This window comes from Lepidochelys kempii, chromosome 19, assembly GCF_965140285.1.
Source record: "Lepidochelys kempii isolate rLepKem1 chromosome 19, rLepKem1.hap1, whole genome shotgun sequence".
Taxonomy (NCBI): domain Eukaryota; kingdom Metazoa; phylum Chordata; order Testudines; family Cheloniidae; genus Lepidochelys; species Lepidochelys kempii.
The window spans coordinates 19,389,139-19,511,034 of NC_136398.1; the positions used below are offsets into that span (position 1 = coordinate 19,389,139).

The 121,896-nt window shown below is 46.1% G+C and overlaps 1 protein-coding gene across 3 annotated transcripts; it reads left to right on the forward strand.

The window, feature by feature from the left end:
• The first annotated feature begins 41,890 nt into the window (after nt 1-41,890).
• Nucleotides 41,891-109,363, forward strand: LUZP1 (leucine zipper protein 1). Of its 3 annotated transcripts, none has more exons than XM_073317298.2 (4): nt 41,891-42,031; nt 80,916-84,211; nt 101,320-101,487; nt 103,510-109,363. In XM_073317298.2, the coding sequence occupies exons 2-4, from the start codon at nt 81,029-81,031 to the stop codon at nt 103,591-103,593; spliced, it is 3,435 nt and encodes a 1,144-aa protein (XP_073173399.1). In that variant the 5' UTR covers nt 41,891-42,031; nt 80,916-81,028; the 3' UTR covers nt 103,594-109,363. The 3 variants fall into 3 exon arrangements, with proteins under 3 accessions (XP_073173399.1, XP_073173400.1, XP_073173401.1); XM_073317299.2 differs by having other exon boundaries at nt 103,287-103,596; XM_073317300.2 differs by lacking the exons at nt 101,320-101,487; nt 103,510-109,363 and adding an exon at nt 93,367-94,058.
• The last annotated feature ends 12,533 nt before the right edge of the window (nt 109,364-121,896 follow it).

Consider the following 121,896-nt stretch of genomic DNA (forward strand, 5'->3'; position numbering starts at 1 on the left):
GAGACCGAGCAGTACACACCATATCAGGCACAAGGAAGGAGGCCTTGAGGTAAGGGTGAAATGGAGCTTGAGGAAGTGGGGGCTGCTGTGGCAAAGTAGCCCAGGGAATTGTACGTGTCATGTTTCTAGAAGGTGCAACCATAGCTGATACTATTAAAGTCCCTGGACTGGAGCCCGGAGTAGAGGGTGGGCCTGGGCTCCCCCATTTGTCACCCCCGCACTGATTAATCACTGAGACTGGGAGACAACAGAGACTGTGCAAGGGAGGATAGCTTCTCCTCACCTCCCTCACTGGCTTATGATGAAAATGGCTCAGTAGACTGTGACTCTTGTCTCTAGAGAGAGAAGGGTTATGTGGAGGGTCACAGTGAGTCTCTGAGGCTATTGAAATCCGCCAGGAAATGCGGGACCCACGGAGACAAGGACAGAGCTTTGTCACAATACAGATAAGTTGGAAGTTGCCACACAAACTGTGGGAGGCTAATTAGTTAAGATGAGCTATTATCAGCAGGAGAAAAAAACTTTTGTAGTGATAATCAAGATGGCCCATTTAGACAGTTGACAAGAAGGTGTGAGGATACTTGGTCTACACTAGGAGTTTAGGTCGAATTTAGCAGCTTTAAATCGATGTAAACCTGCACCCATCCATACAATGAAGCCCTTTTTTTAGACTTAAAGGGCTCTTAAAATCGATTTCCTTAATCCACCTCTGACAAGTGGATTAGAGCTTAAATCGGCCTTGCTGGGTCGAATTTGAGGTACTGTGGACACAATTAGACGGTATTGGCCTCTGGGAGCTATCCCAGAGTGCTCTATTTTGACCGCTCTGGACAGCACTCTCAACTTAGATGCACTGGCCAGGTAGACAGGAAAAGGCCCGCAAACTTTTGAATTTCAATTTCCTGTTTGCATGGTCACCTGCAGCTTGCCACGCTGGCCAGAGCTCATCAGCAGAGGTGACCACGATGGAGTCCCAGAATCGCAAAAGAGCTCCAGCATGGACTGAACGGGAGGTACGGGATCTGATCGCTGTATGGGGAGAGGAATCCGTGCTATCAGAACTCTGTTCCAGTTTTCAAAATGCCAAAACATTTGTCAAAATCTCCCAGGGCATGAAGGACAGAGGCCATAACAGGGACCCGAAGCAATGTCGTGTGAAACTTAAGGAGCTGAGGCAAACCTACCAGAAAACCAGAGAGGCAAACGGCTGCTCCGGGTCAGAGCCCCAAACATGCCGCTTCTATGATGAGCTGCATGCCATTTTAGGGTGTTCAGCCACCACTACCCCAGCCCTGTTGTTTGACTCCTTCAATGGAGATGGAGGCAACACAGAAGCAGGTTTTGGGGATGAGGAAGATGATGATGATGAAGTTGTATATAGCTCACAGCAAGCAAGCGGAGAAACCGGTTTTCCCAACAGCCAGGAACTGTTTCTCACCCTGGACCTGGAGGCAGTCCCCCCCGGACCCACCCAAGGCTGCCTCCCGGACCCGCCAGGTTGAGAAGGGACCTCTGATGAGTGTACCTTTTAAAATACTATACATGGTTTAAAAGCAAGCATGTTTAATGATTAATTTGCCCTGGCATTTGCAGCTCTCCTAGATGTATTCCCAAAGCGTTTGCAAAAGGTTTCTGGGGAGGGCAGCCTTATTCCACCCACCATGGTAGGACACTTTACCACACCAGGCCAGTAGCACGTACTCTGGAATCATTGTAGAACAAAGCATTGCAGTGTATGTTTGCTGGCATTCAAACAACATCCGTTCTTTATCTCTCTGTGTTATCCTTAGGAGAGTGATATCATTCATCGTCACCTGGTTGAAATAGGGTGCTTTTCTTAAGGGGACATTCAGAGGTGCCCGTTCCTGCTGGGCTGTTTGCCTGTGGCTGAACAGAAATGTTCCCCACTGTTAGCCATGTGGTGGGGGGAGGCAAAATGCAACCTTGGAACAAAAGCACATGTGCTGTGTATGTAATGTTAACAGCAAGGTTTACCGTGAAAGAGTGTAGCCATTGTTATAGAAAATGTGTCTTTTTAAATACCACTGCCTCTTTTTTTTTCTCCACCAGCTGCATGTGTTTCAAGGATCACAGGATCTTCTTCTTCCCAGAGACTAGTGAAGATTAGAAGGTGAAAAAAACGCACTTGTGATGAAATGTTCTCTGAGCTCGTGCTGTCCTCCCACACTGACATAGCACAGACGAATGCATGGAGGCAGACAATGCCAGAGTGCAGGAAAGCACAATATAACCAGGAGGAGAGGTGGTGGGCTGAAGAGAGTAAGTGGCGGGTTGAAGAGAGGGCTAAAGCTGAAAGGTGGTGGCAGCGTGATGAGAGGAGACAGGATTCAATGCTGAGGCTGCTGGAGGATCAAACCAATATGCTCCAGTGTATGGTTGAGCTGCAGGAAAGGCAGCAGGAGCACAGATCGCTGCTACAGCCCCTGTGTAACCAACCACCCTCCTCCCCAAGTTCCATAGCCTCCTCACCCAGATGCCCAAGAACGTGGTGGGGGGCCTCCGGCCACCCAACCCCAGAGGATTGCCCAAGCAACAGAAGGCTGGCATTCAATAAGTTTTAAAGTTTTAAACTTTTAAAGTGCTGTGTGGCCTTGTCCTTCCCTCCTCCATCACCTCTCCTGGTGCTTCTCTCCTCCACCACCCCTCCTGGGCTACCTTGGTAGTTATCCCCCTATTTGTGTGATGAATGAATAAAGAATGCATGAATGTGAAGCAACAATGACTTTATTGCCTCTGCAAGCGGTGATCGAAGGCAGGAGGGGAGGGTGGTTAGCTTACAGGGACGTAGAGTGAACCAAGGGGCGGTGGGTTTCATCATGGAGAAACAAACAGAACTTTCACACCGTAGCCTGGCCAGTCATGAAACTGGTTTTCAAAGCTTCTCTGATGCACACCGCGCCCTCCTGTGCTCTTCTAACCACCCTGGTGTCTGGCTGTGCGAAACCAGCAGCCAGGTGATTTGCCTCAACCTCCCACCCCACCATAAATGTCTCCCCCTTACTCTCACAGATATTGTGGAGCACACAGCAAGCAGTAATAACAGTGGGAATATTGGTTTTGCTGAGGTCTAACCGAGTCAGTAAACTGCGCCAGCGCGCTTTTAAACATCCAAATGCACATTCTACCACCATTCTGCACTTGCTCAGCCTGTAGTTGAACAGCTCCTGACTACTGTCCAGGCTGCCTGTGTATGGCTTCATAAGCCATGGCATTAAGGGGTAGGCTGGGTCCCCAAGGATACATATAGGCATTTCAACGTGCCCAACAGTTATTTTCTGGTCTGAGAATAAAGTTCCTTTTTGCAGCTTTTGAAACAGACCAGAGTTCCTGAAGATGCGAGCGTCATGTACCTTTCCCGGCCATCCCACATTGATGTTGGTGAAACGTCCCTTGTGATCCACCAGTGCTTGCAGCACTATTGAAAAGTACCCCTTGCGGTTTATGTACTCACTGGCTTGGTGCTCCGGTGCCAAGATAGGGATACGGGTTCCATCTATGGCCCCACCACAGTTAGGGAATCCCATTGCAGCAAAGCCATCCACTATGACCTGCACATTTCCCAGGGTCACTACCCTTGGTACCAGCAGATCTTTGATTGCGTTGGTTACTTGCATCACAGCAGCCCCCACAGTAGATTTGCCCACTCCAAATTGATTCCCGACTGACCGGGTAGCTGTCTGGCATTGCAAGCTCCCACAGGGCTATCCCCACTCACTTCTCAACTGTGAAGACTGCTCTCATCTTGGTATTCTTGCACCTCAGGGCAGGGGAAAGCAAGTCACAAAGTTCCATGAAAGTGCCCTTACGCATGCGAAAGTTTCGCAACCACTGGAAATTGTCCCAGACCTGCAACACTATGCCGTCCCACCAGAATGTGCTTGTTTTCCGAGCCCAGAATCAGCGTTCCACTGCATGAACCTGCCCCATTAGCACCATGATGCCCACATTGCCAGGGCCCATGCTTTGAGAGAAGTCTGTGTCCATGTCCTCATTATTCACGTCACCGCGCTGACGTCACCTACTTGCCCGGTATCACTTTGCCAGTATCCGGTGCTGCATATACTGCTGGATAATGTGCGTAGTGTTTAATGTGCTCCTAACTGCCAAAGTGAGCTGAGCGGGCTCCATGCTTGCCGTGGTATGGCGTCTGCACAGAAAAAAGGCACGGAACGAACGTCTGCCGATGCCCTGATGGAGGGAGGGGCGACTGACGACATGGCTTACAGGGTTGGCTTACAGGGAATTAAAATCAACAAAGGGTGTGGCTTTGTGAGAAACTGAATGGCCCCCTCAAGGATAGAACTCAAAACCTCAAGGATAGAATTCAAAACTGAGTTTGGCAGGCCGTTGATTTCACAGAGGGAAGGAGGAGAAAATGAATACAAAACAAATCTGGTCTATTTCTTGTTTTGAGCCACTTCATCTATCTTTATACATCTTGCTGGCAGCAGACTGTGCAGTACGACCGCTAGCCATCATCTCCTGGGTGCTCGGCAGAAGACAGTGCAGTATGACGACTAGCCATCATCTTCTGCTGGCTGGAGGTTAAAAGACAGTGCACTGCTGGTAGGACTCAATCCCCACGAGACAAAACTTAAAAGGGAAATGACCTGGCTGAGTCACTCCCATGTTTGCCCAGGTGCCCGATTAAAAGAGCGCCCAGGACTACGTCGATGACAGCTACCAGTCATACTGCACTGTCTGCTGCCAAAAGGCAATTAACTGCTGCTGTGTAGCAATGCAGTACCATGTCTTCCAGCACCCAGGAGACATACAGTGATGATTTGCTGATCGGGCTCCATGCTTGCCGTGGTATGGCGTCTGCACAGGTAACTCAAGAAAAAAGGCGCAAAACGATTGTCTGCCCCTGCTTTCACAGAGGGAGGGAGGGAAGGGGGGCCTGACGATATGTACCCAGAACCACCTGCGACAATATTTTAGCCCCATCAGGCACTGGGATTTCTACCCAGAATTCAGATGGGAGGCGGAGACTGCGGGAACTGTGTGATAGCCACCCATGGTGCAACGCTCCAGAAGTCAACGGTTGCCTCCGTACTGTGGACACACTCCGCCGACTCTATATGCACTTAGAGGATTTGTGTGGGGACACACACAATCAACGGTATAAAACCGCTTTCTACAAAACAGACTTCTATAAATTTGACCTAATTTCGTAGTGTAGACATACCCTTAGGGAAAAGCTTCCAAAACAGACTCCAACGAGAAACTGCTGAGCTTGAATTAATATGCAAACTAGATACCATTAACTTGGGTTTGAATAGAGACTGGGAGTGGCTGGGTTATTACACATACTGAAGTTATTCAATAAATAACTTTTCCTTATTCACTTTCTCCACACCACTCGTGATTTTGTAGACCTCTATCATATCCCCCTTAGTCTTCTCTTTTCCAAGCTGAAAAGTCCTAGCCTCTTTAATCTCTCCTCATATAAGACCCTTTCCAAACCCCTAATCATTTTAGTTGCCCTTTTCTGAACCTTTTCTAATGCTAGTATATCTTTTTTGAGATGAGGGGACCACATCTGTACGCAGTATTCAAGATCTGGACATACCATGGATTTATATAAGGGTAATAAGATATTCTCCGTCTTATTCTCTATCCCTTTTTTAATTATTCCTAACATCCTGTTTGCTTTTTTGACTGCCGTTGCACACTGCATGGACGTATTCAGAGAACTATCCACGATGACTCCAAGATCCTTCTCCTGATTAGTTGTAGCTAAATGAGCCCCCATCATATTGTATGTATAGTTGAGGTTATTTTTTCCAATGTGCATTACTTTACATTTGTCCATATTAAATGTCATTTTCCATTTTGTTGCCCAATCACTTAGTTTTGTGAGATCTTTTTGAAGCTCTTCACAGTCTGCTTTGGTCTTAACTATCTTGAGCAGTTTAGTATCATCTGCAAACTTTGGCACCTCACTGTTTACCCCTTTCTCCAGATCATTTATGAATAAGTTGAATAGGATTGGTCCTAGGACTGACCCTTGGGGAACACTACTAGTTATCCCTCTCCAGTCTGAAAATATACCAATTATACCCTTTGTTCTCTTTCTTTTAACCAGTTCTCAATCCATGAAAGGATTTTCCTTTCTATCCCATGACAACTTAATATACGTAAGAGCCTTTGGTGAGGGACCTTGTCAAAGGCTTTCTGGAAATCTAAGTACACTATGTCCACTGGATCCCCCTTGTCCACGTGTTTGTTGACCCCCTCAAAGAACTCTAATAAATTAGTAAGACATGATCTCCCTTTACAGAAACCATGTTGACTTTTGCCCAACAATTTATGTTCTTCTATGTGTCTGACAATTTTATTCTTTACTATTGTTTCATCTGATTTGCCCAGGACAGACGTTAGACTTACCGATCTTTAATTGTCAGGATCACCTCTAGAGCCCTTCTTAGATATTGGCATTACATTAGCTGTCTTCCAGTCATTGGGTACAGTAGCTGATTTAAACAACAGGTTACAAACCATAGTTAATAGTTCCACAATCTCACATTTGAGTTCTTTCAGAACTCTTGGGTGAATGCCATCTGGTCCCAGTGACTTGTTACTGTTAAGTTTCTCAATTAATTCCAAAACCATCCTTTCTGTATAGGCTCCCCCATCCCAAAAGTTTCCCCAGTTCCTAATAAATCTAAACCCCTCCTCTCTACACCATCATCTCATCCATGCATTGAGACTCTGAAGCTCTGCCTGCCCACCTGGCCCTGCGCATGGAACTGGAAGCATTTCTGAGAATGCCACCATAGAGGTCCTGGATTTCAGTCTCTTTCCTAGTAGCCTAAATTTGGCCTCCAGGACGTCTCTCCTACCCTTCCCTACGTGGTTGGTAACTACATGTACCATCACCACGGGCTCCTCCCCAGCACTACACATAAGTCTATCTAGATGCCTCAAGAGATCCACAACCTTCGCACCAGGCAGGCAAGTCACCATATGTTTCTCCCGGTCATCACAAACCTAGCTAGCTATGTTTCTAATGATCGAATCTCCCAGTATTAACACCTGCCTTTTCCTAATGACTGGAGTTCCCTCCCCCGGAGAGGTAACCTCAGTGTGAGAGGATACCCCAGCATCATCTGGAAGGAGGGTCCCAACTATGGGAAGGTGTCCCTCTGTTTCCATTAACTGCTCACCTTTCCTGAGCCTTTCATCCTCCTTAACAGTGAAGGGGCTGTCTCACCGGAGGTGGGACAAATCTACAGTGTCCCAGAAAGCCTCATCAACATACCTCTCTGTCTCCCTTAGCTCCTTCAGTTCCACCACCCTAGCCTCCAAAGCCCGTACACGGTCTCTGAGTTTGCTATTGTACACAGTTTGTATTCATAGAATAATAGAATATCAGGGTTGGAAGGGACCTCAGGAGGTCAGCTAGTCCAATCCCCTGCTCAAAGCAGGACCAACCCCAACTAAATCATCCCAGCCAGGGCTTTGTCAAGCCTGACCTTAAAAACCTCAAAGGAAGGAGGTTCCATCACTTCCCTAGGTAACACATTCCAGTGCTTCACCGCCCTCCTAGTGAAAAAGTTTTTCCTAATATCCAACCTAAACCTCCCCCACTGCAACTTGAGATGATTTACTCCTTGTTCTGTCATCTGCTACCACTGAGAACAGTCTAGATCCATCCTCTTTGTAACCCCCTTTCAGGTAGTTGAAAGCAGCTATCAAATCCCCCCTCATTCTTCTCTTCCGCAGACTAAACAATCCCAGTTCCCTCAGCCTCTCCTTATAAGTCATGCGTTCCAGTCCCCTAATCATTTTTATTGCCCTCTGCTGGATGCTTTCCAATTTTTCCACATCTTTCTTGCAGTGTGGGGTCCAAAACTGGACACAGTACTCCAGATGAGGCCTCACCAATGTCGAATAGAGGGGAACGATCACATCCCTCGATCTGCTGGTAATGCCCCTACTTATACAGTCCAAAATTCTGTTAGCCTTCCTGGCAAAAAGGGCACACTGTTGACTCATATCCAGCTTCTCGTCCACTGTAACCCCTAGCTCCTTTTATGCAGAACTGCTGCCGAGCCATTCAGTCCCTAGTCTGTAGTGGTGCATGGGATTCTTCCGTCCTAAGTGCAGGACTCTGCACTTGTCCTTGTTGAACCTCATCAGATTTCTTTTGGCCCAATCCTCTAATTTCTCTAGGTCCCTATGTATCCTATCCCTACCCTCCAGCATATCTACCACACCTCCCAGTTTAGTGTCATCTGCAAACTTGCTGAGGGTGCAGTCCACGCCATCCTCCAAATCATTAATGAAGATATTGAACACAACCGGCCTCAGGACCGACCCTTGGGGCACTCCACTTGATACCGGCTGCCAACTAGACATGGAGCCATTGATCACTACCCATTGAGCCCGACGATCTAGCCAGCTTTCTATCCACCTTATTGTCCATTCATCCAGCCCATACTTCTTTAACTTGCTGGCAAGGATACTGTGCAAGACTGTATCAAAAGCTTTGCTAAAGTCAAGGAATAACACGTCCACCGCTTTCCCCTCATCCACAGAGCCAGTTATCTCGTCATAGAAGGCAATTAGATTAGTCAGGCATGACCTTCCCTTGGTGAATCCATGCTGACTGTTCCTGATCACTTTCCTCTCATGTAAGTGCTCCAGGATTGATTCCTTGAGGACCTGCTCTATGATTTTTCCAGGGACTGAGGTGAGGCTGATTGGCCTGTAGTTCCCAGGATCCTCCTTCTTCCCTTTTTTAAAGATTGGCACTACATTAGCCCTTTTCCAGTCATCTGGGACTTCCCCCCGTTCGTCACGAGTTTTCAAAGATAATGGCCAATGGCTCTGCAATCACAGCCGCCAATTCCTTTAGCACTCTCGGATGCAACGCGTCCGGCCCCATGGACTTGTGCACGTCCAGCTTTTCTAAATAGTCCCTAACCACCTCTTTCTCCACAGAGGGCTGGCCATCTACTCCCTATGTTGTGATGCCCAGCGCAGCAGTCTGGGAGCTGTCCTTGTTAGTGAAGACAGAGGCAAAAAAAAGCATTGAGCACATTAGCTTTTTCCACATCCTCTGTCACTAGATTGCCTCCCTCGTTCAGTAAGGGGCCCACACTTTCCTTGACTTTCTTCTTGTTGCTAACATACCTGCAGAAACCCTTCTTGTTATAGTCTTAATCTTCTGTATAAACAGAGGAATATAGAGTATAAATAGGGAGGAAGTCCCACCTCTGTGTATGGCATTGATGAGACCACTACTGGAATTTGAAAAACTAATAAGGGTTCAAAGAATACATTGGAAAAATCTGTTTTACAGTGAGACACTTCAAAAGCTCAATTTGTTTAGTTATTCTGAGAGAAAGTTAAGAGGTGATTTGATTACAGTCTGTAAGTACCTGCCTGGGGAAAAGATTTCTTCAATCTTTCAGACAGAGACATAATGTGACCAAATGGCTGGAAGTTGAAGCTAGACAAATTCAGACTACAAGTAAGGCACAAAGCTTTAACTGGAACCATTTACCCAGGGATATGGTGGATTCTCCATCTCTTGAAATCTTTCACTCAAGGCTGGCTGTCTCTTTCTAAAAGATCAGCCCCAACTCATCCAGAATTAATTGGCTTGAAGCAGGAATCAGTGAGTGAAGTTCTCTGCCCTGCATTATGCAAAAGGTCAGACTAGTTGATCAGAATGGTCTCTGCAAACATCATCTATGAATCTAGATTATTTTTTTCTATCTCTGCATATAGAAATCTTTTCAGGCATCTAATCATGTTTCTTGATCTTCTGTGGACATTTTTATTTCAGTAGTATCCTTTTTGAGCTGGAATATACATTAAAACAAACTCCCAAACCCTGCAGTAAGGCCCCGTGTTCACCACACTCCTCCCTTTTCCTGCAACTGTATGGAGAAGTGTGAGCAGGAATGGTGTAATTCAGGGGCAGCAGAGGCTAGAGCCCCAGTAACAGAAATCCTGAGAGGATAGATTCAGGTTTCCGTGCCCCTCCCACCGCCATGTTTTCTTCCCCAACAATACCTCACAGAGGTGAGAGCAGGACCCAGCTATGTTTGCATCCCCATCTGCATGTGCTGGGAGTGTGGGGTGGAGTCAAGAGCAAGACATGGAGGAGGGGCTGGAGAAGCCACTGCAGTACATGAGATCAGTCTGGCCACAGGGAACAGGTCAGACTCCCTGGCCCAGTCTGGTCCCACCTTCCAGACACTCTGGGTCTTGGTGGAGACATCCAGCCCAGGGGAAGGGCAGAAGCACATTTTCCAACTGCCAAGGTGGGGAGGGAGACGAGACAGGGCACCGGTGCCTGAGTGGAGGACAGGAGTGCTTTGGAACACAGGTTGCCAAGCCACCGAGGAACTTCTATAAGAACTACCAGGATGCCCCTTTCCAGCCTACAGCCAGCTGCCCCTATTTCTTTCCCTGAGTCTTAAGAGCTCCCTCCACTCCCACTCCTATGCCTCCACCCTGAACTCACAGGGAAGGTTCTGCCCCTGTGTGTGGGAACAGCCCAACTGAGCCAAATGGGGATTTGGAGGGTACATACAGCATTTCACATTTCACATACAATATGGAAGACAGCAAATCCAGATCAAAGGTGGAATGCACCCCAAAGTGCCACTCTCCACAACACAAGCACACACACACGCACATGAATCATAGAGACCTTGGGCTGGAAGGGACCTAGAAAGGTCACCAACTCCAGCCCCCTGCACTGAGGCAGGACCAAGTAACCCTAGATCATCCCTGACAGGTGTTTGGCCAACCTGTTCTTAAAAACTTCCAGTGACAGGGATTCCACAGCCTCCCTTGGAAGTCTATTCCAGAGCTTAACTATCTTTTATGTTAGAAAGTTTTTCTAATATGTAATAAATCTCCCATGTTCCAGAATAAGCCAGTTACTTCTTGTTCTACCTTCAGTGGACACAGAGAACAACTGATCACGGTCGTCTTTATGACAGCCCTTAATATCAGAAGACTTATCATATCCTCTCCTAGGTCTCCTTTTCTCTATACAACATCTCCAGTTTTTTTAACCTCTCCTCACAGATCAGGTTTTCTAAATCTTCTTTCATTTTTGTTGGTCTTCTGTGGCCTCTCTCCAATTTGTCCACAAGTCTCCTAAAGTCTGGTGCCCAGAACTGGACATAGTACTCCAGACCTCACCAGTGCTGAGAGCAAGACCAAAACCTCGCATGTTTATATACCACACTCCTGCTAGCACACCCCAGGCTGATATTAGCCTTTTTTGCAACGGCATCACGTTGTTGGCTCGTATTGAATTGGTGATCCCCTCCAGATCCCTTTTGGCAGCCCTGCTGCCTTGCCAGTTAGTTCCCATTTTGCAGTTTTCCTCCCTACCCTCTAAGGGTCCCCAATGTGCCACTGTCGTGCGCAGTTATCAAAAGCTGAGAACAAGCAGTCTCTGCTCATTTATTTTCTTTCCTCAGTTTCAACCTGTGCAAGGCTCCCAGTGATGCTGTGTCAAGTGACCTTGTTTAGGAATGGCTCTGCGTCAGTAATGTATAATCCTGGGCTGCCATTTCCAGGGGGCTAGCTGGATTCCAAGACCTGACATCATGTCCGGAGACATCCCTCACTCCTGGCTGGAAATTATGCTGAGTCTTTAGAAGCACCAGCCTGCATAGCAAAGAATGACCCAAGTCACTGCTGAAAGGGTTTGCAATGCAGAGAGCATAACATGCTCCCTTGTGCCTCCATAATGGACTTCTGGTGCAATATTTGGGATTCATTAAGGCAGACACCTGCCTCTTTTAGCAGGACTCAGAACAAGCCCTCTTCAGTTCAGCTGCCCATACCAAAGAGATTTTGCTGATTTTGTATCCTTATGTGAGCTTGGATTTGAATTGTAAAATCTGGCAATTTCTTCTAAACTATAAATATTTTACTCAAAACAAATATTTTATTATATTACATATTATGCTTAGGAAATGTGACAGAATCACAATCGTATAGTATGAATAATGCTATTTTAGAAGAGCATTATAGTATGAACCATCCGCTTTCTGGGTTTCATGATATTGTCTAATTGCTTGAAAATGGGACTTTTAATAGAATTACCACTAATGTACATATGCCCAAAATGGATAAGGATTTCTGAGATTTTCGTATATAATTTTTGCAAGCCAAAAGGCAGAGAGTGTAACGATATGAAAACAACCTGAAATGCCTCGCCTTCCAGGATAATGTGAATGTTTTTAGACGATGGGGAATAAGCCTGTTATATTTAATGTAATGTCTAGTCTAATGTAAATATTAGAAGAAAAAAGACAGTGGGAGACAGAGCTACAAAAGCAATGATGCAGCAAAAATCAGTATGGCTTGTTCTTGTTCTTGTGTTATTAGATCGGGAGAACAGCAGCTCCTGATCTCCCTTCTCTAGACCAGTCCGTATTTTATATACATTTATCATGACCTCTCTTATTCATCTCTTTTTAAGGTAACAATACTAATCTTTTCAATCTCTTCATATGAGAGTTTTTCTAGGCCCCTTTACAATTCTCAGCACTCTTCTCTAAACCCCCTCCAGTTCTGCAATAGGCTGTTTAAGATTGTCTTACCGGTCCGGCACACAGTATTTCAGGTGAAGCTGCAGCATTCATTTGGATAAGGGTATTAGCATATTCTGTGTGTTACTCTCTATCCCATTCCTTATGTGCCTAACATCTTGTTTGATTTTTTTTACTGCAGCTGCACATTGAGCAGAGGTTTTCATTGAACTCTCTGCAGTGATGCCCAGGTCACTTTTTGGATATAGGTAAATTAGAATCCTGTAAGGTGCACGAGTATTTTACATATCTCCTCCAATACCCATTACTTTGCATTCGTTGACCTTGGCAGTGAACAGCTAACAGCTGAGTTTCTTCTCTGAGTGATTGCACATGTGCATTCCACGCTTGGTGTGTGCACACCCCGCGTACAGTTGCTAGAAATTTTTCCATCAACGGTACCCATCAGGGTGGCTGCAGCGCCCCCTGCTGACTTGCACCGCTAGTACCAGTATAAAGCAGGCAGCTGAACCCCCGCCCCCTCAGTTCCTTCTTACCACCTCTGACAATTGATGGAGTTTTTCCAGGTGTTCGCAAATTTTCTCAGTGGACATTTTGCTGTATAATGTAAATAGTTAGTTAGTTTTAGAGAAGTAATTAGCTAACGGTATATATCACTTTTTTGTCCGATGCCTTGGTCACCAGGCTTCAAGCCTTGCATCTCCTGTAACAAGGCTGTGCCTCTGAGTGACCTGAACTCAAGCCACTGGAGGTGCCTGGAGGAAGCTCATAGTAGGGACCTTTAAGCCTTGCACAAAGGATCAGGAGGCCTGGCTAAAGTTTCTGCTCATGGAGGATGCCTTGAGACCTCCATCTGAGCCGGGCCAGTCAGACTCATCACCAAGTGCCTCAGTGTGGATAAGGAGAACTCCTCCTACCGTACCACAGTCCCAGCACCAATCACCATCTCCTGTGCCTAGAAAAAGGCATAAGAAGCAGGCTGCTGAAAGGGGGCAATCCACAGCACCGAAGTCTGCCAGGCCTGAGGATCAGAGTAGGGTGTGGTCTACACCAAAGCACTCCTCTGCCACAGGACTGCAGAAGCCTCTGCCATCGACTCTGGCACCTACACAGGTACCGCTGAGTCCAGAGCCAGAAGAGCCTTTGGTATCAGCAGCACCATGCTGTACCAATAGTATCTCGACACCAACCACACCAGAGGCATTTGCGGATGCCAGGATCGTCTCCTGTTGTCGGTACTGGTATCACCGGCAGTACAAGAGCTGACGTGATTGGTGCCAGTGAACAGAGGTGTACTGGCTGAATCGTTATGATGCTCATTTCTGTGCCAACACCAAGTACCCAGGACGGTACGCCCTGCAGCACTGTCGAAGGGGAAACCCACAGTGCTTGCCTCGGTGCTCACCTCTCCACCCCAGCATAGTTCACTGGTGCCATAGGGAATGGCACCCCTGTGGCCACTGGAGGAAGACTTGACCTCTTCTGAACCAAAGATGGGGCCTTACTCTTCCCATCCTCAAAGCCGCTCTCACCACTCCTCCAGATGTTTTCACCCTTCTATGGGTCCACGCACAGCAGTACCACTGAGTGGTTTGCCAGGATGTTACCGAGGACCTGCACTGGTCCAGTATCCTTTTGGAACCCATGGGGGTTTCCCCCAGTTTTAAGGGTGTATTCCAGGTGCTCCTATTCGGGGCATTGAAGGACGTGCAGCACTTCCCCACTGGACACCATTCAGTCCCAACTCCAATCCCAGGCTCAGTACCAGACTCCAAGAGCTGGCTCAATGGGATCCTGCTGATGCAGAAAGGGAAGAAGAGCAGCCTGTGCTGACCTCCTCTTTTCTCCTCCCCAGACAAGGCAGTTTCATGAGAGGGCATGTCGCCTCTAGAAGATGAAGGCTCACCAAGAGTTGTTAAAGAGGTTGGCCTTGAATCTGGGCCTACAGTTCCTCTACACTCTTCTCCTGCCCTCCCCCTTGTAGTGTTGCTACCAATGAGAGAGAAAGGCAGAAATATCAGAACATAACCCTGAAATCAAAGGACTCAGAGAAGTTAGAGGACATCATACCAGTTCCCATGATATCAGACTCTTTTTCTCCTGTATTTGCAAACCACCTTTCCCACCTCCTCAGCGCTTGGTCCCGTATTACCACAGACCATTGGGTGCTGAGCACAGTAGAAGTGGGATACATCCTCCAGTTTATTTCTACCCCTCCTTCTCACCCTCCCTCCCCATCCATCTTCAGAGGCCCCTCCCACAAGAAACTTCTGCACCAGGAGGTTCAATCCCTCCTTCAGGTGGCCGCCGTAGAAGAGGTGCCATAGAGGTTAAGGGAAAAGGGTTTCTACTCCTGCTACAGGAGATCTCAGGCCTATTCTCAGGCCTATTCTAGTCCTGCGCCAACTCAACCACTATCTCAAAAAGATACCATCCCACATGGTCACCTTGGCATCTATTATTCCCTTTCTGGATCCCAGAGACTGGTACACCACACTCCATTTAGGAGATGCCTACTTACATGTGTTGATATACCAAGGGCACAGAAGTGTCCTCAGATACGCAGTGAACCATTTATCCTACCAATTCATGGTGCTCCTGTTTGACCTGTCTGTAGCTCCTTGGGCATTCACAAAATGTAATGCCATAGTGGCAGCATTCCTGGGGAGATGGGGGAGGCGGGCATGTTTACCTTTATCTGGACAACTAGCTAGTCAAGGGCCAGGCCAGGGCTTAAGGGGTGTCCAGCGTTCCAGTTATCCAGTTGACGTTCATGGCCCTAGGCTTCTAATAAATGCAGACAATTCTACCATTTGTCCGGTACAGTGGATAGAGTTTACAGGAGTGGTGCTGTACTCCGCCCAAGCTAGAGCATTCCTCCTAGAAGGGTGATTCCAATCAATCCATTCCCAAGTGACACACTTCAAATATCACCCAACCACAACAGCCCGGAACTGTATGAGGCTCCTAGGCCACATGGCCTCATGCATTTATGTGATAAAACCACTAGACTGCACCTCAGACCCCTCCAGACATGGCTGGTTTCAGTGTACTCACCAAGCCATTTTCATTCAGACACGCTACTCAGAGTTAGGGTCCTACCAAATTCACGGTCTATTTTGGTCAATTTCATGGTCACAGGATTTTTAAAATAATATTTTTCATTATTTCAGCTATTTAAATCTGAAATTTCACAGTGTTGTAATTGCAGGGGTCCTGACCCGAAAAGGAGTGGTGAGGTAGCCACAAGGTTATTGTAGGGAGGGTTGCGGTTCTGCTACCCTCACTTCTGCGCTGCTGCTGGCTGCGGTGCTGCCTTCGGAGCTGGGCAGCTGGAGAGCGGCAGCGGCTGGCTGGGAGCCCGGCTCTGACGGTGGAGCTGCCGGCAGCAGCAGCGCAGAAGGAAGGATGGCCGGGTATGGGATTGCCACCCTTACTTCTGTGCTGCTGCTGGCGGGGCTCTGCCTTCAGAGCTGGGTGCCTGGCCAACAGCTGCCGCTCTCCAGCTGCCCAGCTCTGGAGGCAGCACAAAAGTTAGGGTGGCAATACTGTGACCCCCCTAAAATAACCCTGTGACCCTCCTGCAACTCCCTTTTGGGTCAGGACCCCCAGTTTGAGAAACACTGGTCTCCCCCGTGAAATTTGTATAGTTTCGGGTCAAAAGCACACAAAAGACCAGATTTCATGGGGGAGAGCGATAGCTCAGTGGTTTGAGCATTGGCCTGCTAAACCCAGGCTTGTGAGTTCAATCCTTGAGGGGGCTGTTTAGGGATCTGGGGCAAAAATTGGGGATTGGTCCTGCTTTGAGCAGGGGGTTAGACTAGATGACTTCCTGAGGTCTCTTCCAACCCTGATATTCTATGATTCACAGTCCATGATGCATTTTTCATGGCCATGAACTTGGTAGGGCCCTACTCATAGTCCATCACAGGTCCTCACCTCACTGAATTGGTGGTTGGATCCTCTCAATGTTTGTACAGGTGTTCCCTTCATCTGCCCTCAACCATCAATGACTCTGGTCTCAAAAGCATCAGCACTAGGAGGGGGAGCCCACATGGAGCCTCTAAGAACTCAGGGCCTTTGGTCTCAGGGAGAGCTCTCCCTTCATATCAACATCATAAAGTTCGGGGTGGTTTGCCTTGCCTGTCAGACATTTCTGCCTCACATCAAGGGCAAAAGTTTGTTTGTTCTTATGGACAACACTGCAGCCATATTTTGCCTAAACAGGCAGGGAGGAGCTTGCTCTTCCCTCCTTTCTCAGGAAGCAATTAACTTATGGGAATTTTGTATAGTCCACTCAATCAACCTCAAGGTCTCTTACCTTCCAGGGATGCAGAATGAACTGGCAGATCACCTGAGCAGGTCTTTCTCCAGTCACAAGTGGTCTCTTCACTCAGATGTAGCCAGAGACATTTTCCTGAACTGTGGGACTATCCAAATAGAGGTGTCTGGGAACAAATACAACATAAAGTGTCACCAATTCTGCTCCCTTCAGGTCCATTGTCCACCTTCCTGCTACTCTGGACAGGACAGCTTTGTTATGCTTTTCCCCCGATCACACTCCTTCCTTCACAGAGTTTCCTAAAAATTAAGCAGAACCATGCCTGTGTTATATTAATAGCCCCAGCAGGGCTCCACCAGCACTGGTTCTCTGCTCTGCTAGACTCTGATCTTGCTCCTGTTACACCCAGATGTGATCTCCCAGGAGCCCGGGTGGCTGCTCCACCCGAACCTAAGCTCCCTTCACTTATTGGCCTGGAAGCTCCACGGCTAAATCCCAGAGAACAGACTTGCTCAGAGCAATTTCACCAGGTCTGACTAAGTACTAGAAAGCTCTCCACCAGGGCCACCTACCTGTCAAAATGGAAGCGATTCTCAGTCTAGGCTTCACTCATTGGATATTAGACGGGGTCTAGTATTCTATATAGAGAGGATTAAATCGTTTTGGCGGTCCACCCAACTGTTTGTGGCTGTAGTGGACAGAATGAGAGGTATTCCAATTTGCACTTGTTACATTCAGGCAGGTATTTCCTGATTGCTTATTCCACAAGATTGCAAGCAAACAGTGTTCTTGGTGCAGTTCCGTATTCACAGCATTTGCAAAGCAGCAACCTGGTCATTGGTGCACAAATTCTCCTCCTATTATGCCATCACCAGCTACTCTAGGAACAAAGCTAAATTCAGTCGGGCTATGTTATGATCTGGGTGTACATGAACTCTGATCCTTCTGCCTAAATCACTGCTTAGGAATCACCAGAAGTAGAATGCATCTGTGCCATGACTTGAAGAAGAAAAAATGGTTACTGACCTTTTGTAACGGTTGTTCTTCAAGATGTGTTGCACATGTATAGTCCATGACCCGCCCTCCTACCCTTCTGCATCGGAGTTTCCGTAAAGAAGGAACTGAGGGGGTGTAGGATCAGCTGGGCACTTTCTACCGGCACTAGCATTGTGCAGCAGAAGAAGGCACTCAAGCCATCCGACGGGTATCACTGAAGAGAAAATTTCCAGTGACTGCACAGGGTGCTCACACACCAAGAGTGGAATGTACATGTGCAACACATCTTGAAGAACAACAGTTACAAAAGAGCAATAACCAATTTTTCTGTGGGAGTTTGTAAGGGGGATTTTGGGTGGGGAGGGTTTTTCCATCCTTCCCTTTCTTTTTTTCTAGGAATAGGATCTAGGAAGAAGGTGGTCGGATGCAGAAGCTGTGGGATGCATATCATTCTTGAGGGGGTATCTGATGGAAGATACTTATACATGAAATGTCGCCTGACAGAGCTCATGGCAAAAAAAATTCATGCATTAGAGATGCAGGTGGAGACAATGATGGAATTCAGGTGGGGGTCTAAAAGTGTAATGCAGGAGAAGAGAGGAGGTGGTACAGACAACTCAAGATTTGCAGATTCCTGCTAAAGAAAGGGTGGAGCTGGATGGCAGGAGAGAGATCACTAGATCATTACCTGTTAAGTTCACTCCCTCTGGGACACCTGGCATTGGCCACTGTCAGTAGACAGGATACTGGGCTGGATGGACCTTTGGTCTGACCCAGTATGGCCTTTCTTATTTTCTTATGTTCTTAAAGGACCTGGAGCGAGGCCTGCCAGAAAAGGAAAATGATCCGTGGAAGAATGTGATCATGAGGACAAGGCAGAGGAGACCAGCTAGTGGTGATGAAATTGAGTTGAGTAACAGGTTTGCTGCACCGGGGATTGAGGAGGTGGAACAGGCAGAAGATGGGGTGGTGAGAAAGAAAAGAAGGGAAGCCAGTACCTGCAGAAGAGATGATGGAGATATACAGGGACCAGAAACTAATGAAAAATAAGGATGATGCACAGGGGTCCGCTAGAGACAACATGAAACAGATTTATACCAACACCAGGAAGAGACAGATCTGTGAGATTGGGGACTCCATACTCAGAAGGCTCAACAGGCCTGTCACCCGACCAAATCCAGAGAACAGAAGAGTGTGCCATCTGCCAGGAGCCAGGACATGAGGTGGGGACGTGAGGGTGAAGGAGATCCTGATGGGAGCTGGTAAAAGTCCACTGATTCTGCTGCATGTGGGGACAAAGGACACTGCTCGATTCCCACTGGAATGGATCAAAGGGGATTACACATCACTGGATAATACACTTAAGGAAGTGGAAGGTTGGGTAATTTTCAGTGGAATACTTCTGGTCCCTAGAGAAGGAGGGTGAACACATGACAAGTTAATGAAGATCAAATGATGGCTGAAGGATTGGTGCTATGAGGAAGGTTTTCGGATGATTGACCATTGGGAAACATTTATGAAAAGACAACTTTTCTGAACTGATGGACTGCACTTTAGTACATGGGGTTTTAACCTTCTCGGATCAGGGATGGCACAACCGATAAGAAGGACTTTAATGTGGGAGATGAGGAGAAAAAGTTGGGAGAAACTCATGAAATCTTCATGCCTGGCTTTAACACACAGGAGCAGGGATATCAGCTAAAGGAAGATCTAGTAAAGCGATAATGGAACACCACAAGCTAGAAAACTGGGTGAGGTCCAAAGGAAACAACTGAAATGCTTGTACGCAAATGCAAGGAGTGGGCAATAAAATGGTGCAGGAGGTCAGACCAGATAGTATAGGGATTACAGAAACATGGTGGAATAGCACTCAGGACAGGAATACAGACATTGAAGGGTAGATGCTGTTTAAGAGAGAGAGGAATAACGGTAAAGGTGATGGGGGAGTGTTGACATCAACAAAACAGTAAACTGTAAAGAAATATGAAGTAACAGTGTGGACCATACAGAATCTGTATGGGTCAAAATTAGGTCTCTCAAGTGATTAAAAAAATCAACCGTGATTAATCACACTTAATAATAGAATACCATTTATTTAAATATTTTTGGATGTTTTATACATTTTCAAATATATTGATTTCAATTACAACACAGAATACAAAGTGTACAGTGCTCCCTTTTTATTTATTTTTTATTAAAAGTGTTTGCACTGTAAAAAGACAAAAGAAATAGTATTTTTCAATTCACCCAATAAAAGTACTGTAATGCAATCTCTTTATCATGAAAGTTAAACTTACAAATATAGAATGATGTACAAAAATACTGCACTCAAAAATAAAACAATGTAAAATTTTAGAGCTTGCAAGTCCACTCAGTCCTACTTCTTGTTCAGCCAATTGCTCAGACCAACAAGTTTGTTTACATTTGCAGGAGATAATGCTGCGTGTTTCTTGTTTACAATGTCACCCGAAAATGAGAACAGGTGTTCTCAGGGCACTGCTGTAGCCGGCATCGCAAGATATTGTGACGGGTCAGGCCAGATGGCTACAAGAGGGTGGTCGAAGGTAGATACATTAGTTCTGGGTTAAGCAGGTCCCTTTTCCCTGGGTAAGATAACAGGGACTATTCCAGAACACTCAGGAACTTTCTAGAACTAATTAAGGCAGGAAGGCTAATTAGGACACCTGTAGCCAATTGGGAAGCTGCTAGAATTAATTAAAGCTAATCAGGACACCTGGTTTAAAAAGGCTGTCACTCCAGTTAGTGAGGTGTGTGCGTAAGGAGCTGGGAGTGAGAGGACGTGCTGCTGGAGGACTGAGGAGTACAAGCGTTAACAGACATCAGGAGGAAGATCCTGTGGTGAGGATAAAGAAGGTGTTGGGAGGAGGCCATGGGGAAGTAGCCCAGGGAGTTGTAACTGTCACACAGCTGTTCCAGGAGGCACTCTAGACAGCTGCAGTCCACAGGGCCCTGGGCTGAAACCCAGGGTAGAGGGCAGGCCTGGGTTCCCCCCAAATCCTCCCAACTCCAGACCCAACACAGGAGCTTCCATCAGAGGGGAAGGTCTCTGGGCTGTTCCCTGACCCACATGGTGGATCAGCAGAAACCACGGGGATTGTTCTTACTCTTTTTTTCCCATGCTGGCCAGTGATGAGGTTATCTGAGTGAACGGCGGATTTGAGCCACAAAAGTGGCCAAACTGAGGGCTACTGTGAATCTCTGAGGCGAGCAAAATCCACCAATAAGCGCAGGACCCACCAAGGTAGAGGAGGAACTTTATCATAATATTTACATGCCAGATGCTCATGCTTCAACTACCATTCCAGGGGACATGCATCCATGTTGATGACGGGTTCTAATTAAAAACCATCCAAAGCAGTGCAGACTGACGCATAGAATCATAGAATCATAGAATATCAGGGTTGGAAGGGACCTCAGGAGGTCATCTAGTCCAACCCCCTGCTCAAAAGCAGGACCCATACCCAATTAAATCATCCCAGCCAGGGCTTTGTCAAGCCTGACCTTAAAAACTTCTAAGGAAGGAGATTCCACCACCTCCCTAGGCAACGCATTCCAGTGTTTCACCACCCTCCTAGTGAAAAAGTTATTCCTAATATCCAACCTAAACCTCCCCCACTGCAGCTTGAGACCATTACTCCTTGTCCTGTCCTTTTCCACCACTGAGAATAGTCTAGAACCATCCTTTCTGGAACTACCTCTCAGGTAGTTGAAAGCAGCTATCAAATCCCCCCTCATTCTTCTCTTCTGCAGACTAAACAATCCCAGTTCCCTCAGCCTCTCCTCATAAGTCATGTGTTCCAGACGCCTAATCATTTTAGTTGCCCTTCGCTGGACTCTCTCCAATTTATCCACATCCTTCTTGTAGTGTGGGGCCCAAAACTGGACACAGTACTCCAGAGGAGGCCTCACCAATGTCAAATAGAGGGGAACGATCACGTCCCTCGATCTGCTCGCTATGCCCCTACTTATACATCCCAAAATGCCATTGGCCTTCTTCGCAACAAGGGCACACTGCTGGCTCATATCTAGCTTCTCGTCCACTGTCACCCCTAGGTCCTTTTCCGCAGAACTGCTGCCTAGCCATTCGGTCCCTAGTCTGTAGCTGTGCATTGGGTTCTTCCGTCCTAAGTGCAGGACCCTGCACTTATCCTTATTGAACCTCATCAGATTTCTTTTGGCCCAATCCTTCAATTTGTCTAGGTCCCTCTGAATCCTATCCCTGCCCTCCAGCGTATCTACCACTCCTCACAGTTTAGTATCATCCGCAAATTTGCTGAGAGTGCAATCCACACCATCCTCCAGATCATTTATGAAGATATTGAACAAAACCGGCCCCAGGACCGACCCCTGGGGCACTCCGCTTGACACCGGCTGCCAACTAGACATGGAGCCATTGATCACCACCCATTGAGCCCGACAATCTAGCCAACTTTCTATCCACCTTATAGTGCATTCATCCAGCCCATACTTCTTTAACTTGCTGACAAGAATACTGTGGGAGACCGTGTCAAAAGCTTTGCTAAAGTCAAGATACAATACATCCACTGCTTTCCCTTCATCCACAGAACCAGTAATCTCATCATAGAAGGCGATTAGATTAGTCAGGCATGACCTTCCCTTGGTGAATCCATGCTGACTGTTCCTGATCACTTTCCTCTCATGTAAGTGCTTCAGGATTGATTCTTTGATGACCTGCTCCATGATTTTTCCAGGGACTGAAGTGAGGCTTACTGGCCTATAGTTCCCAGGATCCTCCTTCTTCCCTTTTTTAAAGATTGGCATTACATTAGCCTTTTTCCAGTCATCCGGGACTTCCCCCGTTCGCCACGAGTTTTCAAAGATAATGGCCAATGGCTCTGCAATCACAGCCGTCAGTTCCTTTAGCACTCTCGAATGTAACTCATCTGGCCCCATGGACTTGTGCACGTCCAGTTTTTCTAAATAGTCCCTAATGACCTCTTTCTCCACAGAGGGCTGGCCATCTATTTCCCATGTTGTGATGCCCAGCACAGCAGTCTGGGAGCTGACCTTGTTCGTGAAGACAGAGGCAAAAAAAGCATTGAGTACATTAGCTTTTTCCGCATCCTCTGTCACTAGGTTGCCTCCCTCATTCATTAAGGGGCCCACACTTTCCTTGGCTTTCTTCTTGTTGCCAACATACCTGAAGAAACCCTTCTTGTTACACTTAACATCTCTCGCTAGCTGCAGCTCCAGATGCGATTTGGCCCTCCTAATTTCATTCCTACATGCCCGAGCAATATTTTTATACTCTTCCCTGGTCATATGTCCAACCTTCCACTTCTTGTAAGCTTCTTTTTTATGCTTAAGATCTGCTAGGATTTCACCGTTAAGCCAAGCTGGTCGCCTGCCATATTTACTATTCTTTCGACACATCGGGATGGTTTGTCCCTGTAACCTCAACAGGGATTCCTTGAAATACAGCCAGCTCTCCTGGACTCCTTTCCCCTTCATGTTAGTCCACCAGGGGATCCTACCCATCCATTTCCTGAGGGAGTCGAAGTCTGCTTTCCTGAAGTCCAGGGTCCGTATCCTGCTGCTTACCTTTCTTCCCTGTGTCAGGATCCTGAACTCAACCAACTCATGGTCACTGCCTCCCAGATTCCCATCCACTTTTGCTTCCCCCACTAATTCTTCCCGGTTTGTGAGCAGCAGGTCAAGAAAAGCTCCCCCCCTAGTTGGCTCCTCTAGCACTTGCACCAGGAAATTGTCCCCTATGCTTTCCAAAAACTTCCTGGATTGTCTATGCACCGATGTATTGCTCTCCCAGCAGATATCAGGAAAATTAAAGTCACCCATGAGAACCAGGGCATGCGATCTAGTAGCTTCTGCGAGCTGCCGGAAGAAAGCCTCATCCACCTCATCCCCCTGGTCCGGTGGTCTATAGCAGACTCCCACCACTACATCACTCCTGTTGCTCACACTTCTAAACTTAATCCAGAGACACTCAGGTTTTTCTGCAGTATCGTACCGGAGCTCTGAGCAGTCATACTGCTCCCTTACATACAGTGCTACTCCCCCACCTTTTCTGCCCTGCCTGTCCTTCCTGAACAGTTTATAACCATTCATGACAGTACTCCAGTCATGTGAGTTATCCCACCAAGTCTCTGTTATTCCAATCACGTCATAATTCCTTGACATCACCAGGACCTCCAGTTCTCCCTGCTTGTTTCCAAGGCTTTGTGCATTCGTATATAAGCACTTGAGATAACCTGCTGATCGCCCCTCATTCTCAGTATGAGGCAGGAGCCCTCCCCTCACAGACATTCCTGCCTGTGCTTCCTCCCGGTATCCCGCTTTCCCACTTACCTCAGGGCTTTGGTCTCCTTCCCCCGGTGAACCTAGTTTAAAGCCCTCCTCACTAGGTTAGCCAGCCTGCTCGCAAAGGTGCTCTTCCCTCTCTTTGTAAGGTGGAGCCCGTCTCTGCCCAGCACTCCTCCTTCATGGAACACCATCCCATGGTCAAAGAATCCAAAGCCTTCTCTCCGACACCACCTGCGTAGCCATTCGTTGACTTCCACTATTCGACGGTCCCTACCCAGGCCTTTTCCTTCCACGGGGAGGATGGACGAGAACACCACTTGCGCCTCAAACTCCTTTATCCTTCTTCCCAGAGCCATGTAGTCCGCAGTGATCCGCTCAAGGTCATTCCTGGCAGTATCATTGGTGCCCACGTGGAGAAGCAGAAAGGGGTAGCGATCTGAGGGCTTGATGAGTCTCGGCAGTCTCTCCGTCACATCACGAATCTTAGCCCCCGGCAAGCAGCAGACTTCTTGGTTTTCCTGGTCGCGGCGGCAGATAGATGACTCAGTCCCCGGAGTAGAGAGTCCCCGACCACCACCACCCGCCTCCTTCTCTTGGGAGTGGTGGTCGTGGAACCCCCCATCTCAGGACAGCGCATCTCATGCCCTCCAACCAGCGGAGTCTCCTTCTGCTTTCTCCCCCCAGACATATCATCTGGTCCACTCTCCGCAACGGTACCTGTGGAGAGAACATGAAAGCGGTTAGTTACCTGTGTCCGCGTTGCTGGAACCCAGACATTCCCCCTTCTTCTTCTGGAGGTCACATGTTCCCAAGCATGTTTATTTTCATTAACTGAGTCAGATGTCACCAGCAGAAGGTTGGTTTTCTTTTTTGGTGGTTTGGGTTCTGTAGTTTCTGCATCAGAGTGTTGCTCTCTTAAGACTTCTGAAAACATGCTCCCTACCTCGTCCCTCTCAGATTTTGGAAGGCACTTCAGATTCTTAAATCTTGGGTTGAGTGCTGTAGCTATCTTTAGAAATCTCACAGTGGTACCTTCTTTGAGTTTTGTGAAATCTGCAGTGAAAGTGTTCTTAAAATGAACCACGTGCTGGGTCATCATCCAAGACTGCTATAACATGAAATATATGGCAGAATGTGAATAAAACAGAGCAGGGGACATACAATTCTTCCCCAAGGAGTTCAGTCACAAATTTAATTAATGCATTATTTTTTTAAGAGCGTCTAGGGTGACCAGATGTCCCAATTTTATAGGGACAGTCCCCATTTTGGGGTCTTTTTCTTATATAGTCTTCTATTACCCCCCACCCCCGTCCCGATTTTTCACATTTGCTGTCTGGTCACCCTACGAGTGTCATCAGCATGGAAGCATGTCCTCCGGAAGGGTGGCCAAAGCATGAAGGGGCATATGAATGTTTAGCATATCTGGCATGTAAATACCTTGCAGTGCTGGCTACAAAAGTGACATGCAAATGCCTGTTCTCACTTTCTGGTGACACTGTAAATAAGAAGAGGGCAGCATTATCTCCTGTAAATGTAAACAAACTTGTTTGTCTTAGTGATTGGCTGAACAAGAAGTAGAACTGAGTGGACTTGTAGCCTCTGAAATTTTACATTGTTTTGTTTTTGAATGCAGTTATGTAACAAAAAAAATCTACATTTGTACATTGCACTTTCATGACAAAGTGATTGCACTACAGTACTTGTATGAGGTGAACTGAAAAATACTATTTCTTCTGTTTATCATTTTTACAGTGCAAATATTTGTAATCAAAATATACTTTGATTTCAATTACAACACAGAATACAAGCTATATATGAAAATGTAGAAAAACATCGAAAATATTTAATACATTTCAATTGGTAGTTTCTTGTTTAACAGTGCAATTAAAACTGCAATTAATCGCAATTAATTTTTTTAACCGCAATTAATTTTTTTGAGTTAATCGCGTGAGTTAACTGCAATTAATCGAGAGCCCTAGTCAAAATCCCTTGGGGAAGGATTGTCAAAGAGGTTCAGCTTGGATAGTGTTAGGGATCTGCTACAGACCCCCACAGTCAGACTCTGCTATGGAGAGAGATCTCTTTAATATTATTAGAAAGACTTCTGGGAAGTGTGTCATAATGGGAGACTTTAACTCTCCAGATACAGATTGGAGAATAAATGTTGCTTAAACTAGTAGGCCCACTTATTCCTGGATGTGATAATAACAGTTTTCTTCATCAAAGAATCACTGAACCAATACGAGGTGATTCAATTTTAGACTTGGTTTTAGTAAGCGGTGAGGACATCATAAGAAGAGCTGGCCATCGGAAATAACCTTAGATTACATAATCACGAGTTCTGCTGACAATAGATCATAGAATATCAGGGTTGGAAGGAACCTCAGGAGGTCATCTAGTCCAACCCCCTGCTCAAAGCAGGACCAATCCCCAATTTTTGCCCCAGATCCCTAAATGGCCCCCTCAAGGATTGAACTCACAACCCTGGGCTTAGTCAATTATGGTTTTTTATTTCAAAGGGGCAGATTTTGGGAAATTAAGGGAATTCGTTAAAGAAGTCAGCTGGACTGGAGAGCTCAAGGACTTAAATGCAAAGGAGATTTGGAATTTCTTCAAATCAGCTCTGCAAAAACTATCCAAAATTTGAATCTCAGGCAAGAGGAAAAACTTGTAGAGAAAGACTCCAGACCCAGTTAGATGAATAACCATCTTAAAACGCAAAAAGAAAAGGAGAACTAGTGTCACCTTAGAGACTAACCAATTTATTTGAACATAAGCTTTCGTGAGCTACAGCTCACTTCATTGGATGCATTCCGATGAATGCATCCGATGAAGTGAGCTGTAGCTCACGAAAGCTCATGCTCAAATAAATTGGTTAGTCTCTAAGGTGCCACTAGTACGCCTTTTCTTTTTGCAAATACAGACTAACACAGCTGCTACTCTGAAACCCATCTTAAAACGGTTATTAGAAGTAAGCAGAGACCTATAGGAAATGGAAAAAGACGTTGGTCAGTGAAGAAAACTACATCACGGAGACTAGAAAATGAGGAATAAAGTGAGAATTGCTAAAAGTCAAGATGAATTAGCTCTTGCCAAGGAAATTAAAATAAAGAATAAAAGGTTTTAGAGTTATATAAATAAAAGAGAAGAAGGATGCATGAGGTTGTGCAGCATGGATGGGAAGAAGATTACAGAGAATCTAGGTATAGCTCAGAAATTAAATGAATACTTTGCTTTAGTTTTCCATAATGATGATAACATGGAACATGTGCATGAAGGCAATAGGGCTGTTGAAAATGAATGTCTAGAAATGGAAATTACCATGTCTGAGTGGGAAGAAAGTCTTAAAGAGCTTAAAGTACTCAAACTGAGGGGACGGGATAATTTCCATCCCAGAATACTGAAAGAACTGACACATGAGATTGCTAGTCCAGTAGCAAGGATTTTAGTAAATCTATCTATTTGTGGGTAGTACCATATGACTGGAGACTAGTTAATGGTGTACCTATATTTAAGAAAGAGGGGGAAAGCGATCTGGGAAATTACAGAGCTGTTAGTCTGACCTCAGTAGTATGCAGGGTTTTAGAGCAAATTGTGAAGGAAAGAAAAATTAAATTCATAGAGATAAACAGTAAAGGTTATCTCATGCAACATGTGTTTGCCAAAGGTATATCATGCTAAACTAACCTGATTTCCTTCTTTGAGAAAATAACTAGATAAGAGAAGTGAAGTAAATCTAATATATTTGAACTTCAGTAAAGCACTTGCCAGGGTACTACATGGGAAATTATTAGTTAAATTACAGAAGATGATGGAATTAGTACAAGAATTGTAAGGTGGATAAGGAATTGGCTAAAGAGGAGAAGGCAGCTGGTTATACTAAAAGGTGATTTATCAGATTGGAGGGAGGTTACTAGTGAATTTCCTCAAGGATCATTCTTGGGACCAATCTTATTCAATATTTTTATTAATGACCGTGGCACAAAAAGTGGGAGTGCACTAATGAAATTTGCTGATGATACAAAGTTGGGAGGCATTGTCAAGACAGAGGAGGATCCGAATATTACACAGGGAAATCTAGATGGCCTTGAAGACTGGGACAAATTCAACAGTACAAAGTGCAAGGTCACACACCTAGAGTGTAATAATAAGAATTTCTTCTACAAGATGGTGGCTCATCAGTTAGAAGCAACAGAGGAGTAGAGAGACCTGGGTGTGCGGGGTTGCTCACAGAATGACTATAAGCCACCAATGTGATGTGGCCACGAAAAAGGCAAATGTGATCCTAGAATGTACCAGGCACTGGTAAGACCTCATCTGGAATACTATGTACAGTTCTGGTCACCCATGTTCAAGAAAGATTAATTCAAACTGGAACAGGTGCAGAGAAGAACTACTAGGAGAATTAGGGGACTGGAGGGCCTTTTTTATTAGAGGAGACTGGAAGAGTTTGGCTTGTTTAGTCTGGCAAAAAGAAGGCTGAGGGGATCTGATTGTTCTGTATAAAGCACTAGGGGAGTAAATCTCAGGGAGGATGAAGAGCTATTTAAGCTATAGGACAATGCTGGCACAAGAACAAATGGATATAAACTGGCCATGAACAGTAGCAGGATGGAAATTAGAAGGTTTCTAACCCTCAGAAGAGTGAGGTTCTCAAACAGCCTCCAAACAGGAGTTGTGGGAGCAAACAACTAAATTAGCTTTAAGAGCCAGCAGGACAAATGTATGAGTACAATTGTATGACAGGGTTGCTTATGATGGTAGTGAGCAGGGCTCAATAGCCCAGGGGCTCACTTCCAGTTTGTGTCTTATGTTCCTAAAGCTCATGCTTCAGGGTTTCAGCCAGCCACTGGCAGGGGTCAGGAAGGGAATTTTTCTTCCCAATGTATTCTGCGAGGTATATTTTATCCCCTTCCACGGAAGTATTAGGGATGGTCATGGCTGGAGATGGGACACGCTGGGGCGAAGTGGGTCAGGGCTCTGAGGGGACACCAAGCATTCTCTCTCTCAGGTGCTTGGCTGACTGGTTCTTACTCACACGTTCAGGGTCTAACTGATCACCATTTGTGGGGTCAGGAATGATTTTTTCCCAGGTCAAGTTGGCAGTGTCTCTGGGGTTCTTTCGCCTTCCCCTGCAGTGTGTGGGTGCAGGTCACTTGGTGGGATTATCTAGGTATATCTCACTTAATCATTTCCCTGCCACTGCAGGGGCCTCAGGGACTGGTGCACCTCAGTCCCTCCTGTCCTCCGCCTGTGGCACATAATAGAGTAGTCTCCTGTGGGTATAATTTAATTTGCTTTCATTTGCATTGCTGTGTTGTTGTCGGGTGCTGAGTGGTGGCGGCCTTCAATGTACAGGTCAGACTGGATGATCTAGTGGTCCATGCTGGCCTGAAACTCTGAGACGGTATGACTCTATGACATTACATTTTATTTGCCATCATGTTGCCCATTCACCCAGATTCTTTTCCTGCTCTGCCACAGACTCTCTCTATGACCTGGGATAAGTTACTTAGTCTCACTGTGCCTCAGTTCCCCATCTGTCAAATGGGGATAAAAGCTCTGTGCTACAGGACTGTTCTGAGGATAAATGATAAGCTATTCAGAGAATATGGTAATTCCATTTTGGGGAAGCTGGAGAAAAATGTTCCAGAGATGAGGGTACTCCTGAATCATAGTATAAGAACAGCCATATTGGGTCAGACCAATGGTCCATCTAGCCCAGTATCCTGTCTTCCAACAGTGGCCAATGCCAGGTGCTTCAGAGGGAATGATCAGAACCGGTAATCATCAAGTGATCCATCCTGTCATCCAGTCCCAGCTTCTGACAGTGAGAGGTTTAGGGACACCCAAAACATACAGTGGCATCCCAGGCCATCTTGGGTAATAGCCATTGATGGACCTATCCTCCATGAATTTATCTAATTCTTTTTTTAACCCAGTTATAATTTTGGCCTTCACAATATCCCCTGGCAACAAGTTCCACAGACTGACTGTGCATTGTGTGAAGAAGTACTTCCTTATAAAGAAAAGGAGGACTTGTGGCACCTTAGAGACTAACCAATTTATTTGAGCATGAGCTTTCGTGAGCTACAGCTCACTCAGCTACTGTTTATTAATTTCATTAGGTGACCCCTAGTTCTTGTGTTACGTGAAGCAGTAAATAACATTTCCATCTTCACTTTCTCTCCCGCAGTCATGATTTTATAGACCTCTCTCCTATCCCCCTTCACTCGTCTCTTTTCCAAGCTGAACAGTCTCCGTCTTTCTGATCTCTGCTCATACGGAACCTGTTCCATCTCCCTCACCATTTTTGTTGCCCTTCCCTGTACCTTTTCCAATTCTAATATTTTGAGATGGGGCAACCAGAAGTGCACGTAGTATTCAAGATGTGGGAGTACCATGGATTTGTACCGTGACATTATGATATCTTCTGTCTTACCATCTATCCCTTTCCAAATGGTTCCTAACATTTTCATAGTTTTCCATCGCACATTGAGAGGATGTTTTCAGAGAACTGTCCACAATGACTCCAAGAGCTCTTTCTTGAGCGGTAACAGCAAATTTAGACCCCATCATTTTGTATGTATGATTAGGATTATGTTTTCCAATGTGCATTACTTTGCCTTCATCAACATTGACTTTCATCTGCCATTTTGTTGCCCAGTCACCCATTTCTGTGAGAGCCATGTGTGACTCTTCACTGTCAGCTGTGACAGAATCCCCAGGGCACAACCTGGAACTGTGGGACTGCTGTGCCCCCTTAACTCTCCAGCCTGGGCTGTCTCAGACAAAGCTATGCCAGTGACAAGCAGCAAAACCCCTCCAGGCACTGTGATCACTCAGCCATCAGCATGTAGAGTCCCACACCCAGCTGGTGATAGAGAATCCACCAAGGCCCTTTGTAAATTGTTATAATGGTTCAAAAAAGAACTAGACAAGTTCATGGAGGATAGGTCCATCAATGGCTATTAGCCAGGATGGGCAGGGATGGTGTCCCTAGCCTCTGTTTGCCAGAAGCTGGGAATGGGCAACAGGGAGTGGATCACTTTTTGATGACCTGTTCTGTTCCTTTCCTCTGGAGCATCTGGCATTGGCCACTGTTGGCAGACAGGATACTGGGCTAGATGGACCTTTGGTCTGACCCAGTATGGCTGTTCTTATGTAATTATCTTTGCTGTTAAAAATGTGCACCTTATGTTCAGTTTGAATTTTTCTAGCTTCAACTTTCAGTCATCATATTTTGTTAGACCTTTGTCTGCTAGATTGAGGACCCAATTATCACATATTTGTTCCTCATGTAGGTACTTACAAACTGCAATAAAGTCACCCCTCAGCCTCTTCTTTGTTAAGCTATATAGATTGAGCTCCTTGAGTCTCTCCTTTAATCATTCTCATGGCTTTTCTCTGAGCGCTCTCTGATTTATCAACATCATCTTTAATTGTGCGCACAAGAACTGGACACAGTATTCCTGCAGCTGTCTCACCAGTGTCAAATACAGATGTAAAACAACTTCTCTCCTCCTTCTGAAGATTCCCCTGTTTATACATCCCAGGATCACATTAACCCTTTTGACCACAGCATCGCACTGGGGGCTCATGTTCAGCTGATTATCCACCACGGCTCCCACATCTTTTTCAGGCAGTTTTCCAGGATAGAGTCTCCCATCCTGTAAGTATGACCACATTCTTTGTTCCTAGATGTAGACATTTACATTTGGCTGTATTTAAAGAAAATTGTTTGCTTGTGCTCAGCTTACCAAGAAATCCAGATCACTCTGTATCAATGACCAGTCCGCTTCATTATTTACCACTGCACCAATTACTGTGCCATCTATAAACTTTATCAGTGATAATTTTATGTTTACTTCCCAATCACTGATAAAAATATTAAATAGCATAGGGCCAAGAACTGATCCCTATGGGATAGAAATACAAATCTGTAGCTACATCTGCCAGACTGCAAGCAGGCACGGCGGAGGACACTCCAAAAGTTTCCAACAGCCTCTAGATCGACATTAGCTGGACAGTGTTGTAATACTGCACTAAGCACATTCCAGGTGAGATCCCCTCACCCACTCTCTAGAGTCACCTCCAGCTGGGTCTCCTGCTGAGTCTCAAGCATGCCACGAGGTCTTAGCTGTTCAGGGAATGCTCTTCCTGAGACTCCCAGCTTGTCTCAGCCATCTGCGCCTCTGCCTCCTTATGGCCCAAGGCCAGATTATTCAGCATAAACTAGGGTCCAGTGGTGGGCACTTGGGCAAAAATGCCACTGAGCTCCTCACAGTATACACATGTAGTGTGCAAGTTGCTAGAAATCCTATTGCTGCCCTTATCCTAATGGGACTCCAGCACAGGCACCTCCATTGACTGCAGGTGTGGCAGTGTGTCATGATAGGCAGCTCCCAGGCCACTGAGTTCATTTTAGATCAAAGCCAACTTCTTAAAATCAAACCAGAAACCAACAGGCAGCCAGTGCAGGTGTTACAGCTACGGTTCAATATACACCTGTAAAGAGACACTGCTAGCAGGGGAGCAACGGATTCTGAACACTGCAGTTTCTGGAAGAATTTGAGAGGTAGCCCCATGCAGAGAGCAGGTCAGTGTCTGAGGCCATGGCTACACTATTCCTACTTACGTTACACTGGCATGAGTGGTCGTGTGCACAGCGCTATGTCTGTGGGAGAGCTTCTCCTGCTGCTCGTTGGGGGTGGTTTAATTATGTTGATGGGAGAGCTCTACTGCAGAGAGCGGGCTACATGAGAGGTCTGACAGAGGCTCAGCGGCAGCGGTAAGCTCTAGTGTAGATGTAGCCTGAGATTCTAGTGTAGATGTAGCCTGAGCCTTGGATATTAGGAAAAACTTTTTCACTAAGAGGGTGGTGAAACACTGGAATGCGTTACCTAGGGAGGTGGTAGAATCTCCTTCCTTAGAGGTTTTTAAGGTCAGGCTTGACAAAGCCCTGGCTGGGATGATTTAACTGGGAATTGGTCCTGCTTTGAGCAGGGGGTTGGACTAGATGACCTTCTGGGGTCCCTTCCAACCCTGATATTCTATGATTCTATGATTCTATGATTCAAGTGATAAAGGCAGGTGTTGCCTCCTCGCTGTCTTACATGGAAAATGATCAACTTGGTTGTAGCTGCTCCTTGACCTAGAGGCAGCAGAGAGGCTAACCAGATGCCCAGACTGCAAACCAAATCACCCCAAGGAGGCACAAACCCTCCATTACAGAAATTATCTCTGCTTGCCCCAGCCCACCAATCTCATCTCAGTCTTATTTGGATCAACTCTCAGATTGTTTGGAACAGCTCATGTGCCTCAGGGGTTTGGAGTAGAGAGTTGAACCTTGTTGGCAGGTAGTAGCAGGGCCTGAAAGGTGCATTCTACTCTCCCTGTGAAAATCCTGTTCAGGCTTGGCCAAGTTGTGCATCACAGAAAGCTTAAAGTTAAGCATGTTCCTGAGAGTTTTATTATTCTATCAAAATTTCAAACCTTTGCCATGATGCATTGCACGTGAACTCAACTTCAGTCATTTCCAGCCTGCCAGTGGGAAATGCACTCAGCAGCCATGTAGACAGGGTTTTCTTGGAGACAACAGATCCTACTGAATCAGTATCAAGTGGAAAGGGCTGGTTAACTTTCTAATGGCTTTAGTCTACTGCAGAAGAAAAACCCTAGTCACTTTTCTTTTACATTGAACTTGTGCTGGAGATCTGTGCTCAGATAGGCATTGGGGAATAGTGGCAGGATGATTGACTAATAAAGGTGAACCATAGAGAGATTCAACCTTTGACAGGAATGGGTGAGTCCCTTAGAAATTAGTACCTGGTTGTCAGTCACTCCATCCTGAAGCTCAGTCACTCCCACCCAGCCCTTGTCTATATACAAAAGTCACAGCAGTATCTTTCCTTTTTTTTCCAGCAGAAACTGCCTTGGACACAGACACAAATTGTTCTATATGGATTTATTTCATCACTTTAAATAATTAAACTACTTTGGAATCAACTTCACTATTTTGGTGAGAGTTATATTCGTGGAAGATCCATGTGAATGCATCCCCTTTGCAATATAACCTCACTGATTCAGTCGGTCCCCCCCTTCTATTCCACACTGCGTCTGCTCACATTTGAAGTGACCTGTCCGGTTTCATATGTGCTCTCCAGTGCTCTGGGGTAATCTGAACTGGATGGTGCCTCTCTGTTGAAATCACATTCCCTGCCATCACAGGGTCTTGGGTATTGGTGGCACCTCTACCCCTCCCATTCTCTGCCCAAGGCACACAACTGATTAGTCTTCTGAGGACTGAAATGCTTTCGTTTAACTGAAGTCACTTTCAATGTAGGGTATTTGGTGGAACTTAATGACCTGCAGTACACAGGATGTCAAACAGATGATCTAATGGTCCCTTCTGGCCTCAAACACTATGGATCTGTGACATGCTACTGGTATGCACTTAAGAGCATCTCTGTGTGACTGGAACTCATTGCAAGTGCACAGATTTTGAGGCCATCACCACAACCATGCCCTGGACTTCCTTTTCCGCTGGGCAGAGAAGCACATCCAATCTCCCCTCTCCAATAGATTCCAGAATGCCCAGATTTAGCGGAGGCTGTTGGAGCCAATGAGGGAGATACTCCCAGGATTAGTCCCAGTGCCAGAGCAGAACCAAGGAGTTGCAGCAGAACTATACACTGGCTGCCTGTTGGTTTCTGGTTTGATTTTAAGAAGTTGGCTTTGATCTAAAATGAACTCAGTGGCCTGGGAGCTGCCTATCATGACACACTGCCACACCTGCAGTCAATGGAGGTGCCTGTGCTGGAGTCCCATTAGGATAAGAGGGGGCAACTGGCAGGACCTCTCCACCATGGACCTGGGCCCTTGGAATTCCCTTCCCCATGGTCCATAAAAGCTCAAGTTTGTTAACCTTGAGGGCATACTATACCACCCACCTTCTCTCTCTGCGTCATGAGAAAATGGGTGTTGATTGGGCTAGGTAGTGTTGGTGTGGGACTCTGGTTCGGATTGTGTGGGGAAGCTAAATTCTTAAATTTATTTTGTTGCTTGTTATTTCTTTGTATTTGATATGGGGTAATTGATGGGTGTGTTTATTAATTTGTGTCTTTTTAAAAGATTGCCCAGAGCCCCAGAGTGTTGGATGGGTACTTTTTAATGTATTGCACTATAGTACAAATTCAAATAAAATAAAATAAACAAACTAGTCATGTGATAAGAGCAAAAGTCCTCTCATGAATCAGTAACTGCTTAAAAGCTAGGAAACAAAATGAAGGAATAAATGGCCCGTTTTCACAATGGAAAGTGGTAAATAGCAGGATCTCCTAAGAATCTGTACTGGGACCTGTGCTGTTCAACATATTCATGAATGGTCTAGAAAAAGGAGTAAACAGTGAGGTAGCAAAGTTTGCAGATGATACTAAATTACTCAAGATAGTTAAATCCAAAACTGAGTGCAAAGAGTTTCAAAGGGATCTCACAAACCTGAGTAACAAAATGACAAATGAAGGTTAGCATTGATAAGTGTAAAGTAATACACAGTGGAAAACCTAATTCCAACTATACATCCAAAACGATGGGGTCTCAATTAGCTGTTACCATTTAAGAAAGAAATCCTGGCATCATCGTGGATAGCTCTCTGAAAACATCGCTCAATGTGCAGCAGCAGACAAAAAAGCGAACAGAATGTTAGGAACCATTAGGAAAAAAAGATATATAAGAATTGGACCAGGTACAGAGAAAGGAAACATAAATGGTTGGTGGTATAGAACAACTTCCATATGAGGAGAAGTTTAAAAAACTGCGATTGTTCATTTTAAAAAGAAACGACTGGGGGGGGGGTATGATACAGGTCTATAACATAATAAATGATATGGAGAAGTGAATAGGGAAGTGTTGTTTATCCTTTCATATAATACAATTACAAACACTTTCTTTTATTTGTTTTAAACCTGCGGCCCATTAATTTAATTTGGTGGCCTCTATTTCTTATATTATTAGAACAAGTAAATAACTTTTCCTTATTCACTTTCTCCACACCACTCATGATTCTATATACCTCTATCATATCCCCCCTTAGTCTCCTCTTTTCCAATCTGAAAAGTCCTAGCCTCTTTAATCTCTCCTCATATGGGTGCGGTTCCAAACCCCTAATCATTTTAGTTGTCCTTTTCTGAACCTTTTCTAATGCCAGTATATCTTTTTTGAGATGAGGGGACCACATCTGTATGCAGTATTCAAGATCTGGGAGTACCATGGATTTATATAAGGGCAAGAAGATATTCTCCGTCTTATTCTCTATCCCTTTTTTAATGATTCCTAATATCCTGTTCGCTTTTTTGACTGCCGCTACACACTGCGTTGACTTCTTCAGAGAACTATCCATGATGTCTCCAAGATCTTTCTCCTGATTAGTTGTAGCTAAATGAGCCCCCATCATATTGTATGTATAGTTGGGGTTATTTTTTCCAATGTGCATTACTTTACATTTATCCACATTAAATTTCATTTTCCATTTTGTTGCCCAATCACTTAGTTTTGTGAGATCTTTTTGAAGCTCTTTACAGTCTGCTTTGGTCTTAACTATCTTGAGCAGTTTAGTATCATCTGCAAATGTTGGCACCTCACTGTTTACCCCTTTCTCCAGATCATTTATGAATAAGTTGAATAGGATTGGTCCTAGGACTGACCCGTGGGGAACACCACTAGTTACCCCTCTCCATTCTGAAAATTTACCGTTTATTCCTACGCTTTGTTCCCTGTTTTTTAATCAGTTCTCAGTCCATGAAAGGATCTTCCTTCTTATCCCATAAGGCAGTGGTTCTCAAACTTTTGTACTGTTGACCCCTTTCACATAGCATGCCTCTGAGTGCGACACACCCCCCCCTTATAAATTAAAAACACTTTTTATATATTTAACACCATTATAAATGCTGGAGGTAAAGCGGGGTTTGAGGTGAAGGCTGACAGCTGGCGACCCCCCATGTAATAACCTTTTGACCCCGAGAGGTCCCGAACCCCAGTTTGAGAACCCCTACCATAGGGTGACCAGACAGCAAGTGTCAAAAATCGGGACAGCGAGTGGGGAGTAATAGGAACCTATACAAGAAAAAGACCCCAAAATTGAGACTGTCCCTATAAAATCGGGACATCTGGTCACCCTATTACCCCATGACAACTTAATTTACGTAAGAGCCTTTGGTGAGGGACTTTGTCAAAGGCTTTCTGGAAATCTAAGTACACTATGTCCACTGGATCCCCCTTGTCCACGTCTGTTGACCCCTTCAAAGAACTCTAGCTCAGTGGTTTGAGCATTGGCCTGCTAAACCCAGGGTTGTGAGTTCAATCCTTGAGGGGGCCATTTAGGGGTCTGGGGCAAAAATTGGGGATTGGCCCTGCTTTGAGCAGGGGGTTGGACTAGATGACCTCCTGAGGTCCCTTCTGACCCTGATATTCTATGAAGTCAGAGTAGGGACATGGTGTTATCTAATAGATTAGTAAGACACGATCTCCCTTTACCGAAACCATGTTGACTTTTGCCCAACAATTTTATGTTCTTCTATGTGTCTGACAATTTTATTCTTTACTATTGTTTCAACTAATTAGTTAGACTTTATCGGTCTGTAATAGCCAGGATCACCTCTAAAGCCCTTCTTAAATATTGGCGTTACATTAGCTGTCTTCCAGTCCCTGGGTACAGAAGCGGATTTAAAGGGCAGGTTACAGACCATAGATAATAGTTCCGCCGTTCCACATCTGAGTTCTTTCAGTTTTGAGTGCTCTCCCTTTGCACGGTGCCGGTGGAACAAAGGGAACAGAGACCAAAAGCCAATCCCTAGCTAGGGATACCAAGTGAACAGAGGGAGTGGCTGGAGCAGGACATACTTTGGCAATCCTCAGCTGGCAAAAGGTCCCTTGTGGACCACAGTCAGCTGGTGCAGGTTAGAGCATGCCCATGCTGCCCACTCCAGTCTGCACCTAAGGCCAAGCAGAGAATCAGGGTGGTACAACTTGCTTCCTGATTCCCCGCCCCTTTCCTGTTACATCAGCACAAACAATGCATCAGAGAATCTGGTCCTATAACTGCTCTCCTGGGACTGTTGAGAGTGCCTCTTCCTGGCCTAGGTTTGTTATTGCTAGCTGCACATGAGCACTCTTCAGCTTGAGCCTGGGTGTGCAACAGCTGTAGACCCACTCCTGCTTCAGGGTTTTCAAGCCCCCCTAGCAGTCCCATTCCTTCTCCTCACCCTGTTCCTTGAAAAGTGTCATGTCAGGTCCCTGATGGAAACAAACGTTTCACATTTGGGGACAATGTATACGTTCAGATCAGCGGCACTGCTATGGGTACCCGCATGGCCCCACAGTATGCCAACATTTTTATGGCTGACTTAGAACAACGCTTCCTCAGCTCTCGTCCCCTAAAGCCCCTACTCTACTTGCGCTATATTGATGACATCATCATCTGGACCCATGGAAAAGAAGCCCTTGAGGAATTCCACCATGATTTCAACAATTTCCATCCCACCATCAACCTCAGCCTGGTCCAGTCCACACAAGAGATCCACTTCCTGGACACTACAGTGCTAATAAACAATGGTCACATAAACACCACCCTATACCGGAAACCTACTGACCGCTATTCCTACCTACATGCCTCCAGCTTTCACCCTGACCACACCACATGATCCATCGTCTACAGCCAAGCTCTGCGATACAACCGCATTTGCTCCAACCCCTCAGACAGAGACAAACACCTACAAGATCTCTGTCAAGCTTTCTTACAACTACAATACCCACCTGCAGAAGTAAAGAAACAGATTGATAGAGCCAGAAGAGTTCCCAGAAGTTACCTACTACAGGACAGGCCTAACAAAGAAAATAACAGAACGCCACTAGCCGTCACCTTCAGCCCCCAACTAAAACCTCTCCAACGCATTATTAAGGATCTACAACCTATCCTAAAGGATGACCCAACACTCTCACAAATCTTGGGAGACAGGCCAGTCCTTGCCTACAGACAGCCCCGCAACCTGAAGCAAATACTCACCAACAACCACATACCACACAACAGAACCACTAACCCAGGAACTTATCCTTGCAACAAAGCCCGTTGCCAACTGTGCCCACATATCTATTCGGGGACACCATCACAGGGCCTAATAACATCAGCCACACTATCAGAGGCTCGTTCACCTGCACATCCACCAATGTGATATATGCCATCATGTGCCAGCAATGCCCCTCTGCCATGTACATTGGTCAAACTGGACAGTCTCTACGTAAAAGAATAAATGGACACAAATCAGATGTCAAGAATTATAACATTCATAAACCAGTTGGAGAACACTTCAATCTCTCTGGTCACGCAATCACAGACATGAAGGTCGCTATCTTAAAACAAAAAAACTTCAAATCCAGACTCCAGCGAGAAACTGCTGAATTGGAATTCATTTGCAAATTGGATACTATTAATTTAGGCTTAAATAGAGACTGGGAGTGGCTAAGTCATTATGCAAGGTAGCCTATTTCCTCTTGTTTTTTCCTACCCTCCTCCCCCAGATGTTCTGGTTTAACTTGGATTTAAACTTGAAGAGTGGTCAGTTTGGATGAGCTATTACCAGCAGGAGAGTGAGTTTGTGTGTGTATGGGGGTGGGGGGGGGGTGAGAAAACCTGGATTTGTGCTGGAAATGGCCCACCTTGATTATCATGCACATTGTAGGGAGAATGGTCACTTTGGATGAGCTATTACCAGCAGGATAGTGAGTTTGTGTGTGTGGTTTTTGGGAGGGGGGTGAGGGGGTGAGAGAACCTGGATTTGTGCAGGAAATGGCCCAACTTGATTATCATGCACATTGTGTAAAGAGTTGTCACTTTGGATGGGCTATCACCAGCAGGAGAGTGAATTTGTGTGTGGGGGGGTGGAGGGTGAGAAAACCTGGATTTGTGCTGGAAATGGCCCAACCTGATGATCACTTTAGATAAGCTATTACCAGCAGGACAGTGGGGTGGGAGGAGGTATTGTTTCATATTCTCTGTGTATATATAAAGTCTGCTGTAGTTTCCACGGTATGCATCCGATGAAGTGAGCTGTAGCTCACGAAAGCTCATGCTCAAATAAAGTGGTTAGTCTCTAAGGTGCCACAAGTACTCCTTATCTTGTTGTGTTTGCTAATACTAATAAGAGTTGTTTTTCATTTATTTTTATAACTAACCCATGCACTAGTCTTTTAGAGCTATGGACATTTTTAAAAAAAGAGATATTTTAACTCTTTCAAACCTTAAACCGCTGGGCTGATTTAATTGCAATTTTACAGAAAATGAAATCTATACTCTTTGGATATTCTCCCATCACAAAGGTACAGATTTAATTTTCTATAATGTTACAAATAAAATCTTTTGCCAACTTAGGAGTTTGAAGAAGTTCTAACTATTAGAGGTAGCACTAACAAAATATTGTACATAGGCTAGTTAAGGGAAAAAATTGAAAATAACCAAGATGTTAGCATTGTTTGTCACAGTTGTTTCCATTTATGTCACCACAAGCACATGTATAAAATTCTACACCTCAAAAAGTTGAAGAGGCAGAAATATGTGGAAAAAAAGTTAGAAAATGTTGAGGTTAGAAAGGGAAGAAATTGAACGGTAGGAACGATCACAATTAAGTTTGCCTACCAAAAATAATGTGAAGATCCCCACAGCTTCTGTCTCATTATCTAAGTATTTCTCCATCTTTCACACACGCCGCTCAGTCAGCGCACAGAATGAGGCAGAGGTTCTGCGGAGATAATAGTCTAAGATTCTGTAATTAAATACTGTCGCTGTGCATATGCACAAGAGGGCAGAGTTACCATGATACAGGCGCCCTCGGTTCTGGGGCATTCCCTGACGTGCTTTCCGACCGTCACAGCTCCTAACACTGTGCCTGGGGGGTTATTTGGTTTATTATTATTATTATTACGGGTGCTGTTTATTTTCCTGGTAAGTCTCTACTGTGGAGGAATTTGCTGACCACAAGAGAATACCATCTTGGAAAACACGTTTGTTCCCCCACTGAGGGCTCGCACTGAGTAGGGAATGCGGCAGGGCACGCAATGTGCACCCTTAAAGATAATTAAATAGGCAACTTCTCAGAGGGAAAATCCCAGTGAGTGCACCGCAGCTAGGGGCCTGTGCCTAGGGGCCGGGACTGCGGAGAGACATTATTTTAACCAGCCAGGCACTCCTCGAACCGGGCGCAAGTTCAGCCGGGTTCCCCAGGCCAGGGAAAGGCTCCTGCCCAGACCAGGCTCTGCCTCCCTGCACAACTCCCCGGGGCTGTCCGGGGGCCCGGCCGGGCGGCAGGGGCTGTCCGCAGGCAGCGGCGGCTGGTTACCGGCCCCAGCAGCCCGCTGCTCTCGCTGGCCAAGGGCCGGGTGCTCAGCTCGGGTCGGACCTATTCCTGGCGGTGTCCCCGCGTGACCTGCCCTGTGATTCAAGACCCATCTTTAAAGCCCGGAGACTCGCGGGCAATTCCGGCGGGTTGGCCGCCGCCAGGGGCTGCCCCGGCTGGCTCGGGCGGCGCCCCGCTCCCCGCCCCGGCAAAGCCCCGCGAGCCGCAGACCGGGGCCCCGGGAGCCGCGCGGCAGCACCAGCCGCGGCGCCCCGCTCCGGGCCCGCCCGCCCCCGCCGCTGCGGCCCGCCCGGGAAGCCAGCGCCCCCCGCCCCGCGGCTCCCCTGACGTCAGGCCGCCAGCCCGGGCTGGTCCCCGCCTCTCATTGTCAGGAGCCCGAGCCCGAGCCCGGAGCCAGTGGGCTGCTGCCGCCGCGGAGCCCCGGGAGCCCCAGGCGGCGAGAGGCGGGACCCGGCTGCCTGGCAGGAGGCTCCGTCCCCGGGACTCGGGCAAGTTCCCGGCGGGACGCGGGCTCGGGGCCGGCAGGGGTGTGCGGGGAGCCGCGGGGAGCGGGCCGGGTCCCGGGGGAGCCCGGCCCGGGGCGGGGCGGGGGAGGCGCTGGCTTTGTTCGCGGGGCCGGCGGCAGCCCTGGCGGGGCAGGGGGAGCCGGGGCGCGGGGCCCCCGGCCGTTGCTTTGTTCGGGAGACTCCTCCGGAGTCGGGGCTGGAACTTCTGGCCGCAGCTCCCCGCCGAGCCCCGCGCTCCGAGCCCGCCCGCCAGCCGCCGAGCCCCGCGCTCCGAGCCCGCCCGCCCGCCGCCGACATGCGGCCGGGCCGGGGGCCGCGGCGTTTCCGTGCGGGGCCGGGGACAGCTCCCGCCCCGCAGCCCAGCAGGGAGCGTGAGCCCAGCGGGTGCCCGCGCCAGGCGCAGCAGCTGGCGGGCGAGCTCTCCTAGCGCCGTTTCCTTGGCCGGGGAGACGGGGCGGCGGTAATGTTGACTCAGAAATCCCAGCGCCCTTTCGTTTGGTGTTTGCAATAGACGCCGGAGCACGCACAGGGGCCAAACAAAGTCCCTGCGGTTTGCGCAAAAGTCCTCGCGCTGGGGGGTTCCATGGAGGTCGAGTTAACTCGCGGCGTGAATGGAAAATGGTCTCCCGCTGTTGGGTCTGCTACTGAGGAGGGTGGTTTAAGCGGAAAGTTCACAATTTTTAATGGAAAAATCTCCAGTGTGCTGGTTAAATGCGGGAACAAGCAGAGAATTCTTCTGCGTCAGACATAATTATGTTGATCAGAACCCTCTCCAGGGCAGATCGGTTTTTGCTCGGTTTACTCCGAGGAATTTTCCAAGTTTCTAAAACGAAACCATTTTCCTGACCATGCAGACGTAGACGCAAGTAGTGCACAGAGGCTTCCTGATCAAGCTTGGGGTTGTTTCACCCACCATGATCTTTGACTGATCCAGGCTGTTGTTTGCAGAAGGAGTCCGCCAATGGCTTCTGCTTTCCTTAAATATTCAGAGCATTTTCTCACTCGGTTAGCACCAGTTTGTTAGCCGAGGGGCAGCTCTGTTACTTCAGAGCAAATGTGTTTAGTACAGTATAGGCATCAGAAACATATGTGCACCTTGTCCTAGGAGATCTCAGCATAGCCTTGTTTTAGAAGTATTCTGGAACTGGCCCCTGTCTGGTTTTCAAGACTTTCAGCAATTTCTGTAGAATTCATTAAACCTTTTTGTAACCAACAATGTTTAATATAATATGAAATTCATTAACAGGCATTCTGTCCTTGTAATGCTCAATTACAATGCCTTGTAATGTGTCGGATTATGTTGTCTCTGTGGTTTTTGTTGTTGTTCTATTCTAGTTTTATTAGGTGCCCTGAGACCCCAGGCATGGGCGCCCTGTAAATAAATTTTCCCGTTGTTTTATTATTATCCCCACTTAATATTACCTTTTCCAATAGCTCTGTATTCATCTGAATTCCCCCGCACACTCGTCGTTCACTTGGTAATACCTGAATAATACCACCTTTAATAAGACCAGTTTCAGGTTTATATTTTATTTTTATTTCAGCTTTTCTGATTTTCCAGAGTTGAGGCTTACTTTGAGGGCTTTGCCTTACTTTCCCCCATCCTAAAATCTCGTGGGAAGACTGTGATTTTAATATTGGAACACTGATCAAATTTCTTCCTTCTTTTTCTGTTCCCATTTATAATTCTTCCTGAGATGCTGCATTTATCGTTTCCAAGTGGTGATTGCTGGTATTTGTGTTTTAATGTTTGTGGAGCCCTCGCAGAGGGGATATTTCTCCACAATGGTAAGACACTTTAATTGCAAACTTGCATTTTTCTTATGCCAAATCTCAAACATCTAAACCAGTTAAGCCAGTTTAAGGACACCCAGATCAACCAATAAATACATTAGAACTAGGCTTGGAAGGATTAGATTTTAATCTGTAAATGTCAGGAGTAGTTAATTTCTCCTGGCTTACCAAACCACTGAAAAAATTAATAATTGAAATGTACATAGATAATGAGTTTTTAAACATCACTTCGCTGTGTGTGGATGTACATGAACATCTAGCGAACAGTTGAAGATGCTTAAAATGACACATTTAGTTCTGAACTATTCTGTAGCACTGGAGTTGCATCAGGCCACCAGAGCCCAGGGAAGATGTACGTTTCTGAGCCATACCTATATGTTTGTTTTGAAGTTATGCACTTTGCTTTGATCATCTGGGATGAGGAAAGGGTTACAGCATTTATCAGTACTTGTACAATATGCAAATGAACACACTTTGGTTAAAAATGGTCCTCAGCCACTGAAAGCATATGAATTTACATAATCTGTGTATGGATAATCGAAGTGTCTCCGTTGTGAGATAGGTAGGGCCCTGCCAAATTCACAGCCATGAAAAATGCGTCATGAACTGTGAAATCTGCCACCCTTACTTCTGCGCTGCTGCCTTCCGAGCTGGGCAGCTGGGGCGTGGTGGCTGCTGACGGAGGGCCCAGCTCAGCAGGCAGCAGTGCAGAGGTAAGGGTGGCAATCCCGTACCGGGCCATCCTTCCTTCTGTGCTGGTGCCGGCAGTGGCTCTGCCTTCAGAGCTGGACTCCCAGGCTGCAGCCACCGCTCTCCGGCTCCACAGTCCTGAAGGCAGCTGCCGCCAGCAGCAGGAGTGTAGAATTAAGGGTGACAGTGCTGCAACCTCCCCTACAACAACCTTGCGACTCCCCCCGACTCTTTTAGGGTCAGAACCCCTAAAATAGCACTGTGAAATTTCAGATTTAAATAGCTAAAATCATGAGATTTACAATTTTTTAAAATCCTATGACCGTGAAATTGACCAAAATGGACCATGAATTTGGTAGGGCCCTAGAGACAGGCCATTGCTGTCAGAATTCTCTGTAAGTGTGCCCACAATAAAGATGACTGTATTAATGTCTGACCTCTTCCCCACGCTGTCATCCTTACTTAGATATTAATAACTGTTCTTAGAGAGAATGAGGGGTAGGCGGGCTAAGCCTTCCAGAAGAGATAAGAAAGAGTCAGAAGAAGAAAGATTTAGAAAACTAGGGTTGATGTATTTTGGGGAGCATCTGGTAGAAGTTCTGAATGCAAGGATTCCTAGCAATAAATCATACACAGAGGTGGCAGGTGGAAACCACAAAGCACGGGGTTCCTTGTTCACTCCGTAATAGCTATTTCCTGGGCTGAGAAGCCCTTCCACCTTTATAGCTCATTTAGGCCAGGGCATGTTTATTGCTTCATTAACACCCTCAAGTTATCATTAACAGTTTTATTTTTGAATACTTCTACGACGGATGCATTTTAAATAAATAATAAGTAGCAATGGAGGGTTCACTTTTGAAAATTTCCTGATAGTGCAAATTTGTTAATTAAAATTGGGGAAAATGTTTGAAAAGAAATACCAGTGTTTATAGAAATTATTAGTCTTATGCACACAAGCTGTTCCAGTAAAGTCTCTTCCCTCCAGTTTGAAGCCACATTGTTGATTCTGGCATCCAGGAAGCTGACTATAAAAATGTTGACAGGATACTCTGTGCTAACTTCTCCAACTTTGTCTATACTGGGAAAATGTGTTACGTTGGAAAACATGTTATTGAATACGTTTTAACTAACATGATGTTAAACACAACTTAGTTCCTAGTGTAGACAGGAGCAAGTCTTGTTTAGAAAGTATTAATCCCTAGGGTTAAGCACAACCAGATGACCACCATTTAAAACATGTCCTTATCCGCTCTACGTGCTAAATCATATTTGTTAAATACTTTAAAGAGCTTTGTGTAGCTCAGGCTTGTCTCTCTCACCAACAGAAGTTGGTCCAGTAAAAGATGTTACCTCACCCATCTTGTCTTTCTAACATCCTGAGACCAGTACAGCTACAACAACATTGCGAATGTATTTAACACTGTGTTAGGGAACACGTTTTAGTTAACACAACTTCTAACATGATATATTTTTCCAGTGTAAGCAAGCCTTCTGACACTGTAAATTCATTCCTTTTCACTCAGGCCAGCAATTAGGACATATAATACATTTGGTATTTATTACATAATCTCTTCAAAAAATGATGTTAGCTTAACTGAACTTTTTCACTAAATGGGAAAATATTCAGAAACTTGAATCTCTGGTTAAGCAAAAAGAAAAGGAGGACTTGTGGCACCTTGGAGACTAACCAGTTTATTTGAGCATAAGCTTTCATGAGCTACACCTCACTTCATCGGATGCATACTGTGTAGCTCACGAAAGCTTATGCTCAAATAAATTGGTTAGTCTCTAAGGTGCCACAAGTCCTCCTTTTCTTTTTGCGAATACAGACTAACACGGCTGCTACTCTGAAATCTGGTTAAGCAAATAATCTTGGCTAGAAAATGTATGTTTAAAACCATTTCTTCTATTAATTATGAGTAGTGGTAATGGTTATAATGCAGGGTTTATGAGGTGTAACCGCTTCTAACTCTTAGTACAGTCCAATAACTGCAAAAATTGCTTTAAAATTCTAAAATCGTACGTATACTTGCTGCCTGTACTTGTCCTGTCACTCACTCACTCACTCTGTTCCAGGCAGGGCCATCTTCCGGGGGGGCCAGGCTTTTCCCCCATCTTCACTGTGCCGCATTTTATTTCCTTTATTGACAATAGTCTTAATTCAATCTCTTTTCTCCATAGTTTGGTAAATGTACTAAGTGTTGCCGTGAATTATTCATATTGCTGGATTGCCGTGTTTAGATTTGGGAGCAGCAGCCATTTCATTTACCCTCCCTGTGAGATTTGGCTTTGTCTCTGGTAGAGTTTGACTGCTACTGCTTCTTACCTTTACAAAAGTGAGTTTACAGGAACAATGGGAGCGTGCCTAGAAGGGGACTGGGAATCGGAGTTCCGGTTTCTAGAGCTCTAGCAGCCACTGATTCAGTTGGGTGAAAACCATAATTCAACCTCTGCTGGCTAAAGTTAGGCGGCTAAATAAGTGGCCTGATTCCTAAAAGTGCTGAGCACCGGCAGCTCCTACAAAGGTCAAGGGCATTTGTGGTACTCGGCACCTTTGAAAATCAGGCCGCTTATTTAAGCGACTAAATATGAACTTAAGTGCCTAACTTTAGCCACCCAAATTTCACAATTTTGGCCTCAACCTCTCTGTGTCTTTGGCCTTTTTTACACTGAGATTTCAGCTACTGTAGACCAGATAAACTGCTATAAACCACAATTTGTCCGGCTTTTCCTTACCCCTGCTTGGAGGTCGTCCTCATCAGTAGGGCCCTACCAAATTCATGGTCCATTTTGGTCAATTTCACTGTCAGAGGATTTTAAACATCCTAAATTTCATCATTTCAGCTATTTAAATCTGAAGTTTCAGTGTGTTGTTTTAGGGGTCCTGACCCAAAAAAGAGTTATGGGGGAGTGGTTACAAGGTTATTGTAGGGGAGGTTGCAGTACTGCTACCCTTACTGCTGCTGGCGGGGCGTTGCCTTCAGAGCCAGGCAGCTGGAGAGCGGCGGCGGCTGGCCAGGAGCCCAGCTCTGAAGGAAGAGCCGCTGCCAGCAGCAGCGCAGAAGTCAGGATGGCCGGGTACGGGATCGCCACCCCTATTGTGCACTGCTGCTGGCAGGGCGCTGCCTTCAGAGCCGGGCAGCTGGAGAGCGGCGGCGGCTGGCCGGGAGCCCAGCTCTGCAGGCAGAGCCGCCGCCAGCAGCAGCGCAAAAGTCAGGATGGCCGGGTACGGGATTGCCACCCCTATGCTGCACTGCTGCTGGCGGGGCGCTGCCTTCAGAGCTGGGCATCCAGCCAACAGCTGTCGCCCTCCGGTCACCCAGCTCTGAAGGCAGCGCAGAAGTAAGGGTGGCAATACCTTGACACCGCCCCCATAACCTTGTGACATTCCCCCCCCCCCCACAACTCCCTTTTGGGTCAGGACCCCCAATTTGAGAAACGCTGGTCTCACCTGTGAAACCGGTATAGTATAGGGTAAAAGCACACAAAAGACCATATTCACCGGGGGGACACCAGATTTCACAGTTTGTGACACATTTTTTCATGGCCGTGAATTTGGTAGGGCTGTAATCATCGGCGATTCCCTCAATTCAATGATGATCTCTACCACAGATTTACATATGGGTCCTGAGATGACTTAGGAGTCCAGTCCTGGAACCAGACCTCCACCCACAGTAGGTGGAGACATTTCCTGGTGGGTCAGCTGCCTGCTGGGAGAAAGTTCTATTCCCTTCCCCCCCACTTTTCAGCTTTGAGGGCAAGGCGCTTCTTCTTGAAGCGGGCCACTGCCTGATGGAGGATGTGGCATTATTGAGTTCAGTTGGTGGCTTGCTCCTCCCAGTTTGTGGTGTCCACCGCAGTTTTCTTGAGACATGCTTTGTGTCTCTTTGTAGCATTTCCTCTGACCACCACAAGATCTCTGACCATGGGTGAGCTGAGAGTAGAGGACTTGTTTTGGTGAGAGTCTGGCATCCGCACACAATGTCCAGCCCAGCAGAGTTGGTGCATGAGGATCATTGCTTCAATGATGGTGACATTGCTTAAGTGAGGATGCTGGCATTAGTGCGGTGATCTTGCCACTTGATGCGAAGGATCTTCTGGATGCATCGTTGGTGATACCTCTCCAGACTCTAGAGGTACTGTCAATAGGTCACCCAGGTTTCATTTCCATAAATGATGGAAGTAGAGTAAGATGCACTGATGCAAATGGCAGCTTTGCTCATCTGCACTAGAGGTTTGCACTGATGCAGACACACCGCAATGTAGACAAGGACTCCATTTCCTATCTGTAAAATGGAGCTAACTTGCCTGTCTCAGACGTTGTGAAGCTGCTTTAACTAATGTTTGCAAAGTACTTAGATTCTCAGATGGAAGGAGCTGCTAGAAAGCAGCAAAGTATTATTATAATAATGGGATGAAAATAGTATCATTTGATTAGAACATTTATCTTTGGTAGTTGGGTATAATACTAAAATCAGCACATCAACCAATCTGTAGACAAGAGTGACACGTTTCAGTTGTACTCACTGCAGGATGAGCATATGAGGACCGCTAGTTCCATGCACTGGAGCATTGGGATAACTCTCCAGGTTGTACTCAGTCTCTGAAGTTCATTATGTTATTGTACAAAGAACCATCCTAGGACAGAACTTGGATCAGATATTTATTGGGTTAAGAAGGCCAGGGAAAGGCTGCCAAAGTATTGACCTGTCAAATGTAACAAAATATCCATCAATAGGTGTGTGTTCATATAAGATATGCTAGACAGGTTCACAGCTGGTGTAAAGTGGCATATTTCTCTTGATTTCAATGGAGCAGAGGTGATTTACATCTGAGAATATGGCCCTAAGTTTGTAAACTTGGCTTCATTGCCCAGTTGCTGTATTTCAATTTACTACTTCTGTTGTTACAGCTTTAGACAGTCTCTGCTATTTGGGCAAGTTTTCTGTTGTTCTGAAAAGCATATCCTTTGTGTTCGCTGACTTTTCTATACTAAAGCTGTTTACTATAATGCATTGCTGTTTGCATATTGTTAAATAAAGGGAAAAAAACCATAAAACTAAATTGAAAAGGGAGAGAGAGAGAATAAATGCACGTGGGTCAGTTTGTGCCAAATCAATCTGGGAGCAGCACTGGGGTTTGGATTCATTTACTAGCTTTGACCACTTATACGCTCCACTTGTCCACCTCAAAAAGCTGTACCAATATTAACCAGTAAATTCTCACAATTGCCCTGAGGCACCTAAGTATCATTAGCCACATTTTGTAGATGGGAAGACTGCGGCAGGTAAAATGACTTATCCAAGGCCACAGAAAGAGTCTGTGTGAGAGCCAGGGTTAGAATTCAAGAGTTCCCAGTTCCCGGTCACTAGCTCATGCCTCCAGATTTGTGAAGGGTTGGCACAAAAACTGATCACTTAAATCCCTGTGGAAGAGAACAGAATTTTTATGATTCAGCTGAACTTTGGAAAATTGGCATCTGCCAACATAGACCATGGCAGCATTACTATCTGCCCATACATGTTTGCTTACTTGTCTGTGCCACCATGGTGCTTTCCTTGTGACTTTGAACAGCACAGTATCATTCTTGCCAGCATAGATTGGTGCATGTGCCCAGCACAGTTTTGCTTTTGCACAACTGCCAACCCTGTGGGGCAGAAGCACTCAGCCTTGCCCAGCTCTCTGCATGTAGATCTCAGTCCCCTGTGGGCGAGGGAAGAGGGAGCAATGCTGCAGGGCTTACATCTCCCACTCTTTCATGCCTCTCGGGACCAAGGGTAATGTGTGGTGTTTTTGCCCCTTCCAGCCATGATGGGGACAGTTTGGGCTTTAGTCTGTTTAATCAATCATCCGTATACCAACACATGCATCCAAACAGCTGTAACTGTGAACTTACTCCGACAATTGTTTTCAGAGCAATAGATTTTTTTTAAAGCCAGAAGGAACCAGTGTGGCCTTCTAGGGCTAGGCTGATCCCTTGCCTAACACAAGCAGGAGAACCTCACTCAGTATCAAACTTACCTGTCAACAAGCCTTCATTGAGGACTATCCACACACTATGTTTTAAGTTTTAAATTTCAACCCCTTTTTGTGTTATGTGAACAAGAGTGAAACTTTTTTTTTTTTAATTGGAAAAGTTATTAATTGTTTTGGGTTTTGTCATGATCACTTAGTTCAGAAATGGCTGGACAGATTTTTTTCATACTTCCTAAAAACTGCTTTAGGGCTGGGCCCAAAACTTTCAGTGAATAAGGAATATTTCTGAGCAAGGAATGAGCACCTATAAGGGACGGTTTGAATGACAGGGCCTTCTCAACTTTACTGTAGTATTCAGTACTGAGACTCCTGCCACCTAGGCAGTTTGGTCAGTTGGTTCTGTGTTTTCTTGTGTAACTTCTTCTTTTACAATGGGTTCTAAAGAATTTATTAAGTATTAGGTTCTCAGTTAGTAGAGGGGATGGTATGATATTTCCTATCATGGCATCTGGCCCAGCTGTGACTGCTAGTAGCGAATATTTCCAATGGCTGGTGATGGGACACTAGATGGGGAGGGCTCTGAGTTACTACAGTGAATTCTTTCCCAGGTGTCTGGCTGCTGGGTCTTGCCCACATGCTCAGGGTATAACTCACTGCCTTATTTGAGGTTGGGAAGGAATTTTTCTCCAGGTTACATTGGTAGAGACACTGTGCGGGGTGGGGGTTGCCTTCCTCTGCAGCATGGGTCTCTTACTGGTTTGAACTAAAGTCAATGGTGGATTGGATTCTCTGTAATTTAAAGTCTTTAAATCATAATTTGAGTACTTCAGTAACTCACACAGAGGTTCTGGGTCTATCACACCAGTGGGTGGGTGAGGTTCAGTGGCCTGTACTGTGCAGGAGGTCAGACTATATGATCATAATGGTCCCTTCTGACCTTTTAAAGTCTGAGAGTCTAGTTAAAAATGCATCTCCCTACCTAACTAGGTGAGAGAAGTCCAAATGCAGGTAGGATACACCGCTGAGCAGAGAGATCAAGAAAATTTCTTTTTTTTTTTAATTAAATGTTTCACTTTAAAAATAATTTTATGTTACATAATCTGGACAATTCAAATTGACTAAAATTTGCTTAACGATATCTATCAAGGGCTCATCAGAGTGTAACTCTCTGTTTTAGCATTTTTTTCAGCTCTGTCATATTATGCTGCATTCAGCAGAACATCTTAAAATTGTGAATAACAGATTTTGCTGCAGTGCTGCATGTTCATGACAGGCTGCAACTGGACCTGTCCTGCTTTGTTTTCACATTAACTCTTAATGGTGTAAATTGTTTTCATGCATACAGTCTGAATCCTAAAACTGAGAAGTAGTAAGTGGCTTCCTTGTCTGGATGTGTTGAAAAACATGCCATACAGTTTCTAAAGCCAAGAAGATACCGCAGAGACTGAAAGCCTGAGTTGATCATCTGATTCCATTGCAGCACTTTCAGCTGGCTCGTGATGTGAGGTCCCTGTGCCTCATGTGGGTGTGTAATGGGTTACCTTAAAGGGAAAATATGATGAAACTGCTTCAAGAACTTGTTGGTACATGTGATACATTAGTGAAACATACCAGAGGAGAGAGAAGATTCCTGAACTAGTATTTGGAGCAGAACTGAGAAATCATTCATTCCCTGTGTCATGTGAATCATTTGCAAATGTCTGTTTCAAAGTGGAGGAAAAACTGTCCTCCACTTTAAAACTAAATAACGTTAATGTAGCATTAATGTCAAGCATTTAAACACGCAGCAGAAATGGAATCCTAATGCGAAGGTCCCCACAGCAAAGTTAACTTAGCTACATGGCATCTTTGTGTGTAGTATTTTGGAATACAGTTCATGCTGTGAAATGCAGAGAATGTCTTAGTCTGGGTGTGATATAGGAGATATAATGTTTCTGTTGGAAGTTTGTCTTTAAAATGTCTCAGGTTTTATGCATTTTTAGAGTTGCAGCCTTAATACTCCCTTTGTGTAGCTTGTGCACTGGGCAGGGAGTACCAACATAAGGTTCCGCTTGGAGTGAAGCATCTTCAGTGTCTGGGGAAATACCCTTAACACAGGTTTCAGAGTAGCAGCCGTGTTAGTCTGTATTCGCAAAAAAGAAAAGGAGTACTTGTGGCATCTTAGAGACTAACAAATTTATTTGAGCATAAGCTTTTGTGAGCTACAGCTCACTTCATCGGATGCAACCCTTAACACAGGTATTCTGCAGGAGAGAAATCCTCAAGTCAGATCTGCGCTGCTGGAGACAAACCACAAAGGTGGCCAAAGGGGATGAAAGCTGTGAGGGTCTGTCAGAGGGGTAAGATTTGCTGTCCCATGGAGAGGATGAGGGATGTGGTCTTCTTAACCCTTGGATGCCAAGTCTCATGACATGGACAGCAAATTTATTTCCTAGAAACCGTGTATCTAACAGATGCAGGGCTATCCAGCAGACCCTGGAACACTAGCTCCAGAGATCTCTGTCCTCCCCAGCTGCCTGGCACCACAGCCAGAGTTTCCCCTGCCCACCAGTGCCCTTGGGAATCCTACAGAAGGGGAGTGCCACAGACTGGAAGGGGCTCTGTCCTGGCTGGTGAAGAGTTAATACATAACACATTTATTCTGGTAGTGTCTAAGGACAAACCAAGAATGGGGACACATTGTGCTAGATTCTGTACAAACACCCTCTGCCCTGTCCTTTCCCATATGGTGTTTCTGTTACTTGTTACTCTGCTGCCTGGTCTCTGACACACCCATTGTTCCTCCTCCAGTCTTTGTCCTGATTCCTGGGCCGAGAGTCACCTGGTTGCATCCCCCTCCTGGTTCTCAAGTTACAATGGGCATTGTCCTTCGTTCACATGCAGGCAGCCTGAGCAGCCTCACCTGCCCCCGCAGGTCTCAGCCAAAGTCACACACCCTTATTCCCGCCACCTTGGCATTGGTGCAGCACACAGGGAAATGGAGGCATGCACAGTATTCATGCAAAACACTAAAACTCCTATAGGTTCAACAGTAAGGCTCACATACGACATAACAAGGGAAAATCCCCACTTTGTCACAAGGCACCAGCTGGGTCTTCCCCAGTCCTGCCCCTTGCCCCATAGTGATTTACCTCTCTGCCGGCTGCCCCCGCACTCGAAACATACTGCTGGGGTGGGTTACACGACCACTCTTGTGGCTTCCATTTGCTTCCCTGTCAGAAATTCATTCTTCTGGGGGGAGGTAAAGAAATCTTCTGGGAACATAAATTCTGTGCATGCACAGTGGCGCAGAATTCACCCAGGAGTACGCTGTAGGTCACACACAGGAAGGTGAGCTCTGTGTTCACAGAGATCTCGAGTACAACTTGAGATCTCTGCCAGAAGAAATAAGAATCACTTGCCGTTCCATATTCCGAGCTAAATGAAGAGCCTACCTCTTGGCTTCCCCACAGCAGCCCCTTCATTCTCAGGGATTCATTAAAAGCCACCAAAACCCCTTCACCTGCTTCTCTATGGCCGGGAAGGACAAGAAAGAGTTGGGCATTCACAGTAACGTTTTCAAAAGCACATATGTGACTTAGATGCCTACATCACGTTTTCCAAAGAGATTCTCTCAATGGGACAAGGTGCCTAAATGCTTTTAGTGGCTCCTAAGGCCAAATTCTCAAAGATATGTAGGTGCCTAACTCCCATTGAAATCAAAGCCCCTTTTGAATATAGGACGTAGGCACCTCAGTGCTTTTGAAAATGTTACCCTCAGACCCTAGGGTGATGAAGCCCACACAAGTATCTAGGTATGTAGATTGATACTGTGTCTCTGATGTGAATGTTAAAAGACACCCAGGGAGTTAGTGGACATGAAACTAGACATGAGCATGATGCAGAATATCTGCAAAATGTGTATACAGCTTTGGCCTGCAGGGAGCAGGGGGTAAATTACTTCTCCATGCCACTCAGGTGAATCTGCAGCTGCCGTGTTGCACTCACTTCTGAGCCCTTCATTACCAGAAATGTGTAGACTAATTAGAGGGAGTTCAAGGAAGAGCAATACAGATGATTAAGGACTGGCCGAGGAGGAAAGGCTACCGTATAAATTAAATACACCCAGACTGACAAAATGACACCTGAGCGAGAGCGGAGCCCAGGTGTGGCAATGTTGATGTGGTCAGTTCTGTTTTACTTGGGAGATCCCTGCCCTACCTGCTCCTCCTTCATCCACGAAAATGCATAGCTCCAAATTCACAGACAGTGTTTTGGGGCTTCCTAGAGTTGGCAGTGGGGGAGACTTGTTCTGGTTGACTTCATTCTCTTACCACCGAGAAAAGTTGGGCCAAAGGCCTGGGTTTCCCACTCTTTCCCCTCTTTGGGCAGAAGCAGAGGGGTGGGGGAGATGGTCTGGTCCAGCCAGAGCACAGCAAAGTCAATGTTTCTTTCCTGTGACATACTCTTCAGACAGTCCAAGAGAGAAAGGCCAAGTGAAATGAAGACATGATGTCCAGCCCTGCCTGAAAAAGCACTTTAGAGGGAGACCCTTGCTCAGCTGCTGTTTTATGGTTTGCACTCTCCAGGGCTTAGAAGGGTCTATAAGAATCTGGACAGTGCCATTTCTTTGCTCTGTTGATTCTGTCCTTCTTTTAGGATTAGATTCCAAATATCAGTAATTGCCAGTGAAGCAACATGAGTCTCTCTGCTTGACTTCCTCACTTGTGTATCAACCCCCATTCAACCCCCCTGTTCCCCGTCTTCTGACTGCCCCGGCCCCTGACCACCCCCCAACTCCCCTGCCCTCTATCCAACCTCCACACCCGACTCCCTGCCCCCTTACCGCGCTGCCCCATCCCTCTTCTGACACACACAGCTGTGGCCCAGAGATGAAAATACTCTTTGACTGGCCATTAATCAGTGATTCTTTTTAATAATAATTATCTTTGAGAAAGGGCATTTTTATTATGCTCTCCCACAGTGCTGTCCAAGCAACCTCCTTTCCCTCATGTCTGCCTGCAACGGAGAAGACGAGCCTGTAGCCAGCTACAGCAATTCATCTCCCTGGCTCTCCATGCTGTTCCTTAGGCAATCCAACCCGCACTTCTCATTCCCTCTGTTCCCTGAACATAAGTCCATCTAGCCCAGTATCCCGTTTTCCGACAGTGGCCAATGCCAAAGCCAGGTGCCCCAGAGGAATTGAACAGAACAGGTAATCATCAAGTGATCCATTCCCGGTCGCCCATTCCCCGCTTTTGGCAAACAGAGGCTAGGGACACCCTGGATGCAAGTAGGACTCTAGCTCCCTGACCCCAAAGAATCATAAAATATCAGGGTTGGAAGGGACCTCAGGAGGTCAGCTAGTCCAACCCCTGCTCAAAGCAGGACCTAATTCCCAACTAAATCATCCCATCCAGGGCTTTGTCAAGCCTGACCTTAAAAACCTCGAAGGAGATTCCACCACCTTCCAAGGTAACCCATTCCAGTGCTTCACCACTCTCCTAGTGAAAAAGTTTTTCCTAATATCCAACCTAAACCTCCCCCACTGCAACTTGAGACCATTACTCCTTGTTCTGTCATCTGCTACCACTGAGAACAGTCTAGAGCCATCCTCTTTGTAATCCCCTTTCACGTAGTTGAAAGCAGCTATCAAATCCCCCCTCATTCTTCTGCAGACTAAATAATCCCAGTTCCCTCAGCCTCTCCTCATAAGTCATGTGCTCCAGCCCCCTAATCATTTTTGTTGCCCTCTGCTGGACACTTTCCAATTTTTCCACATCCTTCTTGTAGTGTGTGGCCGAAAACTGGACTCAGTACTCCAGATGAGGCCTCACCAATGTCGAATAGAGGGGAATGATCACGTCTCTCGATCTGCTGGCAGTGCTCCTACTTATACAGCCCAAAATGCCATTAGCTTTCTTGGCAACAAGGGCACACTGTTGACTCATATCCAGCTTCTCATCCACTGTAACCTCAGGTCCTTTTCTGCAGAACTGCTGCCAAGCCATTCGGTCCCTAGTCTGTAGCGGTGCATTGGATTCTTCCATCCTAAGTGCAGGACTCTGCACTTGTCCTTGTTGAACCTCATCAGATTTCTTTTGGCCCAATCCCCTAATTTGAATAGGTCCCTCTGTATCCTATCCCTACCCTCCAGCGTATCTACCACTCCTCCCAGTTTAGTGTCATCTGCAGACTTGCTGCAGACCAACCCTTGGGGCACTTTGCTTGATATCGGCTGCCAACTAGACATGGAGTCATTGATCACTACCTGTGAGCCTGTCGATCTAGCCAGCTTTCTAGCCACTTTATAGTCCATTCATCCAGCCCATGCTTCTTTAACTTGCTGGCAAGAATACTGTGGGAGACCGTGTCAAAAGCTTTGCTAAAGTCAAGGAATAACATGTCCACTGCTTTCCCCTCATCCACAGAGCCAGTTATCTCATCATAGAAAGCAGTTAGGTTAGTCAGGCATGACTTGCCCTTGGTGAATCCATGCTGACTGTTCCTGATCACTTTCTTCTCCTCTAAGTGCTTCAGAGGACTTGAGGACCCACTCCATGATTTTTCCAGGGACTGAGGTGAGGCTGACCGGCCAGTAGTTCCCTGGATCCTCCTTCTTCCCTTTTTTAAAGATAGGCACTACATTAGCCTTTTTCCAGTCATCCGTGACCTCGCCCGATCACCATGAGTTTTCAAAGATAATGGCCAATGGCTCTGCAATCACATCCGCCAACTCCTTTAGCACCCTCAAATGCAGTGCATCCGGCCCCATGCACTTGTGCTCATCCAGCTTTTCTAAATAGTCCCGAACCACTTCTTTCTCCACAGAGGGTTGGCCACCTCCTCCCCATACTGTGCTGCCCAGTGCAGTAGTCTGGGAGCTGACCTTGTTCGCGAAGACAGAGGCAAAAAAAGCATTGAGTACATTAGCTTTTTCCACATCCTCTGTCACTAGGTTGCCTCCCTCATTCAGTAAGGGGTCCACACTTTCCCTGATGTGGAATCACAGAATCCATGGGTCATAGATTAAGATGAACAGAACAGTTCACACTTTTCAAAGCTTCTGTTTCAGGCTCTCTGCAGACTCAGGTAGGCAACATGGTAGGGGCTTACCCTTGGTTTATGCTTTCAGTGTTCTCTCCACAGCACAATAAATGTGTTTTTAAAATATGAAATCAGATTCTGGAACACAGTTTTGCATCAAGAGGTGAATTCTGGAGCAAATTAATGGTGTTAATGGTTCAGGTTAAATGACGGGGTAGCATGATATTTATAAGAATTTACCTTTATCTGCAGGAGTCACATGTTTGTGTAGTTTCTTTTTTCTTTGTTTATCTTTAAAAATACCCTAGGAAATTAAATGCAAAACATTAATGGTAAAAATTTCAAAAGTACCTAAGTGATTTAGCAGCCTAAGTCACATCTTCAGAAGTGATTTAGGCATTTGAGTCAAAGGCTTTGTCTACAGTAGCACTATAGTCAATGAAACTTTTGTCCGTCTGGTGTGAAAAAAACACTCCCCTAACTGGCAAAAGTTTCACCAACCGCAGCGCAGGTGTGGACAGCGCGATGTTAGTGGGAGATGCTCTCCTGCCAGTATATCTACTGCTGCTCATTAGAGGTGACTTAATTATGCCGGCGGGAGAGCTCTCTCCTGTCTGCATAGAGCAGCTACACAGGAGACCTTAGAGAAGCGTACACCTGTCCCACTGTAATGTCTTTAGTGTAGACATAGCCTAAGTCTCATTGGCTTTCAATTGCCAGTGAACAAACAACTCCAATATTCAGAAGGCCCAGCGCAGGAGCCTAGCATTGTTTCCATAAGAGCAGTTGAGATGCCGTAAGGAAGTCCAAGGAACATAATTAATGTGTGGGATGCTGGGAGCTAAGGGACAGAGTCCCGAGAGCATGTAAGTGAATGTCAAGGCTCAGTGTTACTTGCTGTGCATTACCAAGCCAGTCTTGGTTTACCTGTGTGAATTGTCCTGAAACAGTATACTTGAGGTCCACCCAATTCAAATGACTTCCCTATGAAATCGCAGGGTCATTTAGCTGGTTTGTTGCACAGCTGTGAGTCAGTGCCTCATGTAAGTGGGTGCGGTATCTGCCATTCCTGCTTAACTGAAAGGCGGGGCTTCCTGGTTTGCTTATCATGCCTCATCTTGTCAGTCTCCTGTGCAGGTGTCACATTAGCTCCTCCTGAGCCAACCTTTTTTGTGGTGCAGCCAGGAGTTTGCTGGGTGTGGGCTGACAAAGGTTGGGGTTGGTTATTGCAGAACCCCAAGGAGCCCCCCTGAAAGAGCTTCAACAGATTCTTGATCGATTTGCTAAAACTCACAGGGTCTTGCTTTAAAACAAAACTCTAGAATAAGGATTTCTTGAAATGCAACAGCAGCAAGTCAGAGCCACTGGTGCAGAGACATGCAAGGAGCCTTCTTGATTTGATCAAATAGTCTGTTTTCATCTGTCGCAACTGAACAATGGTATCAGTGCAGTGGAGTCCTGCAGGGATGCTGTAAAGTAAACTACCCAAAGCTTCAATTCCAGGAGAGTTTCAAATGGCTGACAACTTCCTTCTAATCTTTTGGTACCAGCAATGTTAACCCCTTATGTCCCTCTGCTGGCTGCCTTAAGCAATGCTGCTTATTAGTGCTCTTTGCTTTCTGGTGAATGCTTTTCTGTAGCAGCCACTGAGCCTCCAATTGTCTCCTATACAATTGGGCTCACACAGGATGAAGAGTCAGTACTTGTATAACACTGCAGGCTTGCATGGTGGTGAGGCCCTGCCCTAAGTTGCTTACAGACCAAACTCAGATGAAGACTCAGTCGCCTGCTTCTGCACAGCCGGTGTCAGCAGTGGGTTTAGCACCAGCAGCCTGACCCATCTTCCATTCCAGTCAATGGGAGCCTTTCCAGTGATTTCAACTCTGTTGATTTGGGCCTCAGTTCAGCTGTACACATTTTAGCTGCAAGTGCAGACTAGGACAGACTGTTTTCAGCACCACTGTGGAAAACCATGGTTAAGGTCTGCTGGGAGAAAATCCCTGCCACAGCTTGCTGAAATGGTGCTGTACCCCATTTGGCTGGGTCTACACTCGAAGCTAAGCACATACAGATGAGCCAGCCAGCGCTGAGCCCTTCTTAGTATTGGGTGATATTGCTGGCATAGGCCAGGCCAACAAAAGGTCACAGAGGGTAAATGTGCTAATAAAGTTTGCGGATGACACGAAGCTGGGAGGTATTGCCAATACAGAGGGGGACCGGGATATCACACAGGAAGATCTGGATGACCTTGTAAACTGGAGTAATAGTAATAGGATGAAATTTAATAGTGAGAAGTGCAAGGTCATGCATTTAGGGATTAATAACAAGAATTTCTGTTATAAACTGGGGACGCATCACTTGGAAGTAACAGAGGAGAAGGACCTCAGAGTATTGGTTGATCACAGGACGACTATGAGCCACCAATATGATATGGCCGTGAAAAAAGCTAATGCGGTCTTGGGATGCATCAGGCGAGGTATTTCCAGTAGGGATAAGGAGGTTTTAGTACCCTTATACAAGGCACTGGTGAGACCTCATCTGGAATATTGTGTGCAGTTCTGGTCTCCCATGTTAAAGAAGGATGAATTCAAACTGGAACAGGTACAGAGAAGGGCTACGAGGGTGATCCGAGGAATGGAAAACCTGTCTTATGAAAGGAGACTCAAAGAGTTGGCTTGTTTAGCCTAACCAAAAGAAGTCTGAGGGGAGATATGATTGCTCTCTATAAATATATCAGAGGAATAAATACCAGGGAGGGAGAGGAATTATTTAAGCTCAGTACCAATGTGGACACAAGAACAAATGGATATAAACTGGCCATCAGAAAGTTTAGACTTGAAATTAGATGAAGGTTTCTAACCATCAGAGGAGTGGTCAAGGGAAGCAGTGGGGGCACAAGACATATCTGACTTCAAGACTAAGCTTGATAAGTTTATGGAGGGAATGGTGTGATGGGATAACCTAATTTTGGCAATTAATTGATCTTTGACTATTAGCAGTAAATATGCCCAATGGCCTGTGATGGGACTCTAGATAGGGTGGGATCTGAGTTACTACAGAGAATTCGTTCCTAGGTGTCTGGCTGGTGAGTCTTGCCCACGTGCTCAGGGTTTAGCTGATTGCCATATTTGGGATTGGGAAGGAATTTTCCTCCAGGGCAGATTGGCAGAGGCCCTGGGGGTTTTTCGCCTTCCTCTGCAGCATGGGTCTTGGGTCATGTGCTGGAGGATTCTCTGCACCTTGAAGTCTTTAAACCATGAGTTGAGGACTTCAATAGCTCAGACATAGGTCAGGGATTGTTACAGGAGTGGGTGGGTGAGATTCTGTGGCCTGCGTTGTGCAGGTCAGACTAGACGATCATAATGGTCCCTTCTGACCTTAAAGTCTATGATTCTATGTAAGATGGGCTGGGAGGACAATGACATACAAAGAAGGGGTTCTTCCCCTTGGGGGTGCATTTTCCTTTGCAGAGTGGGAGTCAGAAGGTTGCTTCTTGGATTTCTGATTATTAGATGTTTCTGTGTTTGAAAGACGAATGGCGTATCTTTCATTGGTGGATTAACAATTATAATGAGTTCCTGCAAAAGAAGAATTATAATTGTGTTTATGCCCCTTTTTTATGGTTGATAAAGTCCAGTCAGAACTTATGGCAGTGCTAGTTTTGTTTGTCTCCTTGTTTTTACCTTAGCAGTATCAAGAATGGCACGATGAGTCATGTTAAGTCTTTTCTAGGTTTGTGGGAGGACTTGCTGGGAGTCTCGGAGACGTGGCCAGCAAACTCTCTCAGCCTTTACGTGAAGTGGTGATGTTGAATTTTAACAGATGTATTTTCTCCTAAGTGTGTGCAGACATTTGAGTTAAATATGCATAAAACAAATGGAAACAAGTTTTGAAAAAGACCGATTAAAAATTCCTTCCCATCTCAATTAATCATGTTTTTTCCCCCTAAGGACTGTCATGTCATTAACCAGCAGCTCTCCAGTGGCCTATAAAGCTTTCCAAGATAGACAAGAGCTGGATTTCTAATGTTAAAAGAAAGCAGTTAAGAACACTTCAAAAATCCTTTTGGGCCTCATTTTTGTGTCATAAGCAACACAGGGTACTGAGCAGCAGCATTTGGAATGAACTTGGGGAGTGGGGGATGTGAGGTCAGAGAACAGGAGGTACAGGCAGTCCTTGACTTTACGATGTTCAACTTACAACTTCTGAATTGACACCCTGCTTCGACTTACGACAGTTGGTTTCAACTTTACGATGCTTGGTCCCACAATGGAGTGGATTGCAGTTCCGTGTTACATTTCAACTTACAATGCAGTTTTCAGGAACCTATTGTGCCGTAAGTCCAAGGACTGCCCATATACAGCACTGAAGCCAAGAATAGATAAAGAGTTGACCATCATATACTCTTTACTTGCGTTTGGTAGAAAGTGGTGGATTAGTGCTTGGACATGAGTAAAATTAGCTCAGTGCTCTTTAGGCATGGGGAGGGAAGTAGCTTTCCAAATAGAAACTGCTCAGCTTTGTGATTTCCTTTAAATGTGTTGGCATAGTTCCCTGTTGCGTTCAAAAGACACTCATAGTAGGGTGGAGATACTAGGTTTAATCAGTAAACAATATTTGTAGGCTTTGCACATGTTAAATAACAGGACACCTGCTCAGAGAGAGAAGAGGACAGAGGCAAAACTCTGATAATGTGTTCCCAGGTTATGAGTTGAGAGCTGTGTAGTCAGGGCTGTGAAAGCAGAGTGGGTAGCGGGAGCTTCTCTCTGCATGGCTAGGAGAGTAATGATCTCTTTCCTTTTCTGGGCTGCAGGGTTAACTCCATTTTGCCAAAGCCTTGGAAATATCCCTTGTGAATGCAGAATCTGCAAGTGTGAACCTGGCATCTATTCTTCAGAGCCTGCCTCAGGAGTGGCAGCAAAGTATTTACATTTATCGCATTTAAATTTCAGGGATTATTTTTTATTTCCAGGATTGCCCACGTTCTCTTTATACTGTTCAGCTCATATAGAACATCACCCAAGTCATGGTGGTCACTTCTGGGAGAGGCAGCATGGTCTTGTTGATTGGAATATGGGCTGGGAGTCCTTTCCAAGCTCTGCCATTGGCTTACTGTTACTTTGGATGAGTCACTTCACCTTTCCGTGCCTCAGTTTCCCCCCCTAAGATGACTTAGACTCCTTTGGAAAGCCCCGTGAGTTGAAAGAAGTTGTGGAAGTACAAAATATTATGTGCAGCAGGCAGCATTCCGGTAGTCTACTTTTCCCCAGACTGTATACCCTAACTGTTCAGAGCCTATACCTTTGGCCAGTGTAGTGTGCATATGCTTATGGAACGAGGGTGTGTGAAACTGGATGCAGTGGTCCAGGTGGCTGAGCCTCATGGCCTTCTCCAGCAGTATAATAATCTTGTTTATAACACCCCTTTTGATTTAGCCAAGGATCCAGTTATCAACAAAGAATGCATTGCCACTCATAAGATACTGCTACCATAAATCAGTATTTTCTTGTATTCATCCAGGCAATCCAGTTCCTCCTCCAGCAACAGGTTACAGTGCTCTCACCCAGCTGAATGTTGCTGAGAGGTGAACAAAGGAGACAGCAAGTGGCACAGGCCAGGCAAAAATGTCAATGATGGTTGCAGCGGCAGCCTCTGACACTCAGGAGAGCCTGGACTGGTGGAGGTGGTTGACATAGGCCATAGGGAGGGACTGGTGGTAGCAAAATCTGCTGCCTCTGGTGTTCATGAAAATGTCAAAGAGGCTGATGTTACTCCCACCCCAGTTGTGAGGGCCTGGGGGAGAGGCTGCTGGTGGCCTCTACATGGTGATTCAGCCACATGCTGGAGCTTTTAGGGCATACATGTCCTGATGAGAAGCTCAAGAAAGACAGTAATGAATAACAAAACAGGACATCTTTGCATAGCATCAAAGAAGAAGGGCTCCTCATTTTTGCATCCTGTTCCGTTTTTGGTCACCTCAACTTAAAGATAAAACTGAGTTGGAAATGGTCCAGAGAAGGGCATCAGAGATAGTTCTACAGCTGGGTAGGGCTGGCAGTTCCCACAATATGATCTTTGATTACAAAAGCTAGGCTGTAATTGTCCACGAAGGGACAATTTCTTGCATCTTCCTCTTTTGCTGGCCACTGTCAGGAACAGGACACTATGCGAACAGGACACTGTGGTCCCTGAATGGTGAATTTTTATGCAGCTTAGTAATGACATTGTTAGATATCAGCTGGCCTTTGCTTAAAAAAATAAAACAAACAAAAATGAATACCTCTGGGAAACTAAATTAAATTAAAACCTGCTATTGCTCCCTGAAGGTTGAACTGTAAAACCCTCCAAAACCAAGAATTGCAACAACTAGATTTGAATGTAGTCTTAACTTCCCCCTTGTGCATACATGATACAGTACGGTTTTTAATTACTAGAACACAGGTTCTTATACACAGGTATCCAAAGGGTGCAGGTAAAAATGTGAAATAGTCTGGTTTCAGAGTGTTGCCAACCATGCCTACATATGAGCAGAGTTAAGGTTGAGAAGTCAGCTAGGGTTTTACATTTCTGGGTTTCGTACATTTAACTATATAACCCTAGTGTGGCATTAAACTAGGGGTACTGGGAGGGGTACTTTTTCATGTAATTGATAGTTTGTCTGCTTTGCTTCCTGAGATTTGAGTTACAGCCTGACTTTGCACTAGTGAGTTTAGTGAGGGAGAAAACTGCTCACCCTCCTTTTCCAGGTGAAGAGGCCTATTATGTGCCTGATGCTTTTCTTCAAAGACTGCCAAAAGCCCCTAAAAATCATTCCCAAAGAGAGGACAGGGAACTAAATGCCAAAGTACCAGGTCCCAATGTGATTAATAATCCCCCCTCCTTGAGGACATGGGGAGGCTGAGGCTTAACATATGAAAAGTGCCATTACCTCTTCTGATGAAAGTTGCCGTCATTGCTGAGGGTACAAACTCTTGGTGGCACAAGCACTTACACATAGTTTATTCCCCCCCCCCCACCCCCCATGCTTTTATAGCCACTAAGTGGATAAAACACAAAATGTGCTTGTGGCTGCTGACGGGGTGTGAAAGAGCCAAGAGGAAATGTGTGACAATCTAGTTAGAGCCAACCATGTTTCTGTCTTGGAATGGCATAGGGTCCTCAGAGAGACTGTGCACCACAGCTACAGTCAAACCTTGCAATAACGTGCCCCGCGATAATGCGAATTCGGATATAACGCGATCATAAATCGGCTCCCCTTTAAGGCCGTAATACTGTTCACGTTTTGCCGGAATACTTTTTTTATGACCTTTATAAATAAACCGCGTTCTTCAGGTCTTATAGGATAAAGTGACTCGTGGCCATTGCAGACCCATTGCACTTAGTTCTTGGGTTGTACATGTGTATGGTGTTTGCCTATGAACTTGTTATTAATTTTCTATATTTTAAAAAATATTTTACCGTTATGGATTCGCCAGTTCGCAAACGCAAGTCGTTTTCTGCCCAAGAGAAATTGTACGCCCTGGATCAATGAAAGAAGGGCAAATAACAAACTCAGCTTGCTAGAGATCTAGGAATTAGCGAGTCCACTCTGCAAGGGTGGAAAAAAGAAGAAGAAAAGCTCCGTAGCCTGCCCTGCATTCTTGAAGAGGAAACTGGTTTACAGTGTAAAAAGGTCAAGTTTGCTAATGACAAAAGCCTAGATTCATCCTTGTACCAGTGGTTTGTCCAGGCTCGCTCAGAAGGAGTTCCCATTTCTGGCCCTATTCTGAAAGCTCAAGCACAGAAATTTGATCATCTTATTAATGGAAATGAATCCAAATTCAAGGTGAGTAATGGCTGGCTGGACAGATTCAAGAAAAGGCACACTATAAGCCAAGTTCTTGTGTCTGGGGAAATACGCTCAGCTGAAAAAGAGGCTGCCGATTCCTACCCAATTAAGCTTAAAAAGTTGCTGAAGAAAGGTTGCTACACAGCCAATCAAGTTTACAACTGCAACAAGACTGGTTTATGCTTTAAAATGTTACCCGATCGCACCCTCGCAACCAGGACTGATAGTCACAAACGAGAAGTCTTTAAACAGAGGAAGGACCGAGTCACTCTCTTGTTTTGCATCAACAAGTCGGGCAGCCACAAAATCAGACCTCTGATGATCGGAAAAGTGAGATCTCCCAGATGTTTTCATTACGTTGATATGAAGGCCCTTCCCTTTTAATACACCAACAGCAAGAATGCATGGATGAATAGTTCCATATTTGAAGACTGGTTCCATAAAATTTTCATGCCAGCCATTTGGGCTCATTTGCAAAAACTCAAGCAGGAGCAAAAAGCCCTCCTCCTGCTGGATAATTGCCCTGCCTGCTCCACAGCGGAAAATCTTGTCAGTCGTGACGGCAAGATTAAAGTCTCTTATCTCCCGAAGAACACTACATCAGAAATCCAGCCACTGGACCAAGGCATCATATCGGTATTTAAGCAAAACTATCGTCGCAAAATGATCAAGAGGATGGTAGTGGATAACAACTCCTCTGTCAACACATCACTGGTGTCACTCAACTTGAAAGAAGTCTGTCACCTTGGCAGGAAAGCCTGGGATGCTATCTCTGCACGTTGCATTGAACGATGCTGGATAAAGGGTCTTGGTCCAGCTTTTCTATCATCTACACATGATGACGGTAACGACAAGCCTGAATTTACAAGATTCATTGAAGACAACTTACATTTAGCCGAAGAAGCACTCAGAGAATATAAGCACAGTCATCATGATATCCTCAGCTGGTTTTCAGCAGGTGACATCTGCCCTATGTATGAACGCATCTCAGATGACGAAATTGTTGCAAATGTCAGCGGGAAGAATGAAGCTGCACCACCAGAGCCCAAAACCAGTGGCGCTGATGACGATTATGGCACCTCAACTCCCCCACCAAAAGTGTCTGAGGCAGTAAAGCACCTAGAAGCCAGTTTGAGGTGGCTGGAAACTCAAGACGTGGACAGCGTCAAAAGGCTCCAACTCAGAAGCATTCTTGACTTTGCTAGAAGCCAACAGTCTGCGGCAAATAAGCAGACACACTAGATAGCTTTTTTTAAGAAGTGATGAAATTTAAAATTATGGAGTCATGGAACCAAATTGACTTTGCATTCTGCGCAATGATTAGTATAGTTGATTTCACATGTTTCTTTCATGTGCATGTAATTAAATTACTACTTTTGTGTTTAAAATATGCTAGGATAACCATTTGTTTGTTTGTTTTGTTTTACAAGACTTAAACTGACCGGCTTGAAATGGTAAATTTTTGTAACCCCACTATAAAGCGACCCCTCATTTATCGCGATCAAATTTTTTGGACCCCCAATTATTGCGTTATAGCGGGGTTTCACTTGTACTTCCATTTAAGCATGGAGGAGGAACTGCTATAACTAGGAAGAATAGCATGAAATAGGCTCCTAGTGGGACTCTGTTTGAGGCCACCAAATCAGAGTAGAGAATTGGACATGCAGCTCCTGAAGCATCTATAATGTGTAGAAAGAAATACTGTTGTTTTGGGGGACTTCAGTCTGGGGATATATGCAGGAGGTCTCAAGCAGCCATTAGTAAAACATCCTTAAAGTATCTGAAAGTATAGATCAGCAGTTCTCAACTAGGGCTCCACAGCCCCCTGAGGGGGCCGCAAGCTAGTTTCAGGGGGCTGTGGTGCCCTGTGGCTGTAGTGCGGTGCCCTAAGCCCTAGTGCCTCCAGGGGCTGAAACCAGGAGCAGAGCCGTGGGGAGCTCCGAGCCCTGGTGCTCCCTCCTGGGTATAAAGCCCTAAGCCCTAGCACCTCCCAAAGAGTTAAAGTCAGAATGGAGCTGTGGGGCTGAAACCCCAAGCCACAGTACTCCCGCCAGGTCTAAAGCCCTGAGTCCTGGCAGCTCCTGTGGGGCTGGAGCTGCGAGGAGCCCTGGTTCTCCCCTGGGTGTAAAGTTCTGAGCCCTGGTGCCCCTGTGGGATTGAAACCCTGAGTTCTCCACCCACTCAGAGCCCTGAGCCCCCTTCACCCCATGGCTGAAGCCCCACCTCCCCACCTGATGGCTGAAGTCCAGAGCCCCAAGGCCCCCCCACCATCGGAGCTGAAGCCCTGGGCCCCACAGGGCTAAAGCCATCTGCAGCCCCACTACACCCAGTTGCTGAAGCCAGGAGTCTCAAGGCCCCACTGCTGGGCCCTGGAGTTTTTATAGTATGTTGGGTGCAGGGGGCCTCTGAAGGAAAAAAGTTGAGGACCCCCATATAGATAACTGTTTCCTAGCACACAGTATTATGTTCATCGCTGGGTAGTTCTAGGTTATATCCCATTCTGACATGTAAAGATAAAATGTAACTCCAGTCTAAAAATTAATGATTGCCTAGATGTGCACGATTACAGACTGATTTTGTTTGTTATATGTAAACAGGATCTGGTACTAACCAGCAATGTGTATGCTTGGAGCTTTACAAAGGCCAATTCCATAAAGCTGTAAATAATTATAAGCAAAATTTGTCTGTCAGGAAAAAATTAAATTGACAAATATAAATGGTAATTTATGATAGTTTAAAAACATATTACTAGATGCCCAAGAAACAAGATTCCCACATACAATTCTTTGGTGGGATTCTTTGGTACAATTCGGTACAATTCTTTGGTTAAAACAACTATCCTGGTCTACAGCGGAAGTGAAAGCACCAATAAAAAATAAAAAACAGTATCTAACAAATAGGGAAAGGGGAGAAGTTGACAGCAGCAAATATGTCAGAGGCTAAAAAATGCAGACAATCAATAAGGAAAGCTAAAAGGTTCAATGAAAAATCCATGGCCAGTAAGGGTGAAGGGTAATAAGAAGGAATTATTTAACTATAACAGGAATAAAATTAATCCTAACATTGGTATAGATCCATTTTTACAGTAGTTCTGGGCTGAATTCACAAGCGAACTCAGTCGTGGTGAATCACAGCCCCCTCACACACATACACATTCTTTGACCGACCTTCTTTACTCCTAGATTCATAACCTTACATTTGACTGCATTAAAACACATCGTTTACTCTCCGCATACTAGGCAATCCAGATAACTCTATATAACTGACTTCTCATTAAGAACAAGGAGTACTTGTGGCACCTTAGGGACTAACAAATGTATTTGAGCATAAGCTTTCGTGGGCTAAACCCACTTCATCAGATGAATACAGTGGAAAATACAGTAGGAAGATATATAGATAGATAGGTCTATCTATCTAGATACACACAGAGAACATGAAAAAATGGGGGTTGCCTACCAATTCTAATGAGACTAATAGATTAAGGTGGGCTATTATCAAGTGGAGAAAAAAAACTTCTGTAGTGATAATCAGGATGGCCCATTTCAAACAGTTGACAAGAAGGTGTGAGTAACAGTAGGGGAAAAATCAGCATGGGGGAAATAGTTTTTAGTTTGTGTAATGACCCATCCACTCCCAGTCTTTATTCAAGCCTAATTTAATGGTGTCCAGTTTGCAAATTAATTCCAGTTCTGCAGTTTCTCGTTGGAGTCTGTTTTTGAAGTTTTTTTGTTGAAGAATTGCAACTTTTAGGTCTGTAATTGAGTGTCCAGGGATGTTGAAGTGATCTCCAACTGGTTTTTGAATGTTATAATTCTTGACATCTGATTTGTGTCCATTTTTTCCTTTGCATAGAGACTGTCCGGTTTGGCCAATGTACATGGCAGAGGGGCATTGCTGGCACATGATGGCACATATCACATTGGTAGATGTGCAGGTGAACGAGCCTCTGATAGTGTGGCTGATGTGATTAAGTCCTATAATGATGTCTCTTGAATAGATATGTGGACAGAGTTGGTAATGGGCTTTGTTGCAAGGATAGGTTCCTGGGTTAGTGTTTTTGTTGTGTGGTTGCTGGTGAGTATTTGCTTCAGGTTGGGGGGCGGTCTGTAAGCGAGGACTGGCCTGTCTCCCAAGATCTGTGAGAGTGAGGGATCGTCCTTCAGGATAGGTTGTAGATCCTTGATGATGCGCTGGAGAGGTTTTAGTTGGGGGCTGAAGGTGACAGCTAGTAGCGTTCTGTTACTTTCTTTGTTGGGCCTGTCCTGTAGTAGGTGACTTCTGGGTACTCTTCTGGCTCTGTCAATCTGTTTCTTCACTTCAGCAGGTGGGTATTGTAGTTGTAAGAACGCTTGATAGAGATCTTGTAGGTGTTTGTGTTTGTCTCTGTCTGAGGGGTTGGAGCAAACACAGTTGTAACTTAGAGCTTGGCTGTAGACAATGGATCGTGTTGTGTGTCCTGGATGGAAGCTGGAGGCATGTAGGTAAATATAGCGGTCAATAACATCAATGGCTCAGAAAGTTCCTTTGCCAACTCTTTTAAAACTCTTGGGTGCAAGTTACCCTGATCTTCTGATCTTAAAGCGTGTAATAAGAACATAAAAATGGCCATACTGGCTCAGACCAGTGGTCCATTTTGCTCAGTATCCTGTCGTCCAACAGCGGCCAGTGCCAATGTATCAGAGGGAGTGAACAGAAGTGGGCAGGTTATCGAGTGATCCATCCCCTGTCCTCAGTCTCAGCTTCTGCCAGATGGAGGTTTAGAGACACCCAGACCTTAGGGTTGCATCTCTGACTATCGTGTCTAATAGCCATTGATGGACTTATCCTCCACCAACTTATCTAATTCTTTTTTGAGCCCAGTTATACTTTTGACTTTCACAACACCCTCAACTGGGTGTTCTGGTCTCCATATGGAGGCGTAGGTTCAAATCCCACTCCTGACATGTTCTTTGGAAGAGGGATAGCTCAGTGGTTTGAGCAGTGGCCTGCTAAACCCAGGGTTGTGAGTTCAGTCCTTGAGGGGGCCATTTAGGGATCTGGGGAAAAAATTGGGGATTGTTCCTGCTTTGAGCAGGGGGTTGGAAGGGACCTCAGGAGGTCACAGAATGATATTCTATGATTCTAACATTCTCTGGCAACAAGTTCCACAGGTTGACTGTGTGTTATGTGAAGTACTTCCTTAGGTTTGTTTTAAACCTGCTGTCTATTAATTTAATTAGGTGACCCCTGGTTCTTGTGTTATGTGAATGGACAGATAACACTTTTCTTACTTGCTTTCTCCATATCATTTCCCCCCTTAGTTGTTTTTCTAAATCGAACAAACCCAGTTTTTTTAATTTCTCCTCATATGGAAGCTGTTCTGTACCCCAAATCTTTTTTTTTTTTCCTTTCTTGACATCCAATTCTATTATGTCTTGTTTTGAGATGGTGCAACCAGAACTGCACACAGTATTTGATGTGTGGACATACCATGGATTTATACAGTGGCATTATGATATTTTCTGTCTTATTATCTATCCCTTTCCTAAAGGTTCCTAACATTCTGTTATCTTTTTTGACTGCCACTGCACATTGAGTGGATGTTTTCAGAGAACTATCCACAATGACTCCCAAGATCTCTTTCTTGAGTGGTAACAGCTAATTTAGACCGCATCATTTTGTATGTATTGTTGGGATTATGTTTTCCAATGTGCATTACTTTGAATTTACCAGCATTGATTTTCATCTCTCATTTGGTTGCCCAGTCACCCAGTTTTATGAGATCCCTTTGTAACGCCCCCAGTCAGTTTTGGACTTAACTATCTTGAGAAATTTAGTATTGTCTGAAAACTTTACTACTTCCCTGTTTACCCCCTTTACCAGGTCATTTATGAATAAGTTTAACAGCACACATCCTTGGGGAGCCCTATCTCTTTCCATTGTGAAAACTGATCACTTATTCATACCCTTTGTTTCTGTCTTGTAACCAGTTAGTAATCCTTTTATATTATGGCTGCTGTGTTTGCAGTTTGTTTATCTTTAGTTAATGCTGTTAACATCCTCCTTAGTTATTGTTGGGGTTGGATGTATTTCATCATTATTTTATGATGGAAAAGTTTTTAAGCTAGCAGACAAAAGTTCAATAAAATCCAGTGCTCAGAAGTTGAAGCTAGACACATTCAAATTAAGAATAGAACGTACTTTTTTAGGCAGGTTTCAGAGTAGCAGCCGTGTTAGTCTGTATTCGCAAAAAGAGAAGGAGTACATGTGGCACCTTAGAGACTAACAAATTTATTTGAGCATAAGCTTTCGTGAGCTACAGCATCCGATGAAGTGAGCTGTAGCTCACGAAAGCTTATGCTCAAATAAATTTGTTAGTCTCTAAGGTGCCACAAGTACTCCTTTTCTTTTTTAGGCAGTGAAGGTTAAAAATCAATGTAAATCAAAAGAGGGCACTCTTAATCCAAAATCCACACACAGATTTGCACTGGAGTAACTAATGGTGTGAATTACAACTGACTGAGTCATTTGGGTTCCAGTTTGTATGTAGACAAGCCTTCAAGCAGACGTCTTTGTATTGGTTATACCTGGGTAATGTTATGAAAGTTTTCTTCAGAACCAGAACAGCTCCAAGCTAAGATCCTCAAAGGTATTTAGATGCATAACTGCTGAAATAAATGGGAGTTATATACCTAACTCACTTAGACCCTTTGTACATTCCAGTAGGTGCCTATCTGCATCTTTAGGTGCCTAGATACCTTTGTAAATCTGGTTCTAGCATATTGAATGAAAACTGAGATTCTGGAGAACAGTTGTCGTCACTCAGCAATGGCCGTGGAAGTGCCTAGCCCTGCTGCGTTTTGGAAAATGCCGCTGTCGCGCAACCACAAGTTATTTGCTTTAATGCAAGAATCCTTGAGTAAAGTCCTCTGGTCTGTGCTGTGCAGGAGCTTAGACCAGGAGATCCATTCTGATTGAGATGTCATTAAAATCCATGGAAAGAGGGACAATTTAGGGAGAATATCAGGAAACGTTTACTGATGTAGGCCTGTGAGGCTGTAATAGCTTTCCTTTAAGACAAGAATGAAGAAAGCACTAAAAAAAAATCCTGTAGGAACAAAACTGGACTGGTCCCAGGGAACTAGATGACTTAGCAGGGCTTCTCCATTTAAAAATCCATTTTTTTATTATAAAAAAAAATGTTTTGGCTGCACCTTGGTGAGAGCATAGACTTTCTGACTTAGACTTTAAGGTCAGAAGGGACCATTATGATTGTCTAGGCTGACCTCCTGCACAACGCAGGCCACAGAATCTCACCCACCCACTCCTGTAACAACCCCTAACCTATGTCTGAGCTATTGAAGTCCTCAACTCGTGGCTTAAAGACTTCAAAGTGCAGAGAATCCTCCAGCAAGTGACCAGTGCCCCATGCTGCAGAGGAAGGTGAAAAACCCCTGTCATAAATATAAAGGGAAGGGTAAACACCTTTAAAATCCCTCCTGGCCAGAGGAAAAACCCTTTCACCTGTAAAGGGTTAAGAAGCTAGGATAACCTCGCTGGCACCTGACCACAATGACCAATGAGGAGACAAGATACTTTCAAAGCTGGAGGGGGGGAAAAACAAAGGGTCTGGGTCTGTCTGCGTGATGCTTTTGCCGGAGACAGAACAGGAATGGAGTCTTAGAATTTAGTAAGTTATCTAGTGAGATATGCGTTAGGTTATAATTTCTTTAAATGGCTGAGAAAATAAGTTGTGCTAAATGGAATGAATGCGTACAGATGTGGGGACCTGCATGAAAACCTCCTAAGCTTACTGTTAGAAGCTTAGGTTAAAACTTCCCCAAGGTACAAACTATTTTACCTTTTGCCCTTGGACTTTCACTGCCATCACCAAACGTCTAACCGGGTTTATTATTGGGAAAGAGCCGTTTGGAAACATCTTTCCCCCCAAAATCCTCACCAAAACTTTGCACCTCCCTTCCTGGGGAAGGTTTGATAAAAATCCTCACCAATTTGCATAGTTGACCACAGACCCAAACCCTTGGATCTTAAGAACAATGAAAAAAGCATTCAGTTTCTTACAAGAAGAATTTTAATAGAAGAAAAAGTAAAAAAGATCATCATCTCTGTAAAATCAGGATGGTAAATACCTTACAGGGTAATTAGATTCAAAACATAGAGAATCCCTCTAGGCAAAACCTTAAGTTACAAAAAGACACAAAGACAGGAATATCCATTCCATTCAGCACAGCTTATTTTCTCAGCCGTTTAAAGAAATCATAATCTAACGCATATCAAGCTAGATAACTTACTAAGTTCTAAGACTCCATTCCTGTTCTGTCCCCGGCAAAAGCATCACACAGACAGACCCAGACCCTTTGTTTTTCCCCCCCTCCAGCTTTGAAAGTATCTTGTCTCCTCATTGGTCATTGTGGTCAGGTGCCAGCGAGGTTATCCTAGCTTCTTAACCCTTTACAGGTGAAAGGGTTTTTCCTCTGGCCAGGAGGGATTTTAAAGGTGTTTACCCTTCCCTTTATATTTATGACAACCCCCATGGCCTCTGCCAATCTGCCCTGGAGGAAAATTCCTTCCCGACCCCAAATATGGCAATCAGCTAAACCCTGAGCATGCGGGCAAAACTCACCAGCCAGACACCTAGGAAAGAATTCTCTGTAGTAACTCAGATCCCACCCTATCTAGTGTCCCATCACAGGCCATTGGGCATATTTACCGCTAATAGTCAAAGATCAATTAATTGCCAAAATTAGCCTATCCCATCACACCATCCCCTCCATAAACTGATCAAGCTTAGTCTTGAAGCCAGATATGTCTTTTGCCCCCACTGCTTCCCTTGACTGGCTGTTCCAGAACTTCACTCCTCTGATGGTTAGATTTCAGAGTAGCAGCCGTGTTAGTCTGTATCCGCAAAAAGAAAAGGAGGACTTGTAGCACCTTAGAGACTAACAAATTTATTAGAGCATGAGCTTTCGTGAGCTACAGCTCACTTCATCAGATGCAGCTCACGAAAGCTTATGCTTTAGTAAATTTGTTAGTCTCTAAGGTGCCACAAGTACTCCTTTTCTTTCTGATGGTTCTTCATCTAATTTCAAGTCTAAACTTCCTGGTGGCCAGTTTATATCCATTTGTTCTTGTGTCCACATTGATACTGAGCTTAAATAATTCCTCTCCCTCCCTGGTATTTATCCCTCTGATATATTTATAGAGAGCAATCATATCTCCCCTCAGCCTTTCTCTTGGTTAGGCTAAACAAGCCAACTCTTTGAGTCTCCTTTCATAAGACAGGTTTTCCATTCCTCAGATCACCCTCGTAGCCCTTCTCTGTACCTGTTCCAGTTTGAATTCATCCTTCTTTAACATGGGAGACCAGAACTGCACACAATATTCCAGATGAGGTCTCACCAGTGCCTTGTATAAGGGTACTAACACCTCCTTATCTCTACTGGAAATACCTCGCCTGATGTATCCTAAGACCGCATTAGCTTTTTTCACGGCCATATCATATTGGCGGCTCATAGTCATCCTGTGATCAACCAATACTCTGAGGTCCTTCTCCTCTGTTACTTCCAAGTGATGCATCCCCAGTTTATAACAGAAATTCTTGTTATTAATCCCTAAATGCATGACCTTGCACTTCTCACTATTAAATTTCATCCTATTACTATTACTCCAGGTTACAAGGTCATCCAGATCTTCCTGTGTGATATCCCGGTCCCCCTCTGTATTGGCAATACCTCCCAGCTTCGTGTCATCCGCAAACTTGATTAGCACATTCCCACTTTTTGTGCCAAGGTCAGTAATAAAAAGATTGGTCCGAAAACCAATCCCTGAGGAACTCCACCAGTAACCTCCTTCCAGCCTTACGGTTCACCTTTCAGTATGACCCGTTTTAGTCTTCCCTTTAACCAGTTCCTTATCCACCTTTCAATTTTCATATTGATCCCCATCTTTTCCAATTTAGCTAACAATTCCTCATGTGGAACCGTAACAAACACCTTATTGAAATCGAGGTAAATTAGATCCTCTGCATTTCCTTTGTCTAAAAAAATCTGTTACCTTCTCAAAGAAGGAGATCAGGTTGGTTTGGCACAATCTACCTTTTGTAAAACCATGTTGTATTTTGTCCCAATTACCATTGACCTCAATGTCCTTAACTACTTTCTCCTTCAAAAATTTTTCCAAGACCTTGCATACTACAGATGTCAAACTAACAGGCCTGTAGTTACCTGGATCACCTTTTTTTCCTTTCTTAAAAATAGGAATTATGTTAGCAATTCTCCAGTCATATGGTACAACCCCTGAGTTTACAGTTTCATTAAAAATTCTTGATAATGGGCTTGCAATTTCATGTGCCCGTTCCTTTAATATTCTTGGATGAAGATTATCTGCTCTCCCTCCCCCGCCCCCCGATTTAGTCCCATTAAGCTGTTCAAGTTTGGCTTCTACCTTGGATGTGGTAATATCTGTCTCCATATCCTCATTCCCATTTGTCATTCTACTCCAGGGGTGGGCAAACTTTTTGGCCCAAGGGCCACACCAGGGTGCGAAACTGTATGGAGAGCTGGGTAGGGAAAGCTGTGCCCCCCAAACAGCCTGGCTCCCTGCCCCCTATCTGCCCCCTCCCACTTCCCGCCCCCTGACTGCCCCCCTCAGAAATCTCGACCCATCCAAGCCAGCCAGGAGCTCAAGGGCTGGGCAGGATGGTCCCACGGGCCGGATGTGGCCCGCGGGCCGTAGTTTGCCCACCTCTGTCCTACCATTATCCCCAAGTTCCTCGTTAGCCTCATTAAAGACTGAAACAAAGTATTTGTTTAGATATTGGGCCATTCCTAAATTATCCTTAACCTCCACTCCATCCTCAGTGTTTAGCGATCCCACTTATTTATATGGCTGTAGAACCTTTTACTATTGGTTTTAATTCCCTTTGCAAGGTCCAACTCTACATGGCTTTTGGCCTTTCTCACTTTATCCCCTACATGTTCTGACCTCAATGAGGTAGCTTTCCTTGCTGATCGCTCCCATCTTCCACTCCTTGTAGGCTTTCTGCTTTTTCTTAATCACCTCTCTGAGATGCTTGCTTTCCTAAACTGCTTTTAGGAAAAGTTTAGCTTGCTTTTAGGAAAGTTTAGCTTCCTTTCCTAAACTGCTTTCCTAAACTGCACATACCCTTCAATACCTGTACTCCAGTCATGACTACTGTTCCACCATGTTTTTGTTATCCCTAGAATATCTGGTTTCATTTCCTGCACCAGTAACTCTAATTCCTCCATTTTGTTACCTAAGCTCCTCGCATTAGTGTATAAACATCTTAATTTTTGCTGTTTGGCTTCTCTCGCATTCTTTACCCTATTAGGCACAGACATTCTACTGCCAGTATCACCTATTAGACTAATATCTACACTACCCTTCCTCCTTATGTCTATTCTCCTACCCATGGCTGTATCCTTTCTTACTTCGTTTTCTTCCCCTGCAATGTTAAAATCCGGCGTGGAGATTACCTGGACATCTCCCCCAAACTCCTAGTTCAAAGCTGTCTTAATTAGTTGTGCCATCCTCCATCCTAGAAGTCTATTTCCCTCCTTACTCAGATGAAGTCCATCCCGAGAGAACCGTCCTCTGTCCATGAATGCTTCCCAGTGGCCATACGTCCCAAAGCCCTCCTTATAGCACCACTGCCTGAGCCATCTGTTGATCATCATAATCTTGTCACACCTTTGTTGCTGTTCTCTAGGAACAGGCAGAATCCCACTGAAGATCACCTGAGCCTCGATTTCCTTAAGCGTCTTCCCTAGTCTGGCATAGTCTCCCTTGATACGTTCCAGCAAGAATCTAACTGTATCATTTATTCCCACATGAAGGACGAGTGGATTCTTTCCCGCTCCCGTTAGGATCCTTTTCAGCCTCAGGTCCACATCCCATATCTTAGCACCTGGCAGACAGCACACCCTTCTGTTCTCTGGATCAGCTCTGGTTACAGGCCTGTCTATCCTTCTCAGTAAGGAGTCCCCAATCACGTAGACCTGCCTTTTCCTGGTGATGGTGCAGTCTCCCAGGTGCTCCTTTGCTGCAGCCTTGCAAAGAGTGGGGAAGCAGCCACACCAGGAGGAGTTCTGGATGAATCAATGGTGAGGCCTCCTCACCCCAACACAGAGTGTGGTTTCAAGCCACCCTAGCACTTCCCCTGGCAAATGCTTTGCAGATAAGAGAGCCTGGGAAGCTGCCCCTGACTGATGCAAAACTGCCTGAAGAGCTGCGGTGGCTTCACCAGAACCAGTGGAAACCCAACCAGAAACTAAACATTTTTCCTTATGTTAAGCTCCCTGAGGTGACCCCATATTTCCCCAAAGGGTGCTCACTCAGGCAGCCCTGTCCCACGGAGAGGGAGGAGCAGTCTATGCAGTGGATGCTTCTTACGCTGGCTCCAGCCTGCATGTCAGAGCTTTGAGCAGGCACTGTTCAAATGTGCCAAATGTGATCCTAGTCACTGTTCACAAATGGCATCCTGCAGGCAGATTCGAGAGACAGCTGCTGCTGTTCCCTGGCAGGGGCAGGGGCTGGGGCTGGTCAAGGCTCCTTGCAGCAGCGCAGTTCAGGTACAGAATGGTCGCTGATGTGGAGTTAAATGTTAACCACAACTGCCAGCCACCTCTTTGCCTCATAGCTCCTGGGTGCAGTTCTGTGCAGCAGGGAGCCTCCTGGCTGCTCCCTTAGCCCATCGGGTGCAGTTCTAATGACATTTCTTCAGAGGCGCTTGCCTGGTGCTGAACTCTCCCCTGCTTTTCCACCCGCTGTTGGCCTGCGAGCAGCGTATCCCAAACAATAGGCAGGAAAAAGGAATCTGATCTAGGAGAGCAGCAGCCTGTAAGCTGTGTATGGTGACATGGCGGGGGTTGGCACTGAACCGGAGGTGTCTCACCCAGCTTGACCCCTGCATGCCACACAACTGACCTTAGCTTTTGTTAAATTTTCCTGCAAGGAGGCACCTTCCTTTGGGGATTTGCCATGATGATGATGATTTGCTGCTGCCACTTTCAGTCACTTGGTGTGTGAGGTGGCAGCATAACTGCCCTGCCCAAGCAACCCCCTTCCCTCCCCCCGCTCCCCCCATCTCCTTCAGCAAGGGGCCTGCTTGGCAGGTGGCTGTATTTGCACTAAACACCCCTCTGCCTAACAGGAAATGAGTCACCTCCTGTCAAGGGCTTCATGTCAGGCACTGCAGTCTCCTCCTCACATCCTGCTCTTCCCTTCTTGGCTCTGTGAAATAGGAAACTTGTTAAGTGCTTCCTCTATAGGGAACACTAACAGGAATGCTACAGGCTGAGCAAGGGTTGTAGGTCAAAGGAACTGAAATCCTCCTCTCCTCTGGCTGTATTAGCCCCTCAGATGCTTCTCTACCTTGTTTGGTGGGAGAGTCACTTCAGGCTCAGGTTCCCGAGGAACTAATACAAACAGCAAGAGGAGGATATCCGGTCCTTTGACCAGCGGTCCCTGTCTCAACTCGAGATGAGGCTGCGGTGGACAGGGCTGCCATAAGTATTCCCATCGCCACTCTGCTCCCTGGAGAGGAAGCACTTACACATTTCCCATGTACATGGCTTGGCAGTTGGTCATCAACCGCCTGGCTGAGCATAAAGTTGCTTTTAAAATGAAAAAAGGAGCATTGATGTTGAAAAGATCTCCATGGGATTGCAAATGTCAGCTGGGGATGTGGGGGGGCTCCAGAACTTGTCTGTCCTTTTCAAATAGCTGCTTGTTATTACTGGACACACCAGAGATGGGAGTGAGCATTTGAGAGAACCCCTCTCCTGGGCCTTGGAGCTGAGAGCAGCTCGCGGCAGAGCACCTGACATCCCGCCAATTCCTTCTGGTGAAGGTAAACATAGTCAGACTCCAGAATTAACTGGCATTAGACTCCCAGAACCTACCAACAGCATCCGTGTTTCCTGGGTCTGATCTCAGTCACCTTCAATGAGCCCTGTCGAGTTACTGAGGCTCCAGAATTGTGTGATGTTATGGGGTCTAAATCTGAGCTCTCCCTGTTCTCCTCTAGATGCCCAAGGAAATGGATTTGAGGCTTTCTCCCTACAGATGCAGAATCCTGGGTTCTAACTCTCATTCTGCATTTGTTTCCTGTCTCCAGTAGATGGCAGCAGGCTTGCATACTGGCTGGCAGTTTTGCAGATAGATCAGTTACACAGCTGCATTAGAAAAGTTCTGGGAATATTTTGTTTTTCTGTACCCTGATCTTTGAAAACCTAGGAAATTCTGACCTGGGCAGTTCTTCCCAAGAGACAGCTGCTGAGTGGCAAGACAGTCATCTCTGCTACAATACTGGCAATCTCCGCATATATGCTGTGGATTCAGTAAGGAATTCAGCTCACACAAACACCACTCATCAGGTTCCAGCAGAAATTCAGCAACTCCTCTCCCTCTTCCCTCTCCACCCACCCACGGCTTGGGGTGCACTCAGATTCTACTCCCTATTGCCATTGCAAACTATCTAGGTGTTGCCAAAGGGTATCTGTCAGAGGCAAATGCAATCCATCAGCCATTTCCCAGTACCAGACTTTAATCTGTTCTGGATTTAACTTGCAAAATATCCAACCTCTGTGTTTGGGTTAACCCCTTTGTGTCCATCTCTGATCCAGAGGCAGGTTGCTCCACAGAGCAATGCCATCTTTGCCATCTCCTTTCTGCCAGACTCAGGCAGAGATGTTCCTTGTTGCCTTTTCATGAAAAGTTCTAGTATTCCTGATTATTTGAGGAAATTTCTTGCCTGTATTTTGGACACTGGTATAGGCAATGTCCAGTTATTTTAGCCTCTCCTCTGTTGTGGTGTTGAACCATCATTCCTCTTTTTATGTACTTCGTGTCTTCCAGTTTCCATCTCTAGTTTGTGGTTATTGATTCTCTGTCTGATAAGGATTTGCCTGAGATGTGCACATTTTTCTGAAGTGAGGTATCTGTTAATGGAATAGTTTTGTGAAGAGATCCATAATGTGTGCATATGCACACAACTAACCAGTCACAGAGGAGCATGCATCACATGCACGCACAGAAACAGCACTAACCAATCGTGGAGGGGCACTGAGTGGATACACAGACATGCTGTCTGCCTAATTGAGGTTAGGAGGGTATTCGTTTCTCCCACCGACCAGTGGTGGGCTACTGTTGGAGACAGTACACTGTATTACTAGAAGAAAAGGAGGACTTGTGGCACCTTAGAGACTAACCAATTTATTTGAGCATGAGCTTTCCTGAGCTACAGCTCACTTCACCGGATGAAGTGAGCTGTAGCTCACAAAAGCTCATGCTCAAATAAATTGGTTAGTCTCTAAGGTGCCACAAGTCCTCCTTTTCTTTTTGCGAATACAGACTAACACGGCTGCTACTCTGAAACCTGTATTACTAGACTAAATGGAGCACTGATCTTTTCCACTGTGTCATTCCTTATGCTCTGAATTATAGCTTTCAGAAACATGTTTAATGAAAGAAGAAATTACACAAAAGAAACATTTCCTACCCTCCTGTACTCACTTTGTTTTCTTCTTTCAGGCTAAAATTGTCTCTATCAAAGAAGCTGCAGGATTCAAGGAGAAACTGACATGTTTAAAATCACTCCTTTGATCCAAACTGAAGAAAATTGAACCCAAGAACAAAAAATAAAAATGGCAGAATTTACAGGTTATAAGGAGACTTCAAATCGCCATCTTCGATTCAAGTTACAGAGTCTTGGCCGTCGTCTTGATGAACTGGAAGAAGCAACAAAAAATCTCCAGAAAGCGGAGGATGAGCTTCTTGACCTTCAGGACAAAGTTATCCAGGCAGAAGGCAGCAATTCTAGCATGCTTGCTGACGTAGAAGCTCTGAGAAAAAGAGTGCTGAAAATTGAAGGCAAGGATGAAGAAATAAAAAAAGCTGAAGAGCTCTGTCAGCTGATGAAGGAAAAACTGGAGGGCGAGGAAAGCCTCACTCGAGAACTTAAATCAGAAATTGAACGGCTTCAGAAGAGAATGGCAGAACTGGAAAAACTGGAGGAAGCTTTTGGCAGGAGCAAGAATGATTGTACTCAGCTGTGTCTGAGCCTTAATGAAGAGAAAAATTTGACTAAAAAAATATCTACAGAGTTGGAAATACTTAGGATGAAAGTAAAAGAACTTGAAGCATCTGAAGACAGACTGGATAAAACTGAACATAGTTTAGTAAGTGAGTTAGAAAAGCTGAAATCTTTAACACTGAGCTTTGCTAGTGAAAGAAAACACTTCAATGAAAGAGAAAAGCAGAATGAAAAATTAATCCAGGAGCTAACACAAAAACTAGAACAAAACAACAAACTAAATAGGGCAGATCAAACTAGAAATGCATCAAACCTGCTAGAAAGATCATCAAATAGTCTTCTGGATAGAAATGACCTGAGAATTGAAGATGACTTGACATCTGTGTTGCCCTCTAAAGAAGCCAGAAGAAAGGGAAGCTTGGATTATCTAAAGCATGTAGAAAATGAAACCAGAAATAAATCAGAAAATCAAAAGAATAAAAATCAAGAAGACAACAAAGTGAAAGATCTCAATCAAGAAATTGAGAAACTTAAAATTCAAATTAAACATTTTGAATCTTTAGAAGAAGAACTTAAAAAAATGAAAGCCAAAAATAATGACCTGCAAGATAGTTATCTGAGTGAACAGAATAAAAACAAGCTCCTGACTGGTCAATTGGAAGAAATTCAAATTAAAATAAAAAAACAAAAGGATATGGAGAACGGTGAGGTGGAAAGTGAAGAAATGAGCTTTCCCAGCAGAATTAGACATGACAGACCTAAATACAGAGGTATCACAGCTGAGCCGGCAATTTCAAAGCACAAGTCACGGGAGCTTTCACCTCAGCATAGACGGGAGAGAACACGGAACAGAGAGTTCTCTTCCAATAATGACAATTATACCACAAGCAGCAAGCAAGTTCCCAGTCCAAGTTTAATTACTAGGAGAACAGCAAAGGCATCTAGTACATCTGCTCTACTAGACACTGTGATTAGTGATACAAAAAGAATGGAAGATAAATCAGCAGTTGCTACATATTTATCTATGCAGAAAGATAGTGGTGCGCCACAAAATGAAGTGAAGAAATCTAGAGAGCAGCCATCTGTGCTGAGTCGATACCCACCGGCTGCACATGAGCACAAATCTTGGAAAGCATCTTCCAAACCTGGGAATGAAAGTGGACTGAAGACCAAGATTGAAAAGCCATCTCAGACATTTAGTGATGTTTGCCAAGGTAACTCTGATGCACTTGATGAAAAATCAAGCAAAGGAGAAATGACTGTATCTTTGACTGAAAAGATGAAAATAAGCCAAGCAGAGATGTCTGATCTCTGTGTAGAGATACCCTTTACGAAAAATAATCATGCACCATCAAATGAAACAGCTTCATCATATAGATACCATATCTCTTCTCAGATGTTAGCAGCTGAATCCACCAGCTCTAAAGCAGAAGCAGCAACAGTCTCTGTTGTATCTCACAGACAGCCCCCAGAAGGGAGATCTAAAAGAACAATAAACTCCCAAGAAAGAGAATTTACAGACACTTTTCATGAAAATATAAAGCCCCCAACTTTAATAAAGTATTCAAACAACTCAAGAAGTCAAGAAGACATTTTACAGATTCTCACAAGTCAAGGTAAGGAGGGAATGGACCAATCTGCACCATCAGTTACAGGTCAGACAAATGTTGGCATAAAACCTGACTCTTTGAGATCCAAAGCCATCAAACCAGCTATCCATGAAAAACTTAGTACAGATGAGGAGATGGGTAAAAGCACCAATGCTACTACTGAGTCGGAACTGGAGACGAGAAAAAAAACCAGTTCCAGAGAATTCTCAAGCTCCAGAGGAGTTCTCAGAGCATCTCTCTTTGAAAGTGATAAAAATACTGGAAATGAAGATGACCCCCCAAAATCCATAAAGATATCTTCAGATGCCACCAGTGTAGGATTGAAATCCAGACGGTCATTCAGTCCCAGAGAAGCTTTGAGATCAAAAGCCATCATTAAACCTGTAATAATTGAAAAGGACATGAAAGAAGTAATGGGAGGGGCTGGGTCTGAAGAATACTCTCAAAAACAGAAATCTCTCTTTAAAACTGTGACAAATAAAATGAAAAGCAGCATAACAATCTTCCCCTCTGAGCCAGCCAACACAAGGACCAACACAAATGAAGCAGCAAAGGAAAGACATACTTCTACCAGCAATATTAGAGTCACTCCAAATGAGCTGTCAACCATAACAAACAACATCAGCACACCCTTTGAGATCTCAATTAATAAGAGTGATATTGCTCTGAAATTATCTGAGGCAGATAAAATTGGGGACTTAGCTCTGAGAAACACGACAGAAACACTAATCTCAAGAAGCAGTATTATGATAAAACCTTCTGAACCCATTGAGAAGAACAGTTGTGAGCCATCCTTAGAGACAATCAGCTGGAAAAGCCATGGGTCTTTAGAATCAGATTCACCAGAGACAAAACACATCACTCTGAGAAGCTCTTGGAGGACAAGGCGGGGATTACAATCTTTGGAAGACTCTCAAATCAAAGTGGAAAAAAATACAGCTTCCATTCGTACAAAGGCATGCAAGTCATCTACAGACCTCTCTGAAACGGAAGGGACCAATGCAAGAATACATTTACTTGAGCAGAATTCAAGAAGGTCCAGGGCCACTATTAATTCTTGGAATACTCCTGAATTAGAATTCAGAAGGACCCAAAGTAGCTTAAGTGCATCTGAGCTATCTACTCGAAGGAGCTACATCCATGATCCCATCACTGCTTCTACTTGGAATCACAAAACATTACCAGTAAGTGTTTTCTGTCTTCTGTTACTTTTAACCATCATTCTCTTTTTGAAATTGTCCACTAATTGTAGGATACCCAACTTGAAATACTAACAGATCTGATTTTCAGAGGCGTTACATTCCCACAGCTCCTGTTCACTTCAACTGATTACCTAAATATTGAGGCATCCAAATTAATTAGCGACTTTGGAAAATTGGGCCGATTAGTTGTGTTCCCATCTGCCGCGTTCTTGTACTGCTTCTTGTGTAAATAAAGCCATACTCATCTGTTCTTGCCAAAGCTAAGAGAGGAAATAATTGGTTCCAGCTTAGTCATGGGCCTGTATGTCTTTTAAAGTCAAGCTTTGCAAGGTAGAGTCAGCAGGAAATAGCAAAGCATTTATTTAAAAAGTGCTCCACTGCTTCAGTCTGAACTTTCCACTTCCATTTTTAAAGGGACACTGGCTATGTCACCTCCATGTGTGACATGCCTCAAACGGCTCCCTGGAGGGTGTCCTAGCAGACCACAGAGAGACAGCTGGTTGTGTGGTGTTGCCATCTCCTCCTGATTCCAAGTTGCTAGATCACCTTGAGAAAAAGCTTAAAATACATGAACTACTTTCCCAACATTACTTTTCCTTGCTATTGAGGATGTTATTCAGTTGTCAGTGAGAGGAGATCTTGCATAAGGGGAAATCCAGGAGATGTTCTCACTGTTAAGAGGTGGTTCTCTCTCTGAAAAGGACTGAGAATCCCTGAAATACTTTAAAACGTTCTTCTGGTGGGGTGTGTCCGTTCTGGCCATGCTAAATAATGTGTTCCAGTTCAATGTAGCCACTCTTTATGCAGTATCTATACAATACAAACAGCAGGGGTGCCCACGTTAACTCCCACCGCCATTTTCAGTGTTGGTCTGAAGCCAAATAAAGTACAGAAGAGATCAAAGGGTTGTAGGGTGGTTGTGGAAGGGAGGGCATTCTCAGCCAAATGAATTTGCCACTGAACAAAGGTTTCCATTTGGGAATATAGATGAAGATGTGAGAGGATATCTGTGTTTTCCAAACCTTGCTTTTTTCCCTAGAACCAACTTCACCTCTCAGGGAGTAAGCATACAATGCAACACAGCTTTACTTTGTAGCATCTATTGTCATTAGAGAGTTAGGGCCAGATTATCAAAGATATTTGAGCACCTAAAGATGCAGATAGGCACCTCGTGGATTTATATTGGAGCTAATAGGCATATTTGAAAATCCCACTCGGCACATTTCTTCTTTGAGTAGCTGCAGACGTATATTCCAGGCAGGTGTGTGTGCACCCCGAACACTGGAGCCGGAGACTTTTGCCTAGCGGTACCCTTAGAGGGGCAGCACCCGGCGATATGAGATGGCACCGCCCCAGCCCCCCTCAGTTCCTTCTCATCACCCATTGGAGTCAGAGCTTGTGTGATGGTGGTTTTCACAACCTCGCATTCATCCTCTGCATAGTTAAGAGTTAGTTTTAGTTTAGTTAAAAAAAAAAAAAAAGTAGAGTATTAGTGGCTGTCCCCCCCCCCCATGATGCCCTCCCCAGGTTCAAGCATTGCCCTTCATATGGAGTGGTGTTTCCCAACAGTGACCCCACACACAGTGCTTGGGCAGCAGGTTTAAAACAAAGAAAAGGAAGTATTTCTTCACACAACGCACAGCCAGCCTGTGGAACTCCTTGCCTGAGGAGGTTGTGAAGGCTAGGACTATAACAGGGTTTAAAAGAGAACTAGAGAAATTCATGGAGGTTAAGTCCATTAATGGCTATTAGCCAGGATGGGTAAGGAATGGTGTCCCTAGCCTCTAGGGTGGAGCCACCTAGAGGGTGGAGATGGATGGCAGGAGAGAGATCACTTGATCATTACCTGTTAGATTCACTCCCTGTGGGGCACCTGGCATTGGCCACTGTTGGCAGACAGGATACTGGACTGGATGGACCTTTGGTCTGACCCAGTATGGCCGTTCTTATGCTCTGCCTTGGCAAAGCCCACCTTAAGGAGTGCTCTTCATCTGTAGATCATTCAAGAAGAGGACGCAGGTGGAGCAGGTCCTTTGCCTCAAACAGAACCTGCTTGAACAAGCCGTGTGGCTGAGCCCACACAGCGGCCTGCCTTGGGCCACAGATAGCCCTCGGGCTCAGAAAATGCTGCTGCATCTTGTTCTGGGGGAGCGGCCGCTTCGAAGAGGCACAGGAGTTGTTCTCCGTTGTTGGCACCAAAGAAGAGTTGTCCCGGGGCGACTCTTCTGCCTTCCCTAAGCAGAGCACCAGCTGGCATGGGACCGGTTCTGGTGTGCAGGATGGCATGTGTACATCTGTTCCTCCCTTGGTACAGGGCAGGAAGGGCAGAAACCCTGTACTGTTGACTCCAGTTCTGGCCTCGAGGCATCTACTGAGTCCAGTACCAGCTGGAGGGATGCCAGTGCTGACCGTGTCGGTGACATCAGCATACCAGGCTGTAGCGGACCTTCTGTGCCTTTTGGTCCCATCATCACTGCTAGTCAAAGACTTTGCAAGGCTGGTGCCTGTAGTGGCCCCCAGTCAGAGCATGCCGCCCAACTCTCAGGCCCTTCAGCACCGCACCAGGAGGCACCCTTTCTGGTGGTTGATATGGACATGGCACCAGAGCTGGGACAGGCTCTTTGGTACGAGGTTTCCTCAACGTCGAGGCTCTCAGGCTCTCTGGTATCGCTGTTTGCACCGGGACTGACCTTGCCTGGGGCACCAGCAGTGCTGACTACATTGGAGGCAATGGATATGTTGGGATCACCTGTTGGTCCCCTCTGGAGTTGCTCTTCCACCGACCCCCATGTCTCAGAGGTCTTAGGACTCCTCCATTTCAGAGTTGGGATCTTCGTCCACTTTGCTGGAGGAGGTCCGAAGGTCACTGGTAGACCAGTACAGCTACCAGGGTTGGCATGGGCCCTGAGGCCAGGATGTAGGCCCCTGGTCCAGCACCTTCAGGCCACCAAGGCACTACCCTTACCGATGGCCTCCTTGGGCTCAGTGGAAAGCTGCTCACTCTTGGAGGTCTCGCTCAGCATCCAAGTCAAAGGCGAGATCACCTGCTCATGTGATGTTGGTGGCTGCAGACCAGCAGCAAGCCCAGGCATCCACAGTTCCCCTTCCCTGTGGAGCCACAAAGTCTCTTCATCTGGAGACTCTACCTCAGCAGCAGGACCCGTCTGTGGCTCAACCAACAGCGTCGTCCTTGTCTCCAGATGATGCAGTGCTGCCTGGTTCATCCTGCCCTTCTATCGAGAAGGACTACAAGGCATAGCAGGACCTCTTATGTCAGGTGGCCACATCCTTCTGAATTCAAGGGAAGTTTCTCCAGGAGAATATCCATAAATGCATGGACATTCTCCAGATCTGTAAGGGTGACCCTCCCAATTAATGAGGTGCTCCTCAAACCTGTGAGTGCTCTTTGAGGTACACCGGCCTTGTTACGGGCAGTGGCCAAGTGCTTGGAGAAGCGCTATTTTGTGCCGATACAGGGATACAAGGGGGTCTATTCCCATCTGGCCCCAAACTCCCTGGTGGTCATGGCAGGACAGGTTCAAGTCCATGTCCAAAGACAGAGACTCTAAACGTTTGGACCTTTTGGGCAGAAAGGTATGCATCTCCTCATGGTTACAGATGAGGATTGTGAACCATCAAGCTTTACTGTCCAAATAGACTGTCTCAATTGGTTGACTATGGCCCAAATTTGAGGAGCAGTTGCCTGAAAGTGTCTTGTGATGAGTCTTGAGTGTTTGTCACTGAAGGCTGCTTGGTGGCCAAGATGTCTTTGCAATCCGCCCTTGATATTGCGGACTCCTCGACCAGAGTGATGGCCTTGGGGATTACTATGAGGAGAGCTTCCTGTCTCCAAAACTCAAAGATCGCTCTGGATGTCCATCAAACAACTGAAGACTTGCCTTTCAATGTCAGGGCCTTGTTTTCAGACAAGACTGATGGAAACCCTGCTTTCCTTTAAGAATTTCAGGGCTACCGCAAGGTCTTTGTGGGTGCATACACTGCCCACGCAGAGACACCACTACAGGACACAGCAACAACTGTACAGACCACAGCATCCTTTTGTGCAGCCCTTCTCCTCGAGTCAGCGAGACTACCCCAGGAAGAGGGAAAGGTCTCACAAGAGGAAGCACTTGAGCTCAGGGCCTGGCTAGGCTGTTCCCTCTCCTTTGGCACCTGTTAAGCGCCTTGATTCACCTTGAACTTGGCAATGACCTAGGGAATGATTGGGACAGGAGGGAAGGCATATAAGAGAGTCGACTGCCAGCTGCAGTGGAAAGTATCAGAGAAAGAGAGCCTGGGCTGAGACCCTCCCCGAGAGCAGAATAGGTGACACTCCTTATTTTCCCAAAATGAGACCATTTTGACTCATTGGTCCAGAGCCCCGTTCCAGTTGTTCTTCCACCTTCATTGCCTCCCACCCCCTGTTCCACTGGGGACAGGCTGGTCTGCTTTTATAATGCCTGGGTCTCCATTACCTCTGACAGCTGTAAGATCATACTATGCCATCCAGTTTCTCTCCACGCACCCTCCCCACTCTTCAGGGACCCCTCTCATGAGATGCTGCTTTTCGAGCCGGTCAGCTGTCTGCTAATGTTGGGAGCAGTGGAGGAAGTGCTGCGAGAACACCAGTGTCATGGTTTCTACTCCCGGTACTTCCTGATACCAAAATCCAAGGGCAGAATGAGGCCTGTCCTCAACGTTTGTGGACTCAACAAATTCATCAGATATGTGAGGTTCCACATATTCACACTCTTAACTATCTGTCCTGCTCCACGTCCGAGTGACTGGTTTGCTGCTCTTCAGGATGCTTGTTTTCTTGTGGCCATTCTACCAAGTCACAGGAAGTTTCTTTGCTTCTTAGCAGGAAAATGCCATTGTCAGTACATAGTTCTCTCATTTGGCCTCTTCTCCTCCCCCACCCCCGCAGCCAAAGTTTTCACCAAATATATGGCAGTGGTCATGGCGTACCGCAGGAGGAAGGGAATCCACATCTTCCCCTACCTTGATTTCCAGTTGCTGGGGGGGAGGTCCAGAGAGGAGGTTCTTGCCCATGTCAACACCGCACGCCATTTACTCAGCAGATTGGGACTCATTCTAAACACCACAACAGACCTTGTCTGTGTGGAAAACTTGTCCACTTATTCAGATAGACTTCGAGACGGGCATATTGTTTGTAAGTCACCTACGGGGCATACACGTCTGCATCTACTCAAAGAAGAAATGGTTACTTACTGTAACTGTGGTTCTTTGAGATGTGATGGAGACGTGTATTCTACAACCTGCCCTCCATCCCCTCTGCATTGGAGTCTTCCCCTAGACATTCAGTGCGAAGGAACTGAGGGGGGTTGGGACGGCGTTGCCTAATATGGGGTTATAGATACAAGGCACAAACACTGCCCCTCTATAGGTATTGCTAGGCAAAAGGCTCGAACTCTGGCATGAGCACACTTACACTTAGTCTGCATCACATCTTGAAGAACCACAGTTGCAGTAACTTTGTCAAGGTATTTAGGTACCTAAATGAATCTGACCCTGAGATAATGCAGTTAGCACTGAGTTCTCCATTGCTCAGCTGTTTAAGAGTCTAGGTAAGAGGGAAGGAAGATGTTCTAGCTGGTATTTTAAATGAGAGGGCGGCTGCCTGAGGGATCTTGGAAGGCTGAAGATGTAGAAGAGAGAGTTTTTTCATTGAGATGAGATTGTGTGCAGAGAGCGGCTTCAGGAGGAGATACAGAGAGATAAATAAAGAATACATGCTGGCATGGAATACAGGATTTTTTGGCTTCAGCTTGGAATAAATACATCTGACATGCATGGCAGAACTATGAATGTGTTAGCAGTGCAGCCCCAATGAAGCTTTTACCCATCATCACACATTTGAGTGATCATATACTTAGCACCTTGAGTCCAACTTTCCAGATCTTGGAGGGATAGAAAAGGTCTGTACTGCCAAACCCCAAAAATCATGAGTCGGATCCCAAAAATCGTGCAGCTGGGTTAAGTGTGAGCCTTTCCCTGCAGCTGTGAAGGCTGGCAACATTTTTTTAGATTAAAGCTGAGCTTCTCACACAATAACATGACTCCAGGAGCATGGTCTTTGAGAAAAACAACAACTATTGTTAGACTTGCAATAAAATTTTAAAAGTTGGCAACGCTGAAAATTATACAATTGAGACATCTCAAAAAAATCCCCTAAAGGAGCTAGGTCTGTATCTGGGGGGTCTGCTAGGGCTACTGTATTCCATGGGAAGACCTTTCTAAGTGGTATATAACACCAGTCTTTACTTTGGTGTGAGATATTGGACCTTAAATCTGCTACCAGTCCAGGACCATGCTCTTACCAACTTTGGGAGTTCAAATATCATGATACAGCTCCCTGCCCCTCAAATCACAAGTTTGTCTGTCAAATAATAATTTTAAAAAATCATTGGTGGTGTCTGGTTTTTGCACTCAGTCGGGCTCTTTGTGTGTGTATTTCATGGTGCAAATTCAACACACACACAAACTGGGGGCACTTACCCACTTCTGGCTGATGGGAGGGCCACACTCCCCAGGCCATTCCTGTGCTTCCCCCGGGAGGCTTACCCCTGCTCTATCTCCCCTGTCCTGTCCCTTGCTTTGTCTGCACAGAGCCCAGCTGCAGCAATTGCTGCGGTGAGGGCAGCTGGCTAAGCAGGGCTTGGGAATGGAGGGCCAATGCACCTGCCGTCTCTCTCACCCCCCAGCATTGTTCTGCCCTCTCAGTGCAGCACGGTGGGAGGCTAAACAGGGCTGAAACTGCTGCCAGTCCCTGGGCTAGGGCCCTGGTCTGCACACAGACAGCAGAGAACGGAGGCTTCCCAATTTGCTGAGGCCAGATATGTGGCCCAGTGTATGACAGAGACCCTGACTAGGGGACACTAAAATCCTTCATGCAGGGAGGCTAAACTTTGATGGGATTTGCCCCTCAGTGCCACTCTGTAACCTCAGCCTCAGGACTCTTCACTTCTGATAGAAAGAGGGGTCAGTTGTAAAATGAGTGGCCAGGAAATCTGTGAGGTGCAGGCAGCTTTAGAACTTCAGCATCTCTCAGCATCAGCCGCTGGTGGAAGCTCTGCCCTGTAGGACCCAGCAAACCTGGGGGCGGCACTGCACGTACTGGCCCATTGAAACTGCCAGCCAAAGCCAGCAGCTCCGGCTGTGGGGAGTTCCCTCTGGTGGTCGCAGGCGAGAAATGCACAAACCAGTCAGTCAGAAATTCTTGAGCTGCTCAGGAAATCACAAGTGGATGTAACAAACTGAGCGTTGGCAACATTACGTGTCCAGCCCCTCAGACGCTCTGAGAGATTCCAAACAGAAGCAGGAGTTGCTCTGGCAGGTTCTTTTTAACAACTGTTCGAAGCTGGCCGGAGGTTTGGAGTATTAGAACCTTTCCTGTGGAGATGGACTAGCAGGCAGAGACCAGGCCCACAAGTCAAAGGTGCAAGATACCTGCAGTTTATCCAGTGGCTCTGCTGTTAATCACAGTGGTAGCTCTGGCTCCTCCATGGAGCTGAGCTGTATATCAAAGCAGCAGTGACATGAGAATTAAGTTCCCATCCTCTCCCTCACTCTAAACATTTTCAGACTTTCTCCTTCCAGGCTGAATTTGTTATGTCTTTGGCCTCTGTCTGAAGGTGACGTGTTGATTTTTTTTTTTTTTTTTTTACGTTTGAGCAAAATCTGTTTAGCGATTTTGGGACAAGTGGAGAGTGAGTCACCTACTGGGCCTACATGTCTGCGTCTACTCGAAGAAGAAGAAATGGTTACTTACTGTAACTGGTTCTTTGAGATGTAATGCAGACGTGTATTCCACATCCTGTCCCCCATCCCCTTTGCATTAGCGTCTTCCCCTAGACCATGGTTCTCAAACTGTGAGTCAGGATCCCAAAGCGGGTCACAGCCCCATTTTAATGGGGCCACCAGGGCTGGCTTAAACTCGCTGAGGCCAGAGCCCAAGCCCAACTGCCCAGGGCCAGAGCTGAAGCCCAACAGCTTCAGCCCTGAGCAACGGGGCTCAGGTTACAGCCCCCTGCCTGCGGCTTCACCCCTTGGGTTTTGTCTTTGCCCCTCCCCCCGCCTGGGGTGGTAGGCTCGGGCTTTGGCTTTGCACCCCCACCCGGGGCAGCAGGGCTTGGGTGAGCTCAGCCCCCCTGCTTAGGCTCATGTAGTAATTTTTGTTGTCAGAAGGGGCTCGCGGTGCAATGATGTTTGCGAAATCCTGCCCTAGACATTTGGTGCGAAGAGACTGAGGGGGTTGGGGCGGTGCTGCCTCAGATAGCCAGGGGAGGGAAGAGAACACCACCCCTGTACGGGTTCTCCTAGGCAAAAGGCTCCGACTCTGAAGAACCACAGTTATAGTAACTGTTTCATTTAGCTACCTAAATACCTTGACAATCTGGCCCTGAGGAAGTACAGTTAGCACTGAGTTCTCTGTTGCTCAACTGTTATTTCAGAGGGAAGGAAGATGTTCTAGTTGGTATTTTAAATGAGAGGGCGAGTGCCTGAGGGATCTTGGAAGGCTGGAGATGTAGAAGAGAGAGTTTTTTCATTGAGATGAGATTGTGTGCAGGGAGCAGCTTCGGGAGGAGAGACAGAGAGATGAATAAAGAATACATGCTGGCATGGAATACAGGATTTTTTGGCTTCAGTTTGAAGTAGACACATCTGACATACATGGCAGAGCTATGAATGTCTTAGCAGTGCAGCCCCAATGATGGCTGGAATACTCAAAAATAATGAGTTGGATCCCAGGAATAATGCAGCTGGGTTAAGCGTGAGCTTTTCCCTGCAACTGTGAAGGCTGGCAACATTTTTTTTAATGAAAGCTGAGCTTTCAAACCTAACTGACAAACCTAGGGTGCCCTTTCTCGGAGTAGACGTATCTGCAGTGGCTTGGGTGCGAACACTGACCTCTGGCCTAGAAATAGCCCTCAAGAGCAGGGCACAACTTGAGCCTACAAGGCGTTGGCTTTGGATTAACGAAGGTGTAATTATTTGGAATGCACAGGACCTTTGTCTGTTAAGCTTGTGAGGTGTCCAGTTAAGGAGCCTTGCCTAGCCTTCGCTTCCTCCCATTTTCAAAATGACCCTATTTCCGTTCTCCCTTGCTTTCATAGATTCCAAGGCCAGCAGGGACCATTGGGATCATCTACTCTGACCACTTGTGCAGCACAGGCAAAGAGACCTGCCCCCAAATAATTGCTAGAGCAGATCTCCCCCTCCCTCCCCCACATAAAGAAACAGTATTACAGTGAAATCTTTCTGCACTTCTTGAGAAGAACAATGAACCCTCCATTGGAGGCAATAAGTTATAAGATCCATAGGTCATTAGAAACAGCTTCCTGAGAGAGAAAATACATCACAGGGAGATGTTCTTAAGTTCTTTGGAAGACTCTTAATGCAAAGTGCATAAAAATACAACCTCCACTACTACAAACCCATGCAACTCATGTACAGCCCACTCTGAAACAGAAGGAGCCAACAGAAGAATACACCCAGCATTTAAAAAGAGCTAGTGCAACTGTTAATTTCTTCCATCATATTTCTGAGCGTGGAGTTACTTTAGGATGCAAACCCGTTTTCATTCCTGAGAGCAGTTTTAGTCATATCACACACACACAGCAGGGGATAGGACTGGCAACCAATAAGTAGGACAGAGCAAAAAGATGGGAGGCAAGATCCTGGGCACACCCCAGCAAACTCACAGTCCTAAGGGATTAGTTCCATAAGAGCAAACACTATGTGGAGAGACGCTAAGAGCATGTTGAAGGGCAAAGTTCAAAGCTCCAAATCCTAGGATGAGTCTGGTGTCTAGCTCAGAGCCAATGCTGGGGTGGGGAGGGAGGGGATGGCCTTCCAAGGAGCAAAGCACAAAAGTAGTGGGGGAGAATAAAATCGGCCTGGGGAAGTACAGATGTGAACAAGGGGGAGGTACTTAATGTGCCTAAGGGATTTAGGGCCTCAAGTCCCATTAAAGATCAAGGACAGTCAATGGAGCTTGTGCTCCAACATCCACCTGGCACTTCTGAAAATCTTCCTGAGTTCAGTAGGCTCAAAGAGCATTCAAAAGAAGTGGAAATCCTACGCAAACACCAGAATTAGACTGGGACGAAACTGTCTATGTTGCTTTCATCCTAGTGTAACGGCCAGATTTTTAAAGGTATTTAGGCATCTAAAGATGCAGATAGGTACCTAGCAGGATCCTAGGTACCCAACTCTCATTGATTTCAGTAGATTTCAAACTTGATTTAAGTGAGAGTTGGGTACCCTAGCCTTTTGGAAAATCCTACTAGGCACCTGTCTTCATCTTTAGGTATATAAATACCTTTGAAAATTTGCCTCTTAGTTCTTTATAAACAGCAGTGGAATGTTGTTGGTGTTTTAGAGACAGTCCACTACTATGTCAGTGTGGGCAGCCACAAACCATGACAAACATTGTGGAGGACTGCAAAATGACTCGACTCCCTGGAGATCTTCGTGCCTCGAACATCGCTAATAAGAACGCTATGGCTTGGCTTGGTCGGATTGCATACACCAAAAAATAAATATTGTAAACAATTTATCTTCCCAACACCTCAGAGGTGAGGCGGTATTCCTAGCAGGGATGTTTTTAAATCTACAGGTTACTGGTGTATTAAAAGAATGGGCCAAGAAGCTTTCTGAACCATTAAGGTTGATTTTTAACAAGTCTTAGAACACCAGGGAAGTTCCAGAAGTCTGGAACAATGCTACTGTTGTACCAGTATTTTAAAAGGGTAAACAGGACGAGTAAGGAACTATGGGTGGATTATCCTGACGTTGATCCCTAGCAAAATCATGGAAAGGCTGATACAGAGTTAAAGATGGTAGCATAATTAGTGCCAGTCATCGTGGTTTTATGGAAAATTGGTTCTGTCAAACAAATTGGATATTTTTAATGAGATTAAAAGTTTGGTTGGTAAACGTAACTGTTAATATAAAATACTCCTGTAGACTACTGCAAGGCGTTTGACTTAGTCTTGCATGACATGCTGATTAAAAAAGATTAGCACTACACAAAATCAACATAGCCTATATTATTAAATAGCTTTAAAAAGTAATTGTAACTGTCATTCAATGAGGATGTTTCTAGTGGGGTCCCACAGGGTTCTGTTCTTTATCTTAATCAATGATCTGGAAGAAAATATAAAATCATTGCTGGTAAAGTTTGCAGATGAGATAAAAAATTGGAGTGGTAAATAATCATGGGGACAACCGAACTGGATTGCTTGGTAAGTTGGGCTCATTTGAACAACATCCATTTTAATACAGCCAAATACAAGATATATGTCTAGGAAGAAAGAATATAAATCAGCCTCCCAGGATGGGGGACTGTATTCTGGAAAGCAGTGACTCTGAAAAGGACCTAGAGCACTGGTTCTCAAACTGGGGGTCATGACCCCTCAGGGGGTCTCAAGGTTATTATGTTGGGGTCGCAAGCTGGCAGCCTCAAACCCTGTTTCATGTCCAGCATTTATAATAGTGTTAAATATAAAAAAAGGATTTGTAATTTATAAGGGGGATCGCATACACAGGCTTGCTGAGCGAAAGGGGTCGCCAATACAAAAGTTTGAGAACCACTGACCTAGAAGAAAAGGAGTACTTGTGGCACCTTAGAGACTACCAAATGCACATGCTATAAGGGGTCCCTGGATCTACAAACGGGAATAGCAAGTACAGTAGGAAGGTGGTATTACTGCTGTAGTAAGGCCTTAGTGAAACCATCACTAGATACTGTCTAGTTCTGATGTCTGTATTTCAAAAAGAAAGTTATCAATGATGACTGGTCTTCAACAGGGGTCTCCCCCATCCTCACTGAGTGCCCAAACTGCTGGGCTAAGAGTCAGCCACTCTTTTTCTGGCCCAGTGACTAACTATTTATACAAAGTGGAACAGCATCAACAGGCGAGACTAGAAGAGACCTATTTCATGCTAATCCACAGCCCAGTGGCTAGGGCAGCCTGAAGGGGGATGGGAGTTCAAATCCCTGCTCCACACCAAGCCGAAAGAGATTTGAACCTGGGTCTCCACTCTAAAGTCACGTAGGTGGGCTGAAGGCTATAAGGGGGAGGCAGCACCAACACCTGCGTTTCCTGTATCAGCATTGTTTAGCACAGGGCTCTGAGCATAGAATAATAGAATATCAGGGTTGGAAGGGACCTCAGGAGGCCAGCTAGTCCAACCCCCTGCTCAAAGCAGGACCAATCCCCAACTAAATCATCCCCGCCAGGGCTTTGTCAAGCCTGACCTTAAAAAGCTCTAAAGAAGGAGATTCCACCACCTCCCTAGGTAATGCATTCCAGTGCTTCACCACCCTCCTAGTGAAAAAGTTTTTCCTAATATCCAACCTAAATCTCCCACACTGCAACTTGAGACCATTACTCCTTGTTCTGTCATCTGCTACCACTGAGAACAGTCTAGATCCATCCTCTTTGGAACCCCCTTTCAGGTAGTTGAAAGCAGCTATCATATGCCCCGTCAGTCTTCTCTTCTGCAGATTAAACAATCCCAGTTCCCTCAGCCTCTCCTCATAAGTCATGTGTTCCACTCCCCTAATCATATTTGTTGCCCTCCGCTGGACTCTTTCCAATTTTTTCACATCCTTCTTGTAGTGTGGGGCCCAAAACTGGACACAGTACTCCAGATGAGGCCTCACCAATGCCGAATAGAGGAGAATGATCATGTCCCTCTATCTGCTGGCAATGCCCCTACTTGTACAGCCCAAAATGCTGTTAGCCTTCTTGGCAACAAGGGCACACTGTTGACTCATATCCAGCTTCTCATCCACTGTAACCCCTAGGTCCTTTTCTACAGAACTGCTGCCTAGCCACTCAGTCCCTAGTTTGTAGCAGTGCATGGGATTCTTCCGAAGTGTAGGACTCTGCATTTGTCCTTGTTGTACCTCATCAGATTTCTTTTGGCCCAATCCCCTAATTTGTCTAGGTCCCTCTGTATCCTATCCCTACCCTCCAGCGTATCTACCACTTCTCCCAGTTTAGTGTCATCTGCAAACTTGCTGAGGGTGCAATCCACCGGGCCAGGACCAACCCTTGGGGCACTCTGCTTGATACTGACTGCCAACTAGACATGGAGCCATTGATCACCACCCATTGAGCCCGATGATCTAGCCAGCTTTCTTTCCCTACTAATTCTTCCCTGTTTGTGAGCAGCAGGTCAAGAAGAGCTCTGCCCCTAGTTGATTCCTGCAGCAGTTGCACCAGGAATTTGTCCCCTACACTTTCCAAAAACTTCCTGTATTGACTGTGCACCGCTGTATTGCTCTCCCAGCAGATATCGGGGTGATTGAAGTCTCCCATGCCTGCCAAAGTGAGGCCCCATAGGCAAGATAGATGGGCAGATCTGGCCCTAGGTGTTTTGCCAACCAGGGTGGAAAAACCCAACCAAGTGATGTCACACACTCCGACTCCACGGTATTGAGTTGGCACCCCCAGAAATTGGCACCCAGGACACCTGCCTCTCCAGCTGGCCCTGTCGGCATGGGAATGCTGAAATTGAGGCTGCTGCCAGGGCTCTCATGTGAGCGAGGTACCTAGGAGGTGACTGTGCGCATATCCAGTGACAGATTTTAGGCATCTAAGTGACTTTGCAGGTGGAAATTTAGGTGCCTACAGGGTTAAGTTGCAGCTGAGTGGGGCTTTTGAGGATCTAAATGTTGGATGCAGGCATCTGAAGTGTCTGTTAGGGGCCTGAATTCCTTTGTGGATCTAGCTCTTTCTGTTCAAAGTCTCTCTTGTGGGAATTGTGCTGGAGAACTAAAGGGGGGTGTCCTTTATCTCCTTTAATCTTCACATTAGCCATGGATAAGGCTACATTTTAGTCACAGGTATTTTTAGTAAAAGTCATGGACAGGTCATGGGCAGTAAACAAAAATTCACGGCCCGTGACCTGTCCATGACTTTTACTAAAAATACCCGTGACTAAATCTTGGGGAGGGGGTGCCACAGGTGCTGTGGGGGAGCAGCCTGGGGGTGCCGCAGACCCACTTCCCGCAGGTGTTGGGGAGGAGGCGGGCAGCACTGCTTGGCCTGGGACCCGCACTAGTTCGGGAGGGGTTGGCAGGGCTGGCAGGCTCTCTGCCCGGCTCCGCAGCTCCCCAGAAGTGGCAACATCCCTCAGCTCTTAGGCAAAGGTGTGGCCAGGCGGCTCTCCGTTTTTGCCTCCACCCCAAGCACCAGCTTCGCAACTCCCATTGGCTGGGAACCGCAGCCAATGGGAGCTGCTGTGGTGGTGCCTGCACACAGAGGCAGCGTGCAGAGTCCCCTGGCCATGCCCCCACCCCAGAGCCCTCACCCCTTCCTGTGCCCCAGCCCTTAGCCCCCAACCCAAATTCTTGTTGCTGCTGGGGGCGGGGGGCGCCGTGGCCCAAGGCTGCCCCAGCAGCGGCCAGTGCAGATGGAGCAGAGGCTGCCTGAGTTGCTCAGGTGGCCCCCAGGCCAGCCACACCAGCCGCTGCAGAAGTCACGGAGGTCCTGGAAAGTCATGGAATCCATGATCTCTGTGACAAACTCGCGGCCTTAGCAATGGAGCCTATTGCACAGTGAATTATCACAGGAATAGAACTTGCAAGAACACATCAGCTGTAATCACCAGAGATGTGATATTATTTGTATCTAACCCAAACAGCTAAAGAAATCCATGACTTTAGGAAAACAAGCGGCTTTAAAGTAAATTATGCCAAATCTGAAGTGCTGTCTGTGAATTTGCCAGACACTGAGAAGTCACCCCTCCAGAAAACTTTGGATACAAATATCTGGGAATCAGATCTCAAACTGCCTAGAAGAGCTCCATGATTTCAATATCAGAGCACTACCTCAGGAAATGAGAAAAGATTTGGAGTGCTGGGGGAAGTATGCAATTTCTTGTTTAGGGATACTAGCCACACTCAAAATGAATATTTTGCGAAGGACATTCTTCTTGTTTCAAAATCTCCCTATAATCATCCCAGATAAAACTCTAGGAAGAATACACAGAGTGGTGTTAGGATGTAGATGGAATAAGAAAAGAATGAGGGTGTTCATATATTCCAAGGCCAGCAGGGATCATATGATTTTGATCATCTATTGTGATCATCCTGTGTATACAGGCCAGAGAACTGCCCCAGCTGTTACAAAAACAGCCAATCTTGATTTAAAAATGGTGAGTGATTCAGCATCCACCACGACCCTGGGTAAATTGTTCCAATGGTTAATTACTCTCACTGTTAAAAATGTACGCCGTATCTCCAGACTGAACTTCTCTTCCTTCAACTTCCAGACATTGGATGGTGTTATACATATCTCTGCTAAATATGTGGGGCTGATCTGACTCCCACTGAATTAAACCAAACTCTTCAGAGTTAGTAGATATTTTTTTCTTTAAAACAAACTAAATGCATAAAGTTATGTTTATGTGACTATGCACATTTGCAACCACAAAGTCCAGAAATGGAAAAGTTGCTTCCAGTAGCAATATGTAACCAGATGCATTGCAAAGGTGGAGTATATTTTAATTCTGCTTTGCTTGTTTAAGAGGTAGTTTAGGGTCCCATCTTCAGAGACAGCTGCTAATTTTAGAGTATCCAGTTTTTGGCTACCCAGTTGAAATCAATGGGAGCTGTAGACTTTCTTCATCTCTCAAAATCAAACACTAGGGCCCAGATCCTCAAAAGTGCTTAGAGGCCTGTCTTCCTCTGCCAGGTGCCACTGGCATTTTGAAAGCCGTGACTCAGCTGGCGCCTAAGTGCCCTGGGTACCTAAGTTTCCACTGGTCCGGATTTGCACAACTGCTGAAGTACTGACTCTGCCCCACAGCTACTGAGCTGCTCCGAGCCCTCGCTGAAGCTGAAACCCCATAACCCCCAAAGCAGGATTCTCAAACTAGGCAGGGGAATGCCTGGTTTGCTAGTGAGGCCTAATCCAGTCAGCATTCTCTGAGCAGGCCTAAGTCCTGATACCAGTCAGACCCCACAGCAGGAGGGCTGGAGACAGGCCACGAATAGGCAGCAGAGCATCTGCAGAAAAGAGCACCAGGGCCAAAGGGAAATGTAGGGCAAACATGAGAGAGGGGGCAAGCATGAGCAAGAAACAGAGAGAGAGAAATGGTTGCAGATGCTAGGACATGGGCTACGTGAGCTGCTGAACTGGCTTAGAGCCCTGATCCTCAAAGGTATTTAGACACCTAACTCCTATGGGAATTAGGTGCTTAAATACCTTTGAGAATCTGGACCTAGGACCCTAACTGCAGGAGAGCATTCGTGGCTGAGGATCCTCAGAGGAGGGAGATGCCAGGTCTTACAGGTCAGCCACTTAGGCATCTATGCCCCTTTCTTCTCTCTACCCCTCTCCTCAACCTTTTGCTCCTGACTGGCTTACATGGCTCCCTGCTCAGCTATCTGGCTTCTTATGGGGGGTCTGGGCACCTAGCATAGGCTGAAATGCAACAGGGTGGCAGAGCACCTAGGGGTTATGCATTGCAACCCTGATCAGAGCAATGCTGAGGTATCTCTAAGGATCTGGGCCTATGTGTCTAATGCTGGGCACCCAAAAAGGGAAACCCCTCACTCAGTGCCCACTTCGAAAAATGTTGGCTTCAGAACACTGCTGTTTATTTTGGTAAATATTAATTGAAAACGAAGCAGTTTGCCCTGAAGCCAAGTTAATGGTGCTGTTGCAGTCCTAGTTTCTGCATTTCTTGACTGATTAAACTGTTTTTTTAACTTTGGAACTTTGTCATTGCATCAGTTATTCTGCACTCTGTGTTTGCTGTGGGAATACATGGGCAGCAGGTTGTTTGCTGATGATTAAAAGTTATTTTCATCAGTAAAACTGACAGAGGACTGTGAGGTTCCCCAGAAGCCTTTATGCCTCTGTGAGACTGGGCAGCACAATGGATGGTGAAACTCACTGTGGGCAAGTGGGCACATTAGCTAAATTAGCCATGACTTTTCTGATGCTGCAAACCTGCAGGACTCTTGGAGGCAGCTACAGTTCCAGGCACTCTCTGATGTATTGAACAGCACAAGATTTCCAAAATTTTTGCTTCTATTACTACAGGAGGAAAGCAAAGATTTTGTTCCCAGTTCCAGAAGAAAACAATATGGCTCTTCTGAACAGCTGTCCCAGGCTGAGACTTCAGAGAAAAGGCCAACCTCCCAGATGGAGCTGCAACGGCACACTGGAACCAGCCCCCATGCACAGCTGGGCAGCAAGACAGAGGACCAGGTAGGTCTATTCTAAAGAGAACTAAACTGGCCAAGGGTGAAGCATGAGTCTCGTGCTTCAGAGATTTGCAAGCTCACTAACTTTCACCCTACAGCCAGGGCCCTGGGGCCACTGCTGCTGCAGGGTTGGAGGGACATTCCTGCCCATGTGCTTGGGGTATGAGGATCTTTCCTACCTCTTTTCACATAGGGGACAGGGTCACAGGGGCATAGGTAAGTGGGTGGAAGGTCAGGTGGCTATTTTCGCTCCCTGTGTGATTAGGGGTGAAGAACAGTGCTGGAGCTGCCCAGAACTCTTTCTGTTCAGTGTTCATTGAGAAGCAAACCCAACAGATTGCAAATCAGCTGGGGTGACATCCTGTTTTGCCTCACTCTGAACTTTTCATTGGGTACAGGCTTGTGTGCAGGGTCTCTTGCCATTGATTTTCGTTTGTCAGTGTTTGGAGCAGTGGGGGGTGAGGAAATCCTCTCTCACAAGCACCACTTTCCTCCCCACACAGAGAACTCAGAGGGGGTTTGCATGAGCCTACACTGCACTTTAACACCGATGGCTGGCCCATGGCAGCTGACTTGGCTTTGCAGGGCTTGAACTGCCGGCCTGTGAAATTGTAGTTGCAGATGTTCAGGCTTGGGCTGGACCCTGAGCTTTGGGACCCTCCCCCTCATGGAGTCCCAAAGCCTGGGATTCAGCCTGAGCCCAAATGCCTCTGTAGCAATAAACAGCCCTGTTGCCTGAGCCCCGCAAGCCTGGGTCAGCTGACATGGGCCTGAGCATGTGCATGGCCAAGCCTGGGAAACACTGCCTGGGAACCCATAAAGAGACGAATTTTTTGACATTTGGCTGTTGTTCCTGCAGAGCCTGTCTGTACTGGCACTTAGAGATGCATGACATCTGTCATGAATATGCTTTTTTCGATGTATGCTGTTAGCAAAGTAAGCACTATGCAACTTAATGTGACTGCTTAATGTGACTGTCAAATGGCATCATGGAGCTCCATATGTATTGTGTCTCCATGACTCGAGATCAGATTTGTCTAATTTGGAAATAAGAAGACCTGTTTTATAACTGTCAATGCCACCAACTCCTCTTCGGGTCTGAGAGTCAAGCTGGGTTCTTTCCATTACCTGCATCATCACCAATGGTAGTTGTTCTGCAGCCAAAGTATTCCCACAGGGACCCCTTAAGGCTAGGGGCATCTCACAGGTGTCATAAGGGTCATGATCTGCAGAAAATGGGGCTCCACAGACTTAGCTGAGGGCTTATTTTGGCCCTGCAGGGTCACCTATGACTGGTGATGAAGCACAAGATGAACCCAGTGCGATTCATAGATTCATAGGCTGCCTTCTTGAGATTGGCAGCTGGAAAACCCTGGAAACTAGTGCCCAGGTTATATCCACTGGGAAACAGGCCAGGTCCCTAAAGGATAAATTCCATAAAACTGAGAAAACAGCAACTACAAAACTGTGTGCTCCTTCTGTAGCTCAAGGACACTGATTTAACAAATAGGACCTGTCCCTGGACAAGGCCATGGTATCACTGGGAAGCCTAAGGATGAGGTGGGGCATGTCAGAGCTGTTGCAGTGTAAATACAGAAAGGAAGTAGGTTCCACTGGCCAGATCTGACCTTGTCTGCTCCCTCTGAGTTGCCCTGTCTGGTATATGAGGCTGTGGCATTTGCTGCCCCCAGGGGAAGGTAGGAGCGAGATAAAGGGAGAAGGCTTGGGTGATGGTGGCTCTCCAAGAGAAGTTGTGATCTCTGAGCTGCTCAGTATGTGATGCTGTGGGGTTCTCTCTTCTAGGCCATTTCCCACTCCTCCCAGATGACCTCTAGGAGATGAACTTCTTTCCTTTCACCAAATGAACACTCCATTTCGTGATGCAAGAACCAAGGATGTTACCAGCTGCATGGGTGTCATTCCTGCCTTGTAAATGCAACGAAGCCTTCATCTAGCCTGGAATCTGTTTTCTGATGTGATTTGTGTGGGACAGAAGATTAACCAGCACATTTTCCTTCTCTGCCAGGAAGGTGGCTGCAGAGACTTCTCTCAGGGGAACCCCACTTCTCATCTCTGGGCTGAGACTGGATTTGTCTCCACGGGAATATAGGTCTGTATCAGTATGGAAATTCCTCTGGGTCCATGGCCACTGCTTCTATAGCCTGTTACGGTACTTGCAGTACAAAAGAGAACCCTACATTAACCACTGTAATTTATAAAGAACGCTAGACCTACCCCAGCGGCCACAATGCAACTGGCTCTCACAGCTGCTGAGCACATCTGGTTTGTCAAAAGGAACCAAGTCCTTCCACATCTGAAAGTTTTCAGTGTCATGATGAAAGTTTGTGTTATTCTTAATCTGCCTCTGCTATTGCTCAGTCAAAACACCTTGCACCAGGAAAGCACAGGATTTCCAATAACTCTTCAACCACATGTAGGAGGAACGCATTCACCCCAGGTCACATCCCTGTGCAGAGAACATTGCTTAGACAGCTTCTTCCTCAGGCCTCCTGCCACAGGCCTGGCATGCCTTGCCACCCCATTCCTCCTTGGCCAGAGATTTGATAATACAAGGCTGTTTACTGAGCCAAGCGAAACAGCAATGAACGCTTCCCCCAGCTTGGACCTGGCTGCCTTTCAACCAGAGCTCTCTGCTCCCATGGCCCCCCACCCACCCTCCTCCCCCGCCTTAGCTGCCATGCACTAAGGTTCATGAGTGGAGCTTTGCACCCTGCACTCAAAGGCAGAACCCTCCTCTCCAAGAGGGGCCTCTCTTCCTTCCCAAAAGGCACAAATGAGCACTGAGCTAAGATGGGATTAATATGCTCAGGCCATTCTCCAGCCCTGCCAGGAGTCATCCTGTGCTTCTCCCTTCTGGCCTGGGGACTGTTCTACCTTCTCCCCACTACCCCTCTGGACAGGGGCTATTCCATGAATCTCCTCATCATGCTTCAGGACAGGGTGGTTGTCTGAACCTTCCTGTCTCCCCTCTGGCCAGGCTGGGAGCCATTCCACCCTGGCTAGGATCCAGGCACAATCAAAGACTATAGAAGTGTGTTTCCAAGGTCAATGTCCTCAGCAGAAAGAGATGGGGAGGGGAAGGGGACAGAAGCAGACTTCATTGCATTGGCTATTAGTGCTGCAAGGCACCCACCCTGGTCAGTGAGGGAGAAGGGGGTGCTGCATATCTCCCAACCCGATCAGTGCGGGAGCGGGGAGGGGAGTTGCAGCCTGGCCCCCAGCCTGGTCATTGCTGGGTGGGGAGAGGTGCAGCATGGCTCTGAGCCCGGTCAGTGCGGAGGGCGGGGTGGGGAGAGGTGCTGCCTGGCTCCCAGACCAGTCCAGTGATCTCCTAGTCTGTTTGTTCTCGGGGAAGGCAGTTTGCATGTGAACCACAGACGGGTACAGAGCCCTCATGTTCCCATAGGCAACCCCATCCCTGTCCCATCTCCCCATCCCCAACTCACATATAGAAACACCTGCTCCTTTCCCCAGACCTCTCCTTTAACCCTCAGGAGTGGCTGCCCCTCCCCATAGGAGATCACCAGTGGGCCCAGCCAATCCAGGGGCTGGGGTTAGAGAGGGAAGCTGGAGCAATAATAGGAGTCTACTGAGCCCTTATCTTCTGCACCCACCGAGCCCCGGTGCACTGTAACTGGGGCACTCTGCACTCAGGCCCAGGAAGGAAGGAGTCCCTGTCAGGTCCCAGGAAACAACATTGCCTTGCCCTCATGCTTGCCACTGGGTCTCCCCAGCACCTCAGCCTGGGAGGCTGCTGGGTAAGGGCCAGTTTGCTCAGAGCCCCTGTGCTTGGCCTATCCAGTGCAATGTGAGGGGAGGATTCATTGCCTGACATTCACGCCCTCAGCCCCACACCAGGAGAGCTGAGCTCATTTTGTGGCTGCCTCCTGCCCATGCTGCCACCTCATATGGTAAGGACAGCAGAGCCAAGCATGCCCTGATGACAAGAGTGTCCTGAGCCTTAGTCACTGTGGTGAAGAGAGGGGGTGATCTGCTCCCAGAACAAATATCTTACTACGTAACGTCTCAGGGCTTCCCTGTAAGACTGTTAGCTGCTGGGGAGCAGCCTGCTGCAGATACAAGTCTGTGCTGCTACACTGCAGACTGGCCCACCTGTGAGGCTCAGGCCCTGGGGTCCATCTGACACCCTCCCTCACACCTTATGTAGCACCAATTCCCCTTGGGGCCCACTGCTCCAGTCCCTCTACTTTGCGCCATGTGCTGGGCAAAAGGAGTCCTGCAGACTCCTCCACCTACACTTTGAGGCAGCTGCAGTAGGCTCTTCGCCCTCTGCTGGTAGGATGCCCTTGCATAGAACAGTTTCCTCCCCACCCTCTCACAGCCACCACAAACTTCTGCTGAAAGGGAACGAGGCTGGAACTCAGTGTTTGTTGACAGCATTAATGCTCCACACAATTGCCATATTTGTCCCTTCCAGGGGTGCGGAGGGAGAGTTTAGCCTTCACTTGCCTTCTTTCCTTTTAAGCTGGGCACATCCTGTCCCATCACATCTGGAAGCACCAATGCCCTGAACCATCACTGGACCCAAATTCCCAGGGTACCCCACAGGAGGCAGCGCGGTGTGAGGAGTAAGGCAGAAGTGCTCCCCAGGCCGGCCGGCCGGCCAAGCAGCACAACCAGGCTGGTTTCATTCTCTTGGGAAGGGTGATTGCACTTTTGTGTTAACTCCACTCTAAGCATAGTCAAAGTCACAGTACAAGGCTTTCTTTGTATGGTGGTAATAGACCAATCCTTGCTCTTTACCTCTTTCCCCCTTACTTTCCCAAGGTTCACGGCTAAAATTTCACAGTGCTGAAGTCACTTTGAAGCCTAAATCCCAGTGCTCTCACTGGACCTCGTCTCAGCAGTGAGTTGGGCTATGTCATCCGTGGTAAATGGCTCCCTGGGCACCAGCAGCATGTGAGCCCATCCTCCAAAGGCTTGTTCTTCTGCCATTGTGCCTCTGTGCCGGTCCATGCACTAGCTTGCTGCTGGCTGAGTCTGCCCCTCTGTGCAGGGTTAGAGTAGCTCTCTGAGCCTTGCCATTCATGCAAAGAACTAGCTGAACCATTCCCATGGCCACCAAGGGGCATTAGCCTGCAGTAACTCATCGCAGCCTCGGTGAAGGTGTCTGTGCTGTGGCTGTTCCCCTGCTGGACAACCCTTCTCAGTGCCCTCGAGGGTCACATACCCAGCATAGACTCTGTGGTTCCTTCCCAGCCTTTCCTCATTCCCGCCCTGCCTCAGCTGAGTACAGGGCTGCCACTGGCTCTTTCCAAGGCATTCATTTCACTCCTTACTGGGGCAGCTTTGAGGTCACCAGATGCCAGTCGTGTACCCACAAGTCCCTGCCTTGTCCTCTAGCCCTCACAGGCTCCCTCTCTAAGATGCTGTGCAGCAAAGTGATTTTGGCCTTGATCCAATGAAACTCCTAAGTATGTGCATAACTTTCAGCCCAAGTACAGTCCCACTGACTTCAGAATGAAAGCTACACACATGCATAGATGATTTGCTGGATCAGGGCCTTGGGCAAACGCAGCCAGCAGTCTGCAGTGATCTCTGGCCTTGCCATTCCTCAGCTTAATGCCCCTGTGTCTCCTGAGGCGGGAGCTGTGCGACATGCACCATCACTCCAGCTCCCTTCAGTCTGCGCAGAACCTGGGCAGGAGGACAGAACCTCGTTCCCTTATGTTGCTAATGAGGCAGAGTTCACACAGCCCCTGCATCTGCTCCCACTGAAGCCAGAGGGGGTGTTGCCAGACACGTCACTGAGAGCAGGAATGGGGCCATGCTACCTTAGATGCAGTTCTCCATACACTGGGTAGTGGTCTGCCTGCAAACAGGAACTCCCCATTTGGACAGCCATAAAACTCAAGCCCCACAATCAGCACAGGGGGGCAGCCCACCTTCCCTGCATTTAAACTCGTTTCTGAAATTCAGATCCAATGCGACCACTGCCCTTTCCCTCTAACGGCCTTGTCACCAGAGCCAAGGGCAAATGCAGTGGGCCTCATCGTTAACTCTGAATGGTTCCAGCTCCCGTCAGAGCCTGTCCACACGCAGCATCAGCAGCCTTTCAGCTGTGGACAAGAAGCACTGGAGTGTCCAGTGCCACTTCTACACTCCGCAGGAGGGTCCTATGGAAGCCAGACACAGTGGATCCAGTGCTGTCTCCTTACTCCAGGGCCCTGGGGCCCAGAGAGAGGAGCAGATGAGAACTTGTCTTCAGTTATCCTGGCCAGTAGTTTGGACTGTTCATTCACTACTTTAAGACATATTATTTGGATTCCTGTTCTTGAACAGAAACAATCTCACTACCATTTCACTGGTTGTAAATAATGAATGTAAATGTCAGTCAGTAACTGTAGGTTGTGGGTTATCTTCTTAACAAATCTGAGATTAACTCTGAGCGAGAAATCCTCATTGAAACCTAACGGGGACATATCCCCTAAACCTGAGTGCAATAGGAGCTGATTGTATTATTAAACTAATATTAATGATTTCAGGAAACATGCTATTTTACTCAAATTGCACACTTTTGAGAACAGCTGTAAAATAGAGTAAATATTTGTAAATATTGTCAGCACTGGGGAAATGTTGTTTGTAATTGTAGCATATGAATATGGTGGGGTTTCCATGGACTTGATAATGCTGAAAATGTGAATCAGACATTCAGAGAATTCCAAAGTTGTAACTGTATTTGTTGCCTGTGGGAGTGCATAACTGTTGTTCTCGTCTCCCAAGAAACACTTGAAAAGAAATCCAACCCTTTATATGCAGACCACACCTCCCAGCTAGAGAGGAGGTTTTGGCAAAACTGGTATTTACCGAGGGGGTGTTCACACTGCCACGGACAGCCTCAGGCCGGGCCTGCTTCAGGCACCTCTTGGACTAGGTGGTTCAAGAGTAGCTCCCTTCAGCTTCCCTCCTGTCTGGAAATGAAACTGCAGCCATCCCTGGGGATGCATTGCGCAAGGTATGGCCCCTCCAGTGGCTCTGTAAATTCAGGAGTCTGAATTCCTGATGTTCATTGCTGTCTCAGTCTATCGGTGCTGGGAATTGCCAGGTACCAGCTCATTAGACATGACAGAGGCAACAGGAGGGCTATGCTGCTGAAGATGCTCAGAAAAGCAAGGAAAACAAGGAATAGGGTGCATGTGGCTCCAGTGGGTATTTGGGGGGAAGGATTTACACAGAGTGAGAAATAATTAAACTAATGCCCACATTTAATAGAACAAGCCACACTCACCCCACTCATGCATAAAAACCATTTACTGCGCAAAAGGTGAACAGTGATGTAGCTGCTTTGTAGGGCATACAGCACAAGGGATCAGCTAATTCTTCCTTGATTATCCAGTGTGCACTGGGGAGGCATCTTTGCCTTGCTGCCATTCAGCCCCTGAGTACTCCAGATAGCGTGGAATATATTTTTAAGAGACTAAATACATTTTTTTGTATTTGTAGATGTTTGATTGGGGAACTGGGTCCAGTCATGGTGTTACAGGCAGACAGTAAACCAGGTATCTTTTCCTTTTCACATATTCCTGCTAAATTATGTGAGTCCAATTCAAGTTAATTCTTTCCCGAGGTTCTATTATTTACAGTTCCCCTCTACTCCAGACACACCAAGAGAGCTACCAGCAGTGTCCTGACTCTCACAAAACTCATGTAAGCATGTTCAGTAGGGGAAAGCCTGCTCATTCCTCTCCACACTGCTTAAAGATGGTGCTCACCTCCTACCAGTTATATAGTGCTCTAGTCTGCATGCCAAGTTTAAACACAGTTTATCTGCATGTATCTCCTGACTGATGCTGTCAGCTCTACAATATGTAATCAATAAAATTATCCCTTTGTACGTGTTATTGGGTTATGTGTGATTTGGGGCTGTAGTGGTTCTCTTACTCATCTTGTTTGTGACTTGGCAGGTTTTTAGCTTCTCCATCTATGGAGTTGACATGACCTCACATTCATGCTTCCACAGCCAACTGAAATCAAATTTATTAATGTAGCATCGTAGCCCTAGGCTATAATTCATATCAAACAAATACATGTTTTAAAATCAACACTGCTTAATAAAATTAACACATTTTAAAAACACAAAAATGAAAAACGTATGACAGCTCTTCTCCTAAAATCAATTACACCTTTAAAATCAACCCTCCACCATCAAAAAAATATACAAAAATAAACTAACAAAAATACATTATTTCCTCAGGGTCATACAATTGGTGAGGCCTCTTCTGGAGTACTGTGTCCAGTTTTGGGCCCCACACTACAAGAAGGATGTTGACAAATTGAAGAGAGTCCAGCAGAGGACAACAAAAATTATTAGGGGGCTGGAGCACATGACTAACGAGGAGAGGCTGAGGGAACTGGGATTGTTTAGTCTACGGAAGAGAAGAATGAGGGGGGATTTGATAGCTGCTTTCAACTACCTGAAAGGGGGTTCCAAAGAGGATGGATCTAGACTGTTCTCAGTGGTAGCAGATGACAGAACGAGGAGTAATGGTCTCAAGTTGCAGTGGGGGAGGTTTAGGTTGGATATTAGGAAAAACTTTTTCACTAAGAGGGTGGTGAAACACTGGAATGCGTTACCTAGGGAGGTGGTGGAATCTCCTTCCTTAGAGGCTTTTAAGATCAGGCTTGACAAAGCCCTGGCTGGGATGATTTAGTTGGGGATTGGTCCTGCTTTGAGCAGGGGGTTGGACTAGATGACCTCCTGAGGTCCCTTCCAACCCTGATATTCTATGAACACATCCTTTCACACACATTTTTCTTGTATTTGCAGGCAACCAGGCAAATACAGTAATAACCTATATAATCACTACAGAAAAAATACTCTAGTTTTTGAGCTAGTACAGTAAATAGTATTTGTGCTAGGAATGGAACTCATAATTTATCTTCTCTGATGACAGTGCGTATCACAAGCAAGTAGAACGTGTGATTAAATCTTCGACCTAGCCAGACCAGTGCGGACAAAGATTGACATTATAGCTCTCAAAAACAATATACATCCTTTCTAGATAGAATATCTGCATAGTTTGGAAACAGCCATAAAGACCATCCTTTATGTACTATTGTTCAGGTTAGCCAAATATTTCAATTATTGATATGCTCTAAATTAGAAAGCCCAGTGGCCATATCTGCTGTACAGATAACTATAATGTCCAACGGTTTGAAAATACCTTCTGTTCTAAGCTTGAGTAAAGATTTCATGTTCTTGCCTGCAGTCCAGGCCAGGTCAAGTTCAGAGAAGCCCAAATGATACAGCTAGATTCTCACTGGAACGTATCAAGGGAGACTATGCCAGACTAGGGAAGACACTTAAGGAAATTGAGGCTCAGGTGATTTTCAGTGGGATTCTGCCTGTTCTTAGAGAACGGCAAGAAAGGTGTGACAAGATTATGATGATCAACAGATGGCTCAGGCAGTGGTGCTATAAGGAGGGCTTTGGGATGTATGGCCACTGGGAAGCATTCATGGACGGAGAACTGTTCTTTCGGGATGGACTTCACCTGAGTAAGGAGGGAAATAGACTTCTAGGATGGAGGAGGCCCAACTGATCAAGAGAGCTTTAAACTAGGAATCTGGGGGAGATGTTTGGGAGATGTCCAAGTAATCTCCATGCCGGATTTTAACACTGAGAGGGAAGAAAACAAAGTAAGAAAGGATACAGCTGTGGGTAGGAGAATGGACATAAGGAGGAAGGGCAGTGTAGATACCAGTCTAATAGGTGATAATGGCAGTAGAATGTCTGTGCCTAATCGGGTAAAGAATGTGAGAGAAGCCAAACAGCAAAAATGAAGATGTTTATACACTAATGTGAGGAGTCTAGGTAACAAAATGGAGAAACTAGAGCTACTGGTGCATGAAATGAAACCAAGTTTTGATAAGATCTGGACATGCTGCATTGTCAGCAAAGAGGGTACATATGAATTTTAAAATGATAGTGGGGAAGAAACCTGGAATGGAGTCTTTAAGGCTGGGGCAGAGATTGTAGCCTTGAAACATTAAGTAATGTAGAATATTGCAAACTATGGCCATGGCTATTACATGGTTAAGACAACACGCCACAAAGTTGGTGGGGCAAGTAACATAAAAAAAGATAGAGTTAAAAGAAGCAGGAGAAGCAACAGAACCCTGGAATGCTTTCGCTCTCCTAGCAGGCCGACAAGTAATCCAGAGATATTTTACTCTAAGCACAAGAACAGAATGAAACATTGGAAACAGCAGTAGAGAATCTGCAAAAAAGAGATGTGCTGTCCCCTGTTATAAATATTGGTGGTCAGCAGCAGGTTTCAGGTAGCTACCCTGTGCCTACAGAATGGGGACAGAAATGGAAAAAGGTACTCCTAGCAAAATTAAAAAAAGGAAGAGGGCCACTGCGCTGCAACTACCACCATATAATAAAACCCAGGTTCCAGGAAAACCTAAATCAAGACCTAAACTGGTACGTATCTGAACAGGAGAAGTAAGTGCATGGGCGGGAGAAGTAGCAAACAATACTTTCACTGGACTGATAAATCAGATGAAGGAAAAAAGTGAATAGTTCACAGAGCACATTAGGAGACAAGAGCTGCAACTTGATTGCGGAGGGGTGGACAAAAAAGAATTTCAAATTGAAAAACTGAGAGTAAGTGATTTAACACCTAAAGTTGATGCATTAGCACATGGAATTGCCCAGAAACAGTAACTGCACAACACGCAAGGGCACTCCCGCAATCCATTTGGCATGCACACAAAAGCAGCATATACTGGGAGAACAAATTCAGGTTTTCCAAAGCAGGTAATAGCCCACACTCTCCTCTTAGAGCTAGGATAAAAACCAAGGGTACGGGTTCCCAGCTGAGCCCCACTCCTCGCTGAACCTCTTTCTCAAATATTTTTACATACCGGTTAAGTTTTCCTTTATATCCTTTCTCAGTTTGCTAAACTCGCTACTGCTGCCTGTACTTTAAGCGTATGTCTACACTACGAAATTAGGTTGATTTTATAGAAGTTGATTTTTAGAGATAGATGTTATACAGTCGATTGTCGATGTCCCCACTAAGCGCATTAAGGTGGCAGAGTGCATCCTCACTACCATGGCTAGCATTGACTCACAGAGCGGTGTACTGTGGGAAGCTATCCCACAGTTCCCGCAGTCTCCAGTGGCCATTAGAATTCTGGGTTAAGCTCCCAATGCCTGATGGGGCAAAAACAGTTGCGGGTAGTTTTGGGTCCATGTCATCAGTCTCCCCTCCATCCCTCCATGGAAGCAACTGTAGGCAATCATTTTGCACCTTTATTCCTGGGTTACCAGTGCAGACGCCATAGCACAGCAAGAATGGAGCCCGCTCAGATAACCGCTGCTATTGTGAGCATTGTAAACACCTCGCGCATTATACTGCAGTATGTGCAGAACCTGGCTAAGAGACGGCAGCACGAGGACGATTGTGAGGAGGATATGGACACAGACATTCCTGAAAGCACGGGATGTGGCAATTGGGACATCATGGCAGCAGTGGAGCTGGTTGATACAGTTGAACGCTGATTCTGGGCCCAGCAAACAAGCACAGACTGGTGGGACCGCATAGTGTTGCCGGTATGAGATGATTCCCAATGGCTGTGAAACTTCTGCTTACGTAAGGCCGCTTTCCTGGAACTCTGTGAGTTGCTTTCCCCCGCTCTGAAGTGCAGGAATACCAAGATGGGAGCTGCCCTGACAGTTGAGAAGCGAATGGTGATAGCCCTGTGGAAGCTTGCAATGCCTGACTGCTACCAGTCAGTCGGGAATCAATTTGGAGTGGGCAAATCTACTGTGGGGGCTGCTGTGATTCAAGTAGCCAACGCAATCACTGACGTTCTGCTATCAAGGGTAGTGACTCTGGGAAATGTGCAGGTCATAGTGGATGGCTTTGTTGCAATAGGTTTCCCTAACTGTGGTGGGGCAATAGACAGAACGCATATCCCTATCTTGGCACCAGACCACCTTGCCAACCAATACATAAACCGCAAGGGGTACTTCTCAATGGTGCTGCAAGCACTGGTGGATCACAAGGGACGTTTCAGTGACATCAAGGTGGGATGGCTGGGAAAGGTGCATGAAGCTCGCATCTTTAGGAACTCTGGGCTGTTTGAGCAGCTGCAAGAAGGGACTTACTTCCCAGACCAGAAAATTACTGTTGGGGATAGTGACGGGTTGGATCACAGAAACCCCCTGGGGGCTGCCACCTGATGTGCCAAGACTACGTCCAAACCCCAGATAAATCTGTTTTACACTGTATAAAGCTTATAGAGGGTAAACTCCTAAATTGTTCGCCCCCTGTAAAAAGTGATTTTATTAAATACAGAAAGTAAGATTTAAGTGGTTCCAAGTAGTAACAGACAGAACAAAGTGAATTACTAAGCAAAATAAAATAAAACATGCAAGTCTAAGTCTAGTACAGTAATAAAACTGAATACAGATAAAAACCTCACCAGTTCCAGTAAGCTTCCTTTTACAGACTAGTCTCCTTCTAGTCTGGGTCAAGCAATCACTCACACTCCTTGTAGTTACTGTCCTTTGTTCCACTTTCTTTCAGGAATCCTTGGGGGTGAAGAGGCTATCTCTTTAGCCAGCTGAAGACAAAATGAAGGGGTCCCCCCGGGGTTTAAATAGACTTTCTCTTGAGGGTGGACACCCCTCCCTCCCTCTGTGTAGAATCCCAGCTACAATATGGAGTTTTGGAGTCACACGGGCCAGTCACATGTCCCTGCATGACTCAGAACTACAGGTAGCATATGAACCATGGCTGCTACCTTGAATGTCCTCAAGTAGACTTCTTATGTGGATTGGAGCATTCCAAGATCCATTGTTCATTAAGTGCTTCTTGACTGGGCACTTAGCTTTGCAAATTCCTTTCTAAAGAAGCTGACCAAATGCCTTACAAAGCTTACTTAGAAATCAAGCAAGCATACAGCCAATATTCATAACTTCAAGTACAAAAATGATACCTGCATATCAATAGGAGGAATGTATTCAGTAGATCATAACCTTTACAGAGAGATGTTACATGGCATATGTAGCATAAAACATATTCCAGTTATGTCATATGTACATTCATAAGCATATTTCCATAAAGCCTTATGGGGGGTGTTAGAGAGCTTATTCCTTCACTCTCCCACTTCCCTGGTCCTTCTCGCATGAACAGAGAGCAACAATACCCGAAGCCCGAAGGTGCAAACAATTCAATGTTTATTGGGGTGAACTTCCAGCAAGCTTAAATACAAGTTCCTTTTTCCTTATTTTCGAATCCCAACTTACTTCCTGTTTGCCCCTAATTTATATAGTAATATTCTTAGCTATACCTTAACCAATCATTCTACTGAAATTTAACTAACCAATCCTAACATATTGTAACATGATTAGCTAACCAATTATATCCCACCACCTTAATTAGTTTACACCCAGCAAAATTAATTATACAGCAGACAGAAACAATCACAGAACCAGACAGAGATTATACAGACAAACAATAGCAAAGTGGGAACTATAATGACAAAACAATACAGAAGTGAGGATTTCACATCCCAGCTATTGATAAGTGAGTTCTTGCCAAACAGGATGCTATCAAACTAAGTTTCCTTTTACATTTTCTAGGCACTTCCCTTTCTCTGGAGGTGATAGGAATACAATCCTGTCCTGATAGTGCCTGACAGCCCAATAGCACCTTATTTCAATGTGACTAGTTTGGAATGTGAGGATGTGACTGTTCGCTTCCTAGCTTATGGCTGCCTCTGCTGCTTAGCCAAAGGCCTTAGCCTAAGAACAGGCCTCAAACTGTCACAGTAAGAGAAGACCCTTACACCAGCAGACAGTGATTTTGATTCTTTCTTTTATACCACTAGAACTAGCCAAGTGATAAGAATACCCCTAAATTCTTAAAGTACAGGCCTTTGCAGACAGGCCTGAATATCTATATCCTAACAGGGGGCACCATCACAGGGATGTTGAAATGCCAATAGTTATCTTTGGATACCAGCCTACCCCTTTCTCCCATGGCTCATGAAGCCATACACAGGCAGCCTGGACAGTAGTAAGGAGCAGTATAACTATAGGCTGAGCAAGCGCAGAATGGTGGTAGAATGTGCCTTTGGACATTTAAAAGCTCGCTGGCGCTGTTTGCTAGCACAACCAACATTCCCATTGTTATTTCTGCTTGCTGTGTGCTCCATAATATCTATGAGAGTAAGGGAGAGACGTTTATGGCGGGGTGGGAGGTTGAGGCAAATCGCCTGGCTGCCAATTTTGAACAGCCAGACACCAGGGCCATTAGAAGAGCACAGGTAGGCGTGCTGCGCATCAGAGAGGCTTTGAAAACCAGCTTCATGACTGGCCAGGCTACAGTGTGACAGTTGTGTGTGTTTCTCCTTGATGCAAACCTGCCCCCTTTGTTGATTTTAATTCCCTGTAAGCCAACCACCCTCGCCCCTTCGATCACAGCTGGCAAAGGAAATAAAGTCACTATTGTTTTGAAACCATGTATTCTTTATTTATTAATTAAAAAAAAAGGAAGATAACTGATAAAGCAGCCCAGGTTGGGTGGGGTAGGGTGGGTTGGAGGAGGAGGGGAGGAGGGAAGGACAAGGGCACATTGCTTACTGTAGCCACACTACAAATCAAAACTGTTTGAATGACAGCCTTCAGTTGCTTGGGCCATCCTCTGGAGTGGAGTGGTTGGGTGCCCGGAGGCCCCCCCTCCCGTTCTTGGGCATCTGGGTGAGGAGGATATGGAACCTGGGGAGGAGGGCAGGCGGTTGTACAGTGGATGCAGCAGCGGTCTGTGCTCTTGTTGGCTTTCCTGCAGCTCCACCAGATGCCTGAGCATGTCCGTTTGTCCCCCATTAGTCTCAGCATTGCATCCTGCCTCTTCTCATTCACTGCTTTCCTGGACTGTGACACTGAATGCCTCCATGCATTCAACTGCACCCTATCAGTGCAGGAGGTCTGCATGAGCTCAGAAAACACGTCATTGCGAGTGCGTTTTTTTCACCTTTTAATCTGTGATAACGTCAGGGACAGAGATGATAGGGGGAGCATAGAAACATTTGCATCTGCAGGGAGATAAAAAGGGAAAATAAAATTTAAGATGATACATTTCTGAGAACAAAAGGGAGACTCACAATCAAGCAATTCACAGCAGACAGCACATGTGCTTTAGGTACAAGGTTGCATTTTTCCTTTTATATTGAGCGCTTGCCAGTTTATGACACATCACACATGGCTGGGCAACAGAATTCGGTTTCCAGGCAGCCATGGTAAGCCAAAGGGTACGCAGGTTTCACTTCTAATGCCTTCATAACATGTGGGAACATTTTCAAACTGCAGCATCCTCCTTTCCCCTAGCAAACAATGCCGGTTGGGTTTGCCATTTAAAAGGAAGGGCTGCGGTTTTCTGGTGGATATGCAGCACACACCTCCCTGCACCCCTCCACATGGCTATTTAGGATGATCCCTTCACTCCTCCCCCTGCTGCGTGGCTATGGGATTATCCCTTTTAGCCAAGCGCAAACAGCCCAGCATGAACAGGGTCCTGTTACTGTTCCCTTACAAAAATTCCCCTTTTTCAACCAGGTGACCATGAATGATATCACTCTCCTGAGGCTAACACAGAAAGATAAAGACTGAATGTTGCTTGAATGCAACCAAAACCCAGGACCATTCACTGCCATGCTTTGTGCTGCAATGTTTCCAGACTACTTGCTACTGGCTTGGCATGGTAAAGTGTCCTACCACGGAGGATGAAATAAGGCAGCCCTCCCCAGAAACCTTCTGCAAACACTTTCAGAGTACCTCCAGAAGAACTTCATGGAGATGTCCCTGGAGGATTCCCGCTCCATCCCCAGACACATTAACAGACTTTTCCAGTAGCTGTACCGGCCACGAATGCATCCCACGTCTTCAGGGCAAATCAAATATTAAACACTATTGCTTTTAAACCCTGTACTGTAGTCACAAATGTGCACTCACCAGAGGTTGGGGATCCTTCAGGGTTGGGGATCCTGCCTTGGGAGGGTATTGGCCCCAGGGTGATGAAAAGGTCCTGGCTGCCGGGGAGAATGGATTCACCACTTGCCTGCTGCACATTCTCCTCCTCCTCCTCTTCTTCATCCACAAAATCCTCCTCTGTGTTGCATGAGACTCACCCCTTGCAGGTGTCCATGGACAGTGGTGGGGTAGTGGTAGGGTCCACCCCTAGAATGCCATGCAGCTGATCATAGAAGCGGCATGTATGGGGCTCTGACCTGGAGCGACCATTTGCCTCCTTTGTCTTTTGGTAGGCTTGCTTGAGCTCCTTGACTTTCACAGGGCACTGCTGTGTGTCGCTTTTGTAGCTTCTGTCCATCATGCCCTGTGCAATTTTGGCATATATATTAGGATTTCTTTTTTTTGATCGGAGTTCTGCCTGCACAGATTCTTCTCCCCATACAGCAATCAGATCCAGTGTCTCCCGTTCGCTCCATGCTGAAGCTTGTTTGTGATTCTGGGGGGACTGCATGGTCACCTCTGCTGCTAAGTTCTCCACGCTGACCAAACAGGAAATGAAATTCAAAAGTTCCCGGAGCTTTTCCTGTGTACCTGGCTAGTGCATTAGAGTAGAAAGTGCTGTCCAGAGCAGTCACATTGGAGCACTCTGGGCCCTGGTCTACACTAGGACTTTAGGTCAAATTTAGCAGCGTTGATTGATGTAAACCTGCACCCGTCCACATGATGAAGCCTTTTTTTTTTTGACTTAAAGAGCTCTTAAAATCGATTTCCTTACTCCACCCCTGACAAGTGGATTAGAGCTTAAATCGGCCTTGCCGGGTCGAATTTGGGGTACTGTGGACACAATTCGATGGTATTGGCCTCCGGGAGCTAACCCAGAGTGCTCCATTGTGACCGCTCTGGACAGCACTCTCAACTCAGATGCACTGGCCAGGTAGACAGGAAAAGAATTGCGAACTTTTGAATCTCATTTCCTGTTTGGCCAGCGTGGCAAGCTGTAGATGACCATACAGAGCTCATCAGCAGAGGTGACCATGATGGAGTCCCAGAATCACAAAAGAGCTCGAGCATGGGCTGAATGGGAGATACGGGATCTGATCGCTATCTGGGGAGAGGAATCTGTGCAATCAGAACTCCGTTCCACTTTTCGAAATGCCAAAACCTTTGTCAAAATCTCCCAGGGCATGAAAGACAGAGGCCATAACAGGGACCCGAAGCAGTGCCACATGAAACTTAAGGAGCTGAGGCAAGCCTACCAGAAAACCAGAGAGGCAAATGGCCGCTCTGGGTCAGAGCCCCAAACATGCCGCTTCTATGATGAGCTGCATGCCATTTTAGGGTGTTCAGCCGCCACTACCCCAGCCCTGTTGTTTGACTCCTTCAATGGAGATGGAGGCAACATGGAAGCAGGTTTTGGGGACGAAGAAGATGATGATGAGGAGGAGGTTGTAGATAGCTCACAGCAAGGAAGCGGAGAAACGGGTTTTCCCGACAGCCAGGAACTGTTTCTCACCCTGGACCTGGAGCCAGTACCCCCTGAACCCACCCAAGGCTGCCTCCTGGACCCGGCAGGTGGAGAAGGGACCTCTGGTGAGTATTTTAAAATACTATACATGGTTTAAAAGCAAGCATGTGAAAGGATTAATTTGCCCTGGCATTCGCGGCTCTCCTGGATGTACTCCCAAAGCCTTTGCAAAAGGTTTCTGGGGAGGGCAGCCTTATTGCGTCCTCCATGATAGGACACTTTACCACTCCAGGCCAGTAACACGTACTAGGGAATCATTGTACAACAAAGCATTGCAGTGTATGTTTGCTGGCGTTCAAACAACATCCGTTCTTTATCTCTCTGTGTTATCCTCAGGAGAGTGAGATATCATTCATGGTCACCTGGTTGAAATAGGATGCTTTTCTTCAGGGGACACTCAGAGGTGCCCGTTCCTGCTGGGCTGTTTGCCTGTGGCTGAACAGAAATGTTCCCTGCTGTTAGCCACAGGGAGGGGGGAGGGTTGAGGGGTTAGCCATGTGGTGGGGGGAGGCAAAATGCGACCTTGTAAAGAAAGCACATGTGCTATGTATGTAATGTTAACAGCAAGGTTTACCCTGAAAGAGTGTAGCCATTGTTTTATAAAATGTGTCTTTTTAAATACTGCTGTCCCCTTTTTTTTCTCCACCAGCTGCATGTGTTTCAATGATCACAGGATCTTCTCCTTCCTAGAGGCTAGTGAAGATTAGAAAGAAAGAAAAAACGCACTCGTGATGAAATGTTCTCTGAGCTCATGCTGTCCTCCCACACTGACAGAGCACAGATGAATGCATGGAGGCAAATAATGTCAGAGTGCAGGAAAGCACAAAATGACCAGGAGGAGAGGTGGCGGGCTGAAGAGAGTAAGTGGAGAGCTGAAGACAGGGCTGAAGCTCATATGTGGCGGCAGCATGATAAGAGGACGCAGGATTCAATGCTGAGGCTGCTGGAGGATCAAACCAATATGCTCCAGTGTATGGTTGAGCTGCAGCAAAGGCAGCTGAAGCACAGATTGCCACTACAGCCCCTGTGTAACCACCCTCCTCCCCAAGTTCCATAGCCTCCTCACCCAGACGCCCAAGAACGCAGTAGGGGGGCCTCCGGCCAACCAGCCACTGCACCACAGAGGATTGCCCAAAAAACAGAAGTCTGGCATTCAATAAATTTTAAAGTTGTAAACTTTTAAAGTGCTGTTTGGCATTTTCCTTCCCTCCTCCACCACCCCTCCTGGGCTACCTTGGTAGTCATCCCCCTATTTGTGTGATGAATGAATAAAGAATGCATGAATATGAAGCAAAAATGACTTTATTGCCTCTGCAAGCGGTGATTGAAGGGAGGAGGGGAGGGTGGTTAGCTTGCAGGGAAGTAGAGTGAACCAAGGGGTGGGGGGGTTTCATCAAGGAGAAACAAACAGAACTTTCACACCGTAGCCTGTCCAGTCATGAAACTGGTTTTCAAAGCTTCTCTGATACCGCACCCTCCTGTGCTCTTCTAACCACCCTGGTGTCTGGCTGCGTGTACCCAGCAGCCAGGCGATTTGTCTCAACCGCCCACCCCACCATAAATATCTCCCCCTTACTGTAACAGATATTGTGGAGCGCACAGCAAGCAGTAATAACAGTGGGAATATTGGTTTCGCTGAGGTCTAAGCGAGTCAGTAAACTGCGCTAGCGCACCTTTAAACACCCAAATGCACATTCTACCACCATTCTGCATTTGCTCAGCCTGTAGTTGAACAGCTCCTGACTACTGTCCAGGCTGCCTGTGTACGGCTTCATGAGCCATGGGATTAAGGGGTAGGCTGGGTCCCCAAGGATACATATAGGCATTTCAACATCCCCAACAGTTATTTTCTGGTCTGGGAAGAAAGTCCCTTCCTGCAGCTTTTGAAACAGACCAGAGTTCCTGAAGATGCGAGCGTCATGTACCTTTCCCGGCCATCCCACGTTGATGTTGGTGAAACGTCCTTTGTGATCCACCAGTGCTTGCAGCACTATTGAAAAGTACCCCTTGCAGTTTATGTACTCGGCGGCTTGGTGCTCCGGTGCCAAGATAGGGATATGGGTTCCGTCTATGGCCCCACCACAGTTAGGGAATCCCATTGCAGCAAAGCCATCCACTATGACCTGCACATTTCCCAGGGTCACTACCCTTGATATCAGCAGATCTTTGATTGCGTTGGCTACTTGCATCACAGCAGCCCCCACAGTAGATTTCCCCACTCCAAATTGATTCCCAACTGACCGGTAGCTGTCTGGCGTTGCAAGCTTCCACAGGGTTATCGCCACTCGCTTCTCAACTGTGAGGGCTGCTCTCGTCTTGGTATTCACGCGCTTCAGGGCAGGAGAAAGCAAGTCACAACATTCCATGAAAGTGCCCTTACGCATGTGAAAGTTTCGCAGCCACTGGGAATCGTCCCAGACCTGCAACACTATGCGGTCCCACCAGTCTGTGCTTGTTTCCTGAGCCCAGAATCGGCATTGCACAGCATGAACCTGCCCCATTAGCACCATGATGCATGCATTGGCAGGGCCCATGCTTTCAGAGAAATCTGTGTCCATGTCCTCATTATTCATGTGACCGCGCTGACGTCGCCTCCTCGCCCGGTATCGCTCTGCCAGGTTCTGCTGCTGCATATACTGCTGGATAATGCGTGTGATGTTTAATATGCTCCTAATTGCCAAAGTGAGCTGAGCGGCCTCCATGCTTGCCTTGGTATGGCGTCCACACAGAAAAAAGGCGCGGAACGATTGTCTGCGTTGCTCTGACGGAGGGAGGGGCGACTGATGACATGGTTTACAGGGTTGGCTTACAGGGAATTAAAATCAACAAAGGGGGTGGCTTTACATCAAGGAGTATTT

What these genes read in the sequence shown, in the direction of transcription:
- LUZP1 (XM_073317298.2), top strand. Translation starts at nt 81,029, where the DNA reads ATGGCAGAATTTACAGGTTATAAGGAGACTTCAAATCGCCATCTTCGA. An exon ending in GGAATCACAAAACATTACCA is followed by an intron (nt 84,212 to 101,319) that starts GTAAGTGTTTTC and finishes CTATTACTACAG; the next exon opens with GAGGAAAGCAAAGATTTTGT. An exon ending in GCAGCAAGACAGAGGACCAG is followed by an intron (nt 101,488 to 103,509) that starts GTAGGTCTATTC and finishes CTTCTCTGCCAG; the next exon opens with GAAGGTGGCTGCAGAGACTT.